Source organism: Macaca fascicularis, chromosome 10 (genome assembly GCF_037993035.2).
Source record: "Macaca fascicularis isolate 582-1 chromosome 10, T2T-MFA8v1.1".
NCBI lineage: Eukaryota > Metazoa > Chordata > Mammalia > Primates > Cercopithecidae > Macaca > Macaca fascicularis.
Window position 1 is genome coordinate 54,395,754 of NC_088384.1, and position 144,179 is coordinate 54,539,932.

General features: G+C 39.9%; 1 protein-coding gene across 1 annotated transcript; it reads right to left on the reverse strand.

Moving 5' to 3' along the window:
• Positions 1-10,873: 10,873 nt before the first annotated feature.
• LOC135965277 (protein sel-1 homolog 2-like) lies at positions 10,874-98,036 on the reverse strand. Its single transcript, XM_074003176.1, has 20 exons — positions 98,009-98,036; positions 93,767-93,807; positions 93,319-93,478; positions 80,229-80,331; positions 79,706-79,707; positions 75,063-75,223; positions 46,786-46,839; positions 46,270-46,329; positions 46,098-46,179; positions 44,609-44,763; positions 43,654-43,710; positions 36,092-36,160; positions 34,638-34,715; positions 28,798-28,860; positions 28,165-28,252; positions 25,436-25,584; positions 22,709-22,874; positions 22,528-22,602; positions 16,661-16,833; positions 10,874-10,978 (listed from the first exon to the last, which is right to left on the reverse strand). The coding sequence occupies exons 1-20, from the start codon at positions 98,034-98,036 to the stop codon at positions 10,874-10,876; spliced, it is 1,869 nt and encodes a 622-aa protein (XP_073859277.1).
• Positions 98,037-144,179: the final 46,143 nt, after the last annotated feature.

Here is a 144,179-nt window from a genome sequence, read left to right on the forward strand (position 1 = left end):
ACAGGAGGAGGTGAAAGGGGAGCCCCTGTCAAAGGCTGGAGGCTGGAGCTTGTGGCACCATGGCTCGCCTCACCTAGCTGAAATTGGTGGCCGCCACAGTGACTGATGCTTGCCTGGAGTGGTAGAAAGGCAGCCGGGTAGGTGCGTATCTGCAGTTGCACTGCCCACAGGCGGGGTGTGGGGGGTTGGGGGACGTGGCTTGCGGGTTCTCAGCTCCTGGCACTGTCCCCAGTGGGCTACAATGCTGGCAGCAGGGGTGGGTTAGGGGCGCTCTCGGGTGCTACACTGCCTGTGGCTGGGGGGTGGGTTGGGTGTGCTATTGGGGGCTAAACTGCTGGCTGGGTGGCAGGGGGGCGGATTGGGGGCAGCATCCGGGGCTGCACTGATTGCTCTAGCTAGGATTTCCAGCACTATGTTTAATAACAGTGGTGACATTGTGCATCCTTGTCATGTTCCAGATCTTAAAGGAAAGGCTTTCCGTTTTCCCCATGCCCTATGATTCTAGCTGTAGGTCTCTCATACGTGGCTTTTATTATCTGAGGTATGTTTCTTCTATACCCAGCTTTTTGAGAATGTATAGCATGAAGAGATGTTGAATTGTATCAAATGCGTTTTCAGCTTCAATTGATCATATGATTTTGTCCTTTATTCGGTTGATGTGATGGACCACATTGATTGTGTGTTGAACAGTTATTGCATCCCAGGGATAAATCTCAGTTGATCATGATGAATTATCTTTTTAACGTATTGTTTAATTTGCTTTGCTGGTATTTGTTTGAGGGTTGTTGCATCAATATTAATTAGAAATACTGGACTATAGTTTACTTTTGATGTCTTTGTCTCATTTTGGTATCAGGGTAATAATGGCCTCACAGAATAAGTTTGGAAGCATTCCCTTCTCTGTTTTTCAAAATAGCTTGAGTAGGATTAGTAGTAGTTCTTTAAATGTTTGGTAGAATTCAGCAGTGAAGCAATCAGTTCCTGGCCTTTTTTTTTTACTGGGAGACTTTTTATGATGGCTTCGATCTTATTGTTACTGATCTGTTGTTCTGGTCTTGGATGTTTTCATGATTTAATGCCGATAGGTTGTATCTAAGAATTTGTCAGTTCCTCTAGGTTTTCCAATTTACTGGCTTGTAGTAAGTAGTCAGTGATGATCCTTTGATTTTCTGCAGTATCCATTATAATGCCTCCTTTTCATCTTTGATTTTCTTTATTTGAATTTTTTTTTTTTCTTAGTCTGGCTAAAAGTTTCTTTTCTTTTCTTTTCTTTTTTTTTTTTTTTTTTAAGATAGAATCTCACTCTGTCACCCAGGCTGGAGTGCAGTGGTGTGATCTTGGCTTACTGCAACCTCTGCCTCATGGGTTCAAGCAATTCTTCTGCCTCAGCCTTTCAAGTAGGTGGGACTACAGGTGCGTACCACCATGCCCGGCTAATTTTTTGTGTTTTTTTGTAGAGATGGGGTTTCATTGTGTTAGCTAGGATGGTCTTGATCTCCTGACTTGTAATCTGCCCACCTTGGCCTCCCAAAGTGCTGGAATTACAGGTGTGAGCCACCGTGCCCACCCCAGCCTGGCTAAAAGTTTTTTGATTTTGTTTACCTTTGCAGAAAATCAACTTTTTGTTTCATTGATCTTGTGTATTTTTTTATTTCAGTTTTATTTACTTACTTTATGATCTTTATTTCTTTTCTCGTAATTTTGCAATTAATGTGTTCTTACTTTTCTAGTTTTTAATTTGTTTATTTGAAGATTTTTTTTTCTTTTTTGATGGTAGGCACTTATAGCTATAAATTTCTGCCTTTGCACTGCTTCTTGTGTATGATAAGTTTTGGTATATGGTTTCTGTTACCATTCGTTTCAAGAAATTTTTCAAATTTATCTTAATATCTTCATTGACTCACTGGTTGTTCAGGAGCATATTAACTTACATGTGCTTGTGTATGGTTTCCAAAATTCCTCTTCTTATTGGTATCTAGTTTTATTCCTTCGTAGTCAGTGAAGATGCCTGATATTTTTTCAATTTTTTAATGTTTTAAGTCTTGTTTTGTGACCTAACATATGGTCTGTTCTTGAAAATAAGCCATATGAAGAATAATGTGTATTCAGCAACTCTTGAATGAAATATTCTGTAACTATCCATTAGGCCAATTTGCTCTAAAATGTAGATTAAGTTCATTGCTTCTTTGTTAATTTTCTGTGTGGAAGATCCATTCAATGTTGAAAGTGAGGTGTTAAGGTCTCCAATTTTAATTGTATTGAACTCTAGCTCTCTAACTGTAAGAGTATTTCCTTTATATATCTGGGTTCTTCAGTGTTGAGTGCATAAATATTTACAATTGTTATGTCCTCTTGCTAAATGCACCCGTTTATCACTGTATAGTGGCCTTCTTTGTCTCTTCTTATAGTTGTTGTTTTGAAGTCTATTTTGTCTGATATAAGTATAGCTATTTCTGTTCTTTTTTGGTTTCCATTGACAGGAAATATTTTGCCATCCCCTTATTTTCAGCCTATGTGTGTCTTTATAGGTGAAGTGTGTTTCTTGTAGGCAACAGATAAATGGATCTTATATTTTATCCATTCTGCCACGTATGTCATTTTGATTGGAGAGTTCCGTCCATTTAGAGTTATTACTGATAAGTAAAGGCTTACTCTTGCTACCTTGTTATTTGTTTTTCAGGTGTTTTGTGGTCTTCTCTTCCTTTTTGCTTTCATTCCTGTCTTCTTTTTAGTGAAATTGATTTTCTCTGATGATATGATTTTTATTTTTATTTTCGTTTCTTACTTTGTGTATCCTTTGTATGTCTTTTTTGATTTGAGGTTATCATGAGGCTTGCAGATACTATTTTATAACTTTATTTTAAGCTGATAGCAACTTAACACTGCTTGCATAAACTAACAAGCAAATAGAAGATTAATGAAGACTCTACACTTTAACTTTGTCCTCCTGCTTTTGAACTACTTTTGCTGTATCTCATAGGTTTTGGAATGTTGTGTTTCCATTTTCATATGGAAACAACATTTTTAGTTTTAAATTTCTTTTTACATTTTCTCAGGAAAGTTTTAAATTTCTTTTCGAATCTCTTCATTGACCCATTGGTTGTTCAGGAACTCGTTTAATTTTCACATGTTTGTACAGTTTTCAAAGTTCCTCCTGTTACTGATTTTTAGTTTTATTCCATTGTGGTCAGAAAAGATAATTGATACAATTTTGAATTTTAAAATTTGTTCGGACTCTTTGCTCCCTTTAGGTCTATTAATAATTGCTTTATAGGTGCTCCAGTGTTTGAATACATATATAACTGTTACATCTTCCTGTTGTATTGATGATTTTATATGGCTTTTTATATAATAGCCTTGTTTTTCTCTTTTTACAGTTTTTGGCTTAAAATCTATGTGTTTTGTATTAGTATAGCTACTCTTGCACTTTTTTGTTTTCATTTGCATAGAATACCTTTTTCCACTGCTTTTCTTTGAGTCTGTGTGTTCTTAAAGTTGAAGGGAGTCTCGTGTAGGCAGCATAAGGTTGGATCTTGTTTTTGTTTTTAAATTTATTCAGCCACTGAGTCAGTAGAATACACTTTTGAATTAAGGAAGCAGTAGAAAAAAAAAACAAGCCAGGTTAGTATGGCTGTATAAAAAATGTAAAACTTGTAATTAAAAACAACACAATATAACAAGATGAAAAGGAAAGCACTAGAATGGAGAAATACTTGAGATAGTTAAAAGTTTAATATTATAGTATGTGAGGACATATTTCTAAGATTATTTCAAGGGAACTTGGTGTGTAAATGATGGTTCACACCATAGGAAACAAAATAGCAAAAATATTGAATTATTTAATTTACCGATCATTTAAAAAATAATCTTAATGCTGTAAATAAATGTCTAGTAACTGAACAAGAAATGATTTTAAAATCCTGGTAATGCTGGTGAAAAATAAATATATTGCTTTAATGTTATGTATTTAGTATTTGGTCACTTGTTAGAGGGGCTATTAAAATGACTTTTTTTTATTCAGTAATCTTGCTCTTAGACATTTACCTTAGAGAAAAAATTGAAGTGAGTAAGAACCTCTGCCAGGCATGGTGGCTCACACCTGTAATCCCAACACATTGGGTGGCTGAGGCAGATGCATAGCCTGAGTTCAGGAGTTTGAGACCAGCCTGGGCAACATGGCAAAACACCATCTCCACCAAAAAATACAAAAAATAATTTGTGCAAAGTAGCGCATGCCTGTGGTCCCAGCTACTTCGGAGGCTGAGGTGGGCCGGACCCACTTTCAGTGAGCTGAGATTGTATGACTTTCACTCCAACCTGGGTGACAGAGTGAGACCTCATCTCAAAACAAAACAAAGCAAAACAAAACAAAAAAGGAATAAGAACCTCATGTGTAGATCTTTTAGAACAACATAATTGGCTAGGCACGGCGGCTCATGCCTGTAATCCCAGTACTCTGGGAGGCCAAGGTAGGTGGATAACCTGAGGTCAGGAGCTTGAGCCTAGCTTGACTAACATGGTGAAACCCTGTTTCTACTAAAAATACACAAAATTAGCTGGGCGTGGTGGCATGTGTCTGTAATACCGCCTACTCAGGAGGCTGAGGCAAGAGAATCGCTTGAACCCGGGAGGCAGAGGTTGCAGTGAGCCGAGATTGCACCATTGCACTTCTGCTTGGGCAACAAGAGTGAAATTCCATCTCAAAGTAATAATAATAATTATTTATATAGCAAAAACAATAAATCGATTTTAAAAGCTTTGAAGCTGGGCACGGTGGCTCACACCTATAATCCCAGCACTTTGGGAGGCCAAGGCAGGTGGATTACGAAGTCAGGAATTCGAGACCAGCTTGGCCAACATAGTGAAACCCCATCTCTACTAAAAATACAAAAATTAGCCAGGCATGGTGGTGTGCGCCTGTAGTCCCAGCTACTTGGGTGACTGAGGCATGGCCAATGGGCCAATTCAAGCATTAAGAAAAATAATATATGTAATTTATGAGAAATAAAAAATGTACAAAAACCATGAAGTCATATGAAACTAAAACAAGCAAGGCCTGCCTTCCCAAACAGAAACAAGAGCAATGCTTTGTCTTTATACATGACAAGGGCACCTGATGTTAACTAGGATGATGTAAAAGTGTCCATTGAAAGATGAGATTTAGGCCAGGTGTGCTGGCTCATGAACTTTGGGAGGCCGAGGTGGGTGGATCACCTGAGGTCAGGAGTTTGAGACTGGCCTGGTCAACATAGTGAAACCCAGTCTCTACTAAAAATACAAAAAAAAAAAAAAAAAAAAAAAATTAGCCAGGCATGGTCGCTGGCATCTGTAATTCTAGCTACTCAGTAGGCAGAGGCAGAAGAATCACTTGAACCCAGGAGGCAGAGGTTGCAGCAAGCTGAGATGGCACCACTGCTTTCCAGCCTGGGCAACAAGAGTGAAACTCCATCTCAAAAAAAAAAAAAAAAAAAAAAAAGCTAAACAAGAGTTTTAAGCATTTATTTTTCCCATTTTAACTGTAATTCAGGGTAACTAAATAGTCCCTGTTGAGGGAAAATTCTGTAGAGAAGAATTCCAGCTAATAAATACAGCAAAAGGGCAGGATATGTTGCAACCCCTAATAAAGAAACTGATTTAAGCATATACCATATGAGTGGATGAAACCATGAGGTGAAGAGGAACTTTTACCAGCTGAACACATCCAGCAGTCATGGGTGAACTGCAGCAGGTGCACTTTCAGTTCTAGCCGGGGTTATCATAATTCCATATGACATTCTGGTTACATAACGAAAGGTCCATTTCAAAGTTTTGAAATCATTTTAGATTTGTGGACGTACTGCAGAAAGAGTTTCCAAATACCGTTCACCTAGCTTTCCCTAAACCCTAAACTGGAAAATCGTAGTATAATTATCCCATATACAATTACTGAAACCAGGAACTTAACACTGTTCTTAATACTGAACTTAACGTTGAGACAGTACTGGTCTACACAATTATGTAAATTTCTCTAAATGTCCCTTTTAATATCCTTCTCTGGTGCTGGATTTGTCGTAGGATCCCACACTGCATTTAGCTGTCCGATCTCCTTCGTCTCCTCCAGTCTGGGACAATTCCTCAGTCTTTCTTTGCCTTTCATGACCTTGGCGGTTTGATGGGTAATGTCTGGTTATTTGGTTGACTGTCCCTGATTTGGATTTGCTTGATGTTTAGTGTTTTCTCATGAATAGGTAGAAGTTTTGCATTTTTTAGTAGAACAAGACAGAAGTGAGGCTGGGTCCTTCTCAGTGTCTTGGGTCGGGAGGCGCACAATGTCGGGCTGTCTTTATAAGGGCTTTAGAGACACATCCTGAAGTATGTAGGGATGAAATAACATGATGTCTTAGATTATTAAAGAAATAGTTTAGCCAGCAAATGCAGGGGTCGGGGGTGGGTGGGTAGTTATAGATGAAGCAAGAGGGACAATATCTTGATAATTCCAGGATCTGGGTGACGAGTTATATATAGGTTGATGGTACTATTCTTAGTGCTTTTGTTTATGTTTGATATTTTTCGTAATGACAATTATCACTCCCTTCAGGATATGTTCTGAATTATTTACAGGAAATTCAGCGTGAGAATATAGGCTTCCCCTCGTTGGTTTTTAGTTATAGATTAAATGTAATGACATGATGTCTTTGATGTTCGTGATGACATTTTTGGGAGCTAATGTGTTTTCTTTTCTTTTTCTAGCTGTGAGCATTGCACTGCTTAGTTGTCTCGCTCTCATCATCATGATATTCTTTCTGAGGCTCTCGTTGAGATAAGATGTTGAGGGAGGACACTGCTGGGAAGGAAGAGTATAGAAATAAAACATTTCGGTCAGACGCGGTGACTTATGCCTGTAATCCCAGCACTTTGGGGGGCCGAAGCACATCGATTGCCTGAGATCAGAAGTTCGAGACCAGTCTGGCCGACATGGTAAAACTTTGTCTCTACTAAAAATGCAAAAATATTAGCCAGTCATGGTGGCATGCACCTGTAATCCCAGCTACTTGAGAGGCTGAAGTAGGGAAATTGCTTGAACCAGGGAGGTAGAGGTTGCAGTGAGCCGAGATTGCACCACTGCACTCCAGCCAGGGCAACAGAATGAGACTCGATCTCAAAAATAAGAAAAAATAAAAAGAAATAACACATTGAGGCTGTGACCCTCAAGCGTCATTCTATGATGATATGAACATTTCTGTGTCCCTCATTTCCATCCAGTGCTAGCTTCAGAGACTCGTGTAGACTAAGATGTGGTCTCTGACTTTAGGGAAGGGATAACAAAGGTTCTTGTGGATTTTTGCCTCCCATCATCCCACATGGCTGAAGAGGAAGAAAATGCAGGATAAATCATTATTTCCTAAAGCATCCTGCTTTTTAGTGAGCAGAGTGGCTTGTGACAATTTTAGGAGGAGGTCGCTGCACTGGATTCTCTTCCTCTTCTCTGGCCCTGACCCCTAAGGCACCTTCTAGTCCAGATGCCCAGCCTCTGCCAGCCCAGATGTCTGCTGGCACAGATGAGTGCCTGGTGGCTGTTCCTCTGGACCTCAGCACAGACTCCCCGTCTGTTGGTTAGAGTTTGTTAGCCAACATGGAGAAGGGACTGGTTCTGCTCTTTGTAGTCAACAGTGATTCTGGTAAGAGTGAATTAGTAGACTAGAAAAAGAGTAAAATAGATCCAGGCCCAGTTTAGTCAACTTTCAAAGGAAAGATTTTTCATGTTTTAAAAAGAATAAGAGTGAATTTTCTCATGCTTGTATTGTTAGGGTCTCAGGAAGGACCACAAGGGTTTATTGGTGAACGATGTCCAAATTGAAAGAATGAAAACCTAACCTCTAAGTGGGCTATCGTGAGAAACATTGAAGCTTTGGGAAATTTCTGCACTGTGACCCTCTAGCTTTGTAAGTCTTAGGAATAGTTTAATTCCATGATGAGGAACCCGACTGAGTATAGGGTAAAATAACCATTTGTTGCCTAGAAGCAGATGTGTAACCTAAACGTTTTTAGCGATAGAGGAAGATTCTAGTAGTGGAGTTTCATTTATTTGAGTTAAAGAATTATATCAATCTTTTGATAAAATGCAAATGCAATTTCTTCCCTTTGAAAATGCTTGATCTCAGCTATCGATTAGTTTTTTTTTTTTTTTTTTTTTTTTTGAGATTCCCTGGCTGGAGTGCAGTGGCATGATCTTGGCTCATTGCCACCTCTGTCTCCAGGGTTCAAGCAATTTTCACACCTCAGTCTCCCAAGTAGCCGGGACTACAGGCACGGGTCACCCACCAAGCTACTCTTTGTATTTTTAGTGGAGACAGGGTTTCACCATGTTGGCCAGGCTGGTCTCGAACTCCTGACCTGGTGATCCACCCGCCTCGGCCTCCCAAAGTGTTGGAGGTTTTATTTATAGATTAAATAAAAATATAGTGGAATGCTGTCTCCACTAAAAAAAAATTTAGCCAGGCATGGTGGTGCACACGTGTAATCCCAGCTACTTGGGAGGGTGAGGCACAAGAATTCCTTGAACCCAGGAGGCAGAGGTTAGAGTGAGCCAAGGTCACACCGTTGCACTCAAGCCTGGGTGAAATAACAAAGCTCTGTCTCAAAAAAAAAAAAAAAAAAAAAAATGAAGAAGGAAAGAAAGAAAGAAAGAGAGAACATCTCTCATGGTTTTGTCCTTTACTTTTTAAGATGACTTATTTTGCATGTTGTACAGATTGAGTTATAAAGGAACACTTTTAAACTTCATTTTAAAACTAATTCTACTTATCTCTTAATTATCCTTTTTTTTTTTTTTTTTTTTTTTTTTTTGAGGTGGGATTTCTCTCCATTGCCCAGGCTGAAGTAGTGCAGTGGCACAATCATAGCTCACTGTGGTCTCGATCTCCTGGGCTCTAGTGATTCTCTCACCTCAGTCTCTCAAGTAGCTGGGATAGAGGCACATCACTACGTGTAGCTGAGTTATTATTATTATTATTTTTTAGTAGAGATGAGATCTTGCTATATTACCCAGGCTGGTCTTGAACTCATGAGTTCAACTGTTCCTCCTGCCTCAGCCTCCCAAAGTGTTGCAATTACAAGTGTGAACCACTGCACCTGGCCAGCTCTTAATTAAGACTCACATAATTTGAAAGTTTTATTTAGTTTCAGCCTCATTCATTCAAAACAAGTCTCCATTTCTTGTTTGTGTCTCAGGATTTATTTTCTCTTGATCTTTCTACTGCTTCTGTTCTTCCTTCACACACAAGTTTTTCTTTTGTTTTGTTTTGTTGGTTTTAGGATTTTGCAGGATCGTGGTCTTTCCAAATATGTTAACCTGTTAAATCAATTACTCAATTTACAACCAAGTCTTAGTTCCCCCTACCTGCCTTTTCTTGTGGATATCTATGAAGACATGCTAGAAAGCCAGTGTGACAATATAGAAGACCTTTTTTTTTTTTGAGACGGAGTCTTGCTCTGTTGCCCAGGCTGGAGTGCAGTGGCACGATCTCGGCTCACTGCAAGCTCCGCCTCCCAGGTTCACCCCATTCTCCTGCCTCAGCCTCCTGAGTAGCTGGGACTACAGGCGCCCGCCACCGCGCCAGCTAATGTTTTGTATTTTTAGTAGAGACAGGGTTTCACCGTGGTCTCGATCTCCTGACCTTGTGATTCACCCGCCTCGGCCTCCCAAAGTGCTGGGATTACAGGCGTGAGCCACCGCGCCCGGCAAGTTCTCTGCTTCTTATATTTATAATCCTAAGGGATGTTAATAAAAGTTCTCCGTACATGGACAATGTGTTTAAGCTATTATTAGGACAATTAGAACTGAATAAAACACTTAGAAAACATATTTTCTTCTGCATTTGTTCATATAGAATGACTGTTTTATTAGATAGTTAAGGCCATCTGTTGAATTATCATGTGTGACCAGTTAGAAGTTTATATTAATCCTGAAAACTTATTTCTGTTTTTAAAAAATCCTCCACTTTTTGCTCTACATTTTAAGTTATATATTTAATTTTTTCCATGGGAAAAATATAAACTTTATAATCTTGTGAAAATTGTCAGAATCAAAATGGAATTACTAATGTTAAAAAAAAATCCCCCACAAATAGAGCCAGGAAAAGCCACGAAGAGAATGTTCTCATGCTTGTATGCTTAATAATAAAAATTATCACAGTAGCCTCTGAAAAAACCACACCGTTGTGCAAAGATCATCGCAAACTTACACAAAACATACTCCTGCAAAGATATTTGCCCATCAATTGCCTGTCCAAATTCAGACTGGCATCACCCTTGTGATCTTTGTAGCCAGGGATAATGCTTTCAAAACAATTATGCAATTCTCCTCATTCTTTTTTCCTTTAGAAACCATGGTTTTTCTTTACATCTCTAAATATCCACATGGTATAATATGGCAGGAGTATTCTCATTGCAATGCTCTAGTCCCAAATAAACATGTGTTTGTCTTTTAGAAAGCCAATGTTTGTTGTTTAGATGGTCAATCTTTTTATGATCTTTTCCCGATCCTCGTTTTTACTTTTCTTTAGATTTATTTTCTGTTTTTATGAACTTAGACTTTCAAAGTTATCCTATGTGACCTTGAATATTGAAAAATGTTTCTTTTAGTCTTTCTTTAGTCTTTCTTTTTTTCATTAAAGTGTTCTCTGAAAAAGGGCAAGTGTGATAACATCCTATATTTTGAATTTGTTGAAAGTTCGTCATCTTATGGGGACACAACATCTTATGGGGAATTACCTCCCCACCAAGATAAGAGTACACACTGAGTTTCAGTTGCTGCGTTTCATCTTTCAATGTAAAGGGGGCTAAATATCATCTAAAAATACTCACGCACTTGGAAAGACTGTTGAACTAAGCTTCATTCCATATGCACGGCGACTAGCTTGTTACAGGATTCCTTTCCAACTCGTCTGTGTGCTGTCCAGCAGGAAGGAGCATTCCCTAATACGTTGGCACTTGCTTCCTAGTTGCAGCAAGCAGGGAATTAACATCCGCAAAGAGGAGATTACACTCATGCATCATATTGAGATTTTTCACACACTTCTGTTACTCCTTCAAAAGTAACTCCCTTGTGACATATTCCATGATGGAGCTAACAAATCTGCAGGCAGCAGACAACCTTGAAAAGTAATTAATGATAATATCTTTTCCTCACCACTATGCTTGCCTTTTTTTTGTTTGTTTGTTTGTTTTAGGTCTTGAATAAATCCCTCATGTAATTTTTTTTTTTAAAGTTAGAATTTCCTTGCATAATATTCCCTAAACCACCTCATTCTTTATTGTTAATTCCAAAACACCCTCAACTGAACAAAGGTATATTATTCTGTCAAGTGAGAAAGTATATCAAGATACAAAGTTAGACTATATTATTAGAGTATAAATGGTATTTTCACTTGAGTGTTTCCTTTCATAATATATGGTTTTGTGTGTCTTGTAATAATCTTTAAATTGCTCTGTGATTCTTCACCTGTTTATCCTGGAGGATGCTATTTGAGCTGAGAGACAGAAAGAAAGAGAGAGAGAGGGAGCATGAGAGAGAGAGAAAACAAATTGATATCAAGATAACCTGATAATTGACTGATTACTTCAATGATTCTGTATTATATAGAAACTGCATCTTGGAAGCAGTTATCATATTGGTAGAAAATAAGCCACCTGTTTCCTCCACACATATCAAAAAGGTGTCACAAATTCTTATTTTTATAGGTAAAATACTTTTTGTTAGGGCCAAAAGTTCAAATTCTCAGATGATTATAAGTGGGTGAGTGAGCTAGACTTATCTTTAAAATGTATATTACATCAAATTATTGGTATAATTCTATTTGCCTGATATAAACATGTTAAAGTTCATCTTGAATATCAAAGAAAAATGGATTATAAATATCTTCTTACATTATTAGATAGCCAGTGTTCACTCAGTGTTTATTAAGTGCCATCCACTATGTAAAGCATTTTATATAAATTATCTCATGCAATTTTAAAATCCACCTTAGAAAATGAGTGCCACAATTATTTTCGTTTTTTCAGTGGAAGAAACTGAAGCTCAGAGAGGTTAAATAAATTTCCCAAAGCCATAAACAAAGTAGAGCCTGGAATCAGTGCCAGAAAATTTTTAAAACTCCAGCACCTACTATAATTGTCATATTTCTTTAAGTCTTTTTACTTTCAAGCAACAGTAATAACCATAAAAAGGCACCTAAAGTAGTTTCCCACATAGATGAAAATGTTGCAAATTCTTAATACTCTTTCCTCAGAGGAATCTTTTTGAGTCCTTTATTGTCCTACTGTGTAGATTTGCTGGAGATTTTTAAGTTGTTCTCCTTATGTGTCTTTGTTTTTGTTAATCAATATAATTAAAATATATTATTCTATAAATGTGGGAAGAAGTCAATAAGGATATCAAAATTATTTATTCTGAAATTCATTTTATATAGATATTACTGTAGTTTTATGATTATACAAAATAGTAATTTAATAATCAACTATATTAAAATTTACCTTAAAATTAATTTACATAACAAACATTATCAATCTGTTTCACAAAAGAAAAGCCTCTCAACTATGAAAAAAATGACGGATATATTTAATCTTTCTGTATTCTTTGTGTGAAAATGAACTTGCAGTAAACAAATTAAAAATAAAATTTGATTCTGGGAATTAAATTTATATTACTGTCTCCTGATGCAGATTCTAACTATAATCATGAATTAAAATATTCAGATCTAGTAAATTTTACCCCATAATCTGACAATCCATTAAAACTGCCACATAAGTGCAGGTGCGGTGGCTTACGCCTGTAATCCCAGCACTTTGGGAGGCCGAGGTGGGTGGATCACCTGAGGTCAGGAGTTTGAGACCAGCCTGACCAACATGGAGAAACCCCGTCTCTACTAAAAATACAAAATTAGCCGGGCATGGTGGCGGGCATGCCTGTAGTCCCAGCTACTCTGAAGGTCAAGGCAGGAGAATGGCTTGAACCTGGGAGGCGGAAGTTGTAGTGAGCCAAGATTGCGCCATTGCACTCCAGCCTGGGAAACAAGAGTGAAACTCAGTTTCCCCCCACCCCCCAAAAAAAAAGAAAAAAGAAAAGGAAAACACCAAAACAAGAAAAACCTGTCACACAAGTTGCATTTTCAATACTAATTTCTTTACATCATAATGTTGTGCACTCAATTATTAGGTCTTCTATTGTTTCATGGAAAAGCACAACATACCTTTTATCAGGTAAAGTTAATGGAAAATTGATTCACAAGTTGTATTAGTCTGCTCAGTTTGCCATAACAAAATCACATAAACTTGGTGGAATAAACCACAGAAATTTATTTTCTCCGAGTCCTGAGGCTGGAATTCCAAGATCAAGGTGCCAGCAGGACTGGTTTCTGGTGAGGCCCCACCCCTCTGCTGGCAGATGTTGTCCTTCTCCCTGTGTGTTTATATGGCCTTTCCTCTGTGCTCCAGCAGAGGGAGTGAGCTCTGGTGTCTCTCTCTCCCTCATTTTAAAAGGACATCAGTCATATTGGATTAGGGCCCCCCCCCTTTTTTTTTTTTTTTGTTAGAATCTCACTCTATAACCCAAGCCAGAGTGTAATGGCTCAATCTCAGCTCCCTGCAACCTCCGACTCCCGGGTTCAAGCCATCCTCCAACTTCAGCCTCCTGAGTAGCTGGGATTACAGGTGTGCGCCACCACATCTGGCTAGTTTTTGTACATGCTACCTTGCCCAGCTAATTTTTGTATTTTTAGTAGAGACAAGGTTTTGCCATGTTAGCCTGGCTGGTCTCAAACTCCTGACCTCAAGTGATCTGCCCACCTCAGCCTCAGAATGTGCTGGGATTATAGGTGTGAGCCACCATGCCTAGTCCCTGAGAAGCAATTTCATAACAACGTGTGTGTGAATGCTTGTGTTTCTAAACTACTTCAGGTCCTCTCCCAATTCCTCACTAGGCATTATTCAGTGTTCCCAGAACAATGATGCAGTCAGTCCTGGCCCACAGTTTAAGACAATGAGCTCACTGACTGAGATGCTTCTCAGTGAAGCTACTAGGATAACTCACCTGCATCATCCTAGCCCCAACTTCCTTTCTGAAAGATGGATGATAACAACAATGACCCATATTTTAATATTGATTTACCAAGAGATGATTTATATCTAACTTTCTTCCCCAGAGGTCTTAAATGCCTGCATGTTTATAAAGCAATACTCTATATCACCTTCTTTGATTCTCGAAGATACTGTAGTCGTGGTATTATACTCATCTTTCTCACTGGTTTGCATGAGGATTAACTAATAAAGAGGATTGCCAAGTGCCTCACTGAAGAAATGCTTAATTACTTGATGACTTAACTGCTGGGAAGGCGTATTCTCCTACTCTCTTTTCTTTCATTTGAACAAGCTTTGGGCTTTTAATTACCAGGATATTCATTTTAAGAATTAGAGAAGGTGATAGCGCCTTGTTAATTTGACTCTGAGTTGGCAAGATACCTTTGCGTACTCAGTTATTGTTTTCCTAATTGCTAAACAAAAGAAACCAAATAAAAACAAAGGGCAATGGTCCTCTTTAGCTCAGCCTAAAATTCTCATATCCAGGTGGGAAGTTACTAGTAGTCTCTGCTTTTTTGTTGCTGTTGTTTTTAATGTAGAGACTTTCTGTAGGAAAATAAAATAGACTTCTGACTGAAAGAGACTGAACAAAATGAACTATCCGTGATTTAACAAGAACCCTGGCAGAAAAGAACAGAAAACTGGCCAGAGAGAAACTTCAAAGTGTTTTCCTGAATGTATGAAACGTATGTCTTAACAACTACTATTTGACATTGCGAAGGAAGTGCTTAGGAAAGAGATCAGTGGTGACTCCAAAGAGAAAAACCAAACCCTCTGATGGTCCGCCAGCCAGGCACTGGCTCGCAGTGTGCTCTCCCCAGCATTGCTGGCTCTGTGTCCTGAGAGGACACCCTGCCTGTCCCCAGGGACTCAGGCAAAATGGCCTCACTTAGGCGCGAATACAGCTGTCAGGGCGACCAAGTCCTTTTTGAATAACATGGTGGTGCCGGGGATAGGAAAGCTAACATGGATTTGACACATGGAGTGGGGTCACTTCATCCCTTCTATAGATAGTGCTTCTCCCATATTATGTTTTGCACTAGGAATGATGAGTAAAGAAAGGCTTTAATCTTATTGAAGCCTTACTTAGCAGTTGCTCTAATTCCCCTTAGATCTAAATAACAGTCATTCTACACACTTTCACAAAAGCTTATTCATTTTATCCTTAAAGCCTGGGGTAGGGCAGGTATCTGTTTTACTGAGGTGGATAATGGGTGAGGGACCCAGGGATGGCTAAATAAAATCCTAAGAATCATCCAATTTAGCTATCCCATCCTGTCCCATTCTTACCCATATTTTACAAACATAGGAAGCTTACACCTGCTAGAAATGGGGGAAACAGACTGGATTTGGATTTGACATTCCACTGCTTAGGGTGCCAGGGCTAATGAAAAATGATCAACCAAAAGGCAGGCTGCAGGGGAGGACAGGACTGCAGGGATCCATACCTCTGAATAAGAAGCCCTTCACTGTGCACCATTAGCAGTTCTCAAACAGGAAATTCCCTACCAATAATTCTCAATTACTAGCACAACTGGAAGAAAGAAGAGAGCATAGGAAAGCCGGCAATTCACACGTTATTTGGCTCTAGAAATGGAGCCAGGAATATAAACACCGAAAAGAAACACATGCTTGAGCACCAAGAATGACTCACTGCAAGGCCCACTCTTTTACCAAAAAACAGGGTCAGGCAGGGCTAGGTTCAAATTCTGGCTCCACCATTGATGACCTACGCAAGCTGCTTGGCCAAATGACATAATCTCTCTGCACTTTGGCTTCCTGATGCGTACACTGTGGATAGTTCTAGGGCTTATCTCATTGAGTGGTTGTGTGATGTAAATGACAGAAACACATAGCCCACATAACCCAATGCCTGGCTATTGCTATCATTATTGGTACTGAATACACCTTTCTCACTCTGTGAGACCCTGATGTAATCTTCTGCCTTAATTACACTCACTGTCTAAGAGATTTATCAATACCACCTTGTAGTGCTGGCTCTTTCTCTAAATGAATATGACCCATCGCCTCAAGTCAAGTGTAGTCTTGGGAGAGTGGAGATTCACTCTCTTGGGCCTTTCTAGAGTATCCAGCACTAGGTCATGTACACAGTAGGTGCTTCATAAGACTTTTCTGGATTAATACCACCTTGGTATACAGCTGTGGTCTCTTTTCACTTTCTCCTTGTTCCTGAGAGCTTGAGAACCAGTGGAAATTTTAATGGAAAAAAAGGCCCAGAGGTGAAGGGAAATAGAGACAGGGCCTACTGGAAAAAGCAGGAACTTATTAATTGAATTGGCCTAGACTAGATCTCTTCTACTCACTAGTTATGTCTTTGGCATAAATGGAGAAAATAACTTCTATCTCATAGGGTTCATATTGGAGTAAGTAATATGTATTGGCACATGGGAGGGATTTGGCAGATGTTAAGGCCTTTCCTTCCTTCCTCCACATTGATGACATCAATGAAATTCAAAACATTTACACATTTTCTCTTCCCACACAGATGTCATTACTAGGTTTGAATTATTACCAACACAATTACCTTTGCGATGCCTAAGCCATGTTCATACATATAAGCCAGATTGAACATGGCTTGCGCATTGTGGTATTTGTCGGCTGCAATGCTGTAGTGTGTGGCTGCTGTTTGATAGTCTTTCTTAGTCCCATAGCCATAGTAATGGTAATCTCCAATTTTTACTCTAGCAAATGCATTGCCTGATAGAGATATTAGAAAAAGAAGAATCATAACTCAAATGATTTATGTATAATTCTCAGGAATTCAACCTAATAATCTTGTTTCAGTCCTTTAAAATATATATGTATCTATAACCAAGTATAAAAAAGAACCAAAAACACTCAGAACCCCAGAATTGGAATTAGATATACTTTATGCAATACAAATATAACACTCAATGATAACTGTCTTCATTATAGTGTAACATCCATGGTATAGTACAATTTTATTTTATTTTGTTTTTTGAGATAGTTTCATCCTTGTCACCCAGGCTGGCAGGCTGGAGTGCAATGGCACATTCTGCAACCTCTGCCTCTCAGGTTCAAGCGATTCACCTGCCTCAGCCTCCCAAGTAGTTGGGATTACAGGCCCCCATCACCACGCCCAGCTAATTTTTTTGTATTTTTAGTAGAGATGGGGTTTCACCACGTTGGCCAGGCTGGTCTTGAACTTCTGACTTCAGGTGATCCGCCCACCTCGGCCTCCCAAAGTGTGGGGATTACAGGCATGAGCCACCGCACCTGGCCAAATGTTCTTAAAGAACAAAAAATTACCAATTTTATCTTTTAATTTTTTTAAGTAGGTTAACTCTTGGGAAGCTGGATCCCATCCCTCCCATTCTCAGATGTCACTCCTGAAGCTCTACTCTCCTGCGTCACCACTGTCACCTTCTTTCCCAGATCAATCCCATCCGCCATTCAAACACGCTCTAGCATCTTCTCTGAACAAAAATAAACCCTCTCTTTATCCTGTGGTGTCTCCCTCTAGCTCATGCCCCATTTCTGTTTCCCTTTACACTGAACCTTTTCAAAAGTGTGTTCTATGCTCACTGTCTCCAAAGCTTCACCTCCCACGGACTTTTCAACCCACTCCAACCCGGCTTCTGCCCCGTTGCCCGTGAAGCTGCTATTTTGAAGGTGGTAGATGGCCTTCATACAGCCAAATCCATCGCCACATCTCTGTCCTCATCTTACTCGATGTCCAAGCAGCACTGGAGTGATGGGCCCCATCTGCCCAAGCACTGTCCTGTTGGAGCATTGATGGCACTGCCTTCTCTTGGTTTCCTTTCTACCTCATGGGCTCTTTATTTCAAACTCTGGCCTGACTCCTCCTCTGCCCACTTCCTAAATGTGGAATGTCAAGGGCTTGCCCCTAACTCCTTTTTTTTTTTCTCTTTCTTCTTTCCCCTCTTTTCTCTTCTCTCGCCTCTCCTCCCCACCTCTCTCCAACACTCTGCTTCATCTCAACTCTTTCTCTGGGTGACCTCGTTTCGTTCCATTGACTGTCTTTATTAACTATTTCTAAATTTATATCTACCATCTTTCTCTCACCGAGGCTCAGGTTCTTATGATTGCCTTCTTGATGTCTGCACTTGGATTTCAAACTTAAAATGCCCAGTAGAGATTTCCTAGCACCCTACACACCTTCCTCCAAACGAAATAGTTTCTTCCCTGTCTCAGTACAGTGCCCCCATTGTTCAGGCCATAAGTCTGGGGGAATTATTCCTAGTTCTTTTTCCCTTGCTTCCATCAGCCAATTCATCAAGTCCTGTTGGTTGTGCCTCTGAAACACGCTTAACTCTTGACATCTCCTCCACTGCCTATTCCAGCCTACAATACTACAATAGGCTTCAAATTCTTCTTTTATCTTCACTTTCCAACCCATTCTTCACACAACAGCCAGGGCGATCTTTTTATTTTTTTTTTATTTTTATTTATTTATTTTTGAGACAAGGCCTGGCTTTGTCGCATAGGCTGTAGCGCAATGGCATGATCTCAGCTTACTGCAAGCTCAGCCTCCCAAGCTCAAGCGATCCTCCTATCCCAGCCTCCCAAGTAACTAGGACTACAGGCATGCACCACCATACCCATGTTCACCATATTGCTGTGGCTTGTCTCAAACTCCTGGCTCAAGCAATCCTCCCAACTCAGCCTCCCAAAGTGCTGGGATTACAGGCATGAGCCACCACACCCAGCCAGCATGATATATATATATATGTAAAATACATGTATATGTTATATATAGTATATATGTAACAGTTTTATTGAGATACAATTCACATACCATCCAATTTACCCATTTAGAGGGTACAACGAAATGGTTTTTCATATATTCACAGAGATGTGCAAGCATTACCACAATTTTAGAATAGTTCAATCACTCTGAAGAGAAACCTCATACTGTTTAGCTAGAGGATGATCTTTTTAAAATGTAAAATCAAGTTATGTTATTTGCTTGTGTAAAATCTTCCAATGACTTCACTTTGCCCTTGGAATAATAGTCAGACTCCTTACGACTTACAAGTCATGCCTCACCTGCCCTCTGCACAAGATCCCTGCATTTGATTCCTCAAGGCCCTCTACCTGGCAGGTTCGGAATTCTCTGACTCTTCCTGTGGCTGGCTTCTCTTCATTCTCAGAAGCGCCAATGCCACTTCTCTCCTAGAGGCCGTCTCCAATTACCTTGTCTAAAGTTCCCCTCCGCCCCCACCCCAGAAGTTTTCTACGTCATCTCCATGTTTTATTTCCTTCACAGCATGTCACTGCTATCTGATTTGCTTACTAGTTTATTTTCTCTCTTCCACATGAGGGCAGGCACTTCATGAGGACAAGCACCTTGAACTCTTAATCACTAATACAGTCCCAGAACCTGGAATAGTACTTGATAAATACATATGGAATGAATGGATGGACATGCAAGGAAACTTTTTAGATAATACTTTCCCCAGATATTAAGTACTTTAGAATATTACTTTCCAAAAAACACAAATATGTCAAGTAGAAAAAACTCATGTGACTTTTTAAGATCTATCAGTCTTTTGAAGTCCACTTAGGGATGACCCCTAAGGGTCTCCTTGGGGTCTATGTTCCCATCCACCAGGAGAGTGTTGATTGAAAAGATGAGGGAACACTCATCTAGGACGGCCATCTCAGCTATGGCCAGCCCTTCTGGCATGGTCTTGGCTTACTCAGAAAAAGAGGAAGTGCCCTGTACGGGCTCAGGTCTAGCATTAAGTGATATAGGACTCCTTCCAAAATTTTCTCATTTGGCCTAATGTAGTGCCTAACATCCTTTGGAATTTATTCCTTTAGGTACTGAAATTCTAATCTTGTAGAATCTTCTGTTAAAATGTAGACACTTCAAAAAGATGTAATACCGTGAACCATCTTTAAGTCTCTCTGAATACAGCTAACATTATAAAATTCTTTTTTATTTATTATATTATTATTATTATTATCATTGAGACATAATCTCACTCTGTTGCCCAGGCTTGAGTGCAGTGATGTGATCACGGCTCACCACAGCCTCAATCTCCAGGGCTCAAGAGATCCTCCTGCCTCAGCCCCTTGAGTAGCTGGAACTACAGGTGCACACCACCACACCCAACTAATTTTTTTTTTATCTTTTGTTTTTTTGTAGAGATGATGTCTCACTATGTTGCCCAGCCTGTTCTTGAACTATTGGCCTCAAGTAGTTCTCCCAATTTGGTCTCCCAAAGTGCTGGGATTACAGGTGTGAACCACTGCACCCGGTCTATAAAATTCTTAGCTGACAAAGACATTAGTTATCCAGACTTGCTTTCCAAATGCTTCCAAATGTATAGGTCAGTAACTGGGAGCAAGAACTTATAAGGATGATGCCCAGAAAAGAGGCCTGAGGGAGTCTGGAGAAGCAGGAGGTCCATGGAGCCCTAAAGAGAAACCTATTCCATCTCAAATTTTGCCCAAAGCTGCCCTCCTTTGACCCTAAGATTTCTCCTGGGCTATAACCACAAAGAGATAGGACAATTCTGTGCATTTTCAAGTTGTGCAGGCAGTAAGCAGCATCCCTGAAGTCTCTAAGAATGGAAGGCAGTGAACAAGCTGGTTCTTGGGGGAATTCAGCTCCACCCTAATGAGGGGGCTGACTGGCAGCATGTGGTGATCCGGACAGGCTCCCGTGGGGATCAACTGACAGTGGAGGGATTTCCACTTCGATTTCATAGTCACAGGGCAGTGACTGAGTCCTGATAGTTCAGCACCCTCTTCACATGAGTAACTGCTAAAAGGAGTACAGCCAGTGACTAATTGGAAAATTTCATTATTAGATTTCCTAACCCCAAGTGAGCCACTCAGTAGCCATATCTTCAGGGACACTTATGCCTGACCTCTCTTAGGACACATGATTATTTTTAGCAGTCTGACTTTCTTATATTGAAAAATTCAGTTTAATATCAGTGTACCAGCTGGGCGCCAGTACAGGCTGACGCCTGTAATCCAAGCACTTTGGGAGGCCGAGGCAGGCGTATCACGAGGTCAAGAGATCAATACCATCCTGGTCAACATGGTGAAACCCCGTCTCTACTAAAAATACAAAAATTAGCTGGGCATAGTGGCGTATGCCTGTAGTCCCAGCTACTTAGGAGACCAAGGCAGGAGAATCGCTTGAACCCAGGAGGCGGAGGGTGCAGTGAGTCGAGATCGTGCCACTGCACCCCAGCCTGGAGACAGAGCAAGACTCTGTCTTAAAAGAAAAAAATATGTATGTATCAATGTACCCTTGTTTTCAGTGTCTCTTTTCCTTGCTGCAATTTCCACACTATTTCCTGGCTTGGAATAAACCTGTATTTGTTGTAACTGAGCTGACTGGCCATGGCTGAGAGGTTGTGGGTATTGTTTCCCCACTCTAAATAAGGCCTTCATTGCATTTTATAAAACATAGACTTTTTAAGGGGAATGTCTCACTAAAATTGCATTGATGGCTTGTTGCTGTGCTACCGGCTCAGCTGGATGTGAGAAAGCACCACTGTGACTTTTTCCTCTGCTTCATATTAGTGTCAGCTGAGAATAATTTTTTATCCTATTCACTTCCTGTGAAAAGGGATGATTTGGCCTTAGCATAAGACAATTTTAAGAAACCTAATTGGAAGCAAAATTGCTCTCTTATTGCAAGAGAGTTTTCACATATCCAAATGCCAATGGTGACAGCTTTGCAGTATTTCTCTGCTTTTAATAATGTAATTTTAGGGGGAAAATAGTAATAGACATTGCAATGCAATGCAAATACCACCTGCCATTACTTTTCCCACCACTGGTATCTTATATTCCTTATTCATGTGATGCCAGCAAGCGAGACATGGAAACTCGAGGAAAAGGGAGAGGATCTTGCCATGTATCTGTTTTGTTTTGGTTTGGTTTTTCATTCTCATGTGCTAATGATTGTAGTAAAGATCTGAAGTTTATGGTGGTCATCAATGTGATATTTTAATAGAGAAATCACATGAGCCTTAGATATATACATAACTAATTTTGCTTGTAAACTCATTGAGACATGGGTCACATCTCTGATTAGTTCAGTCAAGATCTCAGCAATGAATGAATGAAGCCAGACCAAGAAACTAGTTTCTTGAGTAAAATTGTGTATTTCAAAGAACTGTTCTGGTGCCATGGAGACAGAGCCGTAGAAAAATTCCTATGGTTTGCTGAACCAGGGACCTTGATAATAATGGGGAAAATAAATTCCTGGAAATGATCTCTAACCAAAGACTGACCCTAACATCAGTATAGTTTGAAATGTCACCTACTTGATATTCTGCTCCTTGCTGCCTATGTGCACAAACACGCAGCTAAAGCAAACCTGATGAATAACAGAGGACAGGGACCGGGTATGTGCTTATTTTTATTTGGGTTCTATACCTTGAATGGCAGCTCGATTCCATAGTAGAAGTGCCATTGGATACATCTTCTCTTTTTCAACAATGTTAGCCTTTTCTAAAAAAGGAGACATTCCGTTAGGAAGGCTTAAAATGCCTCTGTAGTAAAGTCATATATGCATATGTATGATTGGGGGATTGCAGAGAATTTTAACTTATCTTACTAGATTCCAAAATGAATGCTGAATTGCTTTGAGCCACTTCATATCCCATTTCTGCAAGCAGTGCATACTGAACAAGAGAAGAATCTATATCACCATCCTTATAGGCAAAGTAAGCTGTCAGGAATTTCTCAGCCCAGTGGCCTAGTTCACAGACACCTTTATAAAGCTGTATATGGGAGGAGAAATCAAGGAGACTAGTTAGCTAGTATGCTTCACCCCAGGCAAATGAGAAATGAAATCAGTCTTCAACTCCTACGGGCTGGTCAGGGAAGGATTTTAGGTCTATATTTTGCAAATTATTTAGGGTAAAGAGTTAATACCTTTTATAGGCACAAAGATCAGAAGTGTTTGGGTTTGTTTGTTTTGTTTTTGTCTTGAGGGAAACTTCCTCAGCCTTATTTTAATTTTTTTTTGATTTTTCTCTAGATAATGGGCTTCTTGCTTGCTTTTATTTTATTTTATTTTATTTTATTTTATTTTTTATTATTATTATACTTTAAGTTCTAGGGTACATGTGCATAACGTGCAGGTTTGTTACATATGTATACTTGTGCCATGTTGCTGTGCTGCACCCATCAACTCGTCAGCACCCATCAACTCGTCATTTACATCAGGTATAACTCCCAATGCAATCCCTCCCCCCTCCCCCCTCCCCATGATAGGCCCCGGTGTGTGATGTTCCCCTTCCCGAGTCCAAGTGATCTCATTGTTCAGTTCCCACCTATGAGTGAGAACATGCGGTGTTTGGTTTTCTGTTCTTGTGATAGTTTGCTAAGAATGTTGGTTTCCAGCTGCATCCATGTCCCTATAAAGGACACAAACTCATCCTTTTTTATGGCTGCATAGTATTCCATGGTGTATATGTGCCACATTTTCTTAATCCAATCTGTCACTGATGGACATTTGGGTTGATTCCAAGTCTTTGCTATTGTGAATAGTGCTGCAATAAACATACGTGTGCATGTGTCTTTACAGCAGCATGATTTATAATCCTTTGGGTATATCCCCAGTAATGGGATGGCTGGGTCATATGGTACATCTAGTTCTAGATCCTTGAGGAATCGCCATACTGTTTTCCATAATGGTTGAACTAGTTTATAATCCCAGCAACAGTGTAAAAGTGTTCCTATTTCTCCACATCCTCTCCAGGACCTGTTGTTTCCTGACTTTTTAATGATCGCCATTCTAACTGGTGTGAGATGGTATCTCATTGTGGTTTTGATTTGCATTTCTCTGATGGCCAGTGATGATGAGCATTTTTTCATGTGTCTGTTGGCTGTATGAATGTCTTCTTTTGAGAAATGTCTGTTCATATCCTTTGCCCACTTTCTGATGGGGTTGTTTGTTTTTTTCTTATAAATTTGTTTGAGTTCTTTGTAGGTTCTGGATATTAGCCCTTTGTCAGATGAATAGATTGCAAAAATTTTCTCCCATTCTGTAGGTTGCCTGTTCACTCTGATGGTAGTTTCTTTTGCTGTGCAGAAGCTCTTTAGTTTAATGAGATCCCATTTGTCAATTTTGGCTTTTGCTGCCGTTGCTTTTGGTGTTTTAGACATGAAGTCTTTGCCCATGCCTGTGTCCTGAATGGTACTACCTAGGTTTTCCTCTAGGGTTTTTATGGTATTAGGTCTAACATTTAAGTCTCTAATCCATCTTGAATTAATTTTCGTATAAGGAGTAAGGAAAGGATCCAGTTTCAGCTTTCTACTTATGGCTAGCCAATTTTCCTAGCACCATTTATTAAATAGGGAATCCTTTCCCCATTTCTTGTTTCTCTCAGATTTTAAATTTGTATAATAAACTTTCCTGACTTGGAGGCTATATGGAAGAATAAGAATGTATCGCTAGTGTGTGTGTGTGTGTGTGTGTGTGTGTGTGTGTGTTTCTGTTTTAAAGGGACTTTCTGAGCAGTGCAGCTCTGCAAGGGCAAGTTCTAAGGCCATAGCTGATGTGAAAAGGAGAGAACGAAGGGAAGACAGTGCCGAAGGGTGTAGGTGACATAACTGTGAAGAAGGTGTGCAGAGCCCTAGGGGGACAAATGTCAACTTAGCTGAATAGCCCTTATGTAACCAAAAGAGGTTAGCCATCCATAATTCATTAGGAAGTTGGCAAAGGAGCAAATCTAAAGATAGATCATTAGCTGGCAGCTTTTGAAATGAGCTTCAGAGGGGCCAGATTGCAACATAGAGTATTTATGCTGGTGCAGCAGACGTGTTTAATAAATCAATGAAGGACATTAAGGTCCTAAAAGCATTCTTTTGGAAAGCGTATCACTGGCTCAGACTGAAAGAATTCACTTTCTCAATTGTCATCCAAATCATCAAAAACCAAAGGATGCTGCTTTCTCGGAAGAAGTGGGCTACATTTTCTAGGCTAAATCTAGCCTTTCGTTTCCCAAGTAGCAACTCCCTATCCCACTAGAAGTCCCACATTGCCCTGGTGATTTGATTGAATGCTGAAACAGAGCTCCTTAACTGCATATTGAGGTGAGCTCTGAACTTGATGAAAAGCCAAATGTCAGAGAGAGGAGAGATCTTTTCTCTGTCTCCCCCATCCCGAGTTACATCACTGCTTTTCCCCTCTGACAAATGTCAGTATTCACATTGTCAACTGGAAGAAAAGAGGTAATATTTATAAAATCAAAGACACCAACAATTTAAGAACAGTATCACCTCCTCTGTGTCATATATGACAAGTGCTTTAAAAACAGCCTCATATTGCATTTACCTCCACAGCAGTTCTGCATGATCTTACTACTCCTGTTCCTGTTGCATACATCTCGGCCAGACAATAAATGGCGAGGGGCTGCCCACTCTGAGATGCCAAGTAAAAATATTTGAAGGCAAGTTTATAATCCTTCCATATTCCAGAGCCAGCTGAAAATTAAAATCATTTTAAGCCATCCCTTATTGACTTTATTTTTTATATTATAATCACTGAATATAATAGTCATAGTGATGCCTGCTATGTAAATACGATGGGAAAAGCCAACCAAAAGTCAAGCTACTCTAAATCCACTATTTGTGAAGGTGGGGGTGAACACTGAGTTTGATTCTAAGTAAGAATATGGAAATTTATATTCTTGAGCCATTCTGAAAAAAAAAAATCGAGAAAGAAGGACTACTTAGTCTTGTGAAAGTATCTCCCCACTATGGCATAACTAAAGTTAATGCAAAGGAAATCAAGTGATGGTCTCTGAGGACCCAAAGCCCCACTATGATGCATCTCGCCATCTTTGTCATCCTTCCATATCAGGGCACCCATACAGCTTCTCCCAGCCACAACTGTGGCATATGCAGCAGGTACATCCAAGCTCCAAGAAGCCGAACTCTCACCAAACTCCTGCTTAGAGCAGGAATAGGCATTTGAAGCTAGATCAGAGAACCAGCAGTCTCCCAGCAGCCAAAATTCTTGTCCTGGCTCTCTCATTAGTTCTTTTGTGAGTTGGGCACTTTATTTGCAAAAGTGAAGGCTTTCCTTAGATTATCTTTAAGTTATCTTCCAGCTCTAACACTGGAGCCTTTAGAAGCAGTGCCATGTAGCGATTAAGAGCAAAAGCTCTGGAGGCAAATAGCTTGAGTTTGAATTCCAGCTCCACAACTGTGTGATCCTGGGCAAGGTGTCCAACCACAACATTGGCTTAGTTTGCTCATCTGTCCACTGTGGGATACTCTGTAAATGTGTTGAGAGGATCAAATGAGTTAAAACGTACAAAGACTTAATATACATTAGCCATGACTATTTTTCTTATTCTAGAAACTTGGGAAATCTGGTAGATCCCGAGCCAAGAACTTGGAATGAACTAAAAGAACGAGGCCATCTTAGGCAACCTCAACCCCCCAAGATAGTACAAAACAGGTGCTCCTGCTGGGCCACTGTGGAAAATGCCAGTGACCCCTTGACTGGATGTGACCTCCTTGATGATGCGGTCTGCTGCTGCCCTGGCTCTGCCTCTGACATGAAGGACTTGGTGGGGATACTCAGGTGTGTTCAGATGTCCTGCTGTTTATCTTGGCCACTTCCTCTCTCACTCCCCACAGAGATTATTACAAACTTTCATGGCTTTCTGAGACCTCCTAGCCAACCACTCTACTTTTGCTCACAGAAGTCAACTTTGTACCTACTAGATCATTGAAGAAAACTTCATCTTTCCTCACTCGCCTCTCTCCCCATCCCATTCCCCCATACTTAGATTCGTATTATCCTTTCCACTCTCCAGTCTTTGAGGCTGAGCAATCCTGCCTATCTATCAAGGTTAAAGAGGCTTCGACTGCTCTGCGCCCAATCATGTGCTAATACCACCAAAGTTTTTCAGAATCTCTTTCCATCAGTTATAATTATGCTCAGGTCTCTTGCCATCTTAAAAGTAACACCCTCTGGGTCCTTAGTCCCCCTAATGCTGAGTTCCTTCTCTCTCTTTCCCTTTAAGGGCATGCTGCTTGCAAGAATACTTTTATTTCTCAACTTTCTGATCTCAAATTCATGCCATTGTCATCCGGCTTCCACCCCAAGCAGTCCAATGACGTCACCCACATTCTCTGTATTGCCAAGTCTTATAGATATTTCATTCTTTCTTACTTGATTTTTTTTTCTTTTTTTGAGATGGAGTCTTGCTCTGTTGCCCATATTGGAGTGCAGTGGTGTGATCTTGGCTCACTGCAACCTCCACCTCTTGGGTTCAAGCGATTCTTCTGCCTCAGCCTCCCGAGTAGCTGGGACTACAGGCGCCCCTCATCACACCAGGCTAATTTTTGTATTTTTAGTAGAGACGGGGTTTCACCATGTTGGTCAGGCTGGTCTCGAACTCCTGACCTCGTGATCTGCCCGCCTCAGCCTCCCAAAGTGCTAGGCTTACAGGGGTGAGCCATCATGCCTGGCCTCTTGTTTTTTAAACCAGGTTTCTCACTGCGTTTCACAGGGGTGCTCATTCATTTACTCTTCCTTGAAAGTTCTTCCCTTGGCTCCATTAAGATGTGTGTGTGTATATATATATATATTCTCAGTGATGTACTTCCCCTGCCTACCCTTCAATACAGAATGGAGGATCACTAGTTATCTACCATGGTCCACTGCTCTTTCCTCTCACCCTCTTGCTCCTTTCCTTTTGCAGCCTCAACTACTCTTAACTAACAGCTGTGTGCTGATGCCTCTCGAACCTTCTCTGTAAGTTTGACCTTTCTTATGAGTTTCATACTTGCTTCTGGGGATGTGCATGGGATATCGCTAGCACCTCCAACTTAACCTTGTCATAGGTGAGCTTCCTGACTCTGCACCTCCTTGTCCCCTCTCCCAACTGGTGTACTTTTCTTTAGTCTTTTTCAAATTCTTATTTAATTTGTTGCCTAAATGCTCTGTCTAAACCACTCACACCAACCGTTTGATGTTTGTTATAAAAGGAGCAGACTTAATAGTGCATATGTCATTCTAAATAAAGCAGCCGTATTTATGGCACTTACAGTAGTACATGAAGCCTAACCGGAACTGTGCATCGGGCCACCCTTTCTCCGCAGCTTTCTGAAAGTATTTAAGTGCTTCAGCATAATTCTGCAGATAATTACACTCTATTACTCAAAGGCACAAGTAAAACTCCATGGAAACAATTGCCTTCCACTTTTTAAAAAGAGTATAGACAGTGCCCTATGTGATTTAGGCTAATTAAAATAGTATCAGAAACATTATATATTTTATTTCATTATTATATTAGACTCTATTAGGAGCTAATGTCTCATTTTCATCATAATTATGTCTTTTTCTACCTTGACAGTACATTTTGTTAGATATTGGGGGAAGGTCACTTAAAAGACTAAGAAGATAAATTTCTCCATCAATAAAGTCCTCAGAGGAGAGATGATTTCTAAGGTTACTTAGAATCTATGATTCTAATATATAATTAGAATTACTATTATTGTCACAAGCTTGTTCTTCAGTGTCTCTTTGGCAGATATTTCACTGGATTTATTCTCTATTATCTGATATAACAGTTTGGCATACCAGATAATAGAGATGAATTCCTTTAAACTAATGAATGACCATGAATTTTACCCTATAAATTGCTACAAATGAAAAGATAATAAAATAATTCAACTTACCACGAGAACTCCTTTTCCATAAAAGTAAAGAAGACCAAGCCCATGAAGGCTAATTGCATTGCCCTAGAAGAGTTTTAAAAAGCCAAGTAAAGTCCCAGAAGAATTCATGATAAGGAAAACTACTGCAAAATTGTTCAAAATATTTGACATACACCCAGTAAGAGATTAATCAAGGCAGTTGACCGGTTATTCTGACCCACTCTAGTTTCTCCTTTTATACTTTCATAAACCCTTCTGGCTAGAAAAGGGAAGAGGGAAACAAAAGTCAAATCTCTCCTCCATTCTTGTATTCAACACTTATTTAGGACTTGCTTTGTATATGATTCCATAGTAGGCACTGGGCAGAGGTAGGAGGTGAAAGGTAAAAGATGAAGAAGCTATAATCCCTGCCTTGGAGAATTCACACACTACTGGGCTCTGAGCCATATCAAAAGGGAGGGGCAGGTCAAAACTTCTTAAGAGTTCTGTCAAATGTGGTAAGTCCTAAAGTTGAAATAGATTGAGGCCGGGCGTGGTGGCTCATGCCTGTAATCCCAGCACTTTGGGAGACTGAGGTGAGGGGATCACCTGAGGTCAGGAGTTTGAGACCAGCCTGGCCAACATGGCGAAATCCTGTTTCCACTAAAAATGTAAAAATTAGCCAGTCGTGGTGGCAGACGCCTGTAATCCCAGCTACTTGGGAAGCTGAGGCAGGAGAATCGCTTGAACCTACGGGGCGGAGGTTGCAGTGAGCCGAGATTGCGCCACTTCACTCCAGCCTGGGAGAAAGAGCAAAACTCTGCCTGAAAAAAAAAAAAAAAGAAAGAAAGAAAGGAAAAAAAGAAGTAGATTGAGAGTGTTACAGACACCTAGAAGAGGGACGCTCTAGTGCCTGATTGAGACTAGGAACTGAAGAAGATCGAATTGTCAGGAGTGGGGGTGGTGACATCTGAGCTAGGTCTTAAAGGATGTGTAAGAATTTTCCAGAAGGGAGAAGTCTATCCAGACACTTGTTACCTACTCAGGTCTAAGGAGGTTGACATAAATGGCCAAATCACATTTTAGAGACTGTGGATTTCAGTCCAGCCACTACAGATAGTAAAGCATTGTTGGTATACTTCTTTATTCAAATTTATTGCTTATAACATCCCTGATGTTTCCTTTTCAACTTGATGCTAAATTAATTGCCATTTATTTTCTGATTAATATTCTGAATACTCTAAGGAAGGGAGTATTTCGCACATTTAGTAGTCAGCACATGTTCAAATATATAGATATTTAGCATATCAATTTTGGATGAAGAGTGAACTTTGAAAGTGACTTTCTCAAGGAGAAAACTCTTTCTTTCCATCTCCTATCATGCATTTCACCCTCTAGTGACTACAGTAAGAAACTGTGATTGACCACCTGATTTTCTTTTTTTTTTTGAGATGGAGTCTCACTCTGTTGCCCAGGCTGGAGTGCAGTGAGGTGATCTCGGCTCACTGCAACCTGTGCCTCGCGGGTTCAAACTATTCTCCTGCCTCAGCCTCCTGAGTAACTGGGATTACAGGTGCGCGCAATCACACCCAGCTAATTTTTTGTATTTTTAATAGAGACGGGATTTCATCATGTTGGCCAGGTGGGTCTCAAACTCTTAGCCTCAAGTGATCTGCCCATCTCAGCCTCCCAAAGTGTTGGGATTACAGGTGTGAGCCACTGTGCCCTGCCAACCAACTGACTTTCATTCAGCAGATCTGTAGGTATGTTTTACAGGTTTCTAGTATTTCTGCAGGAACTTATGTTCTAATAGAAAGCTCTCCAAATTTCTTCTTACCACCTATATTTAGTTATTGTAGATGCAGCCAGAGTAACCCTCAGTAACACAGGAATAGCACATAAATAGAGAAGGCATATTTCAAAAATGGTTTCAAGACTCCAAGTTTTGAGGCTATCGTATGAGAGGATCTGCTATTGTAAGAGTTCTTAAGGACAGTACATCCGTGTTTAAAACAGATGGTATAATTCTGCTCTCTTCTTCCCTCTTCTCTCCTGGTCACATCTCTTGTGGTTCTGGGAGTCTCGGGTTGCTCTGCTCTGAAAGTAGTAAGGCTCAGTGTGATGAGTGTGGCAAAGTCTAGTGAGTCTGTCTTCTTCTAATTAGCCTCGTTTAGATGTCATCTTGAATTGTAGTTCCTATAATCCCCATGCATCATGGGAGAGACCTGGTGGGAGGTAATTGAATCCTGGGGGCGGTTACCCCCGTGCTGCTGTTCTTGTGATAGTGAGTGAGTTCTCATGCGATCTGATGGCTTTATAAGGGGCTTTTCCCTCTTTTGCTTAGCACTTCTCCTTGCTGCTGCCATGTGAAGAAGTACGTGGTTGCTTTCCCTTCTGCCATGATTGTATGTTTTCTGAGGCCTCCCCAGCAATGCTGAAATGTGAGCCAATTAAACCTCTTTCCTTTGTAAATTACCCAGTCTCAGGTATGTCTTATTAGCAATGTGAGAACGGACTAATACAGAAAGGAAGGAAACAGAAATGAAAGGAGGGAAGGAAGAAGGGAGAGAGAAAGGAGAAAGGTTAAAATAGCAGGGACAAATTACTTTCTCCTCTAAGGGAGTCCCTGGGACCCCAGGGGCTCAGTGAATTACCCATCACTGTTTAAGACCCAGTGTACCTATTTAGAATTTGTCAGGTGAGGAGTGGCCAGTTCAGATACCTGCAGGAACCATGCCGGTGATATAAGAAATAAAATATGCCGGGTGGTGGAGACAGTGGTGCAGATGGAGACACACAGAGTCCCTGCCCTGCGTGAAGGCAGCAGCAGCTCTCAGCTCCTCTGCTCCAGCTGAAAATGGCAGTCCTGTTTCATTAGCGTTTGTCATTTTCTTTTCTCTTTCTTTTTTCTTTTCTTTCTTTCTTTTTTTTTTTTAAAGACAGACTCTTGCTCTATCACCCATGCTGGAATGCTGTGGAATGATCTCAACTCACGGCAACCTTTGCCTCCTGGGTTTAAGTGAGTTTCATGCCTCAGCCTCCCAAGTAGCTGGGATTACAGGCATTCACCCCCATGCCCGGCTAATTCTGTACTTTCTGTAGATATAGGATTTCACCATGTTGACCAGGCTGGTCTCGAACTCCTAACCTCAAGTGATCCACCAGCCTCAGCCTTCCAAAGTGCTGGAATTTAGAGGTGTCAGCCACCATGCCTGGCTAGCTTTTGCCATTTTCAAGAAAAGCTGGATGTTTAGATTTGGATGTCAAGTTTACTGATTTATTTAATTTATTTATTTTTTGAGACAGAGTCTTGCTCTGTTGCCAGGCTGGAGTGAAGTGGCAGGATCTCAGCTCACTGCAACCTCTGCCCCCCAGGTTTAAGCGATTCTCCTGCCTCAGCCTCCCAAGTAGCTGGGACAACAGGCACATGCCACCGCACCCAGCTAATTTTTTGTATTTTTAGTAGAGACAGGGTTTCACCATGTTGGCCACGATGGTCTCAATCTCTTGACCTGGTGATCCGCCCACCTCGGCTTCCCAAAGTGTTGAGATTACAGGCGTGAGCCACCATGCCCAGCCAGCTTACTGATTTTTAAAACACTTTTTGGCCCAGAAAAACCATATGTATAGCCAACCCCTCCAGTATACACCTGCTGTTTTAGGATGTAATGCTGTTGCTTAGGTTAACTGACATGAAGTCAGGGAGCAAATAGGCCTTTCTTTGGCAAATATTTAATAAACCCCTGCTCTGGACCCCTTTATTTAATAACCCCTTGGCAGGACCTTTGCCCTCCTCTAGTTGAGGACACATGGCTTTTGGACAGGAGGGGAGAAGCAACAGGTAGGAACCAGTTAAATCCCAGCAGCAGGAGTGAATGGAGGGTAAGTTCAGAAGAGGAAAGAGATCATGTGAGCCAGTAAGGGCAAGGGCAGCTCTGTGGCTGGAGGGAGGACTGGGCTGTGCTCTGAGGGATAAGTAGGACTTAGAATAAGAGACTCTGGGAAGGGGAGGCAGATGACAAAAGTATGGAGATGGGGACGGGCCTGACGTTCAGGGGCGCAAGAGAGAACTGGAGGAATGTGGTCCAACATGGGCACAATGTCACATTCAGTCACTGTGCTTGTTTCTAAGTAAATAAGACAAAAGAGGTTGTAAAATCTGTAGCTCTATGTCATGGTATTGATATCATTTAAAAACAAATTTACAAAGCAGTTTTAAAAAAAGTAGTAAGAGTGAGAAATCTCATAAATTGTCCAGGTACTGATCAAGAAGTATGTGGCCATCTCTACCCAATGCCATTTAGAATAATTACCTTAATTGTAAGTTCAGATTTCCTTTGTAAAGGAAAGCAGCTCGGGTTCAGCGCACCAGAGACCCAGATCACTGCTGGTTGGTTCCACAACCCTGAATAGCTTGGAAGCTGAGTTAATTTACACTCCCATCTCCCTGGCATTATTCTTATGGGCTGACAAATCAGTGTTATTTGCCAGATTATAAGACATTTTCCTTGTCACTCCTTTTCAGTCTGCTTTTCCTTGTCATCCTAATCTAATGGTACTTCAGATAACTGCCTTGCTGAGCAACAATTTCATATACATTACAAGGGAGAGAAGCCAAGTACTAGCCTTCTCAGTAATTTACACCACAATAGCAGCAGCTCGGAGGTGCTAGTCACTTATAAATAGGCTCCTAGAGCAGTGTGTGGGTTTTTAAAAACTGGGAACAGTTGAAATGATTCCTGATTTGAGCACATCTTTACTGCCAGTGTTCCAGTATGCAACTGTAAGACAACAAAATGCTTCCTACTGTGCAGGGATAGAAAGTTTACCAAGGCCATTCGCCAAGAGCAGGCCGATGGGTGTTGGGATGAGGCCATCTTTTGTGCATGAAAGGGATTCAGAGGAGTCTACTAAGTCTTATTTGACAGATACCGGCCTCACGGAGCCCAGGAACAAAGGCAGAGACTTCAATGCAGGAGGCATATTATACCATTTCTCTCGTCCCTCATACAGCTAATTCATTCTGTCTGGAATGTGCTCCAAAGTTCACTCTACCTTACTGGTCCCACACTGCAAAAGATAATAGCGCGCTTACTATGTATCAGGCACTGCTTTAAGTACTTCACAATATGAGGCACAGCCTCCTGAGCAGCTGGGACTACAGGTGTGTGCCAGCACGCCGGGCTAATTTTTGTACTTTTTGTAGAGATGGGGTTTCACCATGTTGCCCAGGCTGGTCTCAAACTCCTGAGCTCAAGCAATCTGCCTGTTTCAGCCTCCCAAAGTGTTGAGGTTACAAGCGCGAGCCACTGTGCCTGACAGGCAAATATTCTTAAATTCCCATTTTACAGATGGGGAAATTGAGGCACAGAGAGGTTAAGTAACATGCTCATGTTCACACATCTAGTCAGTTTCAAGGCTGGCATTCAAGCCAGGGATTCTGTCTCCAGATCCCTCTTCTCAGTCTCCTTGCCCTGGCCTCCTCCCTGACAAGCTCCCACCTCCGCCAGAGGGAGCTCTGGCCAACAGAGGGATTTTCCCTTCCTCTGTCCTCATCTCTTTTGTTTCCTGTTCCTGAGCTAGATGGCCTCATCTATTGCATAAGGGAGAGGGGAAAGCTGAACTTCTGTCTGGCTTCCTCCTGGCCTCTGCTAGGGCAGCACAAGCCACTGCCATTTTTCATTTTCCAAGAAGACAAGTCGTAGCTTCCCTTACTGTCATTGCATACTCCCATCACCAATATTATACTTCTCCAGGACACAAAAATCCTTACTGGCCCATTATCTGGGCTTGGGACTTTGAAGTCCATTCTTTGGCACCAGTCTGCATGTAATAAAAGCAATTTGTGTGTATGTGTTTACAGCAGTGCATTAAGGACATACCTTACTGGCTGCCATGGAAAAGTACTTGAAGGCAGTAGCATTATTTTGCGGTGCGGCAGCATTCCCCTCTAAATACATCTAGGAAGAAAAATGAAAAGAGGATAGAAAAAAAAACAAAATAATTTGAGGGTAATGCAAATATTTTAAAATGAGATAGAGGTAAGACTAGTATAACACATTGAAAGTAGTAAATGCCCACTGAATTGTATATTTTAGAGTGGTCAATTTTGTGTTATTTACATATTTACATTTTACCTCAATTTAAAACAACAAGAAAAAGTAAGAGTACCATTTATTACAGATTTCTGGAGTGACCCTGCCTGAGGGCAAAGAAATGGACCCTGTTTCTGTTTTCTCTCTCTCTTTTGTTTTGCATCTACATTTACTGTGTGTTGCACTTAGGAAGCAGGACATTTGTCCCTATGGTAACTAATGCAAATCGGCCGCAGTGAGCCAAGGGTGGCACATAGGGGAGTGAATAGTCTTTGAAGGAGAGAGAAGAGCATGCATTTCCAGAGGAACCCTCCACCAGGCTACTCTGCAGTCATAGGAGGCCTCCCATCAGAGGTGGCATAAGGATAGCTCTGGTCAGTCTGGAGCTGATTCACACTCCAATGGTAGAGGAGAGAAGGGCCTGATTGGGCTCAGACCTGTACCCGTCTCCAGCACTCAACCAACCTGGATCTCCTCTTACGTATTGGGGAGTGGGGTGGTCATAGGCTCATAGCTATGCTCAGAGGAGGAGCCCTGGGCCAGGTGCACTTTTTTATTTTATTTTTTATTTTTGGAGACGGAGTCTCCCTCTGTTGTCCAGGCTGGAGAGCAGTGGCGTGATCTCGGCTCACTGCACCCTCTGCCTACCAGGTTCAAGTGATTCTCCTGCCTCAGCCTCCCAAGTAGCTGGGATTACAGGCACCCTCCACCACGCCCAGCTAATTTTTGTAGTTTTAGTAGAGACGGGGTTTCACCATGTTGGCCAGGCTGGTCTTGAACTTCTGACCTCAAGCAATCCACCAGCCTCCGCCTCCCAAAGTGCTGGGATTACAGGCGGGAGCCACCGCGCCTGTCCCAGGTGCACTTTTAAGGTTGCTTTTGGTGCCCCAGATAAAGGCTGCTGTTATATGGGGCTTCTTCCCAAACCGTCACTTCAAGAATACCACCCTCAGGTTGCAGCCAAACGCCCCATTCAGCTGCTTCCGTCAGAGAGGCCTGCTGCGCTGTCCCTCTACAATGGGTTCAATGAGCTGGTATCATTCATTTGTTAGGTTTTTATTTTTTAAATTTAAATTTTAATTATTTTGAGATGAGGATCTTGCCATGTTGCCCAGGCTGGTCGCCTGTGCTCAAGTGATCTTCCCACCTCGACTTCCCAAGTAGCTGGGACAACAGGCACACGCTGCTAATTTCTTAGGTTTTTAATAAATGAAAACTATGAATCAAGATGAAGCATGTACCTTTCCTATAAATGCCATGGCATTTGCACTCCCGGCCTTTGCTGCCTTTAAGAAGTAGTGTAATGCTTTCTGGAGAGAAAAGAAACAGTGTTATTGCTAGTCACAAAATAAATCCTTCAAAATAGCTTTTTGAGCCACACTTTATTTAATTCAATATGCATTCGAAAAATATCTATGGTTCTGGCCACTGAGCTTAAGAAACATCTGTGAAATGCCCATTTTGTTCAAGGCACTATTCCGACCAAGTGCTTTTTCAGCCATAACCTGAGGAGTGGAAGAGTGTCTCCATCTCTTTCTTTCGTATCATTTTATAACATGAGGACTTGCTTCTTACATTTGGAAAGCCACAACGGGAATGTAGCTTTGTAGGGAGAGATGAATCCCAGCTGTGAAGCTAAATAGTCCATTATTTTGAAAAGCAGGCTTCTCTGTTGACACTGTGTACTTAATAAGAGGTTTTACTATGGTTGGCAGAATTGGATACACAGTATCCTAATGTTTATAGGCATAGTAAGACCAGACACACTTGCCCGGCTGCTGAGATCAGGTCTTTATGCAGAAGTGAGCTTTAAGACAATTCCTTCTGACTCAAATTGAAGGAGGCCAGTAAAGCCTCTGATTTTTGTCTAGGTCATTACATTAAATGAAGCACTCTGTCTAGAACACGTAAGGGCTATCCTTGTCCCTTGCTGCCACACTCCCTAGGCCTCATCTTGACCTTCTGGAAAGCCCCTCTTCGGAAACCATATAGAGCAATGAAAGAAATCAGCCTCAAGAATGTGATATGAAACCGCTGTTTTTGTTTGTTTGTTTGTTTGTTTGTTTTTGAGACGGAGTCTCACTCTGTCGCCCAGGCTGGAGTGCAGTGGCATGATCTCGGCTCACTGCAGTCTCCATCTTCTGGGTTTAAGTGATTCTCCTGCCTCAGCCTCCTGAGTAGCTGGGATTACAGGCGACCCCCACAATGCCCAGCTGTGAAGCCATTCTTTAAAGTGTCTTGTTAGGATACGACCCTTCTGCTCTTTGAAAAGTCTCGATCAGGTTGATGTGCAAAGATGTTCCTTCTCAAAGAGAAGAGAATGTTTAAGGAAGAACTGCTGGTAGTTATTTGACATGGATGTTTGCTGTAGGAATGTTGCTAACTTCTTTGTGGACATAGGTACAAATGCTGCCACTGCTGAACCTCATGGCATCATGCATCCATTCATCCATCCAGCTCTCCCAATCTTCATTTACCCTTTCAAACACTTGAGTGAAGCCTGCTATATATAGGATAGTATGTTACGTATTATAGGTGATTCATAGACAAACAGAAACATGATTCCTACATTTGCTCCCTAACGATGTTCCTAAGAAAGAGAATACATATAAATAGCAGTAAGATAGTATGTAATAGGTGGTATAAAATAAACTCCATAATGAATTAGAAGGAGATAGAATAAAAGACATTGTATCCAGTTCTCCAATGAGTGTTTTGCAAACTTTTTCTTCCCTAATCTTCACAATAGCACCATCAGGAGGGTGTTATTAATTTCTGATCTTATTACCAACATGTCAGAGTTGTGCAGTTAGTACTGGAGATCAATAAGCAGCTCACCACTCTGTCTCCACAGTATATAGAGGAGGGCTAAAGTGATCGAGGCCTCATGAAAGATGGTGACAAGTCACCAGTACAGAGGCTAGGGGAAGAACCTGAGCAAAGGAATGGGGATGAGAGTGGCCAAGTTGTGTTCAGAAAATAGTAACTACTTCAGCGTGGCTGAAATACAACATCCGAAAGCCAAGACTTACAAAAATATGATGGGACCATTACTATAAGCAGTCTTGAATACCAGGCTAAGGACTTTATTATTTTTTTTAATTAAAAAAATTTTTTTGAGACAGTCTTGCTGTGTCACCGAGGCTGGAGTGTAGTGCTGTGATCTCGGCTCACTGCAACCTCCACCTCCTGGGTTCAAGCAATTCTCCTGCCTCAGCTTCCTGAGTAGCTGGGACTACAGATGTGCGACCACCACAACCGGCTCATTTATGTATTTTTAGTAGAGATGGAATTTTGCCATGTTTGCCAGGCTGATCTTGAACTCTTGACCTCAGGTGATCCTCCTGTTTCAGCCTCCCAAAGTGCTGGGATTACAGGTGTGAGCCACCACATGCGGCTGTAAGGATTTTATTTTATTTTAAAATAAAAAATACAAAATAGAAGCCACTGAAGATCTATAAATGTTAGGGAATCCTGAAGATAAAATGCCTGGAATCATCTAAGTGTCAGCTGGAGAGGAGAAAGTTATAGCAATGTACAAGTTACTAAATGAGAGAACACTAATATCAAAAATAAAAGTGTGTCTCATGAATCTCTCTACTGAGCTGTGACCAAAATATGTCCCCAGGTAACTGTGTAAATTACACAAATCACATTATCTCCTGGGCTTGGTTTCCTTATTCAGATTCTCCTCCTCTGTGCTCTCAGGGCACTTCATCCTGTCCGTATTGTGGCATTCATCCGTTGATTTCATTATCTACTTATTTTGTCTCCTCCAATGTTGAATCTTCTGTACTTAGCATAGTGTGGGCTATGTGTTAGGTATCAGGAAATGTTTCAGAAATGAATAAATGAATGAATGTCTATCCATCTCTAAAACAAGGCAGCTGGACTTTAATCTTTATGGGCTCTTCTCGCTCTAGTATTATGATTCTGTAAAATCATTTTCAAAGTCCAGTTTAGTAATTTGGTTCTCAAATATCTTGTAATAGAGACTTTTGAAAAAAGTTTCATTCTGGGAAATCAGTGAAATTTTAAAAGAAAGTAACATGTTCTCCAGAAGCAAATATAAATCCTGGCATTTTCCCCACCCTTAAATATAATGATTTGATAAAGACCTAAAGGAATTGAGACTCTGTCTCACACACTGCTCCACTGTCATGGCTTACTTAGCATTTCATTCCCTTTTTTTTTTTTTCATTTTTAAATTTACGTGTCCATAATACTATTGCTTCAATTATATAAATCTTTATTAAACACCACATGAAACTACCACCAAGAAAGCTACCTTGATGGATACACATGAGCCAACCTGAGTTCTTGTTCTTGAAGAGTTAAGATCAAGTATCCATCCATCGATCCATCCATCCATCCATCCATCCATCCATCCATCCATCCATCCATCCTTCCTTCCTTCCTTCAAATATTAACTGAGCACCCATCATCATATTTCACAGATTCTAAGATGTACATCTCCTCCCACCTCATTTCAATCAGGACATTTCTTACTATCAATGGCATATTATGATATATATTGGCTTTTTTTTTTTTTATTCCTCAGAACATAAAATATTTGTGTGTCTTACAATTGCTGGTGTCTTAGTATGAAATATAGTAAGCCCCAGATATTATGTTAAGTAAGTAAAGTTTTATTACTTGAACCCATATCTCTCTTTTAAAAAAATGATCATGATTTTTCATCGGCTATAAGCAAATCTGTAGTTTAATCAGTTTGTAACATTTCCCCTAGAATGAAATGCCAAGAAAATGTATTGTTCTAAAAATATTTATGAATACTTTTTTTTTCTTTCTTTCTTGAGATGGAGTCTTGCTCTGTCACCAGGCTGGAGTACAGTGGCATGATCTCAGCTCTCTGTAACCTCCGTCTCCTAGGTTCAAGCAATTCTCCTGCCTCAGCCTCCTGAGTAGCTGGGACTACAGGCGTGTGTCACTATGCCCAGCTAATTTTTGTATTTTTAGAAGAGACGGGGTTTCACCATGTTGGCCAAGATGGTTTCAATCTCTTGACCTTGTGATCCGCCCACCTCAGCTTCCCAAAGTGCTGGGATTATAGGCATGAGCCACCGTGCCTGGCCTGAATACTTCTTTCATCTCTGGCTCTGTAGATCATCCTGAGAAGAGATGGTATTAGCTCTTTTTAAAAATTTTTTAATGGGTAGCAGCATAGACAAAGCAGTTGCACTTACAAATTTGATATTATTCCTCTGCTAGGTTTAATTTAATTATGCTTTATCCATTTTAATAATGTTCACCCAAACATCCCGCTTTCCTAATCCAATTTACTCTGAGCCTGCATATATTTAGAAATACAAATAAAATTAAAATCTATGTGTAGAAATTTCAAGATAATGTAATCAAGAATTGCATATACAGTATTTTTCAATAATTAAGAATTTGGTCAGGGGGAGGGTAAAAATGTTTTCTGTGATGACAACTCATGAGAGAGATTAGTTCAACCCAACAATGAGGAAGGAAAAGAAAGGCCAGCTAGTTATTTCCAGGTATTTTGAAATTTAATTTTCTGAGCAGTGGACTGGAGCATCATATTTAGGAAGAGTCTTATACTAATAATTCTCTTTGGTGGACTGAAATATTAGCATACTGGCTCAAGTGGTGGTCTTCAGGCTGAGGACTGTAGTTAAGAATAAGGTATTGTATATTTCAAAATAACTAGAACAGAGGATTTTGAATAGAACATGACAAAGAAATGACAAGTGTTTGTGGTGATGGATTTGCAGATTACCCTGGTTTGATAATTACATAATGTATACGTCACATCTGCATACATATGTATATATTACATAATGAATATATTATGTAATGATCAGAACATCACAGTGTATCCCATAAATATGTATAATTATTATGAGTCAATTAAAAAAGAAAATAAAATAAAAAGAAAACATTATCCTCTCTGAGGAGGTGAGACTTGGAAAGATGAGAAGTGAGGCATGAAAAGAGCTGCAGTAATAGCCTTTTGGAAACTGGATGTATCTTTGTATCTTCCCTCTCCCTTATGCATCTCCCCTGCCTTCCAAGTTGATTCTGGCACAGCTACACTATGGTATGTTACGAGAATGACCGCAGTACTTTGCAGCTCTGCTCACTGAGAGGAGAAGCCCATTTCCCTACCTCTCCAAGCTTGCTGGCCTTGTGATTTGCTTTGGCCAAAAGAATGTGGCAGAAGTGATTTGTCAGTTCTGAGCTCAGGCCTCAAGAGACTTCTGCTCTGGTGTTCTTCGAACCTTTGACTGCCAAGTGGAAAGCTTGGGCCAGTTGGCTGGAGCATGAGACCACATGGAGAGGGACCCCAGTCATTCTAGCAGTCACAGAGGAAGCCATCATAAACCAGCCAGCTCTAGCTAATGTTTCAGCAAACTGCAGATGCATGAGCAAGCCCAGCGAAGATTAGCTGAGCCTGGCCCAGATCAGAATTGCTCAGCTGAGGCTAACCAAAATTGCTGACCTGTCAAAATCATGAATTAAATAAATGGTTATTATTGAAAACCACCTACGTTTGGGACTATTTAAAATGCAGACAAAGATAACTGATAGATAAGTCAATCTGTCGTAAGGTTTGATATTTCAACTGGAGTCCTCCATTCAAGTTCCGGTTCATTAGGCTGAGAGAATAAAAAAGGACCAGCCTGTGCTTACCCCCAGAGAGTACCTGAACCACAAGGATGGTTCTGGAATTAAACTTGTCTTCTTGGGATATCTGGAAGCAGAAGGCCCAACCCACTATCAGAAAGAGCTAAAGGAAACTGAGAGATCATGTCATTTCTTCTTCTTGCTTTATAAATGAGGGAACAGATTTTAGAGGCTGTTTTTTGTTTTGGCCTGGGTCAAATGAAGTTTAATGGAAAGAGCTCAGGTTTTGATTTCTGAAGGCCTGAGTTCAAATTCTGCTTCTTAAACAATCTTACTTCCCAGTTGTGAGCCTTGAAGCAATTTATTTTATGTCTCCAGCCTCTGCTTCTTATTTGTAAAACAGATGTAATAAAAACCTTGTGAATGAGCCCACAGGAGATCCTGGCTGGGCTCCTGGGTGACACTCAGCTGCCTGGCTGCTACATAACAGCTCTAGGATCCTGCCCTGGGATTGCACTTCATCCTCACCTGGAGGCAGCTGTAGCTGCCATCTGGTGACCACAGTGGCTGGAGCTGACTGAAGTACCAACTTTGTGGGATTTTATTGCACTGTACAAAGATTGGTTTGTCTTCCCTACAGCTGGAGCTAGGGTACCCTCACGTCCAAATTTCATGTTTATGGAAAATGAGGAAGCCTTCCTAGTTACACATTCTATGATTAACATGAGAAACTCATTGCAGGCTGAAATCTGACAGAGTAATATTATGAATCCGGATATTCCCATCTAAGAAGCTAAAACTTTGGTTATGATTAAGATGAAAGAAAAATCTATGGATCTTCAACTGAGTTGTCTTGGGGTGAATATGCTTATTTAAATTCCTACCTATTTTATCACATTTTATGAAATGACTTTGACATTTACCTAATGTTTACTGGACCTCATATAAAATACAAATTACAGTACCAAAGACACATTCATAAAATAACACAAAATGAAATGCAAAGTAATAACAGATCACTTTTTTAGGTAATAGCCTTATAAAGTAGTTGTTTCTATCACGTAGCCATTGGGACTATGTTGAAATGGGCTATGTGTTCCTTTGAGACAAGGAGCATGTGGTACCTATAAATGAAAAGAGCAGAAAGATCATCTTTTTTTAAAAAAATCCAGTTACTTCCCAGGTCTGTGGTGATGTAGGGCCTTGAAACCACTATCAGAATCTAAGCAAGAACTCATCCCATGATCCTGGCATCTTACAGAGGAGGATCCTGTGTAGGTCAAGTTCATTTGTTCATTTGCTTTTTTCTTCACTATAAATTTGAATGGTTAATTAACTTTTTTTTCTTTTTCTTTTTCTTTTTTTTTTTTTATGGAGTCTTGCCCTGTGGCCCAGGCTGGAGTGCAGTGGCATGATCTGGGCTCACTGCAACCTCTGTCTCCTGGGTGCAAGTGATTCTCCTGCCTCAGCCTCTCGAGTAGCTGGGATTACAGGCATGTGCCACCACACCCGGCTAATTTCTTGTAATTTTAGTAGAGATGGGGTTTCACCATGTTTGCCAGGATGGACTCAATTCTCCTGACCTCGTAATCCACCCGCCTCAGCCTCCCAAAATGCTAGGATTACAGGCGTGAGTCACTGTGCCCGGCTGGTTAATTAACCTTTTAACCTCACTGGGATGAGGTAAGGTTAAGCAAAATGATTGAAAGGAGCTTTGCAAATGTATAAGGATGTTTAATATATTTTTAATTATATTAAAAGCAGTCTGTCTTCTGATTTAGCCAAATGGGGATGAAGTTGCTTCTCAGGCTCCTTAGCAGTGATCCCCAGGTGGACTCTGTGGCTGGCCTTGGGTTCAGGCTGGCAGGTGTGGATATTCTCTCTCCTAATCCCGGCCCAAGGTGTGTGTGAGTGGGCAGAGACTAGGTTCTGCTGGAACATGGATACTCCCCTGCCTCGATTGCTCCTCAGAAGTCCCTTCCCCTTTGTACTTGAACGCAGGTGGGCAAGTGCTCCCTCTGGAGAACTTAGTTCTTCCTAAGAAGCTGGGAAGCATAGTTGACCAACAAAGCATCAGTGGGCTTTCTGAGCAACTCTTCCACCTCTCCCTCTCCCTGCTTTCACTTCCCTGCCAGCCTCCCTCACTATTACCTTCCTCACCGCATGTGACTGGATCTTGAGATTGACTTACGTAGTAATCTTGATCTAGACCTTTCCTCCCAATTAGATGTAATTGTCCAAGAGAGACCTAGGAACGATGAGTTTGGAAATGATTTTAGCAGCAGTATTACTTTAAATAAATAAAACATTTATGTGGTGATTCTACTGTAGTATGTTGATTGTTGGACGCGTTTGAAATGTCCTGAAAAATTCAGGGAAACATTCCAGACTGTATCATTTATTGGGTAATTGGTTGCTGCTGGACATATGGCTTCCTTAGTGGCTGGAAGCCGGCCTGCCAGGGTACAGAATCACCCAGGCACGTAAACCTAGGGGCTTTAGCTCTTGACTCTCAAAGATTGTGCAAATACTGTCCCATTCCCAAAGACAGAACCTTTCTGGATTGTCGTAGTTTATTCATATTAAAACCAACACTGGGGCCGGGTGTAGTGGCTCACACCTATAATCCCAACACTTTGGGAGGCCGAGGCGGGCAGATCACGAGGTCAGGAGATCTAGACCATTCTGGCTAACACAGTGAAACCCTGTCTCTACTAAAAATACAAAAAATTAGCTGGGCATGGTGGTGGGCGCCTGTGGTCCCAGCTACTCGGGATGCCGAGGCAGGAGAATGGCGTAAACCCAGGAGGCAGAGCTTGCAGTGAGCGGAGATCGTGCCACTGCACTACAGCCTTGGCGACAGAGCGAGACTCCGTCTCAAAAAAAAAAAAAAAAAAAATTAATTAATTAATTAATTTTTAAGGAAGAAATGCAAAAACATTGCTATTATTATGGCAACTAGTTCTGCAGTGGGCTACAGGAACTGCAAGTAGCAGGGAACAAAACAGGAGTAGGGCGAGAGGAGGGCGTGTCTCTCCCCTTTCCTATTTAGGATGGGGTGTTGTTCATCCCTCCAGGACCCAGAAAGAGTTAAGCCCCTTGTAATTTTCATGTTCTAAAAACTCAATCTCATCTGTATACATTACTTGTATCTGAACATCTCCTCTTTCTGCCAAAAATTTATAGTATTGGTATATGTCCCAATCCAAAATCTCACTGTTAGAACTCAGATTTTCAGGTCTTTCTGTTAGTCTTACTTTTTCCACTGGAACACCTTCACTTTTTTCAAATGTGTCAGCAACTGTGAATAAAAACAAGCCAGAGAATAGCTAGAAAACAGAGGCTGCCAGAGATAACAGTCAATTTAGAGAAAACACCGTTAGCTTATTATCTTAAATTGTGCAGAAATCTGTTCAACTAATAGAGACAGAAGATCCATGAAAAATAGAAATTTGCAGATTTTTGGCCAGACACAGTTGCTCGTGTCTGTAATCCCAGCCCTTTGGGAGGCAGAGGCGGGCAGATCACTTGAGGTTAGGAGTTCGAGACCAGCCTGGCCAACACGGTGAAACCCTGTCTCTACTAAAAATACAAAAATTAGCCAGGTGTGGTGGTGCACGCCTATAATGCTAGATACCTGGGAAACTGAGGCATGAGAATTGCTTGAACCCAGGAGGCGGAGGCTGCAGTGAGCAGAGATCGAGCCACTGTGCTCCAACATGGATGACAGAGAGATACGCTGTCTCAAAAAAAAAAAAAAAAAAAAAAAGTGCAGATTTTTGTTTATTGGGTTCTCTAGTTCTTCTTCGCAACCTATGCAAGTATTGTATCAACTTATATCAGACTCTACAGAAGATCTTGACCAAAAAGACTCACGGAAAGGGGATATTTTAGGAGCAGACAACTCACCCTATCCATAATTTTTTTCTGGGACTAAGACTGTAATACAGGTATAATCACTGCTCTTTAATTACTTCCTATGGATAGTCTGAAAATAAATATAAACATGCTTGAATACACCTGACAAAGTGTGCAGTTTGAAATATATATAGTAATTCAAATTTCATTAAGCACATGAAATGATCTTGTTATATATAGCATCTTAAACTCAAAACCATTTTTTTCCTCCTTCTTTCTTTTCTCAGATCCTAATAGTGCCAAAGATGTGTGTTTAGATGTTATTCTGATTACATTTAGACTAATGGTTGCTTGAATTGCTCTCATATGTGGTGATAGATACCTCCAGTGTATGTACCTTACATTCATTCCTTTAGGAATTTTTGGCAGTCATCCCATATTCTAAATGTTATTTTTATGGTAACTGCTTAATATTTATTGATGTTACATTCAAATCCTCAGTAAAGGAAAGAACATCACAAAAGCAAGTAAAACAGAATTGTTTGGGGATACATATTAACGAAAATAAAAACTGAGTATAATCTTTTAAAATTATTTGGAAAGTAGCTATTAAGGAAACAGAAACTCTGTATTATATTAAAAGAATTGTATTACAACATGTTAAGAACATACACTTTTGATATTTTCATAAGTTTATATCAATTGAACTGTTATTGATTCATTTTTCTAATTCCTTGGCAACTGTTTATTTTAAAATAAGTTATGTGGATTACTTACTATGATCTGCCACTTTCTTGTAATAACTTAGGGCAACTTCACAATTCTGTAGAACATTGATTCCTGACAAATATCTGTACCCCTAAAACACCAATAGATGCATCTTAATATTCAAGACAATGCTGTATTTATGGCATACAAATTTGGTCCCGAGAATATTCTGTTTACAAACCAAAATCATCTGGGACATCATGCTTCCTCCAGCACTTCCAAAGGTGTAATATATCAGTGCCTAAAGTAAAAACAAACAAACAAAAACCCCCCAAACCAGGTTGGTCATTTAAATTTGAAACTCAAACCAATGATTCCTTTTTTATTCCTAGTCCCACAATGACCCACTGAGTTACTCCAAAATAAATTTCAAATTTCACTCTCCTTTGTAAAGATGGCTGCCATTTATTAGGGGTTTACTAATCTTTGGAGTCTGTGATAAGGGCATTGTATAAGATATTTCATTTAATCATCATAATTTCCCTATGAAGCAGATATTATTTATCTTCAATGAAGAAGTTGACTTCTGAGGCTTTAAGAAACTTATGGCATAAGAACACTACGTTTCTTTGACTATTAAGCTGGTGCTTTCAACTACTACACTAGAGTGAACCCCTTTAATTAATGAGTAGATTTTATTCAATGTCCCTTTTAAAGAAATCAATTTTGTTCCAGAATAAAACAGAATGACCTTTACCTTAGCTTGATCATATTTCATTCCTATTCCATAAGAAGACAAAAATCCTAATGCCTAAAGTACAAAAGAAAAAATACAATTTAATCAATTTATCTCATATTTATTCTTATCTATATGGATAAGGGATATCTTAAATGTCTGCTTCATAATTTGCATTAATTTCTTTTTTTTTTTTTTTTTTTTTTTTTTGAGACGGAGTCTCTCTCTCTCGCCCAGGCTGAAGTGCAGTGGCGTGATCTCGGCTCACTGCAATCTCCGCCTCCAAGGTTCAGGTGATTCTCCTGCCTCAGCCTTCCGAGTAGCTGGGACTACAAGTGCCCACCACCACGCCTGGCTCTCTCTCTCTCTCTCTCTCTCTCTCTCTCTCTATATATATATATATATACACACACACACACACATACACACACACATATATATATAAATATATATAGTATTTTTAGTAGAGACAGAGTTTCACCATGTTGGCCAGCATGGTCTTGATCTCCTGACCTCGTGATCTGCCCACCTTGGCCTCCCAAAGTGCTGAGATTACAGGTGTGAACTATGGCGCCCGGCCTCTTTCTTTGTTAGTTTTTTTTTTTTTTTTTTTTTTTTTTGAGATGAAGTTTCGCTCTTGTTGCCCAGGCTGGAGTGCAATGGCGTGCTCTCAGCCCATTGCAACCTCCACTTCCTGGGTTCAAGTTATTTTCCTGCCTCAGCCGCCCAAGTAGCTGGGATTACAGGTGCCCACCACCATGCTGGCTAATTTTTGTTTTTTTAGTAGAGATGGGGTTTCACCATGTTGGCCAGGCTGGTCTCAATTGCCCAGATGGGGTTTCACCTGAGGCCAGGCTGACCTCAAGTGATCCATCCACGTGCCTCGGCCTCCCAAAGTGCTGGGATTACAGGCGTGAGCCACCATGCCCAACCATTGTTAATTTATTTCTTATACCATAACAAAGCACCCTTTTACATTTTTTTTAAGGCTGCAGGAATTTGGGAATGCTCACAATAGTGGAAAATTTGTGTAATATATGTAAATATAGGCTAATTCTTACTGTACTTTAGTATAAATTATAGTAATAAAACCAAGGGCCCTTTTATACTTTATTGGAAATGAAATATTTTTCCTTCAATATTTGAAACATTTAGATTTGGATACTTTTCTTCATATTATTTTTAATGTGATGGATGTAAAATATTCAAACAATAACAAATACACTGAATAAAAAAATGAAAGGCTGAGCACAGAGCAAGACGATGGAATAGGAAGCCTCAGACTGCATTCCCTTATAGGGACAGTGATTTAATTATATATGATCAAAAAAGCCTTTTTGAGAACTCCAGAAACCAGTTAAATGATAGGACAGCAGGCAAGCTCAAAGTCAAGAATAGTCCATGAAACAGGTAAGAAAAGCCATTTAATTTCATCCATGATCCCTCCTCCCTCAAGCCAGCACAGCTTGGTGCTCTCAGGAGAAAAAGCCCAACTGACAGTTACTACCTTGGGAGGGAAAGAGAAGAAAGGAACATATTACTTTTCAGGGGGTTGTTCCAGTGACTGGTTTTTTCCTCACCTAACTCACAGTGCTGACAGAACCAGTATATTTTCCATCCCTAGGGGCTACTGAGAACAAAAGAGCTCAATGGCTTACTGCAGTGCCAGAGTACCTGCAGTACCACAGACAGACATCAGAAGGAGTAAGAGATTATAAACTCCTGGAAACAAACAAACAAACAAACAAACAAACAAAGTGGCAAACCACTCTAATTGGGAAATTACATGCACAAGCCCAGAGAAGATGCATCCCCAGAAAAGGTTTGAGAAGCCTTCAGAATTTTTAACTGTGCTGATTGATGAAGGCCTTTCACATATGAAGCTAGTCTATGAAGACTAGGAGAGATAGCTGTTTTTTCAAGTGCACAAATCATAGCAAAATAACAACAACAACAACAACAACAACAAGGCACACAAGGAAACAGGAAAAGATGGTCCTATGGAAGGAACAAAATCTCCTGAAATCAACCTTAAAGAAACACCAAACAATGAATTACCTAACAAATAATTCAGAATAATCATCTTGAAGAAGTTCAATGAACCATAAGAGAATACAGAAAATAAAATCTGGAAAATGATGCATGAACGCTATGAGAATATCAACAAAGAAAAACTACTAAAAAAACAGAAATTCTGGGCTGGGTGCAGTGGCTCATGCCTGTAATCCCAGCACTTTGGGAGGCCGAGGTGGGTGGATCAAAAGGTCAGGAGATCGAGACCATCCTGGTTAACACGGTGAAACCCCGTCACTACTAAAAAAAAGAAAAAAGAAAAAAAATTAGCCAGGCGTGGTGGTGGGTGCCTGTAGTCCCAGCTATTTGGGAGGCTGAGGCAGGAGAATGGTGTGAACCCAGTAGGTGGAGCGGTGAGCCAAGATCACGCCACTACATTCCATCCAGCCTGGGTGACCGAGCGAGACTCCATCTAAAAAAATAATAATAATAATAATAATAAACCCAGGAATTTTGAAGCTGAAGAATACAATATTTGAATTTTAGAAATGCACTAAAGGAATTCAATAATAGAGTTGATGAAACTGATGAATCAGCAAACTTGAACATAGGTCATTTGAAATTATTGAATTAGAGGAACAAAAAGAAAAAGGAATGAAGAAAAGTAAAGAAAGCTTAAGGGACTTATGGGATACCATCACATGGAACAATATACACGTTATGAGAGTCTCAGAAGAAGAAGAGAGAGAAAAGGACAGAGAGGTTATTTGAAGATAAAATGATTGAAAACTCTTGAATCTGAGGAAGGAAATAGGCATCTAAATTCAAGAAGCTCAAAGGATTCCAAGTGAGATGAACCCAAAGAACCCCAAACCAAGACACATTACAATCAAGTTTTCAAAAGTCAATGGCAAAGAATGTTGAAAACCCCAAGAGAAAAGCCACTGGTCACATATAAGGAAGCTCCTGTAACATCAGCAGATTTCTCACCAGAAACATTACAGACCAGAAGAGGATGGGATAATGTATTCAAAATGCTGAAAGAAAAACCTGTGCAGACCAGGCACGGTGGTGCACACCTGTAATCCCAGCACTTTGGGAGGCTAAGGTGGGAGGATCACAAGGTCAAGAGATTGAGACCATACTGGCCAACACGGTGAAACCCCGTCTCTACTAAAAATACAAAAATTAGCTGGGCGTGGTAGTGCATGCCTGTAGTCCCAGCTACTTGGGAGGCTGAGGCAGGAGAATCACTTCAACCCAGGAGACGGAGGTTCAGTGAGCCAAGATCGCGCCACTGCACTCTAACCTGGTGACAGAGCAAGACTCCATTAAAAAGGAAAAAAGGAAAAGAAAAAGCTGTCCACCAAAAACACTGTATTTGGTAAAAGTGTCTGTCCTTCAAAAATGAAAGAAGAATAAAGCCCTTCCCAGACAAACACACACTAAGGGAGTTTATCATTAAACCTGCTTTGAAGGAATTGCTAAAGGCAGTCCTATAAGTTGAAAAGAAATGACTCTAGAACTCTAGAAAGCAACACAAAAGCATGTGAAAATATAAAGCTCTATGAAAAGGTAAATATGTAGACAAATACAGAATCCTTTAGTATTGTAATGGTGATGCATAAATCAATTCTGGTATATAAATTTAAAAGACAAAGCATAGAAATAATTAAACTATAAAACTACATTAATGTATATAAAATATTAAAAAGATATAATTTGTGACATTGATAACATACAGTGGTGGGAAGATATAAATGACTTGAGATTTTATGTGTGATTGACATTAAGTCATTGTCAGTTTAATATAGATTGTTATAAGTATAATATATTTTGGCCATCCACAGTGGCTCATGCCCACAATCCCATCACTTTGGGAGGCCAGGGAGAATGGATCACCTGAAGTCAGGAGTTTAAAACCAGCCTGGCCCACATGGTGAAATGCCGTCTCTACAAAAATATGAAAATTAGCCAGGTCTGATGGCAGGTGCATGTAATCTCAGCTACTCGGGAGGCTGAGGCAGAATTGCTTGAAACTGAGAGGTGGAAGTTGCAGTGAGCTGAGATTGCACCATTGCACTCCAGCCTGGACGACAGAGTGAGACTCCATCTCAAAAAAAAAAAAAAAAAAAAAAAAAAAGTATAAGATATTTTTATAAATTCTTCATGGTAATCACAAAGAAAATGTGCATTGAAGATGCACAAAGAAAATGAAAAAGGAATCAAAGCACACCATTAAAACAAAAACAAACACACACAACTAAAAACAAGGGAATACAGTAAGAGAGGAAAAGAAGGACAAAATAACTACAAGACATGCAGAAAAAAATAACAAAACAGCAATAGTGACTCCTTCCCTATCAGTGATTGCTTTAGATGTAAATGGATTAAACTTCCCAATGAAAAGATATAGAGTGACTGAATGAATAAGAAAACAAGATTCAGCTATATACTGTCTACAGGAGATTCACATTACTATAAGGACACACATAGGCTGAACATTAAAGGATAGAAAAAGATATTCCATGTGTCAAATTATGCCCCCACTTAACAGACAAGATGGACTCCCTGTGATTGAAAATTTAAAAGCAGAACGAAGAGTTATATGGCAGGGTGAAGAAATGGTCACACTCTCTGTGTCCTTGGAAAGCATTATAAAACCCGTTTTTCCACAACGAAGTCAAAGAACAATTCCTGAAAATAACTGCAGCTAGAAATTCCTCAACTGACCCCAACAGACCACCTGGTGCCTCCCCACTGACCACCCGGAACCAGCTAATTAAGACAGACTGGTGAAATGGGGCTTAAAGATCATTTAATCAAGACTCTGTTCCCCACTCCCTTGATTCGCCTCCCCTGACCTGTGTTTTTGGCCTTTATAAACTCTAACTTTCCAACCCCGACCTCAGGTCCACTTTGATTTTGCACTGAAGGCTGCATCTCTCCAATCTGCAGATTGCTTTTAGAAAATAAAGCTCTCCCTTTTCCTCCACAGAACTCATTGATCTTTTGTTAACACAGGCAAATGGTAACCAAAAAAGAGCCAGACCAGCCCTACTTATATCAGAGAAAACTGACTTTAAACCAAAAATTGTCGTAAGAGACAAAGAAGAACATTATATAATGATAAAAGGTTCACTTCATTAGAAAGATGTAACAATTATAAATATATTTGCATCTAAGAGCAAAGCATCCAACCGTATGAAACAAATATTGACAGAACTGAAGGAAGAAATGGAAAGTAACACAATAGTAAGAGATTTCAGTACCCCACATTCAATAATAAATAGAACAATCAGATAGAAGATCAATAACAAAAGACCTTATTATGTTTACACAATAAGGTCCATTACAGACCAGTTGGACCAGACATATGCGGAACATTCCACTTTACAGGAGCAAAAGTATACATTCTTCTCAAGGGCACATAAAAACAGTCTCCAAGATAGATCACATTTTGGGACAGAAAACAAGTCTCAACAAATTTAAGAATATTTAAATCATACCAAGTATCTTTTCCAAACCCAATGGAATGAAACTAGAAATCAACAGCAAAAGGAAAACTAAAAACTTCACAAATACGTGGAAAGAAAAAATGACATATTCTTGAGCAACCAATGAGTCAAAGAAGAAATCACAAGGGAAATTAGAAAATATCTTGAGAAAAATGAAAACAAACAACAAAACACATGAAAACTTATGGGGATGCAAGAAAGCATCCCATAAGATGCTGAGGGAAGTTTAGAGCAGTATATGATATAAAATGCATTACTAAAGAATATCTCAAATCAGCAACCTAACTTTATACCTCAAAGAACTGAAAAAAGAACAAACCTAACCCAAAGTTAGCAGAAGAAAGGAAATACTAAAGATTAGAGTAGAAATAAGAGAGACTAGAAAGCCGATACCAAGAAGTCAACAAAACTAAAAGTTAGGTTTTTAAAAAATACCGACAAAAGTTTGACCAGGTGCAGTGGCTCATGCCTGTAATCTCCAGCACCTTGGGAGGCCAAAGTGGGTGGATCACCTGAGGACAGGAGTTCGAGACCAACCTGGCCAAAATGGCAAAACCCCGTCTGTAATAAAAATACAAAAATTAGCCAAGCATGGTGGCAGGCACCTGTAATCCCAGCTATTGGGGAGCCTAAGGAGGAGAATCATTTGAACCCAGGAGGTGGAGGTTGCAGTGAGCAGAGGTCACACCACTGCACTCCAGCCTGGGCAACAGAGCAAGACTTCATCTCATAAATCAAAACAAACAAAAAATCAACAAAATTTGCAAACCTTTAGCTAGATTAACAAGATAAGAGAGAAGATTCAACAAAATTCAGAAGTGAAAGAGGAGACATTACAAACGATGCCACAGTAATAAAACGGATCATACTGTTATGAACAATTATACACCAACAAATTGGATAACTTAAAACAAATGGATGAATTGCTAGAAGAATACAACCTACCAATACTGAGGTTTGAAGAAATAGTAGATCTGAACGATTTGTAACTAGTTAATAGGCTGAATCAGTAATCAGAAACCTCCCAACAAAGAAAAGCCCAGGACCAAATGCCTTCACTAGAGAATTCTACCAAAAATTTAAGAATTAACAGAAATCCTTCACATTTTCCAAACTTTCTATGAGGCCAGCATTACCTTGATACCAAAACTAGACAAGGATACAACAAGAAAACCATAGACCAATATACCTGAATATTGATGCCAAAATCCTCAACAAAATACTAGCAACCTGAATTCATGGCACATTAAAGGGATTATACACCATAACCAAGAGGAACTTACTCCTGAAATACAAGAATGTTTCAACATATAAAAGTGAATCAGGTTGGCGCAGTGGCTCATGCCTGTAATCTCAACACTTTGGGAGACCTAAGTGGGCAGATCGCTTGAGCTCACGAGTTTGAGACCAGCCTGGCCAACATGGTAAAACTTTGTCTCTACAAAAAATACAAAAATTAACTGGACATGGTGGTGCGTGCCTGTATTCCCAGTTATTTGGGAGGCTGTGGTGGGAGGATGACTTGACCCCAGGAGGTGGAGGTTGCAGTGAGCCAAGATCACGCCACTGCACTGCATTCTAGCCTGGGGAATAGAGCCAGATCTTGTCTTTAAAAAAAAAAAAAAAAAGTCAATTCCATAATACAACACATTAACTGAATGGAGGACAAAAGCTATTGATGGATAAAAAATATCTGACAAAATTCAACATGCTTTTGTGAGAAAAACACTCAACCAACAAGGACTAGAAGGAAATTACCTCAACATAATAAAGGCCATATATAAAAGCTTACAACTTACATCATACCCAATGGTAAAAAACTGATTGCTTTCTAAGATCAGGATCAAGGCAAAGATGCCCACTTTTACTACTTCCATTCAGCATAGTCATGGAAGTCCTAGACAGAACAATTAGGCAATAAAAAGAAATAAAAGTTATCCAAATTGGAAAGGAAGAAGTAAAATGATCTCTATTCCCAGATGACATGATCTTACATGTAGAATTCCTAAAGATTAGACACACACACACACACACACACACACACACACACACACAGTTAAAACTATTAAATGGACCAGGCGCGGTGACCAACCCTTGTAATCCCAGCATTTTGGGAGGCCAAGGCAAGTGGGTTGCTTGAGGTCAGGGGTTTGAGACCAGCCTGGCCAACATAGCAAAACTCCATCTCTACTAAAAATACTAAAAAATTAGGCAGGCGTGGTGGCAGGTGCCTGTAATTCCAGTTATGCGGGAGGCCGAGGCATGAGAATCATTTGAACCTGGGAGGCGGAGGTTGCAGCGAGCTGAGATCATGCCACGGCACTCCAGCCTGGGCAACAAAGTGAGACCCCCATCTCAAAAACAAACAAACAAACAAACAAACAACAACCCCCCCCCCAAAAAAAAAACTAATAAATGAATTCAGCAAAGCTGCAGGACACAAAAACACTGTGCAAAAATCAGTTGTGTACCTACATACTAGCAACAAATAATTAAGAAAAAAGGAAGAAAAGAAAACACTTCCACTTACAATAGCATTAAAAAGATAAAATACTTAGGAATAAACGTAACTAGAAAAGTAAAAGACTTTTACATAAGTCACTACAAAACATTGCTGAAAGAAATTGAAGATACAAATCAATAAGACAGCTGTGTTGATGGATCATAAGACTTAATATTGTTAAAATCCTCATACTACTCAAAGCAATTATAGATTTAATGCAATCCCTATTAAAATATCAATGTTATTTTTTGCAGAAATAGAAAAACCCATCCTAAAATTCATATGGAATTGCAAAAAAACCCTGCATAGCCAAAACAATCTTGAGAAAGAAAAACAAAATGGGAGGCCTCATACTTCCTGATCTCAAAACATTCTACAAACCTACAGTAGTCAAAACCGTGTAGTATGGGTATATAGACAGACATTTAGACCAACGGAACAGAATGCATAAAACAGAAGCAAAACCTCACATACGTGGTCAAATGATCTTTGACAAGGATGACAAGGCTGCACAATGAGGAAAGGATAGTCTCTTCAACAAATGGGGTTGGGAAAACTGGATATCCACATGCAAAAGAATGTAGTTGGACCCTTACCCTAGATCATATACAAAAGTTAATTAAAGATGGAATAGACCAAAAGTAAGTCCTGAAACTATAAAACTCCTCAAACAAACTGTAGAGGAAAAGCTTCATGACACTGGATTTGGCAGTGATTTCTTGGATATGACAACAGATGTGCAGGCAACCAAAGCAAAAATGGACAAATGGGACTACACCAAACTTTAAAAAGTAGGAAAGGAAACAATCGATACAGTAAAAAAGCAACCTGTAGAACTGGAGAAAATATTTGCAAACCATATATCTGATAAGGGATTAATATCCAGAATGTATAAAAATTCTTACAACTCAATAACAAAAAAAACTCCCAAGTACCCCAATTTTTAAAATGGGTAAAGACCTTGAATACATATTTCTCCAAAGATATACAAATGGCCAATAGGCATATGAAAAGGTGCTCAACATCAAGATGCTCAGCATCATTAATCATTAAGGAATGCGAATCAGAACCACAATAAGAGGCCAGGCGTGGTGGCGCATGCCAGTAATCCCAGCTACTAGGGAGACTGAGGCAGGAGAATCGCTTGAACCCAAAAGGTGGAGGTTGAAGTGAACCGAGATCATGCCACTGCACTCCAGCCTGGGCAACAAGAGCGAAAACTCCCTCTCAAAAAAAAACCCAAAACAAACAAACAAAAATAACCCACGATAAGCTATTACTTCATACCTGTAAAGATAGTCACTATAATCACACACATACACACACACACAAACACACACAATAAGATATTACCTCATACCTATTAAGCTGGCCACTATAAACACCCCCCCCCCCAAAAAAAAAAAAAAACCCAGAAAATAAAAAAAACTGTTGAGGATGGGGAGAAATAGGAACCCTGTGCACTATTGTGGGAATGTTAAATGGTGCAGCTGCTATGGAAAACAGTATGGAGTTTCCTTAAAAAATTAAAAATACAATTATCACATGATCCAGCAATTCTGCTTCTGGGTATGTAACCAAAAGAACGTAAAGCAGACTCTCAAAGAGTCTAGTTTCCACCCAGTAGGTGGAGCTGACACATGGGTATTGATTAGAAGTCTATAAAAAGAGCAGTCCTAACCCCTGTCCTGTGCAGCCAGGCAGATAGCCCATCCCCTGACCCCACTGGAGATGGGAGGCTTATTCCCTGAAGAAATTAAACCAAGGAGACTTCAGACTTTGAGACACAGACACATTAAAGAATATCGGTGAAGAACAAGGCTGAAAACAGGAGTATTAGAAAAGTCTACATTCTGTATAATGAGTCTCCAGCTCTCTTTCCCAGAACTCTCATATTTATAACCCCACGCAGGAGGTATCGAAGATACCTCCTACTCTCTTACCCCAAGTAACCAATTTACCATCAACTTGCAGTGAATTTCACCTCTACAATGTCTCTCTAATTCATTTCTTTCAGCACCTGCTATTGTGAGTTAGTCTCAATTCTCATCAGGACAATTGTAGTAGTATCCAGGCTTGTTCTCCTCCTCTCCATTCTTCATGTATGGGTAGAGCCAAATCTGCTTATGTTGCCTTGGCCCTGTTTAGCACCTTTTAATGGCTTCCCATTGTTTTTTATTTTTATTTTTATTTATTTATTTTGAGACAGAGTCTTGCTATTGTCACCCAGGCTGGAGTGCAATGGCCTGATCTCGGCTCACTGCAACCTCCACCTCCCAGGTTCAAGTGATTCTCCTGCCTCACCCTCCCTAGTATCTGGGATTACAGGCGCCTGCCACCATGCCCAGATAATTTTTGTATTTTTCGTAGAGATGGGGTTTCACCATGTTGGCCAACTGGTCTCGAACTCCTGACCTCAGGTGATCTGCCTGTCTCGGCCTCCCAAAGTGCTGGGATTACAGGCATGAGCCACTGTGCCCAGCCTGTTTTTTATTTTTTAAATTTATTTATTTATTTTTAAAAAGATGCCATGTGACACTAACCCATTGTTTTTTAAATATTCTCTTGAGTATAATAAGTTGACACATTATCATCTGTAAATAATAATTTTGTAAGTTCTTTCATGTAACCCATTTCCTTTTATTTTATTGGGTAAAACTTCCAGAACAGTGTAATGAATTGTGGTCATGGCAAGTATTCTTTTTGTTTGTTTCTGATTTTAATATGGATGCCTGTTGTGGTTTGCTATTATATATACGTTTTGCTAATAATTTCAATTAAATGTTCTCCGTTTACTAACTTTTAGAATCAGAAACAAATGTTGAATTTTATCACTCTATTTTCAGCATGTATTATAATTATTTATATTTTTTCTTCTTAGCATATTAATAAAATTCACTTAATCAGCATTTACTAAGCAGATGGTGCTAGGTACTGTCCTCTTCACTGGAGGTTACAGAAATCAAAAAGAAAGTCAAAGCCTGTGTGCTTCTCTGGCAGAGGGTGGAAGGGCAGAAGGAACAAACTTCGTCCCTCAGGCCCTTTTATAAGGGCACCTAGTCCTATACAGGGGGCACCACCCTCATGGCTTAATCACCTCCTGAAAGCCTCACCTATTAATAATGTTATATTGGGCATTAAGTTTCAACATGAATTTTGGAGAGGACACAAACACTCAAATCACAGCAAGTACCATGAAGAAAACTGAAGCAGGATAAGTAGGTAGAAAGTGATACGGTGCTATTTTATTGAGATTAAGCTACAAAAATGTATTCTAATGTTGAATTATCTTAATATTTCTGGTTAAAAATCCTACTTGATTAAATTTCATGCTTTTCAATTTGCTAAAATTTTATTTAGAAACCTTATATTGGTGTTTATAAATGAAATCTGCCTGTTTTATTCTTCTGGATTCTTATTAAGGCATTTTAGAATGATATTTAAAGATCTTCTTTTTTAAAAATAATTTACATAATAGAAAAAAATTTATGATGGTTTTATTGTATAGAATTTCCTAGTAAAACTATCTGAGTGTAGTGTCTTTGGAGAGGCTTATCTTTGACATTTTCAATTTGTTCCATAGTTATAGGTCTAGTCAAGGCTCCTACCACATTGATATGAGTGTGACCTGTAATACCCTACAGGAGGAACTGATTTATATTTTCTGGAAAATGTCTTTATTTCATCTAGATTTTAATGTATTCACATAAAGTTGAATATAGCACTGTCTCATAATTGCTTATATTTCTTTCAATCTGTGGTTTTATTTTTAAATTCTCAATGTTACCCACTGGTTATTTTTTTAAAATTGTGATAGACTGGTATGTAACTCAGGGGCCCTGGGTTTTCCGGTACACACTGAAAAAGTGCCCACTTGTAACTGTTGCACCATGAGTTGTTTCAAAAAGTTCCTGGAAGAAGCTCAGCCCCAGAAAAACAAAAAACACTTGGATCCAGAGATGGTTGAGTAGGAGATGAACTTTGGCGAACTCTCATTGTTATCATCTTAAAAACCTGGCCCAGGGAGGAGCTTATTCTCTATTTTCTATACATGTGACATATGTAGAAACATAATCTGCCACTGCGCCTGTGCGGCCAGGACTCCTTGTCTACACACAATGATTCAGCTGACCAGCCCAAGACATGCTCGGTTTTCACGCCTGTTTGTGGGGGCACTGCTTTGGGGCACTACCTCTGGTGTCCTCCTTACTTGTTGCAAGCAATAAAATCCCCTTGTTAAATCCTCCTTGGTTATGGGCATTGGAGGCTCACCTGGCAACAACCAAATGCACCTATTGTGTGAGTAGCAGCTAGAGTTTTGTCCCTATTATTGGGGGCATTTTAAAGAATTAAAGAATTATCTCGTTTATATTTATGAAATAAGTGAGTTTGTTCTCTAATTCATTACATTGATTTCTGTTTCTATGTTTACTAATCCTTTTGTCCTACATTTATTTTGCTAGAGTTAATTTTTTTTCCTTTTTTTTTTTTTTTTGAGTCAGAGTCTTGCTCTGTCGCCCAGGCTGGAGTGCAGTGGCGTGATCTTGGCTCACTGCAAGCTTTGCCTCCTGGGTTCACGCCATTTTCCTGCCTCAGCCTCCTGAGTAGCTGGGACTACAGGTGCCCGCCACCATGCCTGGCTAATTTTTTGTATTTTTAGTAGAGATGGAGTTTCACTGTGTTAGCCAGGATAGTCTCAATCTCCTGACATCATGATCTGCCCGCCTTGGCCTCCCAAAGTGCTGGGATTACAAGCCTGAGCCACTGTGCCCGGCCATTTCTTGTTTATTAAAACACGTAAAGTTGTATATTTTCCTCTGCATCTGGCATTAGCCCTATTCCATAACTTTTACTATGTAGTATTATCATCATGATTAAGTGCTTAATATGTCAGTTCAATTTCGATTTTGCTATTAATTAGGAGACTTGTAATTTTATAAAAAATGTGACTAAGCTGTCTTTTTTTCATCATTTTGTAGTTTTATTGCTTCTAGTCAAAGCTACCATTTCTCAAATAAATTGAGATTTTTCTTTGTGGAATCATTTAAAAAAAATTTTTTTTTTGCAAATTTTTAAAAATTTTGTTTAGAATGCTTTTCTATATAGTCTTAATTTTGCATGTAGATGTAGTCAGGGAATACCTTTTGTCTGCCTGGATTTTCTGTCACAGCTGTTCATACTTTCATAACTTCAGTTAAGTTATGTGCATTATTGGTCCTACATGTGTCAAGTTTAATTGATATATACAATGTTCAAAAAGATTACGTTGAGATTTGGCATTAAAACAGAAGACTTTTAGGTGCTTTGGAAGGCGTAGAACAGAGCAGTAGAGTGCAGATTTCATATTGATAAAGCAAATATTCATTTGTAAGAAGAAGGACTACAACTTCCTATTTCCCTTCAAAGCAACAGTCAAGGTCCTAAAGAAACAAAGATATGCCAAAGCAGATTAAACTTTATTACTAAATTATATGCAAAAGGATTGGCTGTCACAGCCGAGCTATGCAACTGAAGGCAGGAGAAAATGCCAAATCCCTAGGAATCGCTGAAAAACTTCATCTGTGCTTGCTGAGAAAAGTGCATTCTACCCTTTCAATTCTGAATATAAGTACGCTTGTTACAGTTACTTTGGCTGTGGAACAAAGTACCCCAAAACTTAGTGTCATATAAAATCCATTTATTATGCTCCAAGATTCTGTGGATCAAGAATTGGGACAGGATACAATGGAGATAGCTTGTCTCTCGTCCATGATACTGGGGCCTTAGTTGTAAAACTCCAAGGCTGGGGACTGGAATCATCTGAAGACTTGCTCACTCGCATGTCGGGCAGTTGATGCCAGCTGTTGGCTGAGACCTCAGCTGCAACTAATGGGCAGAATACCTACATGTGGCCTCTCCATGTTGTGTGCTCTCTTCATGGTGGCAAGCACACTGAGACAGCCAGACCTATATCTTTTGTGTGTGTGTGTGATTTAGCCTTGGAAATGGTGTAATATTACTTTCATTAATCTTTATTGGTTGTAGTTACAAGCTCACCGATACAAAGGGAGAAAAGATGGACTCCATGTTTTCATGATATGTGTTAATGTTCTGACACAGCATGTGACACTAGAAATCTTTCTGTTGCCGTTTTGGGGGCAGGGAAAGTTACTACAATTCTCAACAAAAGCCAGACAAGTATAGAAATATCCCACTCCCTCTCAGTAATCTACAGGTCTTGCCCTATTCCATCTATTTTTTCTTCCCTTCCCTTCCTTTCCCCTTCCCTTCCCCTTCCCTTCCGCTTCCCTTCCCCTCCCTTCTTTCCTTTCTCTTTCTTTTCTTTTCTCTTTCTTTTTCTTTCTTTCTTTCTCTCTCTCTCTCTCTCTCTTTCTTTCTTTCTTCCTTCCTTCCTTCCTTCCTTCCTTCCTTCCTTCCTTCCTTCCTCTCTCTCTCTCTTTCTTTCTTTCTTCTTTCCTTTCTTTTGATAGGGTCTCACTCTATCACCCAGTCTGGAGTGCAGTGGTCCCATCTCAGCTCACTGCAACCTCTGCCTCTTGGTTCCAAAGGATTCTCCCACCACAGCCTCCCAAGTAGCTGGGACTACAGGTGCATGCCACCATGCTCGGCTAATTTTTTTTTTTTTTTGGTAGAGATGGGGTTTCACCATGTTGGCCAGGCTGGTTTCAAACTTCTGACCTCAAGTGATCTGCCTGTGCTCGGCCGCCCACAGTGCTGGGATTATAGGTGTGAGCCACCATGCCTGGCCTACTTTTCCTTTTTGTAATAGAATATTTCAAATGTATGAAAGTAGTCCGGGTGCAGTGGCTCACACCTGTAATCCCAGCACTTTGGGAGGCCAAGGTGGGCAGATCATTCCAGGAGATAGAGACCATCCCGGCCTACATGGTGAAACCCTGGCTCTATTAAAACACAAAACATTAGCCAAGTGTGGTGGCAGGTGCTTGTAGTCCCAGCTACTCGGGAGACTGAGGCAGGGGAATTGCTTGAACCTGGGAGACGGAGGTTGCAATGAGCCAAAATCGTGCCACTGCACTCCAACCTGGCAACAGAGTGAGACTCTGTCTCAAAATAAAATAAAATAAGTAATATAATCAACCCCATGGTATCTATCAGCCAATTTAATTATCCATTATCAACTGATAGTCAAGTCCATTTATACCCACACTGATTTCCCCCAGCCATCCAGTTTATTTTGAAGCAAATCTTAAGATAATATAGATTTCATCTGTAAATATTTTAATATGTACCTATAAAAGAAAATCCTTTTAAAATAACATAACTATAATACCACATCCACCTAAAAGCATTAATAGTAATTCCTTAACATCATCAGTCAGTATCTACATTTGCCCAATTGCCTTATAAGTTTTTTTCTTCTTTTTTCTTTAAGTTTGTTTATTTGAATTGGTATCCAAATATGATGAGTACTTTGCAACTGAGTGGCATGTTTCTTGCCTTTAAAAAAATCTTTTTAAAAAATCTTTAAAAAAAAATAGAGACAGGGTCCCACTATGTTGCCCAGGCTAGTCTTCAATTCCTGGGTGCAAGTGATCTTCCCGCCTTGGCCTCCCAAAATGTTGAACTTACAGGTGTCAGCCACCATGCCCTGCCTCTTAAGTCTTTTTTGATCTTTCAGGTTTTTTTTTCTTCCATTTTTATTTTAAGTTGAGGGGCACATGTGCAGGATGTGCAGGTTTGGTACATAGGTAAATGTTTGCCATGGTGGTTTGCTGCACAGATCATCCCATCACCTAGGTATTAAGCCTGGCATCCATTAGCTATTCTTCCTGATACTCTTTCTCCCTCCACAACCCCCCATCTGACTGGCCCCAGTGTGTGTGTTGTTCTCTCCCACGTGTCCATGTGTTTTCATGGAGACAGCTGGTGGGAGAGGGTCCCTGGAAAAATGCCAACCAGCCTGCACACTGGGGTGAAACTGCTGGTGGGAAGCACTCTAGCAGGGACTCTGGCCTTGCAAGAGTTCCTGTTTCCTCCTTTTCTTCCTTTTGCACCCAATAAAGCCCTGTCTTATTCAGCATTCAAATTATCTGTGAGCCTGAATTTTCATGGCTGTGGGACAAAGAACCCCATCTTTAGCTGAACTAGGGAAAAGTCCTGCAACATCATCATTCAGCTCCCACTTATAAGTAAGAACATGTGGTATTTGGTTTTCTGTTCCTGCCTTAGTTTGCTGAGGATAATGGCTTCTAATTCCATCCATGTCCCTGCAAAGGGCATGATGTCTAGTATTCCATGGTATATATGTACCACATTTTCTTTATCCATTCTATCACTGATAAGCATTTAGGTTGATGTTATGTCTTTGCTATTGTGAAATAGTGCTGCAATGAACATATGCATGCATCAATCAATTTATTTGTCCTGTAGAGTTACTCTTAGTCATTATTTTGCTAATTGAAACACTATTTTCTGTAAATTGGTAGGCAGACTTAGAGGGTTGTTCAAACTTATTGTAACTTATTTGACAAGACTGTCTCGTAGAAAGTACTATGTTTTCCATCAGGAGGTGCATAATTTATTGTCTCTGCTTTGTGAAACTAGAAGCCACTGATGAGCTTGCTTAGGTCTGATGTAGGGCAGACAAGCCCTAAAGTGGGGCTTAGCCTGTGAGGGTTCTTGGCTTTGCTCAGGAAAGAATTCAAGGGTGAGCTGGCGGTAGGGTGGAAGAAAACAGCTTCATTGAAGCAGCAGTGTTAGAGCTTCAGCAGTGTTACAGCTTTGTAACTGCTCCTGAAGAGCAGGGCTACCCCTCAGGCAGTGTGCTGAGTAGCAGTGCAGGGCAGCTCTGCAGTCATATTCATACCTACTTTTTTTGTTGTTTTTGTTTTTTTGTTTTGTTTTGTGTTTGAGACAGAGCCTCACTCTGTCACCCAGGCTGGAGTGCAGTGGTGCCATCTCGGTTCACTGCAACCTCTGCCTCATGGGTTCAAGTGATTCTCCTTCCTCAGCCTCTCAAGTAGCTGGGATTACAGTTGCCCACTACCACACCTAGCTAATTTTTGTATTTTTGATAGAGACAGAATTTCACCATGTTGGCCAGGCTGGTCTCAAACTCCTGACTTCAAGCAATCCACCCACCTCAGCCTTCCAAAGTGCTGGAATTACAGCCATGAGCCACTGCGCCTGGCCGTCATACCTACTTTTAATTACATATAGATTAAGGGGTGGTTTATGCAGAAATTTCCAGGAAAAGGGTAGTAATTTCTGGGTTGTCAGCTCATTGCCATGGAAAAGGGCAGTAACGCCAGGGTGTTGCCATGGCAATGGTAAACTGACATGGCACATTGGTGAGTGTGTCTTATGGAAAGTTGCTTCTACCTCATCCCTGTTTTAGCTAGTACTCAATTGGGTCCAGTGTCCAAGCTTTACCTCTGGAATCGAGTCCCACCTCCTATCTCGGATCCACTGATTCATTAGGGGTGGCAATGAAGACATTATAATTCTGTCATTCCTTCTTCATTTATTAGCTGAAATAATTCTGAAAGAAAACTGTCACCTATACTCTATTGTGCAGAATAGGCAAGGTAAATACTTGACTCCCTTTATCAGTTTTCAAAATAATGTGAGTTGGTTCTTTAATGTCCCCCGAAGTGATGAATGAGTGTTGTTTCTAGGTATCATTATGAACAAATGAATTTAAATAGATTTTAGATGTTTCAGTCCATTGCCATCATTATTCATTTTGGTGCTTGATCGTTCCAGCTTTAGCCGGTGGGAGCCTATTTGAGTTGGCTCCTCCATCCCTTGGTCATGACCCTAATTTCCTGACACCATCCTTCCTATCGGGTATGATAAGATATTTTAAGATCGTCTTGTACATTTCTTCCCCACACCTGGAATTTGACATTTTCCAAATTGCTGGTCCCTTTTTAGTAGAAGAGGACTTCTGGTTTTTGCTTTAAAAATAGTTGTTTTGAGAGGAGAGGGTTAATATCTAAATTTAACTTTTAAAATATTTTTGTCAAATTAATCAATGCACGTATATTAAAAGTTAAAATTCTGGCTGGGCGCAGTGGCTCACACCTGTAATCCCAGCACTTTGGGAACTGAGGTGGGCAGATTATGAGGCCAAGAGATCAAGACCATCCTGGCTAAAATGGTGAAACCTCGTCTCCACTAAAAATACAAAAATTAGCTGGACGTGGTAGTGGGGGCCATAGTCCTAGCTACTCGGGAGGCTGAGGCAGGAGAATCGCTTGAACCTGGGAGGCGAAAGTTGCAGTGAGCTGAGATCATGCCACGGCACTCCAGCCTGGGCAACAGAGAGAGGCTCCTTCTCAAAAAAAAAAAAAAATTAAAATTAAAATGGTTCTGAAGAGCAGTTCAACCACTTTTAATGATTTCAACTGTTTTGATAATTACCATTGTTATGACTAGATAAATTGCTGTTGCTTAATTTACATATTTCACACATTATCTATGGATGTGCTATGGTAGATGATGATTTAGATCATCAGTGTCACTTTCTCATGGCTCCTCCTCACTCCTCTCAGTAGAGTCATTTTTTGTCAGAACAGAATTGTAAAAGTCTGCTTGAGTGTTTCTAGTATTTGCAAGGTTCTACTCATTTGGAACTCATGATTTCTGTCACTATTCTTAGACGTTCATTCCACACACTTATGTGTGCCATTGGTAATATGCCTTTCTTTCTATCCTTCTTATTAGCAACACTCTAGTCTTAGCTATTCAACTTACTAGTCGAAGAAGTATTTAGGAGGCCGAGGTGGGCGGATCACTGGAGGTCAAGAGTTCAAGACCAGCCTGACCAACATGGTGAAACCCTATCTCTACTAAAACAAAAGTTAGGTGGGCATGGTGGTAAGCCTGTAATCCCAGCTACTCGTGAGGCTGAGGCAGGAGAATCACCTGAACCTGGGGGGAGATGGAGATGGCAGTGAGCCAAGATCGTGCCACTGCACTTTAGCCTGGGTGACAAAGCAAGACTCCATCTCAAAAAAAAAAAAAAAAAAAAGTATTTGAAACCCATAGGGTCACGAGCAGAATCCCGGGAGGGTCACGAGCAGAATCCTGTGGAGTACTTCAGAGACCTGCTTTCACCTTGACATTATCATTACTGTTAGCACTCTCCAACTGCCATTATCAAGTCCACATTTTTATTTTTGAGAATATCATGTGAGACTGTAAAATGTCTTCCAAAAATCAAAATACATCAAGGTCTTACAATTCAATTAAAACAAAAGTACATCATTTTTTAGGTTTATTATAATTTCAATTATATTTATTACAATTTCCAGTACAAAGAACTCCTTAAATTTGGAAATTGACTATGGAGTTCATTTCCTAAACACATTATAGCTCTAATATGCAGTTTATAAGCATAACTTGTGTCACTTATTTAATATATACACCAAAAATTAAAAATATATATGTATTTGGCCGGGCGCAGTGGCTCATGCCTGTGATCCCAGCATTTTGGGAGGCCGAGGTGAGAGGATCACTTGAGGTCAGGAAGTTTGAGACCAGCCTGGCCAACATGGTGAAACCCTGTCTCTACTAAAAGACAAAAGTTAACTGGGTGTGGCGATGTGAGCCTGTAATCCCAGTTACTTGGAGGTTAAGGCAGGAGAATCATTTGAAGCTGGGAGGCAGAGGTTGTACTGAGACGAGATGGCGCCACTGTACTCCAGCCTGGGTGACAAAGCAAGACTCCCTCTCAAAATAAACAAACAAATAAATAGACATATACATAAATACTCTATGATTCTGCCAATTCCTCTGATCACAAACATTCCTCTTTTAGGAAAGTGGACCATAAAGGCTGTTTCTGCCAATAGAAGGCGTCTGGGATCCTGGTACTCCTCTAACCCTTGTAATATTTATATATATATGGCTAAATTGGCTCTTTTTGAGGATATCTTCTGCCAATATTAGATTTTTATTTTTCTTGCAACTCTTGGCAATTTTTGATTCTGCTCAATTTAGAATCTAATTTAGTTATGCAGAAACATTGATGTAAACAAATATACTGACCTTTTTTTAATAAGAAAATAAATATACTGTTCTATTGAGTTGGGGTTATATTTTAAGATACTTTCACCAACAGTGGATCCTTTTGTGTGGTGCCTAGCAAACTATTTGGCCTGATCCTCCTGGAGAAATCTGTGAGCTCAGGAAGTTGTGAAGTGTGTTGTATGAGAGTTATAGTTCCATTCTGTGACTGGGGAGGGGCGTATTCCTCAGTATAAAGCTCACTCTTAAATGTAAAGAATCAAACCATGCTTTTACCAGCCTCAAATCATCAACCCAGGGTTACACTTCCACTCTCTTTAGCAGAAAACTAACAATGCGTGATTTTGAATTAATTCTCTGGAGGGCTGAGCTTTAATTTAATTTTTTAAATACTACTTGAAGTATGCCAGGACACTAGAGGAAGTCTTATGATCTTATGGGTTATCATGTAGTAAATATGCTGATTATAGTAAGCACGGTCCTATACTTTTTTTTTTTTTTTTTTTGAGACGGAGTCTCGCTCTGTCACCCAGGCTGGAGTACAGTGGCGCAATCTCGGCTCACTGCAATCTCCGCCTCCCAGGTTCACGCCATTCTCCTGCCTCAGCCTCCCGAGTAGCTGGGACTATAGCCGCCCACCACTGCACCCGGCTAATTTTTTGTATTTTTAGTAGAGACGGGGTTTCACTGTGTTAGCCAGAATGGTCTCAATCTGCTGACCTCGTGATCCGCCAGCCTCGGCCTCCCAAAGTGCTGGGATTACAGGCGTAAGCCACCGCGTCCGGCCTGTCCTATACCTTAATACTTGGGCATTGTCACTTACCAACTTTAGTCCAATTTTAGTATTGGTCCTTTTCTGAGATAAAGGTGAGATAAAATGATATGGATTACAGAATGATTAAATCTTAATCCAGAAAAGAAAAATGTTGTGAATTGAAAGAGAAAGCGACATAATAGTGATGATACCAATGACACTATCAGTGGTTTGTAAAGGTCAAGTTCTGCAAATTGTTTGTAAGACTTGTTTATTTTTCCTTTCCTTTTTTTTTTTTTTTTGGAGACAGAGTTTCACTCTTGTCGCCTAGGCTGGAATGCAATGGTGCAATCTCGGCTCACTGCAACCTCCACCTCCTGGGTTCAAGCGATTCTCCTGCCTCGGCCTCCCAAGTAGCTGGGATTACAAGCATGCACCACCACACCCAGCTAATTTTTGTATTTTTAGTAGAGACGCAGGTTCACCATGTTGGCCAGGCTGATCTCAAACTCCTGACCTCAAGTGATCCACCCACCTCGGCCTCCTGAAAAGCTGGGATTACAGGCATGAGCCACCACACCCGGCTCTATAATTTAAATTTGGAATAAACAAAGAAAATGTGGAATCTTTGCCATTAAAATAGAATTATTATAGAATCATAAAGCATGATAAAATAGGCAAACATATCTTTCTCTTTTATATGTCAGTGATGTTTATTTTTACATGATAGAATGAATTTTTTTTATAATCCACAGCAAAACTATTTTAAACTATGTAACCAAGGAAGTGTATACATCTAAGTTAAATATTTTTTTTTCTGATATCAAAGGTAATACATACCCATGAATAAAATATTTAGAGGAAAAAAAATCAGAGAAATATTTTTAGAAAGAAAATAGGTGGCTCATGCCTGTGATCCCAGTGCTTTGGAAAGCTGAGTTTGGAGGATCACTTGAGGCCAGGAGTTTGAGACCAGCCAGGGCAACATAGTGAGATCTTGTCTTTAAAACAAAATTAACAAACTATTAGCCTGGTATGGTGGCCTGTGCTTGCAGTCCTAGCTACTTGGGGGCTGAAGTGGGAGGATTGTTTGAGCCCAAGAGGTTGAGGGTACAGTGAGCCATGATTGTGTCCCTGCACTCTAGCCTGGTCAATGGAGCAAGATCTTGTCTCAAAAACAAATAAACCTAGAACATAATCGCCACATATAGTACCACACTTAGAGATCACCACTATTAAATTAAGTTTTAAGGGCAATACAATGCAAATGAGTAATTTCCCCTTCCTTCCTTCCTTCCTTCCTTCCTTCCTTCCTTCCTTCCTTCCTTCCTTCCTTCCTTCCTTCCTTCCTTCCTTCCTTCCTTCTCTCTTCTCTCTCTTTCTCTTTTTATTTGAGGGACAGGATCTGGTTCTGTTGCCCAGGCTGGAGTGTAGTGACATGATCACGGCTCACTGCAGCCTCGACCTCCTTGGCTGAAGTGATCCTCCCACCTCAGCCTCCCAAGTAGCTGGGACTACAGGCACATCCCGGCACGTGCCAGCACTCCTGGCTAATACTTTTTTTTTTTTGGGGGGGGGGGTAGAGATAGGGCCTTACTATGTTGCCCAGGGTAGTCTTGAACTCCTGGGCTCAAGTGATTTCCTGCCTCAGCCTCCCAAAGTGTTAGGATTGCAGGCATGAGTCACCATGCCTGGCTGATCCATTTCTTGGTTTTTTGTTTTTTGTTTTTTTCTTTGAGAAAGGGTTTTGCTCTGTTGCCCAGGCTGGAGTGTCGTGGTATGAACACAGCTCACAGCAGCCTTGACCTGCTGGGCTCAAGTAGTCCTTCTGCCTTGGCCTCCCGAGTAGCTGGGACCACAGGCGTACACCATCATGCTCAGCTAATTTCAATTTTTGTAATTTTGTAGAGACAGGGTTCTCATCATGTTGCCCAGGCTGGTCTTAAAATCCTGGGCTCAAGCAATCCCCCTGCTTCAGCCTCCCAAAATGTTGGGAATACAGGCGTGAGCCACCGTGTCTGGCCATTTTTGACTCTTAAAGCAAATGAGATTTCATCCAACCTTCTTGTCTGGCAAATTAACAAATTTCCTATCAAGGACAGTTCATCAATATTAAGGAGAGAGTGAGTCATTGTAATTCTAATTTCTGCTTCCTGGATGAGAAATGAGAAATAGAAAAATATATAACTAATCTACCTCCAGCTTGGTAAAGTATAATATTTTATAGGACATCTTCTAGGGTATGTTGTTTGAAATTTCCTCTATTTCCACCATTTTCATGAAGACTATTCCGTTAATTAATAGTTCTCATTATTTGAAAGGTACAGAATCTCTGAAAATCAATTTAATGGACTCTGTTTATAACCTTAATTGCTTTTGTTGCCCTTATCTGGGTTTCCTTCAGTTTATTTGAATTTTTGCAAGGTAAACCACTGAAGGTGCATGAAAAAAAGTAATTCTGCCTCCTTTCCTCCCTCCAGCTTTCCTTTGTACATAGCCAGAAGTTGCATTTCTTCCCTTCTGTCTCCTTAATGCCACTTTAATAGGAATTCCTATGTTTTTGTTCTTGTTATTGTTAAATAGGGTCCCTACCAGACCTCTGGCACTCCAGGCTCCTCTCATCTGTTATATTTCAGTATTTCTGATTGTTCTTCCCTTTCCCCTCAGAGATAGTAGATGTCTTCATTCTCTCTTCTCTCAATCTCGCTGTCTCTCTCTCATTCTCTCTCCCTCTTTCTCCAGTTTCTTTACCCACATTTCTGTTGCTATGTTGTCCTCACAGTTCCCAACACTTCCAGCAGTGCGGGCAGGATTTCTGTACCAGGCTGGCACAAACAACCCAAGAAGAAAGGTGGTCACTGGGCCAGCCTTATTAGAGAGCTGTGGGCAGGATGGCCTGTGGCCAGTCTGGTTCTAGCAACCAGCCATCAAACTATTGTTTGTGGCACAGAAGCTCTTTAACAAGTTGTTCTTTGCACAAGGAAATACACCAACTGCAAGGCGACTTGCTGCTGGAAACAGATTTTGCTATAGTGGTGACAGGGATGATAGTCAAAATATAGAACTGAATCCATCAAAGCACTGGAATTTAATCCAGCTATAGTGCTGGGGGCAGGATCCTGGAGGCTCCCTGCTTATCCAGATGTTAACACCTATGCTTGCTAGATCATGGGAATTTTTGGGGCAGGGGAATTCTAGTGAGGAATAAGGGTGGATGTTAGGGAGGGCATAAGAGAGGGTTGGGCAGATACTTGTAAATCAATCAATATCATAACGTTTTAGTGTTTTAATAAACAGAGGGTGGGTGTGGTGGCTCAGCACTTTGGGAGGCCAAGGAGGGTGGATCACCTGAGGTCAGGAGCTTGAGACCAGCCTGGCCAACATGGTGAAACCCCTTCTCTACTAAAAATACAAAAATTAGCCAGGTGTGGTGGCACAGCCTGTTTCAGTTTCTCAGGAGGCTGAAAGCAGGAGAATCTCTTGAACCTGGGAGGTGGAGGTTGCAGTGAGCCAAGATCACTCCACTGCACTCCAGCCTGGGCAACGAATGAGACTCCATCTCAAATAACCAAACCAAACCAAAACAAACAATAACAACAACAACAACAACAACAACAAACTTGTTCAACTGAATTTTGCATACCAGGTCAATGTCAGCCTTTTGGGCCATAAGTTTGTCCTCACTCATTTTCTGTCTTCTGGTTCTCCTTGAGACCAAAACACACATATCTAAGTAAATATCCCCATTTTACAGAAGAGGAAATTGAGCCCCAGAGAGGACAAGTCATTAGGGGTCAGCTGGAGCTGAGATGTAAAGCCAGAACTAACTGACCCCAAAGACAATGCTGTTGAGACTAAAATTGTTACACAACAATAGTCATTAATGTTCTTTAACATTTGCTAAGGACTCTTGAAGGTATTTTTTGGTTCTTATGGCAACATTGTGAAGTAGTGTGGGTATTATTATCAATCTCTTTTTACCCTAAGATAATAGATACAGGTCTGGGAAACCCAAGGTTTAGAGAAGTAACTTCTTCAGAGATACTAAAAGAATAAACAAAAGATGGAAGAGCTATTATGTGGTAGAATATATGGACTCACATATGGTCAAAACTTCTGACTTGGGAACCTCTTCTCTGCCACCACGCTATGCCACCCTGAAGTCTGTAACTGTACATTTCTTAGAGTACTGTCTCAACAGTGCCTGTTTTTCTCTGCAAAGATGACTGTAATAATTCATGACCTGTGGTTAGACATTTAGAGTTGTTCCTCCTGGCACTGGATTGGCACTCAGCCAATTACATTCTTCCACATGATTCTCCTTAAAACCAAAGGCAAAAAAAGAAACAAAAAATGGCAAGCAACTGATGGTCACTTAACTGGGATTTGAGGATATTTGTGGCCATGTGATAACCACACTACTTAGAGTAACACTAGCTAGATGTAACTGACTAGATGTAACTACATTAGCTAAAGTAACACAAATTAGATGCAATAACCACATTACCTAGAGTAAAACTCCGACTTCGACTCTAAAATCCATGTGTTTTAGGAACCATTCATGTAAGTTTGGAACTTCTTTTCTGGGAGTAATTAATATTTTGACCTTGTATCAAATGCTTTATTTATATACAAACAAGTGAAATCTTTGATATTTCCTTTATCCAATATTCTAGACTGAGTGTAAATGTCACTTCTTCCTTGAAACACTCTTTACCTGCCCTAGGCAGAACTAGCCAGACCCTCTTCTGTGACTAAAGCACTTTATACGTACCTTAACTGTAGTCCACCTAAATTGTGCTGCTATTATTTGTATTTCAGGTTGACCTAGGAGGACTCTGACCTAGTAATCTTTTTCTCCCCATTAACTACATTATGTTTGACACATAGTAGCTATCCAAGAAACAACTGTTGACTTATTAACTAATGTATACACACACTAAGAAAATAAATTCATGTTGACATAGTTTGGAAAGAAATTAGGTGTTGCAATTTTTAGTGGTGGGAGTGAGGGTAACATTTGGTCTTTAGTGATACCATTTTTAGTGGAAGAAACTGTTATCTGTGTTAACATTTGGTCTGTCTTGGAACTTTATATTTTTGATTAAGCAAATACAGGGAATGAAGGTTTAATAGCTCTCATATTTTATTATAACATTTACAAATCTGTTTATTGCATTATTTCACATGTAATTTCAAGAAAGAGTCCCTGATGTAAAAGCAGTATTCGGCAACTTAATTTAAATGATGATGATTTAAATAATGTAAAATGATGATGTCGGTCTGTATATATTAACATGGAAAGACATCTATGATACATTGTTAAGTGATTAAAGAGCAAGTTAGGAAGGAGCAACTAAAGTATTAGCTCGTTTTTGTAAAAAAAGAAAATTCTATGGAGTTTTGGAAAATATTCCAGAAGAATAATATTGGAGTAATAATATTATTTATATCCTCCTCCTTGCTTAAATCTTGTATCCTTTAACCAATATCTCCCTAATCCCCACTCCCCACATTTCCTTTCTCTATAATGAAAGATTACAGTGCTCCAGGTATGAAACTGTCTTCCCACATTATTTTAATCCTCACAATAACTCCATAAATTCACTTAAAATTAATTAATTAATTCCTCGTTCAACTTATAATTCTTGTCCCAGGCATTGTGTTAAATGGTAGAGATATAGCAGTGAACCAGAAGGATGCAGTACCCAATGTTTCATCATTATCTTAACTTTACAGATGAAAATTAGTGAGGTTGCCCCATCCACCAGGGGTCTTCCAGTCCAACTTCTGGTTCAACTAAACATACAGACTCACAGGACACCCATGGGCTATGTCGCCACCAGTGTATGAAGACAGGTATGGCATAGTAACCACAGTATGCCAACAGGGCAGCATCTGTACTTTTTTTTCTGTGGGAATTCTTTTTTTTGTTTGTTTTGTTTTGAGATGGAGTCTTGCTGTGTTGCCCAGGCTGGAGGGCAGTGGTGCAATCTCAGCTCACTACAACCTCCACCTCCCAGGTTCAAGCAATTCTCCTCCTCAGCCTCTCAAGCAGCTGCAATTACAGGCATGTGCCATGATGCCCAGCTAATTTTTGTATTTTTAGTAGAGATGGGGTTTCACCATGTTGCCCAAGTTGGTCTCGAACTCCTGGCCTCAAGTGATCCACCCACTTCGGCCTCCCAAAATGCTGAGATTACAGGCATGAGCTACTGCACCTGGCCCAATTTTTTCTGTGGGAGTTCTTACAGCAGAATTCATACATTCTTCCAGGAACCACCATCTTTGGTCCTTCAGAAGATGGCTCAGATGCAAGGAGATGAGACCCACACTGGGTGGATGCAGGAGCCACCCTGACTTAAAAGCCTCATTCTCAATGTGACAACTCCATAGGCACAGTGTCCATAAGAAGTACTACCTTCATCTGGTATTTATAGTTCATGATCTTTTCTCCCAATTCAAAGGCAGTTTGCCAATCAGAGGTCATTTCTACCAGAAGCAAGGTTAACTAAAAATATAGTTGGCATTTTATTCCTATCAGATCACCAGGAAAACAGAACTAGAGAGTGAAACAAAGGTCAAATTTTCGTGCAGAAGAAGGTGAAAGGGTTTTGTAAAGTAGCTTATTCAATAAACAAATGAAAGAGTAGATTCAGACTTAGGTCTGTCTGACTCCAAGTCTAGCTTCTGAACTTCACTGGATAGTAACAAATGTGATCTCTGGGGGGAAAGCTTTTAGATTACTTTCTTTTTCATACTTTCTGAATTCTCAGATTTTTTTCCATAATCAGAAAAAAAGGTTTTCATAGTAAAGACTACAGCAACATGAAAATATGCTTTTGCTATAGCATTAAGTGAAAGTAGCCAGAAGCAAAATGATATATGCAATTGCCCCGTGATTAGGATGATGTAAAAAGAGAAACGCACAAAGAAAGAAGCCAAGCAGAAGTACAAAGCAGTCCTAACAGTAGTTGAATCAAGATGGTTGGCTTGGAAAAAGCTTTTTTTCTCCTGTTTTCCAGATTTTCTATGAAATGGTGATGTTATTCTTGGAATAAAATGGAATGCATTTATTAAAATAGAAAAGGAATTACATTTAGCTTATAAAATATTTGAAATGTAAAAATCATGCAAACATATCACCCTAAGATAATATATATAGTTTCATATTTCTACATATAGGTGAATACATTTTATATAAAATTTAGCTGTTGGGGGTTCGGAAGTCCCAAATTATCTGAAAACACGTGCATGGTCATGGACAATAGAAAGGTGGATTAGAAAGCAGTTCTGTTCCATTCCCAAAAGTCATGCATGGAGCTAGAACAATTTGCCCAGGGCAGCTTCTGCTGCACTCCTGCCCTGACACCACTGTTTCAGTGCATTACAGTAACCTCCCTAGACTGGATTCATGCAACAAAGCTGGAATACTATTGCTCAATTCCTTTCACATGCTGTCTATAGTTATTTCAGGATAGAGCTATTTAAGGTTTCATTTTCCTTCAAAACTCACATTTTGGGCTTTACATGATCCTTCTTTAGCCAAGGACTCATATAATTGGATAGCTGCTGTTATATTTTGCATGCCAAAATTTCCAAATAGCAAAGCGTCAGCCATTTTCTCCATAGCTTTCAAGTTTCCCATGTCAGCTGCTTTGGCAAAAAGTAGGTAGGCTGTGTTTCAAGAATATGAAGTCAAGTTTGATTTTCAAAAATGAAATTTTCTTCTCCCTCTTCAATACTATTCATACTACTTCTCTCTGACAAGCAGGGACCAGTTGTCATACAGTTTAGTGAAGTTCATTACATCTCTAGATCAGTAGATTTTTTTCATTCCTAAAGCAGTCCTAAGGTTATAATTTCAAATATATCTCACAAACAATAAAACGACTAAAAAGGAGAAATATATAAGATACACCATCTTATGCACTGATACAGAAATATGTAAGGTACACCATCTTATACACTGAGTAAGCTTATACACTGAGTAAAGTGAAAAATTGAGGAATTTATCCTAAAATAGGGAACTCTCCCATGGCCACCACCATTATTTATGAATATTTGTTTTATAAAATAAATTCTGAAAAAAATAAGAATAATCAAAATTGGAATGTAACCTCTAGGAAGTTGCTATCAGGAGTATGATGATCCCTTCATATCTTAAAATAATTTGCTAAACAGAATATATTCTTCAACACAGCAAAGTCAGACTCTTTGGAAATACAATAGTGAAACAAAACCTTAATGGCTCGGGCTCTAGATTCTGACTGCCTGGTTCAAATCCTGGTCCCACCACTTACTAGTTGGAGAACTTCAGCCAAGTTATATAACTTCTCTGTGACCCTCTAATCTATGAAATGGGGATAGTATTATAGCACCCGCTTCATAGGGTTGCTGTGAAGATTAAACAAGACAATCGTGGGAAGTGCTTGGCATTGTGACTGGCATAGAGTAAGCACTCAGTACATTTAGCTATTATTATTGGGACTGTTGCACTGATTCTAAAGTTTTATAGCATGGTAATTGTTCTCCTATAATTAGGTGGTAAGTGGTGTGAACATTTAGTGATTAAAATGATAGCTGCCACAGGATTACCTTACACTGCACTCTTCGAGTCCCAGTCAGAAGTCACCTGGACCTCATTGGTATACGAAGTGATGGAGAGTCTTGCAAGGTCAAATCGTGTCAGAGACAGAGAGTATTTTAGGCATTTATTTTCACTTTTATAACTTCCTTTTTGAAGGTAGAAAGACCAGAAAGCATTAACTTCTACCTGTGACCTTGGCTCAAATACAGGGAAAAAACCCCACAAAAATCTACCATTGCTTCTGACTCAGGAGAATCAGGAGACTCACCTTTCTGTACAGCCTATCCATGCTGAGGCTAAAATAAGCTGCTCTTGGGCAGAAGCTGGAGCAGAGTAGTCCAGGCAAGAAGGACCTCAGACAGAGAAACATCCAGGTAGGCATTAGAGTCCTGGATGTCAAAACACAGGGTGAGTACTCCAGTGGAACAAAAAGAGGTAGAAAACTGGAGTTCAGGAGATCAAGAAAGAAATTAACCCAGGTCAAAGCAAGCTGAAATTCTGGAGGTGGGAAGGCAAACAAGGTAGACGGTCTCAAGGTCACTAAAGGCAAATGTCTGGCACCCAGGGAGAGGCAACAGGAAGAGAGCCTGGCATCAGGATACAGTCTCCCTTGTGCCTTTCTGTCACGTGGCTTCCTGCTGCAACTCTATAGCCTACTGTGACAGGAGGAGCACCAGCATGGACTGGGGCACAGAAACCTGAGATAGGCTGCAGGGGCCTCCAGTAGTACACCTAGTATCTCCAGCATTTTATACTCAGTCTCTGGACCCGGAGGGCAGCAACAGGCTGCAAAACAAATCCTTCTAGGTATCTTGCATTCCAAGGGCAGTGTAGGCATATGGGTTCCCTAGGAGAAAAACCCAAGGCGCTATAAGGGATACTAGAAGCAGGATCCAGGGCTGGAGAAAGTTGCTGATAGGTAAGATTAAGATATGGGCTGCAATCCCCAAGAGGAAAAAGGTGGGAGAAGCTGGGCAGCCAGGGCAGATCCCAAAAGACAATTTAGTTAGTTATCTGGATCATCTCTACAGGGTCTGGCATTGGATGCTTAGGTGGGTGATGGGGGAGGAAGTGCTCAATGCTTCTGCAGGGCACATCAGAAACTTGGTATAAAACAATGGCTTATCTTCAAAACTTCTTTGCTGATGGGAATTGATTCTTAATGACGGGCCACCACTCTAGCTGTCAGTGAGGCATCCTAACTCACTCAGACAAATTTGTTCTCTCTGACATATGCTTGCTTAGTATCTGTACTTTTAACAGCACTAACTTGTTCAGTGATTTTTTCCTAGTCATACAAAAGAAGAGGCTGAATGAATGAGTGAATGAACGAATGAATTGGTCCAGGATGTGGGTGTGGAGGAGCCAAAAGGATAGTCTTAACCTATCTTACATCTGTCCTGCCAACCCAGGAAGTAGCAAAGCAAAGAGGGGATAGAACAGAGGAATGAGCGGGAATGAAATTCTTCTCCTTTGGTCAGGAGGGTGTGTAGTCATTTTTTTCTCCACCTGCCCTATGCTTAGGCATGGCTGCACAGGTGTAACTTGCTTAAGGAGACAGCAGGCCATCCTGATAACACAAGAACTTCACCCAGCTTGCCCACAAACTCCTGAGATCTCTTTCTATGAGCCCATTGGATTTCAGTTCTCCATTGCTACCAACTCAAAAGGGTCAGGAGGCTGGGCGCGGTGGCTCATGCCTGTCTCTACTAAAAATACAAAAATTAGCTGCACGTGGTGGTGGGCCCCTGTAATCTCAGCTACTTGGGAGGCTGAGGCAGGAGAATCCCTTGAACCAGGGAGGTGGAGGCTGCAGTGAGATGAGATTGTGCCACTGCACTCCAGCTTGGGCAGCAGAGTGAGACTCCATCTCAAAAAAAGGTGGCGGGGGGCGGTCAGGAGACTGAGTTCTGGGGCAAGGATGTGGGCAGGACAGTCTTGGTAAGAATAGCGTGAAACTGAATGACACCCAGGTAGGCATGAAGGTTCCCACACTGATGGATGGTCTGCTATTAGGATTGGGTTTTCTCCCTGTTCTTTAGGCCAAAGAGGAAGATCCCTTTCAAGGTTAAGTGGATGGTTACCTGGGACCTTCTCAGAGTGATTTTGTCTCATTGGGCCAAATCCAGGGTTTCCTTGGACTTGATGTAACACACCTAGTGGGCCCCTTATTTGTGTGGGCTCCCATGCTATAGTCAGGGGTCATCTGAAATCTCAGGGACCAGCCTCTGCCTGGCGCTCCACGTCTGTTTCTTCTAGCTAGGCTGGCTGGAGAATGCTCTGTTCTTACTTATTTAGCCAGTGGGCATGTTAGTGAGATGAGCTCCTATTAGGCTGGATTGTATTTTTGGGATCTGATTTTACCCCGTCCTCATTATAACAGCCCCCAGGGACATTCAGTGTGAGGCCCAGGTTTTGCTGGGGTTGACTGAACCACTCCCTCACTTCTTCCTTGTCTCTTGGGACGAATTACATCATCTTTTTGACTCTCCATTTCCTTCTCTGTAATTTGGGGATAATTATCCATGTCTCACAGTATCACTGTGAGCAAAGAATAATTTACACATGTAAAGTACCTAAAACAGTAATTAGCACAAAGCAGGTGCTTGATAATGAAAGTTGTTGATGTTGTCATTACCAGGATCATAGCTGAGTGCTCCTTAGCCTCTGTATTTTTATACTTCTCAAAGGTTTGGGTTTTAAGAACTCATGGACTTTGTTGCTGCCCTGTCTGGGGCTAGCTACCACAGCTCTGGGATGCTTGCCTGTGACTGGTGTGCCTATTCTGTGTGAATACAAGAGATATCTCCTTATATCTCTTGGGAGTTCATAGAGTCCCAAGAACTCTATATGGGAGTTCAGGGCCCATACTTTCTTTTCTTTTCTTTTCTTTCCTTTTTTTTTTTTTTTTTGAGATGCAATCTGGCTTTGTCACCCAGGGGCTACAGTGTTATAACATGGTCTTGGCTCACTGCAACCTCTGCCTCGTGGGTTCAAGCAGTTCTCCTCCCTCAACCTCCCGAGTAGTTGGGATTACAGGTGTGCACCACCACGTCTGGCTAATTTTTGTAGAGACAGGGTTTCACCATATTGGCCAGGCTGGTCTCAAACTCCTGACCTCAAGCTATCTGCCAGCCTCGGCCTCCCACAGAGCTGGGATTACAGGTGTGAGCCACCGCGCTTGGCCAGGGCCCACACTTTGTATTATTGGTTTAAAATACCCTTGCTTTCTTTGCCCCCATACCTTCAACTTACCAGTTAGGGGACTCAAGATAAAACTAACACACCTGTATTTCCTGGTTACTAAGTGCCAGGCACTATTGTAAGAGCTCGATTGTATTATCCAGGTCACAGAGAGGTTGAGTAACTTATCCAAGTGCACACAGCCAGTAAATGAGAGAGCTAGGATTTGATCCCAAGGCTTTGAAGGGTGACCACAAGTTGTGCCCCTCCACTGGAAGTGTGGGGTGAAGGGAGAAGATATTGTTGCCTCCCCTTTAGACAAGGTAGAAAAGTGATAAGAGAAACAATGAATAGGGAACAAGACCATGTGGTCACAGCTTGGTCACCTCTCAGCTGTCTGTGCTCAACTCCCTTTAACATGTTTGAATCTTTGTTTCCAACTCTTTAAAGGGGAAAAATGAAGCTCTTCTTACTGTTCTGGAGATAACACGGAATCACATACATGAAAGTGCTTTGAAAATCATAAGATACTGTACAAACACCCAGGCAGAATAAAGCATTTTAATACAACAACTTGCTCTAATTCAAATAACACATTTTATTTCATTTGAATTATCTAATAAATTAAAGCCAAAACATATTTCCGCATGAATGCTCAGGTCAGTGTCTTCATTCTGAATTTCACTTAATATGGGGACTGCAATCTCACATGCATTTCTCCCGTTTGTTTACAGTGATAATTTGTGGAATTCTTTCAATTCAATTTGATCCTTTTAAAAACAATAGCTTATGGGTAAATATGCTTACTCATTATCCCAATGAGCTTTTAATGATAAACTACATTTGGGATTTTTCTTTTTTCATAACCTTGAAATTTAACTTGGCTGAGGTCTCTGTATAAAGACTTACTCTTCTTTTTGTTTTTGGCTTTTAGACTGCTGGAGAACCTTGATGCCCATCTTAAAGAGCTGGTCTCCTTCATCTGTAAAATTTTTCTCTGCTTGCTTTTGTACTGTACATGAATAAACAAGAAAAAATAAAAATAATATTACTTCTATGTTCTATATTTTAAAAATAATGTGCTAATATAATTTGTTGGCATATTAGTTTGAGTTTTGTTCTACTTATTTTTTTAACCTCTGTATTCAAGAAGATCTGTTAATATTATTCCTTAGCTGAGGAGCGGTGGTAGGTCAGAAGGCAGAAGCTGCCTAAAAACGTATTCCCTGCTGGTTTTTGTGAAAGGATCTGGAAGGTGAAGTAGATAGAGAGATGCTCCTGATGGGAGAAGGGATGCTTTCGGTCTAGGGAAGGGATACAAGGTTCTCCAAGCAGAAGGCAGGAGATGCCTGGTATATCAGAAGGGCAGGATCTTAGCCCTGCCTGGCAAAGACTCCCAGCTCTTGGCCCTGGCTGGCAAAGATTCTCTTGTCTGAGCATAGCACAGCAAAACTCAGAGCCACAGGATTCCAAAAAAACATGAGGACGTGGGCAACAGGCATCTCCAAGATAACCAGTGTGAATTGCTTTAAAAATTTTGTTGACTGGGTGCGGTGGCTCACACCTGTAATCCCAACACTTTGGGAGGCCGCGGCAGGTGGATCATAAGGTCAGGAGTTCAAGACTAGCCAGACCAGCCTGGCCAGGATGGTGAAACCCCATCTCTACTAAAAATACAAAAATTAGCCAGGCGTGGTGGCACACACCTGTAATCCCAGCTACTCAGGAGGCTGAGGCAGAGAATTGCTTGAACCTGGGACGCGGAGGTTGCAGTGAGCTGAGGTCGCGCCACTGCACTCCAGCCTAGGCAACAGAGCGAGACTCTGTCTCAAAAAAAAAAAAAAAAAAAAAAAATTTTTATTGGCCAGGTGAGGTGGCTCACTCCTGTAATCCCAACACTTTGGAAGGCCAAGGCAGGTGGATCACTTGAGGTCAGGAGTTTGAGACTAGCCTGGCCAACATAGTGAAACCCTGTCTCTACTAAAAAATATAAAAATTAGCTGAGGAGTGACATGCACATGTAGTCCCAGTTACCTGGGAGGCTGAGATGGGAGAATCCGTTGAACTCAGGAGGCAGAGGTTACAAGTGAGCTGAGATCACGCCACTGCACTCCAGCCTGTGTGACAGAGTGAGACTCCGTCTCAAAAAAAAAAAGCTTTTTCTACCTAAGGCTTTTCCACCTCCCAGGACCCTTTCTAAGACCTGGGGGAAGGCACAGAGAGAGAATACTCATAATAACTTGCCTCGTAGGATGAGGGCTCAGAATCAGTTTTGTAGAATTCAAGGAAAATGAAGAAATTAAATTTTACCTGCTACAGTGATATTTTCCAAATGTTTATGTAACACTTTGCAATTTTAAAAAAATCATCATCAGTTTATAGTTGGGGAAAGCTGGCTGTGGGAAGAGTCAGACTTAAAGATATAAAGATCCTTCCAGCAATGCGTGCATGTGCACACACACAATTTCTCCCTCTCACACACACACTCACGTACATACACACACTCACACACATGCAGCCTTTTACAACATCACAGTGCCTCTTGAAGTCCATTACAACACTTACTGAAATCTTTGATTAGAAGAACCACACTTGAAGCCATTTCTTTCTTTTTTCTTTTTTTTTTTTTTATGGTTTGTGAGGCAGAATAACATTAGATTTTTCATAGAAAAAAATATACTGACCAATTACTGGTCAACTTATTATTAAAGACTTCTCACAAACAAAAACAAATATTTTGTTTTTTGTTTTTTGTTTTTAATTTATTATTATTATTATACTTCAAGTTCTAGGGTACATGTGCATAACGTGCAGGTTTGTTACATATGTATACTTGTGCCATGTTGGTGTGCTGCACCCATCAACTCGTTACGAAGCCATTTCGAAGGAAAGGCATTTGGGATTTGATGCCTCATTAACAAGACAACAAAGAACAAGCAGCTCTCTTGTTTTTTATCTTTCTGACAAGCAATCAGAGTTGCTCACTTTCCTTTTTAAATTAAATTTAAAAAATTAAAAATTTAAAAACTAAAAAAAATTCTTAACTGAAAAACCTATTTAAAATTATTTTGAATACTTCACGTTATCCAACCAATTTAGTAATACCAGGCACTTTCAGGATCTAATTTCTGCTCTGAGTTATCTATTATCTATACTTCTAATTAAAGGGGGAAAAATAATGGAGAAAACCTAATAATCTGTGTGTGGAATAATAACAGCTCCTATGAAAATGCTTTTAGAGAGTGAAAATAAATTTTGAAAGCTTGGCTCTGTATACATATACATATGAGAAATGATTTACCACTACAAATTTCTACCTATGGCTTTTACTTTTATTTGTAATTCTTTTTTGGCTTTCCAAATGCATTGCAATTCAATTATTCTTTTTCTTCACTCTGTTGTCCCGGCTGGAGTGCAGTGGTGAAATCTTGGCTCACTGCAACCTCCCCTTCCTGGGTTCAAGTGATTCTCATGCCTCAGCCTCTGAGTAGCTGGGACTACAGGCTCATGCCACCATGCCCACCTAATTTTTGTCTTTTTGGTAGAGATGCAGTTTAACCATGTTGGCCAGGCTGGTCTTGAGCTCCTGACCTCAAGTAATCCACCCACCTCAGCTTCCCAAAATGCTGGTATTACAGGCATGAGCCACCACACTCGGCCTCTGTTTATTAAAATACTAAAAAACTATGATATTGATTGATCAAATTTTCTTTACTCTAAGAGTGTTCAGGGCCAAGCGCAGAAACAGTCAAAATAAAAATGGATATGACTCACCTAATGGGAAAAATGATTTACAGGAAACACTTTCAATAATGTCAGGTAAATAAAGTATTATTTTCAATAAACAACCCATTGCTTAAAATACTTGTAACGACTTGCAATAAATTTATTTTAAAGCAAAAAAATGTATTTATGGACCCATTTTTCAAATTTTTCATCCGTTGATATTAACTTATGTTCTCTATTGCATGATTCTGCGTGTTTGTAGCTTTGAGAAGCAGTAGGAGCACAGACTCGAGTCAGACTGTCTAGATTTGGAATGTCATTTGCTAGGTACCAACTATACAGCCTTGGGAAGATTATTTAACCTCTCAGTGCCTACATCACCTCATTGTAAAATGGGAATTATGATAGCCCCTTCTTCTCAAAAGCAGTGAGAAAATTAAGTACAAGAACTGAAACCTGTCGAGTATCTAAGTGCTTTTTAAGTTTCAGCTCTTATTCCAACATAATCGATTTTGCTTTTGATTCTTCACTTGTTTCATGAACCATATTTCTTTCTGCTAAATTAAAAAGTTTTTGAAAATGAATGAAGTCCTTGTAACAAATATACAATAATGCATAATTATATAATAAATAAGAACACAATTCCTGTTATTTCAAATTTTGTTGAGTAGATATTTGAAGAGAGATTTTCTTTCTATTTTTAATACAATTTGTTCACCATTTCTCACAATATGACTGGAGTTATTTATGTTTGACAATGATCTGGAGATTGCAAGTAAACTTGATTATTGTAAATATATTTGCTCTTATTCAAACATATTTGAGTCGATTGCATCTTTGACTAAACTCTTTACTGAATCATTCTTTCTTGGCTGAAGTGTTATTTTTAGTAATGGATCGTTATTCTTCCTCCACATCTAGGATTGTATCTTCCTGACACACATAAGGGCAAATGTGAAGAACTCTTCTGATGCATTATTCAGAAAATCTGAAGCTGAAGCTGGTTTATATTAAGTACAATTGAAATTAGATTTTAAAAAAAGTATGCAGTGTCTGTGTAGGCTAGATTTTCTGCAGAGGAAAAGAATTTCCCATTTTTATCTTTGTATCATTTTAATGATGAAAGCACCTGATTTTTAGTCAGACTAAGATATTCACCTCGCTCACTTGTTAATTTTTTTAGCTCTATATGATCCTTTATGTGGTTTGTGATGTAAATATAACTTGAGATTCAAAATAATGGAATGTAGTTTTTCCTTTTATTTTTCTAGATAGTATTGATTGATTTGTTTTTAAATTTATGTATTAAGGTTTTAGATTTTGTAGTGAAACATATCCAAGACTGAGAAACGCAGCACAGGGCATAGGAAGGAACCAAGCAAGTATAGAGGTTCAGGAGAGATTTAGAGCTTTGTAGGGTGGATGGCACTACAGGGTTACTCCTTTCCCACAGGCAACAGGGCTGGGCTGTTACATCCCCGCGTCTGTTAGACAATGGCTACAGGCCACCACCAGGATATCATATTTAATCAGCAGCACTTTTATTTCTTAGTGGCCGTAAAACAATGGTGTATCTTATAACTTTTGACATCTTAAATTTGACACAAATATGGTATATGAATTTGAAACAATACATTTCTCTCTAGTTACTGTTTTGGTGGCATTCTACAATTTTTATGGAGTATTTTCATTATCAATTATAAATATTTTCATATTTCTGTTCTAACTTATTCAAACAATGTTTAGAAGTGTTTATCACACTTTCCAGACATAAAAGGATTTTAAAAAATTGTCTCCTTATGGCTTGTAATTTTATTGCATTGAGATCAGAGAGCCGAGCAGAATCTCTGGTTTATGTTGAAACTTGTTTTGTGGTCTTTTTATACAGGTTCCATTTCTTTACTTGAAAAGATTATATATTCTTGGCTGAGTGCAGGAGCTCACACCTGTAATCCCAGCACTTTGGGAGGCCACGGTAGGTGAATCACTTGAACCAGCCTGGGCTACATGGGGAAACCCCAGTTATACTAATAATACAAAAATTAGCTGAGCATAGTGGCACGTGCCTGTAATCCTGGCTACTCGGCACAAGAATTGCTTGAACCCGGCAGGTGGAATTTGCAGTGGGCCGAGATTGTGCCACTGCACTCCAGCCTTGGCGACAGAGTGAGACTCTTCCTCAATAAACAAACAAACAAACAAATATATATTCTTTAATTATTGAATTAAATCCCATATATTATTAAATTGAGCTTTATATGTTCAAATCTTTTTGATTTTTAGTAATTTTTTGTTTGCTGAATCTACCAGTTTCTAAGAGATGTTAAAAAATCTTCAACAATTGTGGATTTGTTCATTTCCTATTGCAAGACTGTCAATTTTTCATTTTTATATTTTGAGGTTATGTTGATGGATACATGCTTAGAATTATCACAACTTCCTTGTGATTGTTCCTTTGAACATTGCATGGTGATTCTCTTTTTCTCCCTATTATTGACTTTACCTTGAAGTCTATTTTGTCTGAAGTTAATATGAGCATTCTTTTAATTAGTGTTGCCTGGGATATCATTTCCATCCAGTTAACCTCAGTTTTTGTGCGTCATATTTTAAGTATGTTTCTTACAAACAGCAGGTATTCAAGTATGGTATTTTTCTTTCAGTCTAAGAGCACCTGTTCTTTAACTTTTTTTTTTTTTTTGACCTCATTCAAGACAATTTCTTCTGATTTTTCTGGTAATTTGTTAATGTTCTCTTCTACTGTATCTGATCTTCTTAAGCTATCCTTTGATTTTTAATGTGAATGAATATGCTTTTTTTTTTTTTTTTTTTTTTTTTTTTTTAGAGACATGGTCTCACTCTGTTGCCTAGGACAGAGTGCAGTGGTGTGATCATAGCCCACTGTAATCTCAAACTCCTGGGCTGAAGAGATCCTCCCACCGCAGCCTTCCAAGGAGCTGGGACTACTGGTGTGTGTCACTATGCTTGGCTAATTTCCTTTTTTCATAGAGACAGACTCTCACTATATTGCCCAGGCTGTTCTCTAATCTTTGGACTTAAGTGATCCTCCCACATCGGCCTCCCAGACTGTTAGGGTTACAGGCGTTTCATTTTTCTTAACTCTAGTGTGTTATTTTACATGGCTGCTTATTCCTTTGTCAGGATGCCTTGTTTTTATGCTTTCTTAACCATTTTAAAATACATTTATTCTGTAGACTTTTTCAGGTTGTCCTACTCTATCAAGTCTTGAGGTGCTGGCCGGGCACGGTGGCTCACACCTGTAATCCCAGCACTTTGGGAGGCTGAGGTGGGCAGATCACCTGAGGTCAGGAGTTTGAGACCAGCCTGGCCAGCCTGGTGAGATCCCATCTCTACTAAAAATATAAAAATTAGCTGGGCATAGTGGTGCGCACCGGTAATCTCAGCTACTCAGGAGGCTAAAGTAGGACAATCGCTTGAACCCGGGAGACGGAGACTGCAGTGAGCCGAGATTGCACCACTGCACTCCAGCCTGGGTGACAGAGTGAGACTCTATCTCCATCCCCCCAAAAATACTTGGGGTGCTGTGCCTCTTATTGTGTGTGTGCAGTCAGTGTGCATGTACGCTGACTCACTGAGTGGATTTTTTTCATTTGTGTATTTTCTAAAATTTTCTTGTGAGTTTCTCCCTAGTAAGGCTTCATTTGCAGGAACTGTGAGATTGTTTCTCCAGAGTGAGTTTGTGTTGCTTCTGTCAGGTTTCCAGAGTCATTATTTTATCAACTGAAGAAAAATTTTGTATTGGTTTAGAAGTTTTCACTGAAAAAATCAGGTGGCATAAATTCAAATCCAAATCTGTATGAGGCTCAGGGCTGTGGTGAAGGTTTCACCAGGGAGAGGTTTTTCCCTGTGAGAACTTCAATAGAGAACAAGTTTCCTTGATATTTGCCTACTATGGTGGGTGGTGATTGGTTTGTTGGTTGGTTTTCCCTAATCTTCTCTTTTGCTGTCTGAACATCTTCATGAAACTCCTAGCTTTCTTCATAGCTCTTCGTTCCAATTCCCTTCTCAAAAGTCCTAATGTCCTTTTTCCTTCCCCAATCTGGGACTTAAAATAAAAGGCTTAGCCTTTACCAACTCTGACTACAACTCCCCAAAACATCAACTACATACTTGCTATGGCATACTTTAGGCATCATTTTTAGGTATTTGTAGCAAGAGGATTTTCCTTTTGGATCAACCCACCATTTTGCTAGAATGAGAGATCTTTAGAAGTCTTCTTTTAAAATCAATTCACATACATAAAACTGTGGGCTGATTTAAAGAAAAACTTTTAGTAAATACTAGGAAAGGTATTAAATGGTGAGCAGGTTGGGTTCCTTGATAAGCAGACCATAGGAGTCAGGGTTTTTGTTAAGAAGTGACCTTCAGAACCACATCTAAAGAAGAAGTTGGACTGGGCAGAGGGGGAAACTGTGACGCAGGCTCACTTGGCTGCAAGAGAAACACCTGGCTGACCCCACAGGTGGAGCTCTGTGGAGCTAAAATGGCCTGCTAAAGGGTTGTCTCAGGTTAGGGTTAGATGATCCTGCCTGCATACTCCTGTATCAATTGGCCATTGGAAGTGAGCTGCCCCAGGAAGGAGGCATGACCTCAGCTATGCAGTCTCTGTACCTGAAAACAGTCCCTTCAGAGACTGACTGCCAAAGGCTGTCTATGGACTGTACTCCCAGCAATTGGGCAGCTAGTTCCTTGTTGAAGGGTGTCTGAAGAGCAGCACTCCACAGTGTCCATTCCAAATATACCGAAAAATAATCAATAAAATGGAATGCAAATATTAAATTTAGCCTAGCTGGTAATAGGCCCCAGAAGCAGCAGAAAGGAATGCCAAGACTGACTTAAGACAAGGTTCCAAGATACCTCCCTTCAACCTAGAGCACAGTGGTTATTGGGTACGATCATCAAAATTAATGATGATTAATTCTAAGGGGTGCCAGGAAGGACATGACCTGTAGTGTCCCAGTGGCCTGCAGGAATAGGTTCCACTGTTCCTACTGCATGATTGGTTATTCATTTGTCTTGCTAACAGTTTAATACAAATAATTATTCTTTTAGACTTCATTCTAACTCATATGGAAGAATTAGTTGTTGAAGTTATGGTGTTAAAATACCCTGAGGAGGGCCGGGCGCGGTGGCTCAAGCCTGTAATCCCAGCACTTTGGGAGGCCGAGGCGGGCGGATCACAAGGTCAGGAGATCGAGACCACAGTGAAACCCCGTCTCTACTAAAAATACAAAAAATTAGCCGGGCACGGTGGCGGGCGCCTGTAGTCCCAGCTACTCAGGAGGCTGAGGCAGGAGAATGGCGGGAACCCGGGAGGCGGAGCTTGCAGTGAGCCGAGATCGCGCCACTGCACTCCAGCCTGGGCAACAGCGTGAGACTCCGTCTCAAAAAAAAAAAAAAAAAAAAATACCCTGAGGAAAAGTGAACATGCCATTTTAAAAAAGGTAATGGATGGGAAAGCATCGTGTTCATCTATAAAATACTATCCAAATGTACTCTAAAAAAGTTAAGCCTTATTATTTTTATGTAGCACTATATTCTAATATAGCATACAGAGAATGCTAAATTTGGAGTCAGAAGATCTAGTTTACATCCTGGCTCTCTACAAAAAGAATTCAACTCAATGTAATTCAGCAAATATTTCTTCATTCCAACTATGCGACAGATACAGTGCCAGGCACAGATCTTGCCTTTAAGCTATGGGGGTATAAATGCTATTTGTTATATGTGAGAAATTCTGGGTAAAGAGATAAGTGGCAAAATTCCAAGAATGGGTAAATAGTTTTCTCTATTTTTTTTTTTTTTTTTTTTTTTTTTTTTTGAGACGGAGTCTCGCTCTGCCGCCCAGGCTGGAGTGCAGTGGCCGGATCTCGGCTCACTGCAAACTCCGCCTCCCGAGTTCACGCCATTCTCCTGCCTCAGCCTCCCGAGTAGCTGGGGCTACAGGGGCCCGCCACCTCGCCCGGCTAGTTTTTTGTATTTTTTTTAGTAGAGACGGGTTTTCACCGTGTTAGCCAGTATGGTCTCGATCTCCTGACCTCGTGATCCGCCCGCCTCGGCCTCCCAAAGTGCTGGGATTACAGGCTTGAGCCACCGCGCCCGGCCAGTTTTCTCCATTTTTAAAATGTAGAGAAATTTATTTATATTCTGGAACTATAATGATGTTAATCTCTAATTTTTAGAACAGATTATTATATGTGTTTTGTGAGCATTCCATTAAGAATAATCACTAAGAATTAGAAAGAATGTTTGAGAATAAGTTAAATCCCATTTCTCTTTTGTGAAGGACTGGTAGGTCTGTGGAATAGCATTTATAGAATACCTATATCTCACACATATCCTGTGCACAAAATGTTTAAATGGGAACTAAATAAGAATAGACTTCAATAAGGTTCTGAGACAGTCTGATAATCATGTGCAACCCATATTCTTGTTTCATTCCGCAGTTTATGAAGTTCAAACTCTCCTCCAGGGAAGGTAGCTTTTCCACAGCTTCGTCTACTTTGTCAACTCCTAGTTAAATAAGTACTGTTCCCAAGCTGTGTCTCATGGACCCACAGTGAAACTTAATATCTCCTTGAGTTGTCTCAAAAGGATATTTACTCTTACAAAACATTTATGAGGAATACGAATTTTATCTATGATTTCGTAGCACAGAAAGAGAAGATGAGTTATCCCAGGAACAAAAACAATTTTTAATGATCATCTTAGACATTGCTGACTTAAAAGTATCAGTTGGAATCCCCCAACTTTTAAGTTTCACTAACTTTTCAATTTAGTGCAGCCAATCACCATCTTTCTTGCTCCTCATATCTGCTGTTTCAAAAACAAAATGTCAACATTCCTCTCCCTGGTTCTGCAGGGCAATGTCTTTCCATCCTTGAAGACTTGGCATCAGCTGACACCAGGCTTCTGTGTTGCAGGGAGGTGGGAGAGCAGGAAGGGGTGTTTACCAGCCATGAATGCTTGTTAAGACATGACACCAGGCCCTTGGCACACTGCCATACAAAGGCAATGCACACCGTATAAGACATTCTGATAAATACAATTTTTTCACCCGCATCACATGCAGATTTTTATCTTATCTGTATTTGGTTAGATATTCCTGACCAAACAATTACATTTGCCCACCCACTAATAAGATACCCAGTCACCAATAAAACTCTAAAGATTTATGGTGTATTATTGTGGGCCCTAGGTGCTAAATTTGGCCCATCTTGCTAACTTCTCTAACAAGAACATGTGTAAAAGATTGGAAGTGATATGCTTGTCAAAATTTTGAATGACAGAAAGCTAGGAGAGAATAACTAATGAATTCGTTAATGCAATCAATAGGCTGGAATAATGGTCCAGAATGAAGTTTAATCCACATAAATATAAACTGCCTGTTAATGTAAATTATGCACAGTGAAGTTTAATATACATAAATGTAAAATATTACACTTAAATTCAAAAATGTAGACAAACACATAAGGATTAGGAGACACCTGGTTGTGTTGGTCAATTTCATGTGTCAGTTTGGCTTGGCTATCATCCTTAGTTATTCAAACAGGAATCTGGTTGTTGCTGTGATGCTGTTTTGTAGCTATGATTAAAACCCATCAAAAGGAGATGATTCTAGATAATTTGGGTTGGCCTGAATCCATCAGTTGCAAAGACGTAAGAATGGAGCTGCGGCTTCTCTGAGGAAGAAAAAAATTCCGCCTGTGGAGAGCAGCTTCAGCTCATGCCCAAGAGTTCCAGCCTGTTCTCCCTGATAGCCTGCTCTTTACATATGGGACTTGCCCCGCCAGCCCCACAATCGCATACGCCAATCTCTTACAATAAATTCCTAAGTATAGACATCTCCTCCTGTTTTTTGTTTTGTTTTGTTTTCTGGTTGAACCCTGACTTCTACACTGACTTAGTACTTTTAGGTGAGGACCTGTAACGTTCCTTTTCACTGTAAGAGTCTGAAACTTTATTTTACTAACTATGCTTCCACTGTGTGCCACTAAAAGCTGTTTATCCTTTTAGTTCATGCCATCTAATCTCCCCGGTCTGGAAAGCCAGGTGTGTTGGATATCTTCTAATTGCCTTTGCCTTTTTTTTTTTTTTTAGGGGAACGGAGTCTCTCTCTGTCGCCCAGGCTGGAGTGCAGTGGCGCGATCTCGGCTCACTGCAAGCTCCGCCTCCCTGGTTCGCGCCATTCTCCCGTCTCAGCCTCCCGAGTAGCTGGGACTACAGGCGCCCGCCACCTCGCCCGGCTAGTTTTTTGTATTTTTAGTAGAGACGGGGTTTCGCCGTGTTAGCCAACATGGTATCGATCTCCTGACCTCGTGATCCGCCCACCTCGGCCTTCCAAAATGCTGGGATTATAGACGTAAGCCACCGTGCCCGGCCTTTTTTGGTCTTTTTTTTTTTTTTTTTTTTTTTTTTTTGAGACAGGGTCTCCTTCTGTCGCCCAGGCTAGAGTGCTGTGGCGCAATCTCAGCTCACTGCAGCCTCCGCCTCCTGGCCTCAAGTGATCTTCCTGCCTCAGCCTCCCAAGTATCTGGGATTACAGCCACATGCCACCATGCCCAGCTAATTTTTATATTTTTGGTAGATACAAGGTTTCACCATATTGGCCAGGCTGGTCTCAAACTCCTGAGCTTAGGCAATCCTCCCACCTCAGCTCCCTGAAGTGCTGGGATGACAGGCATAGGCCATGACCCCGGCCTTTTGATTGCCGTTCTAGATCCCACTCCATCTTGTTCTGTGCCATGGGACTCTAACCCATAAGGACCACATCGCATCAATGGACTCCCTTTCCTTTCTGCTTCTGAAGAGATTTGGTTGAAAAGCATCACTAGCAGGAGGTATGAAGGGTAAGCAGGAAATGAGGTGGGACTGTTTCTTCCTTGCCTCCTCAATCTGGGTCTCTGCAGGCTGGCTTTGTCCTTGACTTGAGGCCATAGTTCTGTCACAGAGCCTTCTCCACATACCTCTGGTAGCCACCACTGCCCTGTGGCACTTCAGGGCCATGGGGGTAATGCCAGTCCTGCTACTCGCCCCAGGGGGAACTTTGTGGTTCCCCTATATCCTGTCTACGCCTTTAGAAATAGTCTCTTTATTAAACTCTTCTCAAATGACTCAATTTAAATGTGCCATTTGTTTCCTGCCAAATCCCTAACTTCAGTTAGCTAAGCATGTCAACATTTCGAAGTCATATCTAGAGCCAATTCTTCAAATGGGCAGTGAACCAGTCTTTTGGAGCTAAATGTGAGGAAAAAATACGCTTAAATATTAAGATTTTAAAACGTGAAAATCCTTGTCAAAGCCGGACTCTCAGAAACAAGAGACTAACATCAATGAGTTCATCCAGCCCCAAAACTATTCTCTTTCTCCTCCATAACCCATGGTTCATAACCCATGGTTCTCAATTTCTGTCTATTGCTCTTATTAGCAGTGATCACTTTTCTGTATTTACTTGTGTCAGAAGAACACATTTTCTGATGATCAACCTTCCTTATTGTTGTCAGTTCAAATTCTGAATCTAAAATATTGGGTAACAGCCTGGGCAACATAGCAAGCCCTCATCTCTACTAAAAATTTAAAAAATTAGTTGGGCATGGTGGCACGTGCCTGTAGTCCCAGCTACTCAGGGGGCTGAGACAGGAGTCTCTCTCTCTCTCTTTTTTTTTTTTTTTTTTTTTTTTGACATAGTCTCTGTCTCTGTCACCCAGGCTGGAGTGCAGTGGCGAGATCTCGGCTCACTGCAAGCTCTGCCACCCAGGTTCACGCCATCCTCCTGCCTCAGCCTCCCAAGTAGCTGGGACTACAGGCGCCTGCCACCATGCCAGGCTAATTTTTGTATTTTTAGTAGAGATGGGGTTTCACTGTGGTAGCCAGGATGGTCTCAATCTCCTGACCTCATGATCCGCCTGCCCCAGCCTCCGGAAGTGCTGGGATTACAGGTGTGAGCCACCTCGCGCGGCCCGACAGGAGTATTTCTTGAGCCCAAGGTGTGGAGGTTGCAGCGAGCCAAGATCATGCAGCTGCACTCCAGCCTGGATAACAGAGTGAGACCCTGTCTCAAAAAAATAAAATAAAATAAAATAAAACAAAGGTAGAAGCCTGCAGAATTTAATGCTTTTGTGTGTATAAATATTTATGACTATATCCTAAGACTTCTCAGAAAGCAGCTCTAAAATTTGATTTTATATTGCATGTAGTCATTTTAAATTTACATGTGAAAAGATATTCTACTTACAATGATTCTTATTTCTCAAGATATCTTTATTTTGAATTCCTTTTATTTTACATTGATTCTTCTTTTCTTCTAAGAGATTTTCTCTTTTATTGATTACATTACTTGATGTTCTTTGTTCCAATATGTGTGGTAAATATTGTTTGATTTCATTCGCTGATACCTACAAAGAAAAAGACTGTTGCTCATTTTGTTCATGTGTGAGTTTTTTCAAATGAAACAAAGGAAAGTGAAAAATTCATATATTCATGGCAAAAATACAAGCTTAATGCAATTACTCGAATTCTTGCTTTTTTCAAATCAAATTGACAGATGGCTTACTTCACTTTAGAAATCCATGTTTTATGAATAAAAACCTTTTAAACCTATTATATTGTCATCCGAACTGCAGAACCAAGCATTAAAAGCTAAATGTTACAAATAAAATAGTAGGAGAATTTTAAAAATTTACCTTCCACTGGTAAGTTGTCATGGCAATGTCAATTGTGTTAGCTAAAAAAAATGAAGACGTTAATATTGCCTTACACATTACAACAAATTTATAATGGGTGGAAAGTATAGAAAATCTTCTGATTGACTTTAAAATAACAATATTTCCCAAAATATTAAAACAATATTTCCCAAAGGTCCTTTTCAGAAGTTATATAATTACAATTAATCTTTTTTAAGTAGGGTAATAGGCTTAGGGGATTATTTCTGAGTAGTAGAAAACAATGCAGGAATTAAGGGAGAAAATTAAAGCTTTATGAAAGTAAATATTCATGATTTACCTACGTAATTTTCAGGGTAAATTATATTGAAAGATTAAAATTTTTCCTTTGTCAATTATTACTATCATTATTATTATTTTTGAGACGGAGTCTCACTCTGTCACCCACGCTGGAGTGCAGTGGCGCGATCTCAGCTCACTGCAACCTCCGCCTCCCGGGATCAAGTGATTGTCCTGCCTTAGCCTCCTGAGTAACTGAGACTACAGGCGCGTGCCACCATGCCTGGCTAATTTTTGTATTTTTAGTAGAAACAGGGTTTCACCATGTTGGCCAGGTTGTTCTCAAACTTCTGACCTCTGGTGATCTGCCCTCCTCGGCCCCCCAAAGTGCTGGGAATACAGGCATGAGCCACCGCACCTGGCCTTCTTTGTGAATTACTACTTCTAAGAATCAAGATTTTTTGTTTGATTTTTTTTTCCTTTTCTTCAGTGTAGTTTAAACTTTCTTTTCTGGCATGCTTAAATCCTTTGAGGTGGTAGCAAAGACATCAGGGCAATGACCCAGGGGACAGAGCAAGCAGAGACATGAAGCCACGTAAAGGACTTTTTAACAACAACTTTAGGCTAGGCACGGTGGCTCACACCTGTAATCCCAGCATTGTATGAGGCCGAGGTGTCTGGATTGCCTGAGGTCAGGAGTTCGAGACCAGCCTGGCCAACATGAAACCCTGTCGCTACTAAAAAAACAAAAATATTAGCCAGGCCTGGTGGTGCGTGCCTGTAATCCCAACTACTCGGGAGGCGAGGCAGGAGAATCGCTTGAACCCTGGAGGCAGAGGTTACAGGGAGCTGAGATCGCACCACTGTACTACAGCCTGGCAACAGAGTGACTCTCAAAAACTAAAATAAAAATAAAAACAGCTTTAATGAGATATAATTCACATATTATAAATTATATATTAACCCATTTAAAGTGTACAATTCAATGGTTGTTTAGAATATTCACAGACTTGTGCAACCATTATCATGGTCAGTTTTAAAACATTTTTATCACCTTTAAGAAAAAAACCACAAATCCTTTAGCTATCTCCTTCCCTTCCCTGTACTCCCATCCTCCCTACCCCAACCCTAAGCAACCACTAATCTATGCTTTATCTTTATAGATTTCTCTATTGTGGGACATTGATATGAATAGAATCATATAGTATGTGATTTTTTTGTGTGACTGGCTTCTTTCACCTAGATTTGTTTTCAAGGTTGATCCATGTTGTAGCATATATCAGCACTTCAATTCTTTCTATGGCTAAATTAAATAATATGCTCCATGCTGTCATTCAGAGACCCAAGCAGATATTAAATAGATACTGTGCCAGCTTCAACATGTGGATTCCAAGGTCTCCTGGAGCATCAGTATCTAGCAGATAGAAAGAGAAAGAGCCTGGAAGATTATGTGGAGAAAAGGTTTCTGTTTTGTTTTGCTTTGTGTCATTTGGCTTGCTTTGCTTTCTTGGTTTGCTTTGCTTTCTTTAATAGGCCAGACCTGGAAGGGGCACATAGTGCTTTTAGCCACTTTCTTTTTTTAAATTTTAATTAAAATTTATTAGATGTTTAGTAAGTACATAATAGCTCAGTAAACATAAGGTTTTTTTGGTTTATTTGTTTGTTTGTTTAAATTTCTGCAGGTTTTGGGGTAACAGGTGGTATCTGGTTACACGAGTTCTTCAGTGGTGATTTGTGAGATTTTGGTGCACACATTACCCAAGTAGTATACACGGAACCCCATTTGTAGCCTTTTATTCCTTACCCTCTTCCCACCCTTTCCCACCAATTCCCCCAAAGTCCATTGTATCATTCTTATGGCTTTGCATCCTCATAGCTTAGCTCCCACTTATGAGTGACAATATCCAATGTTTGGTTTTCCATTCCTGAGTTACTTCGCTTATAATAATATTATCCAGTCCCATCCAAGTTGCTTTGAATGCTGTTAACTCATTCCTTTTTATGACTGAGTAGTATTCTATATATATATATAGAGAGAGAAAGAGTAGTATTCCATGTATATATATAACATATATGTATATATGTTATATGTATATACACATATGTATATATGTTGTATGTATATATACATATGTGTATATATGTTATGTGTATACATCTATGTATATATGTTATATGTATAGATACATATATGTATGCATGTATACATGTATATATGTAATGTATATACATACATATGTGTATATATCACAGTTTATCTGCTCGTTGATTGATGGGCATTTGGGCTGGTTCTATATTTTTGCAATTGTGAATTGTGCTGCTATAAACCTGTGTGCAAGCATCTTTTTTGTATAATGATATCTTTTCCTCTGGGTAGATACCCAGTAGTGGGATTGCTGGATCAAATGGTAGTTCTACTTTTAGTTCTTTAAGGAATCTTCACACTGTTTTCCACAGTGGTTGTTCTAGTTTACATTCCCACAGCAGTGTAGAAGTGTTCCCTTTTCACCACATCCATGCCAACATCCATTATTTTTTGATTTTTTTGATTATGGCCATTCTTGCAGGAGTAAGCTGGTATCACATTGTGGTTTTGATTTGCATTTCCTGCTTTCAGCCACTTTCTGTTAGCCCCACCTAACTGCAAGAGGGCTGAGAAACATAATCTATTTAGGTATCTGCAAGAAGAGAACATGGACTTTGATGAGCATCCTGCACTCTCTGGTATAGCGGAATTGTATGTTATTGCCATTTAACTTCAACTTTTCCGTTCAACAATAACTAGCATCTAAGTTGAGGAGGCAGTACAAGTTTGGCAAATGCCTGTGATTGTCTGATGTTTCTACTGGCTTCTTTACAGAGGCCAGTGTTTCTCGACTTTGGGTTTCTCCCTCATCCAGAACAACAGCAGAACATTGTCAGAGAGACCAAGTGTTAGGGAGCCTTGGAAGACAGAGAGGCTTTCTCTGACTCTCCAAGGCATCCAGAGATTAAATAATTTAATAACAAGCATTTTTGGAGCATCACTCTCAGTCCCTGCTCTCAGAACTAGGGATACAGTCACAAACAAACAACTAAACAAAGTCTCTGCCCTCTTGCAGCTGATTTTCTGCCAGGGAAGAAAATAGTCAACTGATAAAAGGAGGTGTTTTTAAAAAGGGAAAGGGGAAAGAAGTGATAAAAGTTAGTGTTATTTGATACAGGGTGGTCAGGGAAAAGTTCTATGATTACATTTGAGTAGACCCCTGTGGGAAGGGAGGGAGTTAGCCAGGCAAATAAACCTCAGGAAGGGAGTTCTGACAGAGGGAATGGCAAATGCAAAGGCGCTGAAGCAGGAACACATAGGTGTGCAAGGAAGACAGGGTAACTGGAGCAGAGTGAGTGGGGTGGGGAGAGGGGAGAATAATGAGGCAGAGAGGCAGCGCTGAGGCCAAGCTCAGGATTGGGAGTCGTGTTCTGTGTGAACGGGAGCCCCGTGGAGGGTTCTGAGCAGAGGAGTGATATTGACTGACTTAAATTTCAGAAGTATCATTCTGGCTCGTTTGTGGAGAATATGGTATGGTAGAGATGGAGTGGGGAAAAGAGATCAATTGAAATAAGCCACTTGAGAATTGATGGTGACAGTGAAGAAACAAGATGGTAGAGGGGGAAATGGTGATAGTGGTTGTGGTTGGTTTCTGGAGATATTCCAGAAACATTCCTGACAAGATTTTCTGTTGAAGAGCTTATCATGTGCATTTTAGTTTTTAAACAGGAAATGCAATAAAAGCATGTTTGTAAAGCTCTCCTGGCCTCATCTATAGACTAGCTATAGCTCTTCATCAGAAAAAGAAGCTGTGTTTAGATAGTCTCTTACATCTTCACTTGCCCTCCTGCCTCTTCACTTCCCTGTATCTTGAAGATCTGAAATAGCCTTTGCCAAAATTATGACAGGGAGAAAATTATGACAGTGAAAGGCATCTGACCTAACCAACTCCATCTTACCTTTAACCTCCAAACTGCCTTTGGTCATTCCTGGGTGTGAGCCAAGCTAACTTTGGGAGAAATGATAATAGCCCTTCCCAAAAACTAAACCACCTTTGTAAAACTAATGAAAGGCCACCAGGTTAGGAGGATGAAAGGGACCCAAATTCTGCTAAGATGTAGGCATAGTTCAATGATTACCAGCCACTATTCTAGAGGTCACAAGATTTACAACTACCCCAATGAGTCCTGTAAATAACGTCACTATTGTAGAACATAAGATTGGCCTTTTGAGATGTCTTTTGAGGCCCACCTGTACCAGTGATTCCTCTGTGGTCCCCATCCAGAACTGGATTCAATACATTAAGACTGTTTTCCACACCCAGATGATTACAGCCCCAACAAATCAGCAGCACCCATTCCCTACCCTCCTATGCATCAAACTATCCTTGAAAATCCCTAGCCTTGGAATTTTCAGGGAGGTTGATTTGAGTGATAATAAAACTCCGGTTTCCCATTTAGCCAGCTCTATGTGTATTAAACCCTTTTTCTATTGCAGTTCCCCTGTCTTGATACATCTATCTGGGCAGAAAGCAAGATGAACCCATTGGGTGTTTACAGGTTCACACTGGATAAGTTTTTCTCGAGCATCCCTTTGAACATATCACTGCCCAACTCAAGTCTTCAGTTCTCAGGCACAACAGGATAAAATCAAACCACTTTGCACGAAATCTAAGATTCTTCACAGTCTGACCTAAAAATGTCACAGTGAGCTTGTTTTGTTACTACTACCACACTTACACAAACATTGGTGACAGCCAAACTCTTCTACTCACTGTTTCACAGATAGATTCTTTCCTACTTCCTTGTTTTCTTACTTAAAGAGTTTTCATTGTCTCTTCTTTCCTGTTATCTCCAATATTACTTCTGGTTCAAGGCCCAACTACGAATCTTTTTCCCCAAGACTCATCAGTATCACTGTGACCCACCGTGATGGCCCTCCCTCTGAATTTGTAGTTTCCTTTCTTCTTGGTTAGTAGTAGTAAGACAGCCAAATGCCTAGGCAAGTAAAAAAGGGGTCCTCAGAGAATCTCCAACCCGCCCAGGTGTTTACATCAGATGCTTTCGTGCAGATGAGCGCCTGGAGCTCCACGTGCACGCTGGGGGAAGTGGGTGGAGCCAGGAGGAATTCGTGCCTTACGAAGTGTAGGAGCCTGCTCTCTTCAGCTCATGTGGTGACCCAGGAATCAATCTGGGAGGTGGTGGGGGCTGGTTACCAGAAACTCCATCTCTCATTGCTGAGTTTATTTTTTCCTTTTTGCCCAATAAAACCCTGCTCTACTCACCCTTCTATGTGTCCATGTGCCTGACTTTTCCTGGTCCAGTAACAAGAACCTGGGTTTTAGCTGAACTAAGGAGCAAATCTGCAACACAGTAGCTCACTGCTCTGCGTTCTCTAAAGCTGACCTCCTAATACATCACATATTTCATGTTTTATCTAGTCAATTATTTATAGATACTTTGTAAACATTTTGGTATATTTCTCATGTAAAATAGGCTGCCTTGAGTCAAGGGAAGCTTAATGAATAGGTGAGTTTCTTTATTTTGGGGAACCGTCTTGTTTCCTTAAAGGCAGAAAGGTGTTTCACAAGAGAAACTAAAAAGGACAGAAGGTTTCGAGCAAAGAAAGTTTGAATTTATCTTGCTACACGTTTAATTGTAATTTATTTGTGGCTAATGTCTGCTTTTTGTTCCTAGAGACACTTCCAAAGCAGGACCCAGTCCTATGGTACTATGCTTGAAGGCAAAAGCAAACAAACCCACAAACAAAAACAGTGCTGGGAGGCAGAAAACCTTTTTTCTTTTTTCTTTTTCTTTTTCTTTTTCTTTTTTTTTTTTTTTTTTTTTTTTGAGACAGAGTTTTGCTCTGTCGCCCAGGCTGGAGAGTAGTGGTGCAATTTCAGCTCACTGCAACCTCCGCCTCCTGGGTTCAAGCGATTCTCTTGCCTCAGCCTCCTGAGTAGCTGGGATTACAGGTGCACACCACCACGCCCAGCTAATTTTTGTATTTTTAGTAGAGATGGGGTTTCACCATGTTGGTCAGGCTCGTCTCAAACCCCTGACCTTGTGCTCTGCCCACCTCGGCCTCCCAAAGTGCTGGGATTACAGGTGTGAGTCCCTGTGCCCGGCCCAGAAAACCTTTTTATAGCTTCTAGTTTAAAAGAGTCTGTCAGTCTGCTAAGGCTAGACTTTGACTTAAGAGTTTTTACATTGTTTGTTTGGATGAAAATTAGTTTTATTCTCAAAACAACACACAATTTAACTTTTTAAACACAAGAAACTTTGAGTACATGTTAACATATAAACAGATATCTTATTCACAATCATCCATTCCAGTTGCTCACACCCCAAAATAAATGCTATAGATTGTAAGAATTTAATTGACATTGCTCACATCGTATTTTCTGTTTACCATTTATTAGCTGTGTCTAACGGTGAGCATTAATTAACCTCTCTGTGACTCAGTTTACCCCTCTATAAAATAGGGGTAATACACTGCCTATCTCATTGGGTTGTTTTGAGGATTAAATGAGTTAATACATGTGAAGAGCCTTGGACACTGCAAACAGTCAATAAACATTAACTGTTATTATTATATTAACTATATATGTTTTGTGTTTAAATACATTTTTCTGTTTTTCTGTTTCGGATTCTAAAATACTAGAATCTGGGTCCTCTGGCTGTTTAATTTGCTCTGTTTGTCAGTAAATGCAGGTGTTCTGAGCCTTGGAAATCAGTAAACATCATTTGTTTTATTGAAATGTAGTGGGTTTTCTCTTCTTTTTTTTTTTTTTCGAGATGGAGTCTGGTCCTGTTGCCCAGGCTAGAGTGCGGTGGGGGTGCAACCTCAGCTCACTGCAACCTCCACCTCCTGGGTTCAAGCAATTTTCCGGTCTCAGCCTCCTGAGTAGCTGGGATTACAAGCTCGTGCCACTGTGCCTGGCTAATTTTTTGTATCTTTAGTAAAGATGGGGTTTCACCATGTTGGCCAGGCTGGTCTTGAAACCCTGACCTCATGATCCACCTGCCTTGGCCTCCCAAAGCACTGGGATTACAGGCAAGAGCCACCACACCTGGCCAAAATATAGTGTTTTTTAATCTCTTAAGCAGAATATCTTAAAAATGTTTTATTAGTAGAAAATACTTATATGTCATATATTTTCTGAACTAATATCTTTCCAAGACACTGAACAGCAATTTTAGCATATCCTAGGACCCTGTGGCTGCCTAGGCTGTATTTGATGCTAAATATTTCAGCCCCCAAATCCTATACTTATTCTTTAATAGAATTTCAATAGCAGCAACGTGACTGATGCTAAGGGGACTATTTTAATAGACTCCTCAAATAGTTTTTTGAGAGGCAACAGGTCTAAAATAGTCATGTAATGAAACACCCTTATTCTTTTTTTTTTTTTTTTTTTTGAGATGGAGTTTTGTTCTTGTTGCCCAGGCTGGAGTACAATGGCATGGTCTCAGCTCACTGCAACCTCCACCTCCCAAGTTCAAGCAATTCTCATGCCTCAGCCTCCCAAGTAGCTGGGATTACAGGCATGTGCCACCATGCCCGGCTAATTTTTGTATTTTTAGTAGAGATGGGGTTTCGCCATGTTAGCCAGGCTGGTCCCAAACTCCTGGCCTCAGGTGATCCACCTGCTTCGGCCTCCCAAAGTGCTGGGATTACAGGCATAAGCCACTGCGCCCAGCCAACAGCCCTATTCTTTAAGAGTTATACAAAAAGCACCGATTCACTCATTCAGTACATTTATGCTAGGCATTCACTAGGAATTGAAGATACAGTGACACATAAGACAGAAGAATTTTCTGATCATATGGAGCTTCCATTTGTCTGTAAGAAATGCAACAACCAGTAAACAAATAAACGAACAAGTTAGTATCAGATATCCATACATGCTATGAAAAGAATAAAGCAAGAAAATGTAACAAAGTGAAACATGGGGTGAAGAAGGGTTGGTGCATAATTTTGATTGGGTGCCCAAGAAAAGCCTTACAGAAGAGGTGACTTTGGAGCCAAGAATTTAATGACAAAAAAGCAGTTCTGCAAAGATATGAAGGCAGAGCATTCCAGGCAGAAAGGACAGCAAGTACCAACGCCCTAAAGTGGGAACAAACTTGTATGTTCCAGGAATGGAAATAAGTCCCAAGTGCCTGAAGGAGTGAGCCAAGGAGATAATTATCAAAGAGAAAGACACAGAGAGAAGTAGGGAGTGATATCATACAGGGACATGATAAGGAGGTGGCATTTTATCTGAAGGACAAGAGGAAGACATTGCGGTCCTAGGTGACAAGCTCTGATGGATGTTTTAGAAGAAAAAACTATCCTGGCTGACATGTGAGGAACAGATTATACAGCATCATGAGTGGGAGCAGGGGCCAGGCATGGTGGCTCATGCCTGTAATCCCAGCACTTTGGGGGGCCAAAGTGGGCAAATCACCTGAGGTCAGGAGTTCAAGACCTCCTGACCTCATAGCCTGGCCAACATAGCAAAATCCCATCTCTACTAAAAAATACAAAAATGAGTCATGCGTGGTGGCAGGCACCTGTAATCCCAGCTACTCAGGAGGCTGAGGCAGGGAATCGCTTGAACCCGGGAGGCAGAGGTTGCAGTGAGCCAAGATCTCACCACTGCACTCCAGCCTGGGTGACAGAGCGAGACTCCATCTCAAAAAGAAAAAGAGTTGGAGCAGGAAGAACAGTTTGGAGACAGTTGCAGTCAACTTGGTGAAGGATAGATAGTGTGACTCAGCTGAGTGCAGAAGCAATGGAGATAAATTATATGGGCAGATTTAGGGTATGTTTTAGAAGTTTAACAGTATTGACTCCGTGTTAGAGAAAAGCTAGCTTGCTTGCTTGAATATAATTATCGTTTTGCTTGAGTCTGGAGATTATTCACTAAAACAGCCTTGGGAAAACAGGACCTTCAACAGAAATAAAAGATACAGACCAACAACTCTGGGAATGAGCTAACTGGCCTCATAAGAACAGGTTGATGGCCCCTGCAGAAGGTCACAGGCGTTAACGCAGAAAGCAATGATTAACTGCCTGCCTGAGATTGTGCACATTTCACAAGAATGTTTTGCTATCACTTCCCTTCATTACTCTTAAAAACCTCTGATCTAGGGGGCAATTTGTAAGGGTGGTCTTTGAATGCTAATTCACTGCCCTCCCCAGGTGTCTGGCTTCTTGAATAAGGCTAACTTTCCTTCCATCAAAGCTCTTTTCCTGAGTTTTTGTCTTTCAAGTGATGAGTGGCCCAGTTACAGAAGTGGTGCAAGTAGAAATGGAGATGGACTGAACACAGGGGTAAGAGAAAGGACAGGGTCAAAGATAACTTCTTGTTTTGGAGCGAGACCAGCTGAGTGATTTGGAGATTCCAGTTATAGGGATGGAGAAAACTGGGGACAGAGGAGATTTTTGGAGAGAATCAAAGTCTCTCCCCAACCCCTTGCATGCAAACCTGTATATGTGGTAATATCTTCAAATCGGGTGCCTATATATGAAACATTAAATGTATTTGTCTAAGAGTAAAGAGCGAGTCATGTTTGATATGGAATGGGAAGTGAGCATCATCCCTCACAAATGATAGAAAGGTGGGAAGTAAAAGAACTGGAAAGTGAGAATTCTTTACTTGCCAGTGACTTACTTTCCCTAGGGCTCAACAATCAAAAGCATTTCTTGTTTTCCTTAACGATCTATGTCCCTTTTTATTTCCTGGTTCATATCCCCCAAAATAGTCACTGTTCCTTGGCACTGTGTAATACATTACATTCTGCTGATAAAGCTCTTGGGAAAAAGAGGAAATGAAAAGTAAGAGCTTATAGAAGGCATCAGTGAGGACAATAACAGTAGCAAACCAAGACTAGCTGGTCACCTTCTCACCAGCGGTCTTTGTCTAGGTAGATGAACGAGGTGCTATCGAGACATAATGTGGCAGAAAACACAAGATGCTGCCATTGGTTTGACAAAAGAGAGAAATGAATTTCTACTTTTCCTGCTATATATAGATGCAGATTCCATATACTATGTTTAAACCACTATATTTCCAAAGAGTATGAACACTAGTGCCCCAGATATCATAAGAAAAAAGCTAGGTTATGAAGAAAGCCAAGAGGAAGTGCAAACCAAAGAAAATGAGATTTTCTATAAGAAAACTAGGTTTTCCTAGGTCATTGGTTCTTAAAGTATGGTCCCTGAAATCTGTGAGACGTGCAAATTATCTGCTCCACCTGAGGTCTACAGAACCAGAAACTCTGGGATTGAAGTCCAGCAATCTGTGATTTAACAAGTCCTCCAGGTGATTTTGTTGTATGCTAAAGTTTAAGAACCCCTGCCCTAGGTAATAGTGGAAGAAGGTTATTAGCACATGAGAGTGAAATTGAAGTCCAACATTAAATAATACAAAAATTTAACATCAGTCATAATACAGTGAAGGTATGTGTACATATAGCAAAGACTCACATAGAAGCAGATGTTTTAATTATGGTTTCCCATCAGAAATTGAAAATATGTCAGATTATTAGCTTTCTAGGTCTTAAATAAATGCATGTACGTTTGAAAAAAATGGGGGCTGGCAATTTTAAACTTTAAAATTAACTGTTTTTATAGTTTTTCCTCCCTTAAAATAAGACTTTATTTATGAGGACCAGGCACGGTGGCTCACGCCTGTAATCCTAGCACTTTGGGAGGCCGAGGAAGGTGGATCACGAGGTCAGGAGATCAAGACTATCCTGGCTAACATGGTGAAACCCTGTCTCTACTAAAAATACAAAAAAATTAGCTGGGCGTGGTGGTGGGCTCCTGTAGTCCCAAATGCTGGGGAGGCTGAGGCAGGAGAATAGCATGAACCTGGGAGGTGGAGCTCACAGTGAGCCGAGATCGCGCCACTGCACTCCAACCTGGGCGACAGAGCAAGACTCCATTTCAAAAAAAAAAAAAAGATTTTATTTATGAGATGTTTACATTGAAGCAAAGCTGTTTTTGTTAATGGACTTGATGTCTTTTATTTTTTTCCTAGGCTTTTCAATTAAGAATATAAAACAAGGCCGGGCGCGGTGGCTCAAGCCTGTAATCCTAGCCCTTTGGGAGGCCGAGATGGGCGGATCACGAGGTCAGGAGATCGAGACCATCCTGGATAACATGGTGAAACCCTGTCTCTACTAAAAAAATACAAAAAAACTAGCTGGGCGTGGTGGTGGGCGCCTGTAGTCCCAGCTACTCGGGAGGCTGAGGCAGGAGAATGGCGTAAACCCGGGAGGCGGAGCTTGCAGTGAGCTGAGATCCGGCCACTGCACTCCAGCCTGGGCGACAGAGGGAGACTCCGTCTCAAAAAAAGAAAGAAAAAAGAAAAAAAAAAAAAAAGAATATAAAACAATCAGCATACATTTTCCTAACACATCTAAAATTTTTTAAAACAAAGCAAATATGTTAGATGCAATAACCACCCCCAAGTGAAAAGAATAATTATCCCTTATAGAGAAGAAGTAACTCATTCAGTTACTTCAGCAAATTATCAGTAAAAATATTTCTGCCCCTTGGCAAAGCCATTGCTTATTATTTTATTGTGTATTTGCACATCCACCTTCTAATGTCACCAAACAAGAATAATAGACAGCTTCCTAAGGGTAAATTGTGAAATACAGGGAAATGGTAAAGTAGCAAATAAAAAGGAAAAAAGTGACATGAGTGATATTAATAATACAGTGCTAAAATAAGATTTATATTAACTGCTAATGCTTTCTGAAATTCAGAGAACATTAACAACTGATACATACTAGAGTCTGTATTTATATTCTGTATTTACATGCAAGGAGCAGAAAATTATAGTTAAACATACAGCCATGTCAACTCTTCATGGTACAGGGAATACATGGATTATCAAAAGAACTCAGGCTTTTTTTTTTTATTCATTACTTTCAGCACTTCTTTTCTCTTAATTTTACTAGAGCTACTGATAGTTTCTGTTCATTCCTTGATACACGGATTGCTAAATGACATTCATTCATTCACAAATATTTAGCAAGCACTTATTAAATTGTAGTGACTAATCAAGAGATATTTGTATCTCTGAGAACAATACAAAAAAGTAAAGAGTTCAGTTTCCTTTGAGAGAGTCAAATGGGGAGTGAAGTAATAGCAAGTTTGTAGACACATGATTACATGCAACAAGAAAGCAGATGAAGACCCAGTAGTCTGGGAGAGGAGTTAGAAAATGAGGGATGTGCTATTTTAAATTGACGATAAAAAAAAAATTCACCAATTTTTATGGGCTTAGAATGGGGGTGTGCATGCTGATTGGTCCATGGCTTGGAAAAAGCACCATTTAATTGGTTAAAAGGCATCGTCCAGAAGGAACCAATTGAGAGAGAGAAAGAGTAAGATGGGGGTAGAACTTCTCATTCTAGGTGTGGATTCCATCCAGAATTGGCAGCTTGGTTTTCAGTCTTTAACCTCTCTTTGGCTTGAAGGTCGGGTTTCACTGGGGACCGGTCCCTGTCTGCCTAGGAATTTGTCTGTCTTCTGTTACTATCAGTACAAAGGCCCTGAGACTTGGGTACTCCAGAGATAGCATGGAGACCAACGTGTCCGGAATAGGGTGAGTAATGGGAGTATGGTCAGAGCTCAGAGAAAGAGCAAATGCTAGTCATGTAAGGCCCTGTGGGATGTGATGAAGAGTTTAGATTTTGTCTTAAGTGTAATGGAATACATACCATGAGGTGAATAGGCTGCAATAGAGCAAGACTGCAGGAGATCAGGGAGGTGGCTACCACAGAGTCCAGACGGGTGAGCTGGTGTAGTAGTTAAAAGGGATGGGATTCTGGATATTTTAAAGACCAAGATAACTGGGATATTGTGTATGAGAGAAAGAAGCAGAGGGTGAGCTTAAGATTTTTAATCTAAGCATCTGGTGGATGAAGGAGCCATTTACTGGCAAAGGAGACATCAGTAAAGGAATAGGTTTGGAGCTGAGAAAAATCAAGAGTTCAGTAGTCAACATGTCAAGTCTTAGATCTGTTTTACACATCCTAGTAGATATGTGCCTGAAGTCGTTTGTGTCTGGGGTTGAGGCAGTGTAGGTTATAGCTGCTGGTAGGTTGATAGAGTTGTTGATGGGTGGTTATAGAATTGCTCTTCAAACTGTTTCCTTTTTTTTCAGTGTGAAAAATACAAAGCATTTTGCTAAATGCATTATGAGGGTGGCTTTCTGAAACTGGAGAACAAACAAAACCCAGGAAGGTCATCAGCTGAGATGTGTTGGAATTTTGGGAAGGGAGAAGTCATGAAATAGTAATCTTAGAGATGTGGAATAATAAATTTGACTAGGGAGATGTTCATGTTTGCTGGGAAACACTGAAGGCCTCCTTGGTCTGTGGTCATGAAATTAAAATGAGACTGGTTGCCTGATTCTCTTTATTCCCAGCCATGTTCAGCCACCCAGAAGTAGGAATTGAATAGATGGAGAACTACATTTCATCAGGGTTAAGGTTTTGCCAATAAATGAAATGGAGTGCAAGGGGAGTAACTAAACGGAAGATCTATATGAGGAAGTGATTTCACAGCGCCCCACAATGTTATCTGCAATTCCCAAATCCAAAAAACTGAACACTGAACGCTTTTTCATTAGTTTGGTGCTCTAAATCAGTTGGTGTGAAAACTTGACCTGACCTTATGTTAGGTTAATTCTGTTCTTTATTCCATTTAGTGTGATATTCTGTTTTTCTGCATGAATATTAATGAAAACAATGTATTTCCTCAATCTCTACTTGGGGTATTCTGTAATATGTTAGGAGTGTGTGTGTGTATGTTTCTCCTTCCCTTTCTCTCTTTCTTTTACATTTGACATTATTTTACATTATTACACTATTTACATTTTAATATATACTTATAGATATATGTTTACATTTCTAAAATGTAATACTTTGAATTTAATACTTTTAATTTAATACTTTAATTCTAAAATTTAATACTTTGAATTCTGCCTCACACTCTTCCAAAAAATTGCGGAGGAGGGAATACTTTCAAACTTATTCTATGAGGCCAGCATTACCCCAATACCAAAGCTAGACAAGGACACTACCAGGAAAGAAAACTATAGCCAATATCGCTGATAAATATTGATGCAAAAATCTTCAAAATATTAGCAAACTGTATATTAAAAATTTATATACCATATAAATTAAATGCATATTAAAAAATTATATACCATGACCAAGTGGGATTTTTTTCTGATATGCAAGGATGGTTCAACACAGGGAAATTATGTAATATGTCACATTAACAAAATGAAAGAGAAAAAAAGCACATTATTATCTCAATTGATGTAGGAAAAGAATTTGACAAAATTTGACATGCTTTTGTGATAAAAAGCATTCAAAAACAAAGATTAGAAGTAAATACCTTAATATAATAAATAAAGACCCTCTATGAAGTGTTACATACTCAATGGTTAATATCACACTCAGTGGTTAAAGTTAATATCATATTCAATGGTTAAAGACTGAAAGCTTTTCCTTTGAGATCAGGAACAAAGCAAAGATACCCAGTGTTACTGCTTTCACTCAACATAGTACTGAAAGTCCTAGCCAGAGCAATTAGGAAATAAATTTATCTAGGGAAAAGTTAGAAAAAAATAAAAGTTATCCAAATTGGAAAAGAAGAAGTAAAATTATCTGTTCACAGAAGATATAATGTCATATGTAGAAATCCCCAGAGATTCTACACAAAAAAACTGCTACATATAAACAAAGTTTAAACAAAAGTTGCAGAATACAAAATCAATACAAAATAGTTGTGTTTCTATATACTACAAATGAAGAAGTCAATAAGGAAATTGAGAAAACAATTCCATTTAAAATAGCTAAAAAAGAATAAAGTACTTATAAAGAAACTCTTTCTAGATGGGTAGCCATTCATCTTCAGTCTATATCCCTTTTGAGTGCATCCTGAACCCCTGGGACTCCCTTTTTAAAAAAGCCTTATTTGCTGGGTGCAGTGCCTCACACCTGTAATCCCAGCTCTTTGGGAGGCCGAATGGGCAGATCACGAGGTCAAGAGATCGAGACCTTCCTGTCCAACATAGCGAAACCCCATCTCTACTAAAAATACAAAAATTAGCTGGGTGTGGTGGCGTGTGCCTGTAGTTCCAACTACTTGGGAGGCTGAGGCAGGAGAATCACTTCAACCTGGGAGGCTTGCAGTGAAAGCCTTCTTTTTTCCTTTATTCCTCCTCTGTCCTCTTTTCACTGATAGGTAATTGTGTCTCTGTACTCAGGACACTCCTGTCAGATGCATCCTCCAAAGTGGGAAAAGTTAATTTCCCAAACCTTAGACTGGTTGGCTTAAGACTGGGCTCAGGGGAAGGGAACCCAGAAGCTTGATATGCTGGCAAAACGGTAAAAGTTTTTTTTTACCAGTCAGGCTTTTGGCCTCCCTCTCCCTGTGCAAACTGGTAAAAGGCCTTGGGATTTTTGATGTGTCCTTACCTTTTTTCTCTTTTTGATACGTGTTTTCTAATAACCTGGTTTGTCTCTTCTCACCTTCAGGCCATCAAACTCCAAATGGTCATGCAACTGGAGCCTTGGAGGATGGCCCTTTCTGCGGGGGACCTTTAGCTAGACCTCTGGGGAGCTCCAACTGCCGTTCCCCAGAACAGCGCCCCCTGTCAGCAGGAAACAGTTAAGATCGGTCTTTGTTCTTACCCTTATTTTAATAGCAGTTAGACGTACTTCTGCAGAGGGGGTAATCAGACAGCCAAGTGTAAAAGGGTCCCTGGAGAAACTCCAACTGGGCTGCATCCTGGGTGAATGGGGTGAAGCCTCGGGCAGTTCCTGCAATTTGCAGGGAGGAGGAGTCTGGACTCTCTTATTCTGGGGTTGGTAACCTGGATTTAATTTGTGAGCCCACTGGCAGTGGCATGTGCATGTGAGCCCACTGGCATGTGCATATAGTAACTATATACACTATATATGTACTGCATGCCTTTGAACAAGTTTCTTAATCTGTGTGCCTCAGTTTCATAATTTGTGAATCTATCGATTAGTCCATTCAATACCTATTCCAATCTCCTGTTAGCTTGACTTTTTTTTTTTTTTTTTTTAATCTTACAGAGAGTAGAAATTTTCCATTTCCAGAATCCGTTGAAGCTAGTGTTCAGGGTTTGTTAACCAAATGCATTTCCATAAACCTTTGAATTCAGACCTAGACTGTGTGGAATGAGAGATGGGACATAGGACCTTCATTTTTTGCTGGTATGGATAGTGGCAGAGGCAGCATGGTTCTGGAACTAGTCACTGTAGTGATAGTGTCCTGATTTAACAGTCAGCTTTTTTATTGGGAAGCTTCCAGATTGTTAGTTTGGAGCAACATCTGAACCAGCAGCTTCCTAATTCTTTAGGTTTTTAATAGTGATCAAGGCAACAGCGCCTTTGGCCATTCAGTTCTGCTGAGTGGTTTGAGGAGTAATTCCTCTTTTTTTTTTTTTTTTTTTTTCTGTGTTGGAGTGTCACTCTGTTGCCCAGGCTACGATCTCAGCTCACTGCAACCTCCGCCTCCCAGGTTCAAGTAATTCTCCTGCCTCAGCCTCTTGAGTAGCTGGGACTACAGATGCATGCCACCATGCCTGGCTAATTTTTGTATTTTTAGTAGAGACGGGGTTTCACCATATTGGTCAGGGTGGTCTGAAACTCCTAACCTCAGGCAAGCCACCCGCCTAGGCCTCCCAAAGTGCTGAGATTACAGATGTGAGCCACTGCACCCAGCCTGAGGAGTAATTCCTAAAAGCTAGGCCTAAAGTCCGTTTCTTAGTCCTCCTAACAATGATGTCAACTATGTTTCCTAATATGTCTTTTTGCTTGAAGCAACCAAAGTGATTTATGTTGTTTGTAACTAAAAACCCAGAAGAATCAACTTACCTAATAGGGTTTTTGTGAGATGTAATAAGGTAAGGCATTTAAAGTGCTTAGAACATTATCAGGATTGCTATTTTTATATATATATATATATATATATTCTTAGGGATTGTTCTGGCTTTAGTCAATGGGACACCCACAACCATAAATAAAAAATATTTATTAGTTTGTTCATTCATTCATTCATTCATTCATTTATCCATTACCTGAAACAAATATTTACTGAATGTCTATTCAAGGCATGTTTCAGTGGCCTTAGGATAGTGGTTACCAACCTAGCTGGACTTGAGAACCATCTAGAAATCTTTTTGAAAAAACTTAATTTCTATGCCACATCCATAACTTATTGAAAACAGGGAGTGTGTGTGTGTGTGCACGTGCGCGTGTGTGTGTGCACGTGCATGTGCATACATAAATATATTTTTAATTGGAATACAATTTACATATACTAAAGTACATAAATCTTATGTGTTACAGTTTGGTGAGTTTTCACATATGTGAGTGTATACCCACATAACCGCTACCTAGATCAAGATATAGAAAAACAGAAATTTGCATGAAAGATTTATTGTGTGCATGGATGTTTTGGGGGCCCCATTAGGAGCTAAAGTTTCAAATACATTTGAGGTTTTGCCACTTGGACGTCAAAAAAATTTAGTCATCCAGAAAGACCAGTGTAATTAGGTTATTTTTCTGTTTCTTTTTCTTCTTCATAGTATCCTTCAAATTTGTATTCCTTTTTAGGTTTATGCATTTATATGTGAAATGAAATTTAAGGAGAACCTTAGATAACAGAAAATTCTAAAATGTTAATAAGGCAGTAAATGTTATCTAATAACTCCATGACTCATAATTTCTGCCTCTGTTTATCTTATGATTGGCATAATTTATTGACTAAAAGAACATTTAACTGCCTTAAGCTTAAACAGCTTCTTCCTCATGATCTCTTCAAAGAGTGAATATCATGAAATAGTAGAAATAATTATTTTCCCTTTTTTCCAAAAGAGATAGATATTTTCGATTGTGGGCCAATGGCTGCACACTCAGTATTGCAGTGCAGAGGCTATTACAACAGCACGCATGAGCTGAGTTAGGAAGATAAAGTTACTTAAAAAGCAAATGGAAATAGTTGACTGGAGAAAGAGAACATTGTCTACAAAACATTAATAGCCTTTACAATTTTTATAAAACCAACCTAGAACAACTTTGAAGTTGAATGATTTTGCATAATTAGCTTATTATGGAATGAAACGTTCAGAAACAAAATGTAGAATGGAAATGAACTGTACTTTTTTTGTTTTTTGAGATGGAGTCTTGCTCTGTAGCCCAGGCTGGAGTGCAGTGGCACCATCTCGGCTCACTGCAAGCTCCACCTCCCGGGTTCACGCCATTCTCCTCCCTCAGCCTCCCGAGTAGCTGGGACCACAGGCGCCCACCACCATGCCCGGCTTATTTTTTGTATTTTTAGTAGAGATGAGGTTTCACCGTGTTAGCCAGGATGGTCTCGATTTCCTGACCTTGTGATCCACCCTCCTCGGCCTCCCAAAGTGCTGGGATTACAGGCGTGAGCCACCATGCCTGACCAAGGTGAACTGTACTTTTAAGATGATCACATGTGATTTGAGATCAAAGTCTAGCATTGGAATACTGTTTCAAGGATAGCTAGACTACCTTGGTGAATTAAACAGATGTGTCACCAAAGGAATGGAAAACCTTGAAATTTTATGTAGCTCCTTCCTCTACCTTCAGATAAAATTACTGTACATCAGCCTAAGTGATATGAATATTGTCTATTTCAAACACTTTTAGAAAATGAGCTTTGCGTGGCCGGGCGCGGTGGCTCAAGCCTGTAATCCCAGCACTTTGGGAGACCGAGACGGGCGGATCACTAGGTCAGGAGATCAAGACCATCCTGGCTAACACGGTGAAACCCCATCTCTACTAAAAAATACAAAAAAAAAAAAAACTAGCCGGGCGAGGTGGCGGGCGCCTGTAGTCCCAGCTACTCGGGAGGCTGAGGCAGGAGAATGGCGTAAACTCGGGAGGCGGAGCTTGCAGTGAGCTGAGATCCGGCCACTGCACTCCAGCCTGGGCGACAGAGTGAGACTCCCTCTCAAAAAAAAAAAAAAAAAAAAAAAAAAAAGAAAATGAGCTTTGGATATAACGGCAATCTGGCTATGACATTTATTATTTTGGTTGATCTGGCCAGACTGATGTCTTAACTCCCTCACCATTGCCTGCACTGCACGTCCGCAAGTTGGTAATTATTTTCTTGGAACTTTGAAGGTCTTGTTTCATTGCCTTCTTGCTTACAGAACATTGCAATTAATAAATTTGAGGGTTTGTGCTTTATCAGTTCGGAGAAATTCTCACCCATTAACTCATTGTCTCATTGTGCATTGCCTTTCCTTCATTCTCTCTGTTAGCTCTTTCTGAAATTCCAATTGCATGCATGTTGGACCATCTCACTTTGACTTCCATATCTCTTATTTTTTTTCTCCATCTCTCTCTCTATGCTAAATTATAAGTAATATCTTCGACTTTGATTTCATTTTCTAATTATCTTTCCACTGGACTCTAGTTTTGTTTTACCTATTTGCTGAGGTATAAATGCCTATTACTGTAATTTTTCTTTTCCTGTAATTTAACATTTTTCCATTGTGCTTTTTGTTTGTTTTTCTCATTTACCTGTTCATTTCTTGTAGTTTCTTGTTCCTTACTCAAACTTTCAACTTCCTATTTTATTTCTTTCACATATTAAGCATATTTGCCTTATACCCTGATTATGTTAACGCCGATATCTGAAGCCTCTGTGGGTCTTGTTTGCCAGCTCTTTTTGCTTACTCCCACTCAGTAAAGGTAGATTTTTTTTCCCCTGTGCATTTTGAGCTCATGTTCAATAGAACCCTGTGTGGAGGGTTTCTTTTGATGTTTGGTTGAAAGTACATCCCTCTAAGGTTTACACTTGCTTTCACTAGACATTTGAGGGCATGTCAGTCTGGAACCATATTAAAATAAATAACCTGGCTTGGAGGTTTTTAGACCACAAAAATAGTTCCAATTTGAGCACAAACACATGGGAGTTCTGGCTCATGATAAATTGTCTTTTTCTTTTTTTCTTTTTATTTTCTTTTATCAGGTTAAATCTTGGGGCAGATATTTCTTTTTTTCTCTCTCTCTACCCAGAGCCAAGGCCAAGACAAGTTTTTGTTTGTTTTGTTTTACTATAACCTTTTACAAAGCGTTTTTTGTTTTTTTTTTTTCTAGTTCACTTTTTCTCTGGGGGCGTAACTTCAGGGCTCTCAGCTTTATGCGGTGTTTTCTTGTTAAGCACCCCCACCATGCCATGGCCCTAGGCTTTGTGTCCTGAACCTGTGTGGACATTGAAGCTGACGTGCTGGGTCTAGACACCAGCTCAGGGTTTGCTGACCTCTCAGAACTTCTATTCTCGTTTTGCTTTTGGTCTCTATGGGCTTTCCTTGCTTTGTTACCAGCTCAGTCATTCATTTTAAAAGATTTTTCAAAAATATTTTATCCAGCATCTTTACATGTTTGGTAACAGGAAGGATTTTCAGAATATCTTGTCCACCATATTATTTTGTCAAAAATAAGTAACTATTTCCGTGACCACACTAGAGGTATCCTTGCAAAGGTGGAAATTCAATTCCTGTGTGCCTTACTTCTAGCCTTTAATAACTCATATTAGAAAATCTCCCAACACAAATGCATCCCAAACCCGTCTTTCTCTGTCACTTAGCCTCAGTTTTCACTCTCTTCTGTCTATATTCCTTTTCTGCATAAGTTGTATTATGCAAATTTTAAATTTTGTGGCTTTTTTCCAGTTTCTGTGAGTTTTCTGTGTTCTCCGATGCTATGTGCTTCAGGAGAGAAGGCTCAAAGCTTTGCTCTCCTTAAACTCAAGTGTAAATGGGAGGTATGGGTGTTGAGAATGATCTCCTATAACTGATTTCATTGTGTTTCCTTCTTGTCTTGCCTGTTTGATTCAGCACTGCGATTCTGACTCAACCAGCAGTCATTCTGTGAACCCTAGATCTTCTCCGCCTATTCTCACAGTCTTTTGTTTTATATTTAATGCTGCCTGTTTCTCCTTCTTCAGTGTATTTACTAACTCAAACTTTTCCTGAAGCTCTTTGCTTGATTTATAGCTGTCATCAACTTACAAAAACCACTACCACCATCAGACTTTCTGAAGGTTGAGTCATTTCAGTCCCACCCACATCCTGGTGCTGGTCCCCCTTGGAGGGATGTGTTTGGGGATGGCTGGAGGGCTCCACCAGCCTGGGCTTCTGTGTTTGACACTCCCACACACTGAGGCACCTGCTGTTTCTGCCCACACTGGGATCATGTTTACTTTGCAGAGGGTGCACCAGGGACCTCTGTATAGTCATAGTCCTCCCGCTGTGAGATGGGTAATGTTCGCTATGATTCATCCCTTCAGCTCTAATGCCAGGATGGGGCAGTAGCTATTAGTAAGGCTGATGTTCCTTCCAGTTACAAATAAATGCTTGTTTGTCTGGAGTTTCCTTTCAATACAATGTCTATCACTGTGTAGTAGATATACATATATATATAAGGATTATATATATATATATATATATATATATATATATATATTTAAGATGGAGTCTTACTCTGTCACCTAAGCTGAAGTGTAGTGGTGCGATCTCAGCTCACTGCAACCTCCGCCTCCTGGGTTCAAACGATTCTCATGCCTCAGCCTCCCAAGTAGCTGGGACTACAGGTGCACGCCACCATGCCTGGCTAATTTTTTTTTGTATTTTTAGTAGAGATGGGGTTTCACCATGTTGGCCAGGCTGATCTCGAACTCCTGACCTCAGGAGATCCACCTGCCTCGGCCTCCCAAAGTGGTGAGCTTCAGGCGTGAGCTGCCGCGCCCGGCCAGACATATATTAATAGAAGCATTCACTATTCACTTTGAAAAATCCCAGATGTTAAAGAACAAGTACTTTAATACTGTAACAACTCTGCTGTGGGTACTATTCTTGTTACTAAGGTAATAATTATAAAGTATCTTTTATTTATGGAGCACTTACTAAGTGCTGGGCTTTATGCTAATAAATCATTTAATCCTTACGAGAGTCCTATGAGGTAGGAGCTGTTATTATCCCCATCTTATAGATGAGGACATGGAGATTCAGAGATGTAAAGTAACTTGCCCAGGATCACATAGCCAGTAAAGGGCTTGCTAGGACTCAAACTCAAGGCTTCTTCCCAAGTCCATGCTCACAGACATCTCTTCTCTTAGGATAAAACCAGATTTCTGATCTATGGCAATGAATTCTTGCAAAGGCCAGAACTTAAACCTACCTTAGAAGGTAACATATTTGAAAGTGAAACTGTGTTGCCTGCATTGCACAGAACTGATGTTAGAATACCTTTGCCACAACTGCTTTGAGAACCAGCATGTGTAATATAAGAAAATCAATTTTATTTTGTAGACAAACCTTGCTTTTCACCCCAGGCTGTGTTATCCTGCTTGATCACCTACCTTATTTACAGATTTCACTCCTCATGCCTCTTGACAGTTTCTAAAAAGAAAATTCTGTCCCCTGAGTATAGAGATTTGTCAGCAATGAGGACATTCAGAAGGAGCTTCCAGAGGGAGTGAAGATGATTCCTAAGGGGCTCCAACAGGTTCTGAGCGAAGTCATTTTACAAATAAGAGCTCAGCCCTTGGGGTGATCACTTTAAAGGGGAAGCGCTCGGCTGTATCAGTACATTCTAGTGTGTTTGTTTACAATCCATTCTCTGACTTCACAGATATACTTAACGTTGACTTGATACGGAGTGAAATCTGTTTACAAAAATCGACATCTAACAAAAATTCTATGGCATATAGAAAAGCGCCAGACTTTCCTCATCTGTTGCAGATGTTGCCTTCTCTGGGAAAGGCTTATTGCAAATGTCAACACTGAAACTGGCTCTGTTTTGATAGGAATCTTGTTCTGTTCCTCTTTAAATCTTAAAACTACCAAATACTGACTTGTTGATTTGGACAGATTGTGGGAGGCCCCACAGCCTCCTCTTGAAGGAAAAAGGATCATGTTTCTGCTTCCCCAGGAAATGGGGAATTATCTCTCTGCTGAATATGCATCAAGCAACACTCTGGTGTCATTTTTAAAGTGCTTATATTTTTCTTACAGGTAAGGTTGACGTTTGAAGCATCATCTTAATTAGCTGCTCACATTTAATGTAACTGGGCCGCAGTAAACAGTCATAATCAAAATAGCGATGTTGCCGTAGCAACCAAGATCCAACTCAATTTCTTTTCCTCTCTGCTCACAAGTGCTGCTTACCATCTAGGCAAGGATATGAAACAAATCTGCTGAAACCTCCTGTGTGAAATGAAAGTTAAAAACCGCTGGGGAAAAACATTCTTGAATGATTGTTTTAAGTGTTTCAGTGACGCTCCTGGCTCCAAATGGCTCCTGAAGGAAATTGTCCCCCCCGTTCTCTTGTCTGACAGCTTTGCCTCTTGAGAGCTGTTCCCCACATGTGCACGGGATCAGGGGAATCATAGCTTTATTCCAGATCAAGCTGCAAGGTCCAGGAAGTGGGAGAGTTGACCCAGATAATCCCCCCTGGCTTTTCTAGCTATAAAGTGATCCTTTAACTTGGTTATTCCTAAGCAAAATACAAAACCACGCTGTTTTAAAACAAGCCTCAGGGCAAGCCTCAATTTCATGGAAAAGAAGACAGAGGATTATTAATCCTTTTTATGCTGTAAGCCAGTAGTTCCTAAATTTGTACTATCTGAATCCTTTAGGGAAGCCCTCGAACTCCCCTGCTTGGTCCATCATCACTAGCACTGGTTCTAGTGATGTCAAATGATAGCCATATGAAGATCATATTAGGGTTTTTCTTTTTCTTTTTTGCTAATTATTGCATATTTTGGTATGAAGATCATATTAATGAAGAAAATTAATGAGCAGATAAACCTTTTCTGTGTTCTAATTGCCAACCCCTTCACCCAGTGATTCTGGAGACTTAGTCTTGGTCTCAATTTTCTTATCTGGAAGATAAGACACAGTAGAGCCGAATATTTTCCATGCTCTTGGATCCAGCTTGGTACATGACTTCTTTATTAAATAGAATAGAAAAACAGTATCACCTTTTGGTAATGATAAGCCGACGCTGTGAGGGTTGTTTTGCTTGAAAAAACAAAACAAACCCTGTGGCTTCTCAGGAGGTCCTTGTTCCACCCTCACCTTCTTTTTATCGCTTTCCATGTAAGAGACGGGAATAATCCAATTGTGACATTAATCAAAGAGAAATCAGACAAAAATGTTTTCTTTGTAATTCATTTTGTATGTCATTAAAAAGACGGGAATAATCTCATTGTGAGATTAATCAAAGAGAAATCAGATAAAAATGTTTTCTTTGTAATTCATTTTGTATGCCATTAAAAAAGAAATAAGATAAAAAGAGATAGTGAAAAAACAAAGTAGAAAAATGGTGAAGAATATGAATAAGCAGTTCACAGAAAAGGAAACGCAAGTGGCCCGTAACTGTATGAAAAGCATCCCCACCATACGAGTTGCCAGGGAAATGCAAACCCAAATTGGAGATACAACTTTAATGTCTGACAATATCAGAATCTGGCAAAAATGTGGAGAAACAGGAAAACCCGAACACTGCTGGTGGGGGTGTAATTGTTATTGTACAACCACTTTGGAGAGCAATTTGGCAGGATCTAGTCAAGTTGAAAATGCCAATTCCCTTCGATTCCATAATTCTACTTTTGGATGTATTTCCGGAGAAAGTCTCCTCCTGGTACATATGCACAAGGTGGTATGTATCAGGAGGCTCACTGAGGCCTTATTTGTGATAGTGAAAAATTAAATACAGCCTACCTATCTATCAGGAAGAGAATGGATGAAAAATAATGTAGCATGTTCCTATATTAGAATACTATAAAGTAGTTTTACATAATCAACAAGGGCTAAAAGTAAAAACAATCATAAAGTAGCATGCAAAACTTTGTATTTTGAAAACAAAATGCAAAACTTTGCATATTGAAAGTTAAAATGACTACCACACACAAAGCAACACTCTTGCATATGGATGCATATATATATGTGCGTGTATGTGTGTATATATTTATATGATGAAAAATGGGCTGGGGGCTGGGCACGGTGGCTCAAGCCTATAACCCCAGCACTTTGGGAGGCTGAGGCAGGCAGATCACTTGAGGCCAGGAGCTTGAGAACAGCCTGGCCAACATGGCAAAACCCCCTCTCTACTAAGAATACAAAAATTAGCTGGGTGCCAGCTACTCAGGTGGCTGAAGCACAAGAATCACTTGAACTCGGGAGGCGGAGATTGCAATGAGCTGAGATTAATTTTTTAAAAGCAGGGGAGGGGCTAGAAGCAATCAAATTATTAGGTTGGTGCAAAAGTAATTGTAGTTTTGGTCAATGTCAAAACCACAATTACTTTTGCACTAACCTATAATATCTGTGAAAAAGCAGTCAACTTTAATTTAAATGTTTAATAAAAAGAACATTTTGAAGCAAATAGGACAATGTGTTAGTTGCCAATTTGAGGTGGTGTGAGCTTGGATGTTATAGTTCTCTGTATTTAGAACATTTGAATTTTTCAAGAAAAATTTAAAATGCCAAAGTAGAAGATTGCTTACAAATCAGAACATTGGTCTTATTAAATTGCCCTGGCACCTACTTTTAGAACTATTTACTAATCATACCGGTCTTTGTTTTTTTTTTTTTTCTGGCATTCATTTTATTCCTCCGTGGTGGCCTCTTAGAGTACCCCGTCCTCTGCTCGTGGCATCGGTTTGTCATTAGGATGAAGGATGATAGCATATGCCACTTGCCCTCTGGGTGATTCATCCAGTTTGAACTTTCAGATATAAACAAGCACAGAAACTGTGGTTTCAAAAGCACCTGACCAAACCATCCATCCCTTTGAAATGTTAATTTGGATTAAATATCGTGATATCCACACACTCTCACTTTGTGAGGATGTGGTTTTGTCCTTTAGAGGAACAGTTACAAATACTAAAATATATGAACCGTGGATGGCAGGATTGCTATCAGGAAAAAGGAAGCTTAAGCTTATTGTTTTTCTGTCACTAATTTTATGGGATTAATAAGATAGGATGTAAGGTGCCCTAGAACTCCAACCCTGGTGTTATTACGCAGTAGGGAAAAGCCAGACTAGACCAGAAAGAGAACTCAAGCGAGGTGCCGATGGGTCGGAGTGAATCAGGGCCAGCTCACTTGCTGAACAGTAACCAAAAGGTTTGTACAGCTAGGAAGTGGGAGAAATGCCAGTAGTGAAAACAGGGAAAAGGAAAGGAGGATTGGCTTGGAGCGTCATAGGACAAATCCATGGAAGTTTAGCCAAAAACAAAAGTCTGTAGACACCTTATTGTTTATAACATGGACTGGGATGATTTCCAGCATCAAATATCAGCCCTCCGGGACATAACTGTGTAGTAGGAACTTTCCACTGTTAACCCAGGTATATCAGCCCCACTCCTCCAGCACCAGTTTGCGTAATGTGTCATCATGCATGTATACATATAATGAATTGTGTGATCAAGGGCCCTCTAGAAAGTGAAAAGTGGTGCTATTAATAATTCATTGAGGGTGGGGTGATGGCTCATGCCTGTAATCCCAGCATTTTAGGAGGCCGGAGCAGAAGGATCACTTGAGCCCAGGAATTTAAGACCCGCCTGGGCAACGTAGTGAGACCCCGCCTCTATAATCATAGTAATAATAATAATAATAATTAACTGAGACAACAGGCCTAAACCAGGACTGTCCTGGGCAAACTTTCCAGTCACTCTAGTGAGTACCAGTCCCTCTAGTAAGAGCACACTTTTTTTTTTTTTTTTTTTTTTGAGACGGAGTCTCACTCTGTCGCCCAGGCTGGAGTGCAGTGGCCGGATCTCAGCTCACTGCAAGCTCCGCCTCCCGGGTTCGGGCCATTCTCCTGTCTCAGCCTCCTGAGTAGCTGGGACTACAGGCGCCCGCCACCTCGCCCGGCTATTTTTTTGTATTTTTTAGTAGAGACGGGGTTTCACCGTGTTAGCCAGGATGGTCTCGATCTCCTGACCTAGTGATCCGCCCGTCTCGGCCTCCCAAAGTGCTGGGATTACAGGCTTGAGCCACCGCGCCCGGCCAAGAGCACACTTTTATAGAAAGGAATGCCTGAAGTTAAAAGGTTAGCAGAAGTGTTTACCTGGCTTCTTAGCCTAGCCCCCAAGCCCTCCAGAGCCTACCCCATTTCTTCCTCTCTTGTAAGGATTCTCTGCACCTTCCAGACCACCTCTCACTAGGCTCTTGGGCAATCTCATGTCTGCAGCTAGCACTGGGCTTCCCCTCCCTGAAGTAGCTTTCTTCCTCGGCCTGGTCTGTCTGAGGATGACTTGCCTTCACACTCCCAGCTTTTTTTAATTTTAATTTTTTTTTTTTTTTGAGTTGGAATCTTGCTCTGTTGCCCAAGTTGGAATGCAGTGGCCAGATCTCGGCTCACTGCAACTTCCACCTCCTGGGTTCAAGCAATTCTCCTGCCTCAGCCTCCCAAGTAGCTGGGATTACAGGCACGCACCACCACACCCAGCTAATTTTTGTAGTTTTAGTAGAGACAGAGTTTCTCCATGTTGGTCAGACTGGTCTCAAACTGCTGACCTCATGATCTGCTTGCCTGGGCCTCCCAAAGTGCTGGGATTACAGGCGTGAGCCACTGCACCCGGAGCCCAGTCCCAGCTTTACCTCTCATTCGGCTTTACTCTGCATTGCCTCCAAGAACTTGGCCATCCTTCACTGAGCTGAACCTGTGCCTTGGCTGGTGGATGCTCCGTAATTATTGAGTATGAAAGGGAGGGACAACTGGGCCACTTTGGAAGACTGGTCCTTGCTTCTTCGCAGTCATGGTCTCCAGGGGCAGCTGGCCAAGGAGGACAATACAGCACACAGACCAACCAGTATGGACATCTCGTGCTTCTCTAACAGTGAGGGACATCGTAGCACAGCATAAATCAACATGGCTGCCATCTGAATGCCACCTGATTTCTGAGAGCTTCAACATAAACCTTCAGGAAAGATTATTGAAACCAAAGCTTTCTTAAACCACAACTATAAAGAATGTCTAGCCAGGCATGGTGGCTCCCACTTGTAATCTCAGCTACTTGGGAGCCTGAGGCCAGAGGATCACTTAAGCCCAGGAATTTGAGGCCAGCCTGACCAACACAGTGAGACCCCATCTCTACACAAAAAATTTAAATATTAGCCAGGCACCATGGTGGTGCATGCCTATAGTTGTAGCTACTCAGGAGGCTCAGGTGGGAGGATCCCTTGAACCTAGGACTTTGAGGCTACAGTGAGCTATGATCATGCCACTGCACTCTAGCTTAAGTAATAGAGTGAGACCCTGTCTCCTTAAAAAAAAAAAAAAAGAAAAAAAAGAAAGAAGAAAAGAAAAGTCTACACCAGCCATTGTCCAGTAAAAATATTATGTGAGTTACACAGGTCATTTTAAATGTTCTAGTAGCTACAGTTTAAAACATAAAACAAAGAAGAAAAAATAAAAACCTAAACTATTAATTTTAATATGTTTTATCTAACTCAATATATCCAACATATTTTCATTTTGACATGTAATTGATATTTTTAAATTATTGAGATAAATATTTGAAATCATTTGGATGTCTGTCCCCCTTAAATCTCATGTTGAAATGTAATCCCCAGTGTTGGAAGGTGGGGCCTGGTGGGGGGGGGCGTTAATTTAATTAAAATTAAGTTAATTAATTTGGGACCGCATCCAGCCTCAAATCACTTTCATTTGACTGTGTAGACTTCGTTACTTTTATTGCTATTGTAAAGTTTTTTTAAAAATCCTTAAACTATGTCAGTCTTTAGGAAATATCCCTGGGTAGTATTGTGTTTGGGCCATGAGGGTGGATCCCTCATGGCTTGGTGTGGTCCTCGAAATAGGGAGTGAGTTCTCACGAGATCTGGCTGTTTAAGTGTGTAGAACTCTCTCTCTCGCTCCTACTTTGGCTGTGTGACATGCCTGCTCCAGCTTCACCTTCCACCATTCATAAAAGCTTCCTGAGGCCTCCTTAGAAGCCTAGCAGATGCCGGTGCCATACTTGTACAGCCTGCAGAACTATGAGCCAATTAAACCTCTTTTCTTTATAAATTACTCAATCTTGGGTATTTATTTATAGCAACATAAGAACAGACTAATACAATATTATTTTTTCATCCTAAGTTTTTGAAATCTGGTGTGTTTTTCTGCTTATGGATCCATTCAGGCTGGCTACATTCCAACTTCCCAATGCTACACATGGCTAGTGGCTGACTGCTGTATTGGAGAGTACAGATCTAGATGCACTATATGCATTATGTTGCTCAAATCACCTTTTCTTTCTTTCTTTCTTTTTCTTTCTTTCTTTTTTCTTCTTTTTCTTTCTCTGTCTCCCCTTCCTTCCTTCCTTCCTTCCTTCCTTCCTTCCTTCCTTCCTTCCTTCCTTCCTTCCTTCCTTCCTTCCTTCTCTCTCTCTCTCTCTCTCTCTTTCTTTCTTTCTTTCTTTCTTTCTTTCTTTCTTTCTTTCTTTCTGTCTTTCTGTCTTTCTGTCTTTCTTTCTTTCTTTCTTTCTTTCTTTCTTTCTTTCTTTCTTTTTTTGAGACAGAGTATTGCCCTGTCACACAGGCTGGAGTGTAGTGGTGTGATCTGCAAGCTCCACCTCCTGGGTTCAAGAGAGTCTCCTGCCTTAGCCTCCTGAGTAGCTGGGATTACAGGTATATGCCACGACTCCCAGCTAACTTTTGTATTTTTAGTAGAGATGGGGTTTTTCCATGTTGGCCAGGTTAGTCTCTAGCTCCTGACCTCAAGTGATCTGCATGCCTCAGCCTCCCAAAGTGCTGGGATTATAGGCGTGAACCACTGCATCTGGCCTCAAATCACTTTCTTTTGACTGTGTAGATTTCCTTACTTTTATTGCTATTATAAAGTTCTTTTTTTTAATCCTTGAACTATGTCAGTCTTTAGGAAATATCCCCGAGTAGTATGTGTGTTGGGACTAGAGAGGAGTTTCGCTACTCATACTTTTAACTTTTGTTGCTTATGTTTCTCATTCAGAAGTGGTTAACCTTTGTTTCATTCATTCATTTGTTTATTCATTCCACAAATGTACCAAGTTCCTGGGCTCTGGAATTACTAAACATACAGGAAACAGGTCTATTGTGTATTAAAGGTTTATTATGCCTATGAAAATAAAACTCATCAAATAAAAACATCCAAATTTTTAAATATGCTGGGTATCTGTGTTAGGCCAAATATGCCACTGTGTTAGGCCCTGGGGAAACAGCAGGTAACAAGAGAGATAAAAATCCTTGAGGAGGAGAAGTTAGAAAATAAACAAATTGGCCAGGTGCAGTGGCTCATGCCTGTAATCCCAGCACTTTGGGAGGCCGAGGCAGGTGGATCACTTGAGGTCAGGAGTTCGAGACCAGCCTGGCCAACATGGCGAAACACCGTCTTTACTAAAAATACAAAAAATTAGCCGGGTGTGGTGCTGGGTGCCTGTAATCCCAGCTACTCAGGAGGCTGAGGCAGGAGAATGGCACGAACCTGGGAGGCGGAGCTTGTAGAAGCTGAGATCGAGCCACTGCACACCAGCCTGAGCAACAAAGCGAGACTCCATCTCAAAAATAAATAAATAAATAATAAACAAATTTTGTGTGTGTGTGTGTGTGTATTTAGGTGGTATTAGGTTTGTTGTTTTTCATTCAAGACCTTTTATTAGAATAGTTACAAGGCCACGGTTATCTGTTTTTTCCTTAATCTAAAGCTTTGACTGATTGGGTTGTTTAGGTGGCAGAGTGATCCAAACTTTTATTACTCATGTAAAGTATACCCTCAGTAGTGTGGCCAGGGTTGGGCTGCTGTCATCTACTAACCTGCCCCTTAGTGTCAGAAAGTTTGCCTGCGGATTCCCTGGACTATGTCCCCTGCCTGTGTTGCTTAGGGTGATCTTTGATAAACACCCTAGCCGGCACTGCAGCTACCTTTTATTTCCTTTTATTTGCCTGTTCATAGTAGCAAAGTCTTCACTTCTACTTCCTTTTTTTTTTTTTTTTTTTTTTGGAGATAGGGTCTGGCTCTGTCGCCCAGTCTGTATTGCAATGGCGTGATCTTAGCTCACTGCAACCTCTGCCTCCCGGGTTCAAGCGATTCTCCTGCCTCAGCCTCCTAAGAAACTGAGATTACAGGCATATTCCAACACTCCCGGCTAATTTTTGTATTTTTAGTAGAGACGGGGTTTCATCATGTTGGTCAGGCTTGTGTCAAACTCCTGACTTCCAGTGATCTGCCCACCTCAGCCTCCCAAAGTGCTGGGATTACAGGCACAAGTCACCGTGCCCAGCCTTATATTTTTTGGTATTTTTTTGGTAGAGACAGGGTTTCACCATGTTGCCCAAGCTTGTCTTGAACTCCTGAGCTCAAGTGATTGTCCACCTTGGCCTCCCAAAGTTCTGGGATTACGGGTGTGAGCCACAGTGCCCAGCCTCCACTTCTGCTATAATAAAATTGCGTTCCTTGGTAGAAGCATTCCTCCTTAAGTTACTAAGGCTTCTAAACTAGCAGAACAGAGAAACCCAAGAAAGGCAATCAAGCTATGAGTGGGACTCTAGATATTAGCTTTGTGAGAAATGTAAGGCAGGGAAGGGAGATAGCGATAGCCAAGACTCAGGGTAGTGGGAGAAAGGTAATTTTTAAAAATTGTGATAAAATGCACATAACGTGAAGTCTTAATCATTTTGAAGCGTATAGTTCTGTAGTACTAAGTTCATTTGTATTGTTGTCAACCAGTCTACAGAACTCATCATGTAAAACTGAAATTCTATATCCATTAAACACCAAATCTGCATTTTCACCTTTTCCCCTCTCCCCAGCTTCTGGTAACCACCATTTTGCTTTCTATCTCTATGACTTTTTTCTTTTTTTTTAAGAGACAGGTCTCGTGCAGCCACCCAGGCTGGAGTCCAGTGGCAGTGGCGTGATCACAGTCCATTGCTGCCTTGATTTCCTGGACTCAAGTGATCCTCCCAGCTCAGTCTCCCAAGTAGCTGGGACTACAGGCATTCACCACCATGGCGGCTAAATTCTTTATTTTTTTTGTAGAGAATTCTTTATTTTTTTGCTATGTTGCCCAGGTTGGTCTCAAACTCCTGGCTTCAGGTGATCCTCTTGCCTTGGCCTCCTAAAGTGCTGGAATTACAGGTGTGAGCCACGGCACCCAACCCTGTCTCTATGAATCTGACCACGTTAGGTATCTCATCTAAGTGGAATCATATAGTATTTTCCTATTGTGACTGGCTTATTTCACTTAGCATAATGTCCTCAGGGTTCATTCATGTTGTAGCATGTGTCAGAGTATCCTTTCTTTTTAAGGCTGAATAATATTTCATTGTGTGCACATACCTACACATTTTATTTTATTTTTGAGACAGAGTCTCGCTCTGCCACCTAGGCTGGAGTACAGGGGGATGATCTTGGCTCATAGCAACCTCCACCTCCCACATTCAAGAGATTCTTGTGCCTCAGCCACCTGAATAACTGGGACTACAGGTGCATGTCACCACGCCTGGATAATTTTTATATTTTTAGTAGATACAGGGTTTCACCATGTTGCCCAGTCTGGTCTTGAACTCCTGGGCTCAAGAGATCCACTTTCCTTGGCCCCTCAAAGTGCTGAGATTATAGACATGAGCCACTGCACCTGGCCTGCCAACCGCATTTTATTTATCCATTTTTCTGTTGATAGCTGGGTTGCTTCAAACTCTTGGCTAGTGTGAATATGAGAAATGCAATTTGAAATAGTGTGCCCAGGAAAGGTATGGTAGACTGAATTATTCTTCACCAATATTCTCTGCCTCTCCCTACAGGATAATCGTTCATCCTCATCCTTTTGAAATCAGGTTTGGCCATATGACTTCACGTTAGCCAGTGAAATATGAACAGAAGTAATAGAGCTTTCCCAGTCACTGCTGGCTTCCCCATACTCTTTCCTCTGCTACAGTCACTAGGCAATGTTGAGATAGTAGCTGCTCTGTTGGTCTGGGTTCTGGAGTGAGGGTGAGGATGAACAGATCTACTTATATATGTGTATACTTGTAGTATGACACAGATCTCTGGGTATTGAGAAGTAACCCTTTGCTGTTTAATGCCCTTGAGATTTGGGGCTTACTTGTTATGCAGCATAACCTGGCCCATTCTGACTGAGAAGCCCTCACTGAGAAAGTAACATCTGAGCAGAGACCTAGAGGAGGTGATATGTGGAGCAAGCATGTTCAATGGCAGAGCAACAGCAAGTGCAAAGATTCTTAAGAGAAGTTTGTTTCAAGGCTCAGGAAAGAAACCAGATTTATGAAGGAGGCAGTGAAACAGACAAGAGTGGTAGGTGCTAGTCAGACTTTCATGCAGCCCTTAGGGCTGGGCTGGAGGTGGGACTGAATTTTGTTCACCCAATGATTCTGTTCCCTCCTCCTTTCCTCCATGGAGAGTGAAATGGGTGACTGTAGTGAGGGGGTAGAAGAAGGAATGAAGGAGAAAAAAGTGAGGTGTGCAGCAGGAAGATGCAGCCTAGCCCAGATCCATGGCCCATGGCCCCTCGTATACTTAAAATGGTAGTGTCACCCATGAAGCCACCTTATCCAGGGCATGGTAAGGCTTCTGAAGTCTGACTTCTGTCATAAGATGAATAGTGCATCAAGAGTTGCTGATAAGTGATCATTGATGACCAGGACATCCCCCACTACTCCCTGTTCACCTTGTTCTTTTCATGCCTGTGACCTTAAAAAAACTTTTTCTTTTAATTTTATTTTTTAATTGGAAAAAACATTTTATATTTACAGCTCAACTGATAATGCCAACACTTGTTACTATACAGTGTATTACAGGATTTGTAGTTGCAAAAAGTTATGTAATTTAAGTTTACTGTTATCGCTACTCACCTAAGTCTAAACAAAATCTTATGTTCCCATTTGCAATTTAATTTGTAAATTAAAGTTTTGTTTGTTTGTTTTTGTTTTTGTTTTTTTTTTTTTTTTTTTGAGACAGTCTCACTCTGTCACCCAGGCTGGAGTGCAGTGGTGCAATCTTGGCTTACTGTAACCTCTGCCTCCCGGGTTCAAGTGATTCTCCTGCCTCCCGAGTAGCTGGGACTACAGGTGCCCACCACCACACCCAGCTGATTTTTGTATTTTTAGTAGAGACAGAGTTTCCCCATGTTGGCCAGGCTGGTCTCTTAACTCCTGACCTCAGGTGATCCACCCGCTTTGGCCTCCCAAAGTGCTGAGCCACCACACCTGGCCAAATTAAAATGTTTTAAACATATGAGTCAATTATGAACATTAGTTTAAAGGGGACTCATGACTATTTTTAGAGCCACACAAGCCCAGGGAGCCTCCAACAGACCAACCAAGGAAGCGGGGCCTGGGAATTTAGGATTGTGTCATGCAGGGCCCTGAAAAAGGGACAGCTTCCCATCCAAGCAGCAGAGAAGGAAACTGAATAAGCCACATACTCCTTCTTCCCTTAAATCCTGATACTTTTTCTTTTTTAAAAACTTAAGTCTTGGCCAGGTGCCGTGTCTCACACCTATAATCCCAGCACTTCAGGAGGCCGAGGCGGGCAGATTACTTGAGCTAAGGAGTTTGAGACCACACCAGCCTAGGCAACATGGTGAAACCGTCTCCACAAAAAATACAAAAAAGTTAGCCGGATGTGTTGGCGTGTACCTGTAGACCCAGCTACTCTAGACTGAGGTGGGAGGACCACCTGAGCCCAGGAGGCGGGCTCAGGCAGTGAGTTCTGGTTGCGCCATGGCACCCCAACCTGGGGGCAACAGAGCAAAACCCTATCTTAAAAAAAAAATATCTGGGTGCCCTGGCTCACGCCTGTAATTCTAACACTTTGGGAGGCCAAGGCAGGTGGATCACAAAGTCATGAGAATGAGACCATCCTGGCTAACACAGTGAAACCTTGTCTCTACTGAAAATACAAAAAATTAGCCAGGCGTGGTGGCAGGCGCCTGTAGTCCCAGCTAGCCAGGAGGCTGAGGCAGGATAATCGCTTGAACCCCAGAGGCAGAGGTTGCAGTGAGCCAAGGTCGCGCCACTGCACTCCAGCCTAGGTGACAGAGTGAGATCTGTCTCAAAAAAAAAAAAAAAAAAAAGGCTTGGATTTCTTTCAGCTCTGTAACATCCTTGAAACCATACATAGGTCCTCTTAATCAGCAGTTGCTAGTAAAAGAAACTGGACAAATCAAGCAGGGTGGGTGGGTGGCTATTGATTCAGATGCATGTAGAAGGCAGAATTCTAAGTATCAAATCTATTTAGTAGAAACCTGTTACAGTTGAAAGCAAAAATGTTTCACAGAGATGAAACCCTGCTGTGCATTTATGAACTACAGAAATACCCATGGAAATTTCTCTGGAAGAATCCCTCATTAGATATCTGGGTTTCTAAAGGCTAATGGCATCTCTCGCAGAACACAACCATTAATCTCAAGTGCTCCATGCCAGTTGACTGTCTTGTGAATTCAAATAAGCACCTACAACTCCTAAAGATATAAAAATATTTTTAGGTGTGTAACAATCTCAAGTATCAGGGTGAGCATGGTGGCTCATGCCTATAATCCTAGCACTTTGGGAGGCCAAGGTGGGCAAATCACTGGAGGCCAGGAGTTCGAGACCAGCCTGGCCAACATGGCAAACCCCATCTCTACCAAAAGTACAAAAAATTAGCCAGGCAGTGGGAAAAAATATAAAAACATGTTTTTTAATATTTTTCTTTTAAACCAGAGAAATGCTATCCGATAGAAACAGGCTTTTACAAAAACTGGGGGAAAAGAGTAATGATGATATACATGCAAAAGAAAAGATATTTTTAAAATAATTTTTGATATGATCTGGGATTTATATATACAGAAATCAAATAAGCGACTTTAGAAGTATGCCAGAAAAGAGAAAATGTATTAAAAGTTTTCCCTTGTAACATTTTTATCTGTTGGTTGAGCATTAGAATATGTTTGAAGACAGATTGGTTAAGCATTAGACTGTGTTTGACGATAGATTGTGAAACCTTAAAGATATATATTTTAGTACTGACAGTGACTACACAAAAATTCATTGTGAAATTTTCTTCCGATTGCTTTAAAGTGTTCAGTGCAACAGTACATAATATAATTGGAGAATGTATTTGATACATGAGAAGATTAGAAAAAATGTGAAATGGTTATTTAGAATTTGAATAATGCTTCATGATTTCTGTTCAGTAAGAACCTACCTGAGGTACATGGTCAAGAATTTCATGAGAGCAGTCAGAAAAGTATTTTTGTCCAGTTTCTTCAGTTGCATGAAAATGTAAAGAATTGTATTTAAGTAGGGTTTTGCTCCTGGTAAGCAAGTAAAACAGCAAGGAAGGGAAAAGGAATTGAACATGTCTGCAGATTAATGATTATGACAAAACATGAATTTAGGCAGAGTAAAGAAGATGAAAGGACTTGAGTTGGGTAAAAAAAGTCAGAGAAAGGTGGTCAGACCAATGGGTGGTTGTTCTGGTGGGACTGAAGTTGGAATTTTTAGAGAGAATATAATTGAAATCCAGCAGGTGCTGTTCGTAGACTGGAGTGCTACAAATTAATGAGTAGTGAATTTGTTAAATATAAAATTTCACACAAAGATTCTGTAGTTAGCAGAGTGTAACAATGTTGGGACTTCTTTTAATTAGATTCCAATGTCTAAGTATGTCCAGGGGTAGTTTACATGAATAGTAGTGATAAACCCATCTACAATTTCCCTCATGATCTGAAAACAGAACAAAACTCAATGGAAGGAAGTTTAAGGCATGTCATTCAATACTGCACAGCAAAAAGTGCACACAGCTTGTCCTGCAGTCCGTTTGGAACTTAGTTCTTTTCAGTGTAAATTTAGGTCTTCAGACCTTCTTAAACAATTAGGCTAAATTTCAACACATCCTCAGTATATAAAATACTAGTATTCTAAAAGACTCTTTTCTTCTCTATATATCATTGTTTCTGCCATGCCAGGTTAGTAAAAATAAACTTACATAAATGATAATGGTCAGTTGCAAAGGATATCATAGTTTTAGTTACGAGGCTTGCCAGTGACCTATTAAGCATCAGTCTTTTCACTACTAAACTCTATGATTGAGATAAAACAAGAGTAGTCTTCAGTGAAAAGCTGCTGTCAAAACCTTGCCTGGACTGTATTTACTAAAATTAAAATTTGAAGCCAGTCACTCGGACGGCTTTAGATTGCTCCATGTCTGTTGTTTGTTTTTCTTCTTCAAGGTTTCAGACCAATTCACTAAAAAGTTAAAATTTTAAGGTACTATTCTGTTACATATTTTTCTTCCCCTCCTGCTATGGTTCGAATGTATGTGTCTGCTCACAATTCATATGTTGGAGTGTCAGACTCAATGTGATAGTATTAAGACTTGGGACTTTTAGGTGGTGATTATTATCAGGGCTTGAGGCAAGTGGCAAGACCCTTTTGCCCCTTCCACTTTTCGACATCTGAGAGAACAGCAACCGTTAAGTTCCATCTTGGAAGCAAAGATAAAAACTTCACCAGACACTGAATCTGCCAGCACATTGAATTTGTACTTCCCAACCTCTACAACTCTGAGAAAATGGATTTCTGTTGTTGATAAGTTGCTGTGTCTCAGGTATTTTGTTATAGCAGCAGGAGCCTTCTAAGACACCTGCTAGAATACAAGCAAATTAAAAAATAAAACGGGACAGACGGATCATTAAAACTATGATGCATGCTTTAACACTGACAAATGCATTTATATAATATGGATTTACATTTATAGCCAAAAGACTAATGAGCTATGAATTGCCATCTTTCCAGCCTAAACAATGAGATTCTCAACCTGGAAAATATTGAGGAGAGCAGCATATTCTTACCTAACTAGGATTATTGCTTCATATCAGTTTAGGAAAGAGTCAACAATCTCCGACTCCCTGGTTCAAGCAATTCTCTTGCCTCAGCCTCCCTAGTAGCTGGGACTGCAGGCACGTGCCGCCACACCCAGAAGATTTTTGTATTGTTAGTAGAGATGGGGTTTCACCATGTTGGCCAGGATGGTCTCCATCTCCTGACCTTGTGATCCACCCGCCTTGGCCTTCCAAAGTGCTGGGATTACAGGCGTGAGCCACCGTGACAAGCCTTCAGGATTCTTATAGATTAATAAATTACTATCAGGAAAACTGGACCAGTAGATATCAGAGAGCAATCAGTGATCACACTCAGCCTCCAAGGGAGAGATGAGTAAGGAAAGTGAAGGGAAAATTTTATGAATTTTTCTTATCATGAAAGATATTTCCTGTGGAACCTTAAACACAGAAGAAATGTTAGCCCTCTAACAAATTAGAACTATAAGATATTTAGCCTCCAAATGCAGTAATGCAAATCAGAACTGTGGCGTGTAGCAAACCAAAACATATTCAGTACAATGTCCTAGACTTTAAAGTATTCATTTAGAAATAAGTATATAAAAAGTATTAGTCAAAATGACAACATAAACTAAAAGAAAATGTAAAGAAAAATAAATATATGAATAGGAATATGAAGCAGAGGAGGGAGAGATAAAGGTAGTGAGAGAGAGAAGAATAAACAAGCAAGCTGAAACTGAAGTTTTGGGGGGAAAACCAACAAAGTAGAAAAACTTCTTATAAGTTCTAACTAATCAAGTAAATAAAGGGAAGGCAGAAGTGACAAATCAACAAAGTTAGAAATAAGAAACTGATATAAGCAAACGTGTATATGAAGATCATTAAAGTACAGAGTACAGATCAGAATAGTCAGTAGAGAACACTTCGAAAAATATGTTAAAGTGGTGAAAACCTAAGAGAAATTCATGTCTCTGAAAAAATAAAAAATTGGAATTTCCATTTAAGGAAGAGCTAGAAAGCATCCAAAATCAGTCTTTATAACATGCATTGGTAATTTAAAGCATCATGCATAAAAAGAAATGTGGATCAGTGAGTCCTTGAGGTTTATTAAAACTAGATTTTAAGGAACACGTAATCCCCACTTTGTATCAATGTTTTTAACTAAATATAAAGAAGCCTACTTACTGTATTTTAGAAGAATATAATTACACACACACACACACACATTCATACATAGAGAAGTAATGAAAATAAAAGGAAAGAGCTGTTTTTAACTAGACTGTTAGTCAGATACCATCTCCAACTTCTGAAGCCAGTTTTCCACGGCCTAGTACACTATCTATACAAACTCAGCACTCACGGTGTACATACTATAGTACTGTATCTATAAAAACTTAAACTCCACAAGGCATTAATGGGTGACTAAGAAGACAGAATTTAATCCTTGACTTCACAGAGCTTTCTATCTAGCAGAATTGATAATATTTGTATATAAATGTAGTAAAAGATGAAAAGTGAAAAATGTTATTATAAATGTACCAAAATGTGTAAAACTGGTCAAGTGGTAAAAGAGGGGAAGGGGAAGAGTGAGAGTGAACATAGGATTCATCAAGAATGCGCTAAATAAGTTAAGGAAATAGTATGATTAGACTCTAAGGCTCATTTAGGGACTTCTATTAAAATTCTGATAACACAGCATTTCATACTGTAGACTATTCAGCATTCAGTTAATTGAAAGTAATCTGGAAATTCAAAAAGGCCTTCCTTTAGATATTTGCTCACTTGCAATATGGTCTCATTTTTATGATGTATTTAGCTAGTGGATTAGTGAAGTGGGTATGTCAGAACGATTCAGCTCGCTAATTAGCGTTTTTAATGAGTTTTTACTATGTCACTCCCTAGCAGTCTATTTACCATTTTCCATACTATAGTTTGGAAGCCAAAATCTTAGTGGGTTGCAATTAACTAAAATTATTTCTACTGAAATAAGCCCAGTCAAAATATTTAGTAAATTCAACAATAGTAAACATAGTAATAACAAGGCAAGGTATAAGAATAAATATATACAAAATAAATATAAAAACATCAGAACATTAAAATTATAAAGTCAGAGTAGAAATGTGTTCATATAGAATTGAGCAAAGAAGATCTCTATATGTTATTATATATGAAATAATGCTTGTTTAAATGAAATGTTAATGAATTTGTAGTTACATGTAAATAATTTTAGTTTCACAAGCTGTAGACTATGTAATAGATTATTTCATTTGCAAATTCTGTGGCTTTGATGAATATAAAGTAACTTATAAGCAGCACTTGTATATTAACTGCATTGATTTATTAGTATATTGTTACTGCATTATTATACCTTTATAGTAAATCCTGTATTAGTTCACCACAAGTAATAGCGAAATGAAGATATGTGTGTCAATCGTGTGCATCTGAGTGTGTGTGTCAGTCTATAGTCCAGAACAATGCAGGAGTAAGTTAATCCTAATATACTATATATTATCATCCTCACTGTATTACAACCTCACCTCAGAGAGAGTTTAAAGTCATATTTCAGACTTAGTGAATTCTAAGTTTTGTACAAGACTGAGGTACATCAACTGTGTCCAAGGTGAGATTTTCTTTTAACTTTCCTGAGTATTTGTGTGGAAGACGTGACATAGCTGATAAGTTCTTCAATAACAGTATGTTTTTCTCTTTCACATTACATGGCTGTCATTAGGAAGCTGGCTTCTCAGCTAAGGATGGCATTCTGTTTGACCCATTGTCTTTGATGGTAGTGTGATTTCTCTCCAACAAAATCTAAGCAGAAATGGTAGGCATCCTTTCCAGGAAGGCTGACCAGGGAGGCATCTCCTTTTCCCTGTTGAGGACTGAGGGCAGAGAATTATAAATATCGAGGGGATTGTAGAACTATACTCTGGAAGCAACTGGGTTCCTGAATCAGCATAGAGAGCAAACAATCCCGTTAGATAGGAATGCTTACATATATCAGCTAAATGGATGAGAAGTAAATTTCTGTTCTGTTAAATCACTGAATGGTTGTTTTATTTATTTGTTTATTTATTTAGTTAGTTAGTTCATTCGTTAGTTAATATTGTGGAGAGCTATTCTAACTACAGAAAAAAATTAGAATTCCTCTACATACATGATTACTTTTAAAAAAAATCAGTGTCTCAGCAATCATTTGAATGCTTATTGGTTACATTTACAAATTGGCCTCCTAATGGAAACCTATGAAATGAAATCCAATGTCTTTATATCCACAGGAATTATACATATTTAAAGAATGAAGTGAAACTAAATGTTAAATGTTAATATCTAGAAAAATGCCTAAAATGCAGCTTTTCCCTCCCCCAATGCACACTTTAATTCATCCAGCCTGTCAACAGATTGTGATGAAAAGATAAACACAAATATATGTTTTGTTTCATTAGGGATTGCTTCACATCCTCTTTTCTCTTTATTTTATGTGTGTTGCTGTGAGGAATTGGGAGCCTATTATTAAAACAGTTTTTAATCTTAAGAGAAAGAAAATGAACTGATGACACAGATGGAAATTATGTGAAGAGAATGAGCTACAAGGAAGAAAGGGTTCAATGAAATCATATTACAGAAAAAAAGGTGCAAGAACTCTGGCTTCCCCATAGGAATCTATGATTATACAAAACTAACTTGAAATCCCCTTTGTTTGTTATCACTTATTGATGGTTGGAGGCAACAAAGCTAAAATATGAAAAGCGAAAATTTAATTGATCACTTGACTCTACTTACAATGAAATGATAGTTACTTATTTACTAATAGTTACTTATTTACTATATATATATATATATATATATATATATATATATATATATATAAATAAAATTCTCAGGCATAATTATCAGAAGTTCCCTCAAAGAGTGAGTATGAGTTCAGTTTCTAACATTTGTATGGTGGTAGGATCAGAACACTTCATTTGCAGAGAGATTCTACTCAATCCGTCAGTTGCACGTAACTGGACAAGGAGTGGCTACCTATTCTAAATTAGTGGCTACCTATTAAATTTTAAATCAACAATCAGGACTTCTTTCCACAGAACTTTCAATTGATATTAGAATCACTTTTCCCATGTCCTTTGGATATTTAACTTGTAAACTCATGAAATCTGAATAGGCACTTTTGTCATATAAATTCAGTTGCCCATCCAGAGGAAGAATAATGGAGCAGGAGACCAGCAAAATAAGAGAAAGAGACACATGAATGACAAGCTTCTCAGGGATGCTTGAGGCCTTCCTGTTCACTAATTCTTCTGTCTCCAGCTTGGGAGGAGACCCCATAACCATTTTACTTAAGTTGACTTCATTCATTTTCTGTTATTTCAAATCCAAAAAAGTTCTAGGTAATAGAAATATATAAAATAATTTTGGAAGAATAAATGAATTTCATATTCTGGGATCTCCTTGAATCATTTATGCTTCTTGACTTTCAGGAGAACTGCACCAGCAAAATTCCATAGCATCAATGACTGTTATTTCTCTATATGGGAACAGAGGAAAGACAACCAACTCTTTATTTTTCTGAACCTTAGAATATTTTTTTCTTTGAAATCTGTGAAGTTGTTTCTGTTTTATGTGCAAAAGTGTAACTTACATTCACCTGACAGCAGTTAAGAACAAAGCCTCATTCTGTTCTATGTGGTCTCATTCCATCTATTTAGCAAAGCACAAGAAAATTAGCATACTTCTAAGTTTTACTTTCCTTTCTGATTAATATATTTATGAAATTTTATTGAAAGTAAAAGTGTTCACTGGAAGTTAAAGCTCATACAACTTAACCTTACATAACTTACCTGATAAATTTTTTAAATAATTAAAACATGACTATAAACAACAAGGTTAGGTCCTGAGATTATATGCTGTTGAAGCTCAAAAAAATTTTGAATAACTTTAAATCTTAGACTAGGACATATACCTATGTTTTAAGGTGTTACTGTAATTTATTTACTAACAAAAGTTGGTAATATTTAATACTTTTAAATTATTACTCTTGCTTGAGGAAAACTGATGAAACCACTTCACTATTTTTCTCATAAACATTTTTATTTAGAATGGAGCAAACAAGTTTCAGCTTATTCTATTTTCTGTGCATTCACTGCATGAAAGACTGTAAGACCCAACCTGGGCAACAAGGACCTAAATTACATTTATGCATAATGGACAGAATGCATATCCCAAATGACAGATCTTATTCTGCTGATGGAGGAGGTCAGTGTCAAGCGGGATGCAAGAGGCAAGGGGATGAGTATTAATGACACTGAGATGCCTGCAAGCGGAAGAACAGTAAGTAGTTCTAGAGGTCAGGTAAGGAGTGGGTGATTCTGGGGATTGTAGTTCAGGCAGACTCCTGCATTGGAATCTGTGGATGAAAACTGCACATGAGTTCCAGGGCATTTTTCTGCCTTGTTTTGGCTGTAAACTTGGCTTACAGTGGGGAATGATACACTTGGAAATGGAGTCACTGTCCAGAAAAGGTGGTGCTCATAACATACATTTTATTCAAGCTACTCAGCACCCACACTATGGAAACATCTTTTCAAACACCTGGAAACTGAAGCACAACTGTAAATATTTTTACAGCAAGTGATTCTAGCATCCTGCAAACACCGAAGCACTTTGGTTTTCAAGCCTTTTGAAGTGTCAAGGCACATGCAGATTGATAAAGAGGTATTTTGCCAACCCCAGCACCTCTTCCGTGGGGTACACCTGACTCTATTCAGAGTAGCAGTCAAACCAAACCATGTACGGATTTGAGGAAAACAGACATCCACGTAACTTCACATGTCCACACCTAACAAAGTAGTGACTCTCCACAAGACCACCCTCACTGCAGACACCAGCTACATGCTCCAAGGCCACCCTTGATTCTGAGCAGCCAGCTATAAATTCTGGGGCTCTCACTACCTCCTCAGGTTTGATAATTGGCTACAATTCACAGAACTCAGAAAGAGTTATAATTACAGTTTTATTATTATAGCAAAATCATACAGATCAAAATCAGCCAAAAGAAGAGACATGTAGGGCAAATTCTGGGAGGATTCCAACTACAGACCTATATTGTTTCCTCCCCATGGAGTCAGGACACATTACCCTCTTAGAACCACGATGTATGACAATACACGGCACTGTCAACCAGAGAAACTCAGTCAAGCTTCCATGTCTAGAGTTTTTGTTGGATTTTCATTACCTAGGAATGATAGACTAAATCACTGTCCATGCTATTGAGCTCATCCTCCAGCTTCCTTCCCCTCTCCAGTTGTCTGGCTGATATAATGTGGCTCAAAGCTCTAAGCTTTACAAGGTTGCTCTTTCTGGCATGACCAGTCCCCATCTTAAATCATGTCTTTAGAACAAATTATCTAAAGGTACACCCTGAGTCACCTCCACATAAACTATCAGGTGTGGTCAACAGAGTCCACCATGAATAATAAACATACTTCTATCACTGAAGACATTCCCAGTATTTAGAGGTTACCTCCCAGGAACTGGGGACAAAGGCCAAATTCTTTATCATACAACTGCTCAATCACAACCAAAAATGAGTTAAAAGTGATTTCTGTAGTGCAGGTCACATTCTATTATAAAAACTGAGGAACAAAATCAATGCTCTCACTCTCATAATAAGCCATTCAAACATTACAGGAAAGTTGACTGGTCACAACCTGCTGATAATGCTAGAATTGTTCTGTGGAAATATTTTTGGGTACATTCTAGTATATGAAAAAAATAAGAAAATATAATATTTTCTCCCAGAGTTCAATACCACAGCAGGTAGCAGAATGAGAAAATGTATTCTTAATCAGAAAATGTATACTTAATCATTAGTGAAGACTGTGTGTCTGAGGGGAGAAGAGATGTACTCAGGAATGACCACATAGGCCAGGAAATTCTGAAGGGAATTATGTCTACATTTGCCTACAGAACAAATTAGAAGTAAAATCATACCTCATATACTTGAACAGCTTACATTAGTGTACATTTCATTATCTGTGACCCACCTGCGGAGGAATTATGTCCAGATATTGCTAAATTCAATGTAACAAAGTGCTTTGGAATGTCTTTCCTGAAGGGAGCCTACCCGGGTTAAAATATTTGCTCATTATTCACTTACCAACTGTGTGCCTCAGGAAAGTAATTATTTGCCATGTGGATATTAATAATACTCGCTAAGAAAAATTGTTAAATTTTACTAAAAAAATTCCAAGAAAATGATTAAATCATACCTGACTCAGCAAATATTTAATTAATGTAAGCTAATGGTAATAGTAGTAGTAGTAAAAGCGATATCAGTAGGACTTTCAACACACTTTTCTTATCTAAACTATGCAGGGTTATTTAAATTACCAATTAAAAATCCAAAAGTGTGCCTGTTAGAACAGAGAGAACACTAATTTTAATTGAAATACATTAAAAAAAAAAAAAGAGGGTAGATATGTTTAGGGGGAATTAAGCTCCAGCTTTTACTCTTGGTATGCAATTTTCGATAGTTCAGCAATTGTTCCATAGAGAGCAACAAGAAAAAAGTGCATGCTTGATAGTGAGGTCAACAAAGGGATTCCTCTTTTTCTCTCTTTTGCATTTCTTGAATTCCTCCATAACCGCATATCTCATTTAGCCAAGTGGTCACTTCCAGTTAGTGAATAAGGGCATCCCCTGGTTTGTTTCTGGCTGCCACTGAATTTGTAAGGGTTTTGTTTTCATTAATATTGACATGTCTACTTTGAAATTTCCTCTTCTTAACACATTGCCCAAAGTATGCGTGTCAGTCAGGGTTCTGCAGAAAGACAAAAACCAGTAAGACATATAGATGATAGATATATAGATAGATGGATGGATAGATAGATAGATAAACATAGATAGATGCATAGATACATAGATAGATAGAAGAAAGGAAGTTTATCAGGAAAATTGGCTCATGGGATTATGGAAGCTGAGAAGTCTCATGATAGGCTGTCTGAATTTGCAGATCCAGGGATATTAGTAGGTTGGTTCAGTCCAAATCCAAAAACCTCAGAAGCAGGGAAGCTGATGGTATAACTTTCAGTTGGAGGTAAAAGGCCTGAGATCCCAGGGGGCTGTGGGTGCAAGTTCCAGAGTCCAAAGGCCAGACAGCCTGATGATTCAATGTCCAAGGGCAGAAGTATGTCCCAACTTCAGGTGAGACTGAATTCACCTTTCTCCTACCTTTTTACTTTACTTGGTCCTCAGCTGATTCGAAGCTGCCTCCTACATTGAGGGTGAATCTTCCTTACTCAGTCCAGTGATTTCAAATGGCAATCTATTCTGGAAACTCCCACAGATATACCCAGAAACAATGCTTTACTAGCTATTTATGTATCCCTTAGGCCAGCAAGGTTGACACCTCAACTTAACCATCATGGTAGAGTTTCTTTTATCCTCCAGTCATCCAAGACTCATTTCCTTACCATATTGTCAGTCTCTCAGTTACTACCTAAGAAACTGTATAAACTCTTACCTGGCTATTATTGTTATTATGTATTTTTTTCTAAGGCAATGGAAACACCCTCATAATTCTGCTCATTTAGAAGATACATATTTTTCTTCTTCAGTAAAACGCCCAGATCACAGGACACAATGTAGATGCCTTCCAGACTGAATGTGGAGTCTCCATCTGAGCAATGCCGCCTATTAGGAAGTCCTCTAATAACTGATTATACAAGAGAGCTTTTAAACTTTTTTAATTTATGGGGTTAACATCTAAAATTGAATTTAACACAGGACCCAAAGACTTTTGAGCTACCTGTTCATAGATGTGATCAATACTGCCTGTGGTCAATTCTGATGTATATTCTTAAATACACCATTTTCATCTGATGAGGGGGTTCCTCTGTACCTTTTTCTCTGTACTGGAATGTTGTTCTTATATAAATCCTCATATGAATGTTTCAGTTTCCATTAAACCCCAATAAAAGGCTATTATTTCCCTTTCAAGGAGAGTAGACATGAAGGCAGCCTCAGATTATTTTCTAGTGACTACTACTAGGTGGTACTTATTGGCCTTTGCCAAAGGCTCCATCCAGCATAAGTGTCATTGCTGACACTTCTAATATCTTTTAAGCATAAAGGTCACACATGGTCTTATGTTGTTGATCTATTGCTATGTAACAAATTGTCATAAATGTAGGTGTTTAAAACAACACAAGAAGAGTATTTTCAAAGTTGCTGCCTAAAATTTTTATAGTTTGAGGTTTTTCACTTAAATTTTGAAATATTTTGAGTTAATTTTTTGTATATGGTGAAAGGTAGGTATCCAACTTCAGTCTTTGGCATATGGCTAAACAGTTATGCAAGCACCATCTATTGAATAAAGAATACTTTCTCCATTGCATGTTTTTGTCTGCCTTGTACAAGATCCAATAGTTGTAGATGTGTAACTTTATTTCTAAGTTTTCTATTCTGTTTTCTTAATATATGTGTCTGTTTTTGTAGCAGTACCATGCTGTTTGGTTATTGGAGCTTTATAGTACAGTTTAAAATTGCCCCTAGAATTTCTAAGCAAGCATGTAATTAGATAAGAGAGTGCTGTGCATGGAAAGTCCTGGTGGGAAAGGGATATAAACAGAAAGTTTTGGGCCAGTTGTGGTGGCTCATGTCTGTTATCCCAGCACTTTGGGAGGCTCAGGCAGGCAGATCATCTGAGGTCAGGAGTTTGAGATCAGCCTGGACAACATGGTGAAACCGCGTCTACACTAAAAAATATAAAAAATTAGCAGGATGTAGTGGTGCGAGCCTGTAATCTAAGCTCTTCAGGAGGCTAAGGCAGGAGAACTGTCTGAGCTCAGGAGATGGAGGTTGCAGTGAGCTGAGATCATGCCATTGCACTCCAGCTTGGGTGACAGAGCCAGACTCTATCTTAAAAAAAAAAAATAAAAGGAAAAAAAATGAAAGTACAAGGCTGTAATTCTGAGATTTGGATGGAAAGAAAAAAAATTCAAAATTAATTTCAAGCCTGAGATACTCAGTTACATTACTTTCAAACGTCACTATATAAGCACCAGAATGGCTAATATATGAAAAATACACACAACAAAATGTTTAGGAAGTCTAAAACTGCTTAAAATATCGTAATTACTGTTGGTAATGAAATTTCATAGAATACCTTTGAAAAACTAACCATATGAATATTCTATAACTCAGCAATTTTATTTCCAGGTAAATAACTAACACAAATGTGTTTAAAACTTTTATAAGAAGAAATGTACACTATACATTAAAATGAGAAACTGTATATCAGCTCAATGCTCATCAACTTCAGAATAGCATTTTGTCATGTAATAGAATATTATTTAATAATTAGAATAAGTATATAGAATAATATGGAATAGTCTTATGAGGATAATATTTATGAAAGACCTAGATCCAAGAATATGTTCTATATGAATGTATATCAAGACAGAAAAAACTCATCTTTGGTTTTGGAAATCAAGATAGGGCTTACATTTTGGTAGGTGGAGTTAGTGACAGGGAAGAGGCAAAGAGTACTGAAAATTTTCTGATTTTTGAGTGATTAAGTTTTAAATAGTTGCTTCTCAGTTTACATTTTTAAAATTATCAGTACAGTATTATCTAAAAACTGTATATAAATTTTGATATGTATTAATAAAATTTATGGTCTATATAACATTTTTATTATAACTTTTAGGTTCAAAGTTACATGTGCATGTTTGTTATATAGGTAAATTGTGTGTCACTGGGGTTTGGTGTACAGATTATTTTGTCACCCAGGTAATAAGCATAATGCCTAATAGGTATTTTTTTTCTGATCCTGTTCCTCCTCCTACCTCCACCCTAAAGTGGGCCCCAGTGTCAGTTGTTTCCCTCTCTGTGTCCATGTGTTCATGTTGTTTACCTCCCTCTTATAAGAGAGAACAGGCAGGATTTGTTTCTCTGTTCCTCTGTTAGTTTGCTAAGTATAATAGATCCCAGCTCCATTCGTGTTGCTGCAAAGGACATGATCTCATTCTTCTTTATGGCTGTGTATGACTCCATGATGTATGTGTACCACATTTTCTTTATCTAGTCTACCATTGATGGGCATCGAGGTTGATTCCATGTCATTGCTATTGTCAAGAGTGCTGCAATGAACATGCATGTGCATATGTCTTTAAGGTAGGGCAATTTATATTCTTTTGAGTATATAACCAGTAATGGGATTGTTGGCTCAAATGGTAATTCTGTTTCAAATTCTTTGAGGAATTGCCACACTGCTTTCCACAATGGCTTACCTAATTTACAGTTTCACCAGGAGCGTACAAGTATTCCTTTTTCTCTGCAATCTTGCTAGCTTTTGTTAATTTTTGACTTTTTAATCATAGCCTTTCTGACTGGTGTGAGACAGTATCTCATTGTGGTTTTGATTTGCATTTCTCTAATGATTAGTGATGTCGAACATATTTTTCTTATGCTTGCTTGGTCTATATATTATTTATTTTAATTAGAGAGATTTCATCAGTTAAGTACTATATTTTGAAAAGTCCCCGCCGGGCGCGGTGGCTCAAGCCTGTAATCCCAGCACTTTGGGAGACCGAGACGGGCGGATCACGAGGTTAGGAGATCGAGACCATCCTGGCTAACACGGTGAAACCCCGTCTCTACTAAAAAATACAAAAAAACTAGCCGGACGAGGTGGCGGGCGCCTGTAGTCCCAGCTACTTGGGAGGCTGAGGCAGGAGAATGGCGTGAACCCGGGAGGCGGAGCTTGCAGTGAGCTGAGATCCGGCCACTGCATTCCAGCCTGGGCGACAGAGCAAGACTCCCTCTCAAAAAAAAAAAAAAAGAAAAGAAAAAAAGAAAAGAAAAGTCCCTTTGTTATGCCAGAAACTTTTACTCCCAGGTTACTATTCTATGGTAAGACTTCAGATATGTGAGAGATACATGAGAGGACAATTGTGAAAGGGTAGGCAAGAAAGGATTGGCAGATGAATTCCTGAAAAAATAAGTTTTAAAGAAGCATGTAAATAGAGGATGAGATTCTGAAATTTCATTATCTTTACACATTTATTGTCTCATGAACTTTGTAAAGTTTCATGCTTCCTGACATAATTATACTACACTGTTTGCCTTTCAACTTCATTATATGTATATTCAACTATAAGAACATTTTACAGTAGGCAGAGATGTAAAGAACTGTTCCATGAA

Bases quoted from the DNA above. Each gene is read 5' to 3' on its own strand.
- LOC135965277 (XM_074003176.1), bottom strand. From the start codon at position 98,036: ATGACCAAAGGCAGTTTGGAGGTTAAAG. The intron at 28,253-28,797 runs GTAAGTTGAATT...AATTATCTGCAG, and splicing joins ATGGAAAAGGAGTTCTCGTG to AATTATGCTGAAGCACTTAA. The intron at 10,979-16,660 runs GTAATTGTGTTG...TGCTGCAACTAG, and splicing joins ATGGCTTAGGCATCGCAAAG to GAAGCAAGTGCCAACGTATT.